This window comes from Megalobrama amblycephala, linkage group LG13 (assembly GCF_018812025.1).
Source record: "Megalobrama amblycephala isolate DHTTF-2021 linkage group LG13, ASM1881202v1, whole genome shotgun sequence".
NCBI classification, from domain to species: Eukaryota; Metazoa; Chordata; class Actinopteri; order Cypriniformes; family Xenocyprididae; genus Megalobrama; species Megalobrama amblycephala.
The window spans coordinates 34,328,657-34,472,835 of NC_063056.1; the positions used below are offsets into that span (position 1 = coordinate 34,328,657).

General features: G+C 37.3%; 11 protein-coding genes across 14 annotated transcripts; 9 read left to right on the forward strand and 2 right to left on the reverse strand.

The window, feature by feature from the left end:
- Positions 1 to 7,835: 7,835 nt before the first annotated feature.
- On the forward strand, positions 7,836 to 20,937 carry efna1b (ephrin-A1b). The gene is made up of 5 exons (XM_048153315.1): positions 7,836 to 8,144; positions 17,257 to 17,552; positions 20,190 to 20,255; positions 20,367 to 20,468; positions 20,632 to 20,937. The coding sequence occupies exons 1-5, from the start codon at positions 8,047 to 8,049 to the stop codon at positions 20,751 to 20,753; spliced, it is 684 nt and encodes a 227-aa protein (XP_048009272.1). The 5' UTR covers positions 7,836 to 8,046; the 3' UTR covers positions 20,754 to 20,937.
- A 2,595-nt stretch (positions 20,938 to 23,532) lies between these two features.
- slc50a1 (solute carrier family 50 member 1) lies at positions 23,533 to 31,178 on the forward strand. The gene is made up of 6 exons (XM_048153417.1): positions 23,533 to 23,757; positions 24,317 to 24,394; positions 24,535 to 24,658; positions 25,824 to 25,985; positions 28,310 to 28,429; positions 28,513 to 31,178. Exons 1-6 carry the CDS (start codon positions 23,690 to 23,692, stop codon positions 28,618 to 28,620), a joined length of 660 nt encoding a protein of 219 aa, XP_048009374.1. The 5' UTR covers positions 23,533 to 23,689; the 3' UTR covers positions 28,621 to 31,178.
- Positions 31,179 to 40,511: 9,333 nt separating this feature from the next.
- On the reverse strand, positions 40,512 to 43,952 carry si:dkey-247k7.2 (uncharacterized protein LOC797677 homolog). Its single transcript, XM_048154099.1, has 4 exons — positions 43,817 to 43,952; positions 41,618 to 41,736; positions 41,277 to 41,407; positions 40,512 to 40,907 (listed from the first exon to the last, which is right to left on the reverse strand). Exons 2-4 carry the CDS (start codon positions 41,685 to 41,687, stop codon positions 40,773 to 40,775), a joined length of 336 nt encoding a protein of 111 aa, XP_048010056.1. The 5' UTR covers positions 41,688 to 41,736; positions 43,817 to 43,952; the 3' UTR covers positions 40,512 to 40,772.
- Positions 43,953 to 46,321: 2,369 nt separating this feature from the next.
- Positions 46,322 to 67,396, reverse strand: trim46a (tripartite motif containing 46a). Of its 3 annotated transcripts, XM_048153712.1 has the most exons (12): positions 66,995 to 67,391; positions 62,239 to 62,494; positions 59,496 to 59,646; positions 57,901 to 58,099; positions 55,837 to 55,983; positions 55,505 to 55,600; positions 52,732 to 52,985; positions 52,389 to 52,510; positions 51,902 to 52,249; positions 50,504 to 50,733; positions 48,075 to 48,142; positions 46,322 to 47,981 (listed from the first exon to the last, which is right to left on the reverse strand). In XM_048153712.1, the coding sequence occupies exons 1-12, from the start codon at positions 67,052 to 67,054 to the stop codon at positions 47,591 to 47,593; spliced, it is 2,322 nt and encodes a 773-aa protein (XP_048009669.1). In that variant the 5' UTR covers positions 67,055 to 67,391; the 3' UTR covers positions 46,322 to 47,590. The 3 variants fall into 3 exon arrangements, with proteins under 3 accessions (XP_048009669.1, XP_048009670.1, XP_048009671.1); XM_048153713.1 differs by lacking the exons at positions 46,322 to 47,981; positions 48,075 to 48,142 and having other exon boundaries at positions 50,657 to 51,682; positions 66,995 to 67,396; XM_048153714.1 differs by lacking the exons at positions 46,322 to 47,981; positions 48,075 to 48,142 and having other exon boundaries at positions 50,657 to 51,000; positions 66,995 to 67,393.
- A 2,603-nt stretch (positions 67,397 to 69,999) lies between these two features.
- krtcap2 (keratinocyte associated protein 2) lies at positions 70,000 to 74,040 on the forward strand. Its single transcript, XM_048153842.1, has 5 exons — positions 70,000 to 70,157; positions 71,050 to 71,204; positions 71,319 to 71,382; positions 72,080 to 72,146; positions 73,699 to 74,040. Exons 1-5 carry the CDS (start codon positions 70,154 to 70,156, stop codon positions 73,814 to 73,816), a joined length of 408 nt encoding a protein of 135 aa, XP_048009799.1. The 5' UTR covers positions 70,000 to 70,153; the 3' UTR covers positions 73,817 to 74,040.
- Positions 74,041 to 78,889: 4,849 nt separating this feature from the next.
- On the forward strand, positions 78,890 to 80,461 carry s100a10b (S100 calcium binding protein A10b). Its single transcript, XM_048153753.1, has 3 exons — positions 78,890 to 79,046; positions 79,602 to 79,747; positions 80,029 to 80,461. The coding sequence occupies exons 2-3, from the start codon at positions 79,607 to 79,609 to the stop codon at positions 80,194 to 80,196; spliced, it is 309 nt and encodes a 102-aa protein (XP_048009710.1). The 5' UTR covers positions 78,890 to 79,046; positions 79,602 to 79,606; the 3' UTR covers positions 80,197 to 80,461.
- Positions 80,462 to 83,865: 3,404 nt separating this feature from the next.
- Positions 83,866 to 86,041, forward strand: LOC125243341 (protein S100-A1-like). Its single transcript, XM_048152925.1, has 3 exons — positions 83,866 to 84,023; positions 84,573 to 84,718; positions 85,034 to 86,041. The coding sequence occupies exons 2-3, from the start codon at positions 84,578 to 84,580 to the stop codon at positions 85,202 to 85,204; spliced, it is 312 nt and encodes a 103-aa protein (XP_048008882.1). The 5' UTR covers positions 83,866 to 84,023; positions 84,573 to 84,577; the 3' UTR covers positions 85,205 to 86,041.
- Positions 86,042 to 87,672: 1,631 nt separating this feature from the next.
- On the forward strand, positions 87,673 to 91,672 carry s100w (S100 calcium binding protein W). 2 transcript variants are annotated; one of them, XM_048152924.1, is made up of 3 exons: positions 87,673 to 87,883; positions 90,398 to 90,540; positions 90,901 to 91,672. In XM_048152924.1, exons 2-3 carry the CDS (start codon positions 90,400 to 90,402, stop codon positions 91,078 to 91,080), a joined length of 321 nt encoding a protein of 106 aa, XP_048008881.1. In that variant the 5' UTR covers positions 87,673 to 87,883; positions 90,398 to 90,399; the 3' UTR covers positions 91,081 to 91,672. The 2 variants fall into 2 exon arrangements, with proteins under 2 accessions (XP_048008881.1, XP_048008880.1); XM_048152923.1 differs by lacking the exon at positions 87,673 to 87,883 and adding an exon at positions 89,656 to 89,833.
- Positions 91,673 to 111,791: 20,119 nt separating this feature from the next.
- LOC125243942 lies at positions 111,792 to 117,572 on the forward strand. The gene is made up of 2 exons (XM_048153805.1): positions 111,792 to 114,024; positions 117,333 to 117,572. The coding sequence occupies exons 1-2, from the start codon at positions 112,906 to 112,908 to the stop codon at positions 117,333 to 117,335; spliced, it is 1,122 nt and encodes a 373-aa protein (XP_048009762.1). The 5' UTR covers positions 111,792 to 112,905; the 3' UTR covers positions 117,336 to 117,572.
- A 6,972-nt stretch (positions 117,573 to 124,544) lies between these two features.
- On the forward strand, positions 124,545 to 125,914 carry LOC125243922 (ictacalcin-like). Its single transcript, XM_048153782.1, has 3 exons — positions 124,545 to 124,699; positions 125,285 to 125,415; positions 125,684 to 125,914. Exons 1-3 carry the CDS (start codon positions 124,693 to 124,695, stop codon positions 125,822 to 125,824), a joined length of 279 nt encoding a protein of 92 aa, XP_048009739.1. The 5' UTR covers positions 124,545 to 124,692; the 3' UTR covers positions 125,825 to 125,914.
- A 10,040-nt stretch (positions 125,915 to 135,954) lies between these two features.
- On the forward strand, positions 135,955 to 137,347 carry LOC125244086 (ictacalcin-like). The gene is made up of 3 exons (XM_048154035.1): positions 135,955 to 136,112; positions 136,678 to 136,808; positions 137,111 to 137,347. The coding sequence occupies exons 1-3, from the start codon at positions 136,106 to 136,108 to the stop codon at positions 137,252 to 137,254; spliced, it is 282 nt and encodes a 93-aa protein (XP_048009992.1). The 5' UTR covers positions 135,955 to 136,105; the 3' UTR covers positions 137,255 to 137,347.
- The last annotated feature ends 6,832 nt before the right edge of the window (positions 137,348 to 144,179 follow it).

Genomic DNA, 144,179 nt, shown 5'->3' on the forward strand with positions numbered 1-144,179 from the left:
GCTGGTCCCGTTTGAAGTTCCAGTCTTGACTGACAACTGAATATGCTGGAGATTGTTTCTGGATGAGAGCAGAGGATTTTTCTTGAAACTCTCCCAAACAACTTGTGGGGATGTAGGTGCTGTTTGATCTTTTTTTTTTTTTTGGCTTTTTTTAGGCTGAGACTCAAGACTCAACTAATCTCTGCAATTCTCCAATTGTGATCCTTGGAGAGTCTTTGGCCACTCAAACTTTCCTCCTCACCACGCATTAAGACGATTTAGACACACGTCCTCTTCCAGGCAGATTTATAACATCTTAAGTTGATTGGAACGTCTTAATTATTGCCCTGATGGTGGAAATGGGGATTTTCAATGCTTTAGCTATTTTCTTACAGCCACTTTCTATTTTGTGAAGCTCAACAATCTTTTGCTGCACATCAGAACTATATTCTTTGGTTTTACTCATTGTGATGAATGATTAAGGGAATTTGGCCTTTGTGTTTCCTCATGTTTGTACTCCTGTGGAACAGGACGTCATGGCTGGACAATTTCATGTTCATGATCACCCTGGTGTGCTAAAAAAATGTAAATATGAATGGGAATATAATTCAGAGATATTTTACTCATAAATATTCTAGGGGTGCCAATAATTGTGGCCAACGTGTTTTGAAGAAAAACATTTATTTCATAATGTGAAATAAATGTTTCAATTCTTTTCCTTCAATGAAAGGTTAGATTTTTGCTTAAAGATCAAAAGGATAAACAATGCAGATTTATTTTTATAGTCATCTTTGATCATATTTACCAAGGGTGCCAATAATTCTGACCACCACTGTATATCCCACTGATCAAAAGTTGGGGTCAAGGTTTTGTTTTGCTTGCTGTTCTACTGAACTTTCTGTTCATAAAAGAATCCTGAAAAATGTGTCATGGTTTTGTCAAAGTTGGGTAAACAAATGAAGAGAAGAGGGATCTATTGCAGTACTTCTTTTTAATAAACAAAAAACAATTAAGATAATCCACACTGGAGAACTCTGGAGATTACATAACAGTGGTGCAATGCAAGACAAAAAAGTGAATTAAACTCAGGGATAAATACTCAGGGATAATGAGGAATTGAACAAGAGACAGGTGGGACTAATCAATAAACTCATTGGTAACCATAGAAACAAATGAATGGAAGAAAAAACATAGAATTAAGGGGCTGTTTACACAGTATCGTTTTCAACTAAAAACGTAAAACTTTTAATGCATTTTGGCTGTACAGCATTTTGGTGGCCTGAAAATGCAAACTTTAGAAGACTTGTTTCAAAGTGCAAGTTTTTGAAAACGGTCTCCGTGTAAACAACGAAAATGCAAATCTGTGGATTCGCATAACATCATGCACATGCGTGTTACATGTTCAGTCTATGGTGTTTCATTTCCATCTAATGGCCTGCCACTGCCAGCAGAATACAGCGTTTTTATTCATTTTCGTGGATGCCTGTGAATGGGGATCGTTTAGACAATGGTGTCGTCTGTATGCAGAAAACTGTTGTCGTTGTCATGCAAACGTACCCTAAAACTAAACAGAACATAATCCTGACAGGTTTCCACAACATTAGGCTCAATTATTTTCAACATTGATAATAAGAAAGGTTTCTTGAGCACCAAATCATCATATTTGAATAATTTCTGAAGGGTCATGTGACACTGAAAACTAAAAAAAAAAAATCAGCTTTGCCATCACAGGAATAAAAATTAAATTAAATTAAAATTTAAAAATATTAAAATAGAAAACAGTTTTATTAAATTGTAATAATATTTCAAAATTTTTCTGTATTTTTAATTAAATAAATGCAGCCTTTGTGAGCCTTATTTCAGAAACACCCCAAACTTTTGAACGTTTGTGTAAATGAGACATGTTATAAATTATAAACTTACACGATTTCTTCACATAGAGCATCTCATATATATGTATACATCTGTTTAGACAGGAATCACAACCCAATGAACAATACTCAGTTCAGCATCTCTGCCACTTGTGTATTCTCATGCGCAGCAGACAAAAACAAGAATGTCATGACAACAGCACAGCCAGTGATTTCTGTTTCTCTACTCACCCAGTTTCACAACTCAGTCAGTCAGAGAATTGTTAATGTGAAAGATTTTTCATTATGTGCTGTTCTATACTGAACAAAGCAGCAGCCAATGACTTTTTTGACAATTTTTTTGTCAATCCTTATTTATATAAGTTTATGGCATAAATTTACAATGAATGTTCCTAAAAATCAGAATTGCATTTTTAATTTTTGTCATATTGGCTCCTAAAACCATGTAAGTTGTGGTTGTTCAGACTTTTTCTGGGAAGAAATGTAGAGACAGGTCATCGAATATTCTTGTTTAAACATTTGGGGTGTTTTTGTACAATTTTACAGCCTGAGATTTATAAGTCGGCATTTTGTTTTGTTTTTTTGAAAATACAATGGTTTAAGAACTATCCCCACAAGTCTGGGTGTGTTTATGTGAGTGTAACTGAAGATAGACAGACAACACAGAAGCAAAATAACTGCTCAGTAAGATCAGAGCGAGGAAAGACAGAGACTTGACAGACAACACCTGATGAAACAAGGAAAAAAACAACAGCGATCAGATATGGATGATAATTACTGGTAGTGGTGGTGGTGTGTGGGTGTGTGTGTGTGTGTTGGAGGAGGTGCTGAAGAAGAAAGAGAGAGAAATAAAGAGAAACTGTGGCAGCCGTCTGGCATATAGACCAATCTTTCATCATGCTTTTAATCCTGACATGGTCCACATTCAAAGCTTTTGCTTGCATAACCAAAACAAGAAAATTCATAATCACAACACTAAGCCTTCTGACCACCTCTAAATTTAGAGAGGCTTTATGCAAACTGAGAGTGAGCAAGAGAAACATGCTTAAATAGACAAGAATGTGCCAGAAAAATAGAGATCTGGCACCATGTGAGCCAGGACCGCAATTGATGCCCCCTTAAAAATCTCAAATTCATGATATAAATGTAAAATGTGATGGCTCCTGATCATTTTTTTTCTTCATATGAGTTGCAAATGACATAAAGGAGGCTGTAATGATCAAATTTTCAGTTTAAAGCAAGCATGATCTCCTGAGTTAGTTTGTGAATGCATGATTTCTACCAGTGTTTTAAAACACTTTTACCTGCAATAATTGTGCAACTTTATACATATAAATAAATAAGTAAATAAAATGAGAAGGGTAAAAATTAATTGGCAATCTTTTGATCTTTCAGATCAAAAACAAATTTGCGAGAGTAAATGATATATGGTAGAAAAGAACATGGAAAATTGGCAATGGCTAAAAGACATTAATGAGTCATGAAAAGAATGAGATAATAAACATTAAGAGTGCTTCAAGAACCAAAGAAAGGACACATGGAGAAGAGACGAAGATGAATTAGGAAGAGGCAGAGAAAATGACTGAACGTCTGTGCAGAGAATAGTTCAGTTAATAATTGGCCTGCGTTTAAGAGTTGAAACAGGAGTGTGCAAGTATGTGTGAACATCAGCTTTTGAACGCATTCGTGGTCCTTCATTTGCCCCCTGTGAAGTAACAGGAGCTCCATTGTAGAGGAGTGTGTCTTCAACCAGAGCCAGGCCCACAATGCAGACCACCTGTATGCTAATGAGGAATCATCCCATTGTATCCGCAAAAAGAGAACAGCTTGTTGGAGTGTGCCGCAATGAGACAGAGTGTGACCAACCAGTTAAATAGAGCGACAGAAGTGTGTATGTGTGCCATGGGGTCAGACTGCGGTGTTTCTAATTGATGACCTCAGATGGAGGTCATACAAAACAGGCTTTGGTTTCAATACAGCTTGCCAGATTGTCCATGTGCTTGAATAAAAAATATCCTTATACTACATACGGTGAAGACCAAAAGTCTGAAAGGTTGAAAATCTGAGTAAAACTTTTTAATTCAGGACTTCGCACCAACTGTCATGTTATTAACCTGATTTGTAATCTAAAAAATAAAGTGTAATTTCACACTTCATGAAGCTTTGAAGATTAACGAATCATTTGTTTCAAATCAGTGGTTCAGAACGCCAAAATCCCATGATTTCAGTAAACGAGGCTTTGGTACGGCATAAACTCTGGCAGTTTGATACACGCTCCGAACCACTGATTCAAAACAAAAGATTTGTAAAGCTTCGAAGCTTCATGAAGCAGTGTTTTGAAATCACCCATCAGTAGATATTGTTGAATAAAGTCGCTATTTTGTTATTTTTGGCACACAAAAGGTATTCTAGTCGCTTTATAATATTAAGGTTGAACCACTGTAGTCACATGAACTGTTTTAAATATGTTTTTAGTACTTTCTGGGCATTGAAAAAGGGAGCGTTATTGCTGGCGATGCAGGCCTCACTGAGCCATCGGATTTTATGAAAAATATCTTAATTTGTTTTCTGAAGATGAACGAAGGTCTAACGGGTGTGGAACGACATGAGGGTGAGTAATTAATGACAGAATTTTCGGGTGAACAAACCCTTTAATGCGGCATCCGTTTTTCCTACATAATTTGACTTTCTATAATTAATCGCGATTAAAAATGTGACAAAAAAATGTGCGATTAATTAGTATATTTTTTCAATCGATTGACAGCACTATTTAAGTTCTAATACTATTTCCCAATAGTAATGTTTTTCAAATGTTTTATCAAATAAACGCAGCCATCGTATATATTATTTTCTAACATCAGATCATTGTGGAAAGTTTCTTTGTGGCAGCAGTCCAGATAGGTAAAACTGATTGATAACCCTATATGGGGAGTGTCAGGCTTTTTCCTCTTCTCTATTTTTGCACTCTGAATATTTAGTTCTCTAACTGTTGATTTTCTCCTACATGAACACCTACTCCGTTCTCCAGGTCATCCATCATTTTTGTTCATTTATATTATGCAATTTTCAAAGTAAATCTATTTTGCTCTCCATTTCTCCCTCTCAGTGTTTTTCTTTCCATCTCTCCCTCTCAGTGTTTCATAATAGCATGTTCTCTATATGCCTCGGGGTGTATCTTAACCCGATGAAAAAGAGATCCACTCCCATTTCCAACCAAACCCTTAACGGCTTTCACACCTTAACCTAGGTCTTCACCTTTATCATATAACCACATAAACCCATCTTTTCCATATTTGATCATAGATTCATTAACCCACCCACTTCAACCATTTCTCGATTTCAGGAACAAGTGTTACACGCTATTAGCAAAAAAGTAATTATATCTCAGTAATTATTCACTCAGGTGAGGCCTAGAAACCAAAACATTGTATAAATGGTTTCTGCAGGTGCCCGAAGGGCAGACACAGCTTGAAGCATGTAAAGGTTGACCAAAGTTTGTCAATATTATTACTGTTGCCAGTTCTTTTGTTGCATAACTATGGAGCTAATTTTGCATGTCAGGCAACTAACAAACAAAGTAAGTGTTCCATAGAGACGCATTCAGCTCTGGATAACAGCTATGGGCTTGTTTCACGATGAGGAATAAATACATATTTCATGAGATATTTCATCATTCCCATCTGAAGTTAGAAGCTAATCAAAGCTGTGAATAATTTTCTTTGTTGCACAGATGAGATCTCCTGAGCCCATGAGGATATGCATTAGCAACTTGACAGCTTAAACGCTAAATTAACTCTAAACAGCACTTCATAATGTGTTGTTATTAAATTAACCTTCTTCTCATTTTTCATCATGAATGCTTCGTTGGGATATCCTGCAAGCAGTTACCTCAAAGTTGCCCTCGCTAAATGACTCTGAGGGCCATTGAAATGGACACTTTGGCTGAATGCTGCAATAACAATGGAGCACTTTTACATATAACATTAACAGGACATTAGAGAATTTGTGTTGTACTGGATGCAGGGTTTCCAGGCTGAATAGTGAAGTCGTTTACACCTTGATCGCTTTGTAAAGCTGCAGTCCGTCATTCAAATGCGGCCTTTGTTCAGCCACCGTTCAGAACGCTGGACAACTGCCCATTCACATTCATACACACTCTCACAAGTGGACAGTATGGCCCAACAAATGCTAAACAGTCCCACACAGATCTATCCACACTTTATAGACAGCATCGGCTACTGTGTAGGAGGAAAGTGAGAGAACAAAAAAGACAGTGTGTACAAGAGCAAAGAAAAGAGAGACTAAGGCTGAGAGGAATTTCAGCTTCTGTCATAGACTGTGATTGAGCTCAGTGCTCCATGCCAAGCCCGGCTGTAAAGGGAAGCCTGCTGTGGGTAGATCTGTTCCTGAACATTTGCTCCGAGCTCTACCTCCTACGCTGATGGAGCTCATAAGCATACTTGATTCTGCAATGCTCAGACTGAATAGTCAAAAACGTCATCCATAATGTCCCTGTTCACCTGGCGAAGGTGACAAAGCAGACGGAAAAGCACCCTCACTCATATATACACACTCAGCCTTGACTAATCGTCTCAAACTGAAGCCTTCAACAACATGGAACATGCATGAGCCTGCCCAGCCCTGCCTAGCCCAGCCCAAAATAGTCCGCAGGTAGACGCACTTTCCACTCGGCTCACCTTTCTACCCTCAAGTCAAAAAGACCTGGACATAAGTGAGGATAATTGCTCTCCGCTGGGACCTTAGGATGAGTAGCCAGGCCTGGATTAGAGGGTCCCCCCTGTGGAGGTGGGATGAGGGGGGAAAGCCCCGATGACTGTAGTGCTGATGTCATAATACCGTTATCAGGTGAAAAAGGGGATTTTAGGGATTACAGTTTTTTGGATTGATACCCAGGTAAAACCTGCTTTGTTTGTCATTCTACACAATGCACAATTTCCAAATATAATATTTCATAACTGAAAAAGACTGCCCACGCCGCGGTAAATTACTCATCTTGCTGTCATACTGATTAATGGGATATATCCGTAAACTGGATTTCAGAAATGTTGCCGTTTCAGGCTTGTATTTAGGAAAACCTAAAAAAAGACATATAAATTAAAAATGATTAATAATAATAAAAATGTGTAAAGTGACCAATCATAAAACAATGAACAAAATAAGAAATTGAAAATAAGAAACAAATATATAATATATAAACACACAAATATTTTGCTATTGTTGCTATAATCAGTGCTATTATAGTATTATTTATATAGGCTACTATAGTTTTTATTGAGATTTAGTTTTTTTTTTTTTTATGTATTTTTAGTTTTTACTTTAATAGAAGTTTCTTTTTTAGTCATTTTGTGCTTTGTCATTTTAATTTTTTTGTATTACTATTTAGTGTTTTTATTGTAGTTTTAGTTTTTTTTTGTTCAGCTTTAGTTTATTTATTACCTTTTTGTAATTCAGAGCTTCCACTGATTTCAGAATACATACATATATATATATGCTGTATATAAAGTTTAGAGTGTCAGACAACTACATTTTAATATTTAAAAATGCAGATTTATTTCAGGGTTATTATTGTTAACTGAAAGTAAAACTATTGGAAACATTTATGTTCACTGAAATAAAATATATATAAACATTAGAAATGTTGCCTTTGCAAGTAACTGAAATTAGTTGAAGCTCTACATTACTAACTGGTAATAAATAAACTAAGCTGAACAAAAAACTAAAACTGGAATAAAACCACTAAATAGTAATACAAAAATACAATTAAAGCAAAACCTTGAAATATAAAAGAAAATCTAAATATCAATGAAAACTATAGTATATAAATAATACTAAAATAGCACTGATTTATTTGTCATCTGTTTACTTCAATTGACAGCCTGTGCGTAGAGGCGTGTCGGTAAAAAAAGCTTCCATGTTTCATTGGCTGCTGGCGCTTGAAAGGCGTGGCTTATAAAGCTGATTGATAAAGGGAACTGAGCGCACATTTCTCCAGGCTTTACCGCGACTGTTTCTGCTAGAGACTCGTACAAACCAGTTATTCAAGCAAACCGAATCATTACGCGTTTCAGCGATTCTTGCACTGCAGTAGTGCACATTTATATTTGCATCTTCAACGTGCAAAACAATCTTTTGCACTCGTATATATTGCTTTGAAGAGCATTATATCCCGGACTCAATGGATTTTCTGTGGCTGGTGTGTCTTGCGGTGAGCGTCAGCGCCTGGTACGCGTCTGCGGAGCGACACAGTGTTTACTGGAACAGCTCGAACGCAAAGTAAGATTTTACTAGGCTACATACTCCTTTGTTTGTATATTTATCGAACTTTTCCACCTTTATATAAATCATTTTGTCCTTTATATGATGTAACTCTTGTTAGTATTCTTCTGTGATGTCTGAAATATCTGCATAGTACACTAACACAAGCTACCCAACTAAAAGCCTGTATGTAAACTAGCCATAAAGTACGCAGTATATTGTTAAATGAATAACGTATTATATGCTCTGCATTAACAGTATAAATAGTTTTATCTTAATATTTTATCTTCTGTATGCAATGTTTTGATGCAGTTTCTCGTTATTTGCTCCACTGTTTTCATACTGTGTGGAAAGTAGCATGTTTAGATGAAGAAAATGCATAACATTTAACTTTTTAACTTCTCAAATTATTACCCTGGCTTGCAAGTTATGTTAGTTCAAGTTGTTTACGCTTTCAGTTTAGTTATCACTTCATTGCTTTGATTATATCTGCCTCCAGTCTAACCTTTAACATGTGTTAGTGAGTGACATGATAATTATTGTATAAGAGACCACAGCCGGGCAGAGAAGTACATGGAAAGAAACCAGACAGATGGACAGACAGATCAGCCTAAATATATACACACACATGTTAGTTTTACTATAGGCCTATTTGTGCGGGCATCTTATTGACAGACATGATATTTACCATACTGTATCCTTCACTCAAACCTGTAGATGTACAGCAAAACATTTTTTTGTAGTAAATATAGCCAAGATTTTAAAGATACATACAGAAATCAATAAATAAACAGACATGAGCACACTGGACTAATATATCTAGTAGTAGCTTGCGCTTTTTATGGGAGGTATCTTGTTACTCTTAGTATGATATCAGGTTGTTACTGTTACGGTTTACAAATCGGGGGTTGTATAAACCCTAAAGCACTTTGATGCGTGTTTCATCAAATGATTGCGATTGCAATCTCACCTTGTAGCGAGGAAGGACAGGTCATCATGCACTTTAGAGGGATCAATACGAATGACAACAATCAGAGCGATTTTATTACGCTTTTAGCAGGAAACTCAAGAACAAGAAAATGGGCTTTTGTGGATATCAGAAGCTTGTTGATTGTAAAACAGAACTTTTGACTACGTGCTTGGCATCTTTTCCCGCCTTCTCATTGTTGTTGACAGGATTTTTCACGTACACACTGATAAACCTGTTGTCATAAAAGTTAACTGGTAATAAATGAACTGAGTCCGTGCTCTCAGTCATGACCCCATTGGAAGTTTTCGTGATGTCACAGGTGATTCACACCGTCTGTTGTGATTCAGTCTGCTTTCAGTGAGTAATTTATCAATGTCGTAGTTGCGCAACATGAGTGTACCAGCCTTAACCAGACACGGTCTCAGAAGAGCCTTGCTCGGTATCAGCCAGCAGAGAGAGAGAAGCAGCAGCTGTGCCTGAAGACAGACTGAAGGAGGGATAGCTTCAAGAAATCATGTAATAGAGACCATACTCTCTTTTTAGGACCTGCTGTGAAAAGAATGAGGCGGAAGAGAAAGTGATGGAGTAATAGGAGCTGCTTGGATTTGGGTATAAAAAAGAAGGACTGGTAATTTTGAGTTAGAGACTTCGATGGAGATGGAGGGGATTATGTGGCAGCAGTCTGGTGCGTGGACCAGTCCCTAATCCCGACATGGTCCACATCCATGGAAAGGGTTGCATAACCACAACAAGAAAATTTGTAATGACAAAACGCTAAGCCCTCAGAAAATCTCTACATTAAAAATCTGTGCGGATCTCTTCTTTTAAAGCTCTCGTTCTCGCACACATACACAGTGACCGTGACGATGTTGCTTTTTTAGCACTGAAAAGGTTAGAAACAAATGCCCACACATCAAAACTAGAACTGTAAATATAATCCCTACTTGAGCTGGTCATAATCTGGAAGGTGTGGTGGGATCTGTGTTTTCACTGCGACTTTTTCCAAGTTAAACCTTTCTCTCATTAATCTTGCATTCTAAGAAAAAAGAAACAATTTGGATTAATCAGATTTTCAGGTTTCTCCTTTTGCTTTTCTTCCCTTTGAACGACCTCCATCAAAGCCAGTGATTGTTCAATCAGCCCGTGAAACTCAATCAGTTAGTATGTAAGTGGATTAGTGAGGCTCGGCTAATCAATGCCAGATAGGTGTTAAATATTAATTGCCGTGATCATCCGATTCAACCTGTGGCGTAAAGGCGTTTGCATGTAAATAAACACAAACACACGCTAGACTGTTTTTGTAGCCGAGTGGGTGCGAGTGAACGGTAATGATTTAATCTCCTGCACGTGGCCTTTGGCGAGCTGATGTTCTGGTTTGATGGGTATGTGCGTGAGTCTGCGTCCCGAGGAGACTGGATTTTCAGGTCTGGGTTGACATATGGACGTTGTTTTTGACGGTCTGTTTTTGTGCTCCTCGCATGCCTACGCTTGCACACTAAGCGCGCTGAAGGGGGAAGTACACAGTCTCGTCATGTTAGCTTCATCAAATCATTACACTTGACCTGAATCGTGTTTATTTTCACATACATGTTGTCATATGCATGTGCGTTCCCTCGTCAAAGTTTTGCTGGCTCGCATGCGGGGGGAATGTGCGATTCGGGTATATTTAGTAGACTGGGATTCCTTCCAGCAAACATGTTGCTATACTTGACCTTTCAGCTGTCCACTCATTGTCCACCCCATTTCCTCTTTGTCCATCCCTTCCTCGCCACATTCACTGCGTGTGATCTTTTTTACATGTATCTGAGCATTTAGTGCTGTATTGTCTTGAGGAAGAGGGGAGCAGACAGATCAGCGTACATATCCAGACAGATTCCACAGACAGGCTGTAAATCTATCTTCTTTACCCCCCCTTGTTCTCTGTCTCTGGCTCATAGACACGCAGACACGGCCGGCTACGTAGGCAGGTCTGTAATCTGTGAAACGGACGGTTCAGCCTCAGATTATATGTAGATGTGTGTAATCTGGCTGGATGACCCATTCACACAGAAATCACTGTATATATTTATAGAATCCAGTGTAATCCGGTGCTGTATAATCCCGCTTTACACAGAAATGGATGTGTATGGAAAATATAATCCATAATTCCACAAAGCATTATAGAATGTTCTACCATCTAGGGGGCTGATTGATTATGAAACCATAGCTCTTTCCGGATCATTTCCGTTGTTTTTCTGCAGATTAGAGCTCCATTTTTAGGGTCTCAACTGGTTAAGTAATGATGATTAATAATCAGTTCCAGTTCAAATTTTTTATGACTTTTATGTTTTTCACTCATTTTAACCCTTAACGCCCTTTATTCTAAGCTCTTCCTCACTTCTCCTTATCTCCAGCCCAGACTTCCTTACTATGTCTCTATATATGTCCTTATACCCTCCCTGCTCCATCTTTCCATGCACTTTTCTTCCCCACACAGCCCCCTTTGTCTATCTTGTTCAGTCCCTGATTACTGTTTTGATTCCCACTGCCCTGTTGAGTTGGAGTTTTCCTGTTTTTCTGTCTGTAGTGTGCTAGATTGTGTAATTGTTATCGTAGTAAAGTGTGCGACCTGTGTGAGCTCACAAATGTAAACAAAAGAACCAGAAACTTGTTTCCTGGTGTTACTTATTTACCTCAAGTCAAGCATCTGTCTTCAGTGTCTTTAGCAGCTCACTGTCGCCACCTACAGAATGCTTACAGTACTTGATGATCATTTTCATTTCTCTCAGTGACTGTTGTTTTCAGTTTATTATTTCACAGGTACTTTTTGTGATAAAGGTGCTGACTTTGAATAAAGCTCACAGTATGCTACCAAACAACAAGCTAGCGTATCAGCAGGCAATTAGCATCCATTTAAAAGTGAAAGAGAAATGGAGGAGGGGGAAATCGGGCATTTGTAAGGAACGGACTGAGAAAGATAGGACAGGGGGATGGGTGATGGGTTAGAGGTCAGAAAGAAAGAAAGAACTGTTTCTCCAAAAAATTAGCCTGAATGAAGAGGCCCAGGTTTATAATGTGATTTTAAACAGAATAGAGACAGAAAGAGGGTGGAGAAGATAGAGGAAAGGGGGTGGAAGATGTATATAAGATATATACAGATCGGGGTGGAGCAAAAGGACAGTGATGGATGGGGTGAAATTTTGGTTGTCTGCTCTAAATTCACACAAAGTCTCACAGAAATGGACTCATATCTGTATAATCGCACATCCCCCCACTTCTGCACGATACTGAAGAAAAATGTGAAATGGTTTACAGTAATTTTAAAAATCAGTAGAAAATGGAAAAGGAACTGGTAATTTTCTGTAAGGATAGTTTACCGACATTTCCTTTAACCCTAAACCACAACACAAAGCAATTCAAAATAGCTTTGTGTTGTGTGTAATTCAAAATACAGCTAAAACATCTAAAATTCCTTCATATTAACAAAAAAAATGGACCAGACTATTCTTAGTGTATGTGAGACAATCATTTATTCTCTGCTATCTGTGTTGACCTAAAACTTTAATTTTTCATAACTCTTAAAATATTAAACCATTGTGATATGCATATTGTGATTTGTACATTTGTGATATTTCAGTAATTACAATATATTGTGCAGCCCTACCCCCGCTCCCTCACAAACATGTATCTGTACCCCCCACCACCACCCACCCCCACTTTAACCCCTGCAAATGGGCCATATTGGATGGGTCTGGTGCTGGTGAATAGCAGCGGTGTGATCCGTGTGCTCAGTGTGATAATCCCTGGTTTGGAAGAGCGGATTAGCTGGCTGGCATTCCGACTCGTTCCGCTACGGCTGGGGTAATTACCGGCATGTAATCGTCGAGAAGGACAATACGAGAACGTACTGCTCGGAAAGAAAGTGAGAGAGCGGTGAGGTTAAAAAGACTTAGTGGTGACTTAGCACCTGTCAGATTTTAAGGGGACGAAGGCGTAAGACCGAGACGTCTCTGTACATTATACTTGTAGTGGAGAAAGAAAGCCAGACAGACACAAATAGTGTGAAAGCTTCATGTATGTGCTTGAACAGACAGGTTTTATTACTTGATAGTGTGAGAACAAGCCACTAAAATAGGATCATAATACTTGTCATGACAAGCAGCAGGTCTTAAAGGTTTTCAGTAACCGAACCCTGAACTCTGTGTGTGTGTGTGTGTGTGTGTGTGTGTGTGTGTGTGTGTGTGTGTGTGTGTGTGTGTGTGTGTGTGTGTGTGTGTGTGTGTGTGTGTGTGTATGTGTGTGTGTGTGTGTGTGTGTGTGTGTGTGTGTGTGTGTGTGTGTGTGTGTGTGTGTGTGTGTGTGTGTCTCAACTGCTGACAGTGAGTATAGTGCAGTTGGCAGTGAGTACATCTGTTCTGAAGCACACAGCGCTGACCGTCTCTCTCTCTGTGTGTGTGTGTGTGTGTGTGTGTGTGTGTGCCCTGCTGACTCGGTAAGGGTGTGTCTGAAAAATCTGACCCTGAACTTTGACATTACTGACCCGCCTGACAGTTTCAAACATTCAGCCAAAAGTGAAAGAGGGGGAGAGCAGACAAACAGGGGGGACAAACATGCGTCTGAGAGCAAAGCTAAACTTTAGTTTTACATATAAAGTAGTTTTTTTTATGTATTTGAAAGTCTATTATGCTCACCAAGGCTGCATTTATTACAGTAAACAGCAATGTTGTGAATTATTACAATTTAAAATAACTGTTTTCTTGTGTAATGTAATTTATTCCTGTAATGGCAGAGCTGAATTTTCAGCAGCCATTATTCTAGTCTTCATTCAGTTTTGATTAATTTAATGCATACTTGGTGAATACATTTTTATTTATTTATTTCAAAAATAAAAAAGACTTTGACACTTGCATAAAATGAAGACTCCAGTCATTTAGTAGCCTAATAATTGCAGTTTTATTCTACACGGAGCGCGTCGGCTCATGTGACCGACCTAATTAGTCTGCGTAAACAAATTACTGAGTGCAACTTTAAACCCAAACTCTTTAAGCCCACACACAAACATTTAAACACAGGCTCCTCTGTGTCTTGTGATAAACAGATGAGTGATGTGGCCCCCAGGGGCCGCAGGTACAAACACTGCCCTAAATTGTGTGCCGTTTACATGGATCCGTGCCTCTCTTAAAACAGCGTCACTCTCACGCACGGCCCAATACAGAGCAAAGTGTCACACGGGAAACGGCGGGCACAGCGGTGTTTGAAGTGACCGCTCACTAGGTGGAAAAGCACAACAGAGCTGCTCTGTGATTGTTTGGGATATCAGCAGCTGGCCTTGGATCAGCTCAGAGAGATTAGATGTGCATGGGAATCATAGTGTGAGGGCCCACCAGACCCTTTCAGTGTGAAATTAATCTAGAGATGCACAGATAAGTCAATTATTATCTGATAAATGGCCAGTTAATATTATATACTATTTTGTCAAAATAAATAAAAAATTATTTTAGATGCTATGAGAGTATTTGGACATTACAACATTTATAATGTACAGAATGAAAAATAAATTTTATTATTATTATATTTAAAGAATATATATTGCATCACAACATAATGTGCTGTATACAGAATTTCTGTGAATTTACTAACTATTACATTACCGTTATTATAATTGTCATAATAATATTTAATGATATAATAGACCTAGGCCTGGTTTCACAGAAAGGGCTAACCAGGATTAGGCTTTAGTTCAATTAGGACATTTAAGTATCTTTTATAAATGTGCCTTAGAAAAAATAACATTACTGGTGTGCATCTTGAGACAAAACAGTGGCACTGACATATTTTAAGATATGTCACTGCAAGTTACTTTCAGTTAAAACGGCTCAAGCATACATTTTAGTCTGGAACTAGGCTTAAGCCTTGTCTGTGAAACCGGGGGATATTGTTTAGTATTAAAATGATTACCCCATACTTAAATATAATGATGTTCCATGACATTCATCGGCAATATTTATGTATATTAGCCAATATGATAATATTAGCCATTAACCGAAATGGTACCAATATATTGTGCATCCCAAGGTAAACACCTTGGTGACCAAAAAAAGACTAGACCGGTGCCTTAGGATGATGTTTGGGGGATGAGTTAATGACACCCAATTTGTGGTGCTTAATCTTTCCACCAGGTTTCAAACAGCAGTTCAAAGGGACTTCAAAGGAAGTGAGACAGGGCAATCAACCAAACAGTCTAGTTCTCAAGAAAAACGGAGCAAAATTGAAACCGCCAAACCGTTCACACTGATTTATGTTTTAGAATCACTTTGCCCAGCTGCATATTTAGCATCTCATCCACCCTTACTCGGTCTCATCAGCTTTGGTTTGTTGATTGGCATATTGAATACACATAAAACACACCGCTTTCCCACACAGAGAAAAGTCAGCTGGCTTAGCAAGGCGTACACCCTGTCTTTTGAACACGCTGCTGATTAGAAGCCGTGCGAGACTGACTCTAATCTCTGCATTAAGCGGCGCTAATGAACGCAGTGATGTGTACGTTTACCCCCGTCTGAATAGACCGCGAGGCTGTTTAGACAGGTCGGCTAACGCTTACCGCAGAGGCACAGTGGGAAAGGGAGAGATGAAGGGGGTTGGAGTGGACAACGGGGGGCCCGTCAGGAGCCCGTGTGTCTGTCCGTCATATAACCACGGCTCCCGACGGCAACAACAACAAATACATGTGCCAACAGGGAGAAAGTAATGGAGCAAAGGGCATGCTGGGGGGGGAAAGAGGCTGCCTTGTGTTTTGTTGGCGGTTCACATGAGGGACGTGTGAGAAAATGTTATGGTAATGTGATTGGGTTTGAAGATTTTGGGTATATGGAAATGTGATGTCGAATAAGTAACAACAGTCACAAAGCTAATCAGCCAATCAGATACTTTATGTGGTTTGAACAGTGGTGTCTTATGGCTACTGTGGGGGTGAGTGTATTAAGAAAATAGTCAGATATGTGTTATTCGGAAATGTTAGACAAATTCACAATAATAAATCAATGACAACATGAAAGCGAAGACACAGAAAGAACAACATACAGAAAGGCCTGTGGATTTGTCATTTGTACATCTGGTAACAGCAGCAGGGAAGCTTAGATCAGACGAAAATGAGAAAAGCAAATGAGACGACAATAAAAGGAGAGACAGACAGAGAGGAGGCTGTAAAAACACGTAGAGCTGATTCAAAGAGCCAGTCTGTCTAAGCGGCTCCATCTCTGTTACCAAGAGAACAAGGAAGAGGTCGTGATGCATCACAAAAAGTCAAAGGTTTTCAAGATTTTCACCAAAAAAAGAAAGCGGGGAAAAAAAAGAAAACAAATACTTTACAAAATGTATTTTAGAGCTGTCAAAGTTACGATGTTAACATAAAATGTTGAAAATATGTAATTAAAAAAAAAATAAATGAAAATAATCAACAATGTTATTGCTTTAATAAATCTGACTTGAATTGAAAATGTTTCTCTTCAAGTTAAAAAAAGATATATTTTCCTGATATTATGCAAGTAATTTGCTTTTAATCATCTTTTTTTGATGTCATTATTTAATTTTTATAGCATTTTGTCTTTATTATAATGTCATTTTTTTTTCATGCAGTCTAAAAGAGGCTTTGTACATAAAAGTAAACAACACCCTTTATTTTGTAAAATATATTGGAAAAGGGGTCCCCGTAAGAGGTTCCTCTCAATCATATTTGGGTGTCAAAACGATAGCTGAAAAAAGGAGATTCAAGTTCATTCTAAAATGTAGAATAAAATAAGTGGACATAAAACTTGATAGAAGATCAAGTTCAAGTCCGAGAAATGGATTAGACCATTTCCCTATACACTCCTTTCACCCAATGTGACACCAAAACACAGAGCAGAAAGAAAAGAAAAAGAAAAGAGGGATTTTACAGGGTGTTTCACCCAAATAAAAGCAGCAGGTGAAGGGTGAACACCAGTCACTCATGCACGTGCATCAGGGTGTAGCTCTCGCTTTTGGTTTGGACTGATTACACTTGCCTGAGGAAGTTTCGTGTCACTGTTTCTGTTATTTGTGAACATTAACTTTCTTTTCTGAGCCTTTTTAGGTGTGTCTGTGTTTAGTATATCAGTTTTATAAGTTTTTTTTTTTTTTTTTTCCTCTCTCTTCTTCCAGTTTCCTATGGGATGATTACACCGTGGATGTCCGCATTAATGACTACCTAGACATCATCTGCCCTCACTACGCACGTGGCGAGATCCCATCCCAGGAGGCCGAGCGGTACGTGCTCTATATGGTGGAGCTGGAGGACTATGAGAACTGCAAGCCGCAGTCCTTCGACCAGCTTCGCTGGGAGTGTTCCAGACCCTTCGCTCCTCACGCTCCAGAGAAGTTCTCTGAGAAGTTCCAGCGCTTCACTCCCTTCACTCTGGGCAAGGAGTTCCGCCAGGGAGAGAGTTACTACTATATTTGTAAGTATCCATGTCTGTATTTGTAAGTGTATGCAAAAAATCAGCACACATATTTGCGCCATTTTAGAACCTCAATTAAGTGATGGTGTAAATCACTTTAAACCAAAAACTTGATCTGTTCATTTATTCAAAATCTGTTTTGCAAAACTGCTTCACAGCTTATTAACATTTGAAAAACCTTTGTCTGCCAAATCAAAGTGCATGTGGTGCAGTGTTGCCAAGTCCGCAGTTTTCCCGCGGAATTGGGCTACTTTAACTGTGTTGCCACGGGTCGTTTTTCATGTCCGTGGGTTGAAGCGACCCCAGTAATGTGATATTTAGCCCCTGGAATGCTAATTTTACAGGAGAACTTTGCTAAAAAATGCGGATTTTACACCACACGTCGCGATTTTTTTTTATTGGGGAACCTCCCTGAAACGCAGATGGGCTAGTTTTGAGTAGCAATTTGGGTGGGTTTTGTTGTGAAAACATAATCAAGTCAAGTCAAGTCAAGTCAAATTTATTTATATAGCGCTTTTACAATTGGTAATTGTTTCAAAGCAGCTTTACATATTAGAAGCACAGAAAAAAGGGAAGTGGTTAAAAATAAGCTGTACAAACAAGCGTGGTAATATGTAACATATACAAGATGGTGCTACATTAAGCCAATGTCGGCTGACTCCCAGGGGTGGAAAAAACCCCCTAGGAGAAAAACCCAGCGTGCTAACACTGGGAAAAAAGTCCTAGGAGGGAAAAAACCCCTTGGAAGATATATATAATATATGTAAATGGATATGGAGATCAAAATCTGAATTATACATTTTTATTATAGAGATTAAAAATAGATTATATATAAATATATGTAAGCGGATACGGGGATTAAAAATCTGAATTATAGATGCAGCCAGAACTGGATCTGTAGGCCCATTGTCTCCTGGGCTACGTTGTAGTCAGGTCCAGACACAGGTTCTCCATCTGATCTGGATACGGCCTGGATCCAGCACCCGGCAAACCTCAGGATAAGCAGAGAGACAGATATTAGCGTAGATGCCATTCTTATTCTGATGTACAGGTATATCTAGTGTTATAGGAAATGTTCTCGGTTCCGGCCGACCTAATTATTGCAGCGTAACAATCCTTTAACGGATTTGAAAAATGTTAATGTATTGATAATGTGTTATGTGTATGCAAGAGCAAAGAGATGTGTTTTTAGTCTAGATTTAAACTGACAGAGTGTGTCTGCTTCCCGAACAATGCTAGGAAGATTGTTCCAGAGTTTAGGTGCTAAATAGGAAAAGGATCTGCCGCCTTCAGTTGATTTTGATATTCTGGGTATTATCAACTGGCCTGAATTCTGAGATCGCAATAAACGTGAAGGACTATAATGCATTAAGAGCTCACTTAGGTACTGGGGAGCTAAACCATTTAGAGCTTTATAAGTAAGTAGCAAGATTTTAAAATCTATACGATGTTTAATAGGGAGCCAATGTAATGTTGACAGAACTGGACTAATATGGTCATACTTTCTGGTTCTAGTAAGAACTCTAGCTGCCGCATTTTGGACCAACTGTAGTCTGTTTAAAAGCCGAGCAGAACAACCACCCAGTAGAGCGTTACAGTAATCTAGTCTTGAGGTCATGAATGCATGAACCAACTGTTCCGCATTTGTCATTGAGAGCATATGTCGTAATTTAGATATATTTTTTAGATGGAAGAAGGCGGTTTTACAGATACTAGAAACATGACTTTCAAATGAAAGATTGGTATCGAAGAGCACACCCAGGTTCCTAACTGAGGACGAAGGTTTAATGGAGCACCCGTCAAGCGTTAGGGAGTATTCAAGGTTTTTTCGTGAGGAAGTTTTTGGTCCAAAGATTAGGATATCAGTTTTTTCTGAATTTAATAATAAGAAATTTCTTGTCATCCAGTTTTTAATGTCAGCTATGCATTCTGTTAGTTTTGTGAATTTGTAGGTTTCGTCAGGGCGCGAGGAAATATAGAGCTGAGTATCATCAGCGTAGCAGTGAAAACTAACACCATGCTTCCTAATTATCTCTCCTAAGGGCAGCATGTACAGAGTGAAAAGCAACGGTCCTAGTACTGAGCCTTGTGGTACTCCATATTGAACTTGTGAGCGATACGACATCTCTTCATTAACTACTACATAATGTGCAGAAACAAACCAAAAGAGAGAGAAAAAAAAAACATAAACCGAAAAACCCCTTTAGACCTTCGTCATGATGTCATGTGGTGTGACTCCCCCAAAAACTAAATATTTTTGCAGTAATAATTCAGGATATTTGTGAGGGGGAAAAAAAAAAAAAAAAAAAAAAAAAAAAAATTACCTTTTAAAAATATATTTAAATTATTACACTTTAATTATTTTAATGTTTGAACAAAAGTATATGTACACTCTCATTTATTTAAAGTAAGAAAAATATTTAAAGAAAAATAAGTTACCATTACTTTTTACACCACATGACATGTTAGTCTTTAAATTTTGAATGAATTTATAATAAATGAATGAATTTCAAAACCTTAGGAAACCAACGTAAATACAAAATGCCCTTATTATCATTTATTAGCACATTAAATGTATTATTATTTAATTATAGTACTTCAGATTCCAATTCTAAATGTTCTTTCTGTTTTCTACAGCCAAACCTCTTCACCATCATGGGCAGGAGTGTTTGAGACTGAAGGTGGATGTAGTTGGACCTCATGGTAAGTCATATCAGTGCTTCACATTACCAACTAGACATTTCTGCAATCTTTACTGAATTATAAGGACAACCGAAGCCTTACTAACAGCCCGACTATATCATTTAATTCTAGGTTCCAAGAACAAGAACAAGAAAAAGACAGTTGAGAAGGAAGATGAGATGGAAGTAAAGGCTGTAGGAGGAGTACATAACCCATCAAACAGGCTTCCAGCAGGTGAGAACTTCTCATCCGTCACTCTTCTCTTTGCTTCTGGCAGTGTGTCCATTTGCTTTAGAAAAGATGTGGAATTTTTAGACTTTCCAAGCCAAGGTGTTAGAGTGACTTTACGCAAGTTACACGGTCACGAAATGTACTCATCTTTCTCTTCTACTTTCAGATGACCCTATTGCCATGATCCCAGTTGTGCAGAGGAGCGTGGGCAGTTCAGGCGTTCGTGTGGCACCCGTCTCAAGTTTCGTCACGTTGATCTCTATACTCATCTTTCTGCTCCTCCACTGAGCCTGATATAAGAAGACTTTATGGACGCTGGTCCGTTAGGACACAACAGACTTTAAAGCCGGTGCTGGTTACCGGCTGTGAAAATAAATTTTTTACGAAGAATTTTTATACAAACTGAAGTTTTGGTGCTGGTGTGCAAGTTGCTGAGTGACGTGTTTGTATTTGTGTTCGTGAGAGTGACGTGACCAGAGAAAGGTGTTTTTGAAGAACCTTCTCTTTTTGAAGAGTATTTACCATTCTATAATTCTGTTCCCCCATCAGCTCTTTTTATTTTACTTTTGTAGACCATATGTGCTCCTGAAAATTCATCACCAGTGTGACTCAGAACAAACCTTAAAGTGTGGAGAGCTGTAACCATCAGCTGTATAACTGGAATTGTGATCACAAGGAAGAACAATAGGCTAGATATTGTGTTTGATAGAGACCTTTGCTCTACTGTACGGATTTGAGCCAGAGATCACAGGATTTATCTTAAAACTGACCCTGATGTTGCACCTTAAAAAGAATTGATGTTTGTGCATATAACAGTGTTTGTAAATCTAGAACAGTTATCGAACAGTTTCCTGTGTTTTGGATCTCGTGTTGCTGTAGTTTCAGTTGGTTTCTGTGATGTAATGTGAACACACCCTACAGAATGTACTGGCATTATGTTATAGATGAGATCAGATTTGTTTTCATTCATAACACAACATTTGGTTTCGAACAGGAATGATCAGTTGTGCTGTTTGTGTGAGAGAGAGAGAGAGAAGCTGGCCTTCTGACAGAGAGTACGACAGGCACAATTCAAATGGTTTAATAAATTCTTTCAAATAAGTTAAAAGAACAATTTCTTTTGTAAAAAGTTTTGTACTGTATTGGTTTATAAACTTGTACATAGTTATGTAAAAAATGTACATATTGAGAGTTATATAAAATAAAGACATTTGTTAATTATGAAAATGTGTGAAATGTGTTTTTTAATAAATATTGTTTATTTGATTCAAAGAAAACAAAAGTGTTTTGGAGCAGCACAGACTTTCTGTGGAATTTGTTGAGGCCTCAGAGTAAAGTTTAACACTGTCAAAACACCATCGTCAAACTTTCTTCCTGTCCTCATTCATACCCTTTTCATCTCTTTTTCCTGGCCAGGACTTCACAGCTTTTAACCAAACATTCAGGTGGGGTTGAGATGAATGAAAGAAGAGAGAGGTTGCAGGGGGGAGAGTAAAGTGGCACTTGGGTGCCAGGACGTAACATGCGCATTTTCCTTGGAGCACTCTGCTTTTTCTTTGACGTTTGAGAACATTCAACACAAGATACATCTTCTGTATTTAACTAAACATGTCAATGAAACATGCATGACTTTTTTTTTTCCATTTTCTAAAAATGTTCACTCACTATGTAGCCTAGGTGTTTCTCAGCATTGGCTATTTTTTTTCAACCCTGTATTTTTAGAAAACTTTCATGTATATATAATTTCGAGAGGAGAATTTTGTCTTTGGAATAAAACAATGGTCTCCTTTTCTTCTTATATATATATATATATGCACTATAAAAATAAATATTTAGGCCTAATTAATTTTATTAATGATATGTCTCATTTCATCTCAAGCATGCTCTTTGCTGACAAAACATTGTCATAAGGGGTCAAATTATGATATAAATTTTTACATTATTGAAAAATTATATTAAATTGGTTTATTTATTGTTTAAATCACATTGTATGGGTTATCATTTTGAATATGCATCAATTTTATAGTTTCTGTAATAATTTCTATAACCAATTGTCATGAATCACAGATTAAAGGGTCAGTTCACCCAAAAATTAAAATTCTATCATTTATTACTTACCCTCACCTTTAAGCGACGAGAATTGGAGCCCCACAAACAAAAACAAAATAACGACTTATTTAGTGATGGCCGATTTCAAAACACTGCTTCATGAAGCATCGAAGCACAATGAATCAGTGTGTCGAATCATGATTCAGATCGCGTGTCAAACTGCCAACGGCTGAAATCACGTGACTTTGGCGCTCCGAACAGAAGATTCGACACACTGATTCATAATGCTCCGATGCTTCCTGAAGCATTGTTTTGAAATCGGCCATCACTAAATAATTCGTTATTTAGTTTTTTTGGCGCTCGAAAAATATTCTCGTCGCTTTGTAATATTAATATTAAACCACTGTACTCACATGAACCGATTTAAATATGTTTTTAGTACCTTTATGGATCCATTGCTCCCTATGGAGGCCTCACGGAGCTATCGGATTTCAACTAAAATATCTTAATTTGTGTTCTGAAGATTAACAAAGGTCTTACGGGAGTGAAACGGCATGAGGGTAAGTAATAAATGACAGAATTTTCATTTTGGGGTGAACTAACCCTTTAAGATCACTTAAATGCAAAAATAGATTATGAAAGAATGTTTTCAAATTAGCCCATAGGACAGAATGAAACCACTGAAATTTATTTTAATAAAGATCAACATGCATGCATTCAGTGTAGTTAAAACACTTTTCGTGATGCAAATTATTTATTTAAAAAAAAAAAAAAAACAGTGTTCAAATTAATTTATTTCGTCTTATCAACATTCCAGAAAGCGGCTATGCTTTGGACAGAGCTTTTCACCTCAAGCGTGTACTTTTAAAAACTACAGCTTTTTAAATCTCACTTTATTAAAAACAAAATACGTGGCAACCATCTCCGTTTAAATCATCTGCTCTTATTTCACTACACAACCGGACTACAAAATGACGCTAGGGAGCGTCATTCGGTGAATAACCAATCAGAGTGAAGGAAGCGATTCACACTGATTACAAACACGGAAACAGCAAGTGGACGTCAGCGTTGCATGAGTGCTGGATTCATAGTTTTTGTAAATATAATTTATTAGCTTGATTGCACAGGTAGGCTATCTGTACAGAAGCACATCTCATTTTTCGCTTTTTCAGTCTATGGATTTTCTGCAGCTGCTATCATGTGCGTGCATCATATTCACCGTCGGGATGTTCACGACGGGATTGTAAGTTACTTATGTTTCTACTTTTTAATATTTATGTCAAATCATATCAGTTGAATATCATATCATTTGTACACGCACACGGTTTTAATAGTGTTCTTATCTGGTGACATTTCGCTCCTTATTTGAATTTTCTGTAAATTAAAAATGCTTTGAATAAACGAAGTTCGCTATTAAACGTTTTATTTATTAACTGTAGTGGCTGCAAATATAAGGTTGTTGCGCATAGAGACTGCCCCCTCAAAAGTTTCTGCCAACATACTATAATTATTGATACTACTACAGCAAACGTATGGTAACTTGTTATTAGCCAATAATATCAGCAAGAGCTCACAATATTAAGATTTTACAGTATTAACAATAACTGTAGTAGCTATAGTATTTTGCCTGAAACTATAGTACATTTTAACATCCTTATTCTGTATATGCAGGTTGAGCATATAAACATTTGGAGGCTGTGCAAATTAATTTCACTATATTTATATGAATTTTGGCATTTGCATAACCTACTGTTACTATGTTCCAAGATAATATTTCTCACTTTACATCTCTGTTTTTGCAGGACAGACTTAAAGAAAATGAAGGCCACACAGTGTGCAGATAATGTTCAGTTTCTGCCCTTCCTTACCACATGCTTAAAGTATGTATTTGCTATTTGACACCTGCCGTATTCATTTGTTATTGTATACGTGTATGCAACTTCGTGTATGATATGGTCATCATGCATTTAAAGTCCATTCAGTCTGAATGATCAGTTTGTATATCTGTGTGTGTTTTTAGTAATCTAGGTTGGCTTTACTATGGATTACTAAAGGGAGATGGTACGGTGATTTCTGTAAACATCATTGGGGCCTCTTTACAGACCTTATACATCATCACCTACTGTCATTATACCAAAGAGAAGGTTTGTCATGTAGTTATTGATTATACAGTGGGGTGAAGAATTTGATTGTTTAGCATGTTTCTAATTTAATAGAATATTTTAATTACAAATCATAATTTAATATTTTTTATTTACAAATGATATCGTCATCTAACAATTTGAGTGCAAAGTTTTATTTAACAGTTAAAGGATTAGTTCACTTTTAAATGAAAATCACCCCAAGCTGTACTCACCCTCAAGCCATCCTAGGTGAATATGACTTTCTTCTTTCCGATGAACACAATCAGAGAAATATTAATAAATATACTGACGCATCTGAGCTTTATAATGGCAGTGAATGAGGATCAATGAGTATGAACTGAAGAAAGTGCTTTCATCCATATCCATCTATCATAAACGTGTGCTCCACACGGCTCCGGAGGGTTAATAAAGGCCCTCTGAAGCGAAACGATGCGTTTGTGTAAAAAAAAATATCCATATTTAACAAGTTATGAAGTAAAATATCTAGCTTCCTCAAGACTGCCTTCCATATTCAAGTTACGAAGAAAGTGTAAACTGGCGTCACGTCAGTTAAACTTTTTCCGTAAGTTGAATAGGGAAGGCGTAGGATGTAGCGTAAGCTTTTTGAACTGTGAGAGGCATTGCGCTTCCTTCCTAAGTTGAATATGGAAGGCGGTATGGCGGATATTTTACTTCATAACTTGGTAAATATGGATGGATGTGGGTGGAGACAATTTATTCAGTTCATACTCGTTGATCCTGTTCACTGTCATAATAAAGCTCGGATGCATCAGGATATTTATTAATATTTCTCTGATTATGTTAATCAGAAAGAAGGAAGTCACACCTAGGATGGCTTGAGGGTGAGTAACGCTTGTGTTAATTTTCATTTGAAAGTGAACTAATCCTTTAATTCATAGTTTTAATTACAACTTATGTTATTAGAATACCAATCTGTGTGAAAAGTTTAAAAATGTTTTTTTTTTTATAAAAATAAAAATTAATTACAATTTACATTATAAGCATAACAATTTGCATAAGCATAACAAAATCTTTATAGTTTATTTTCAGGTTTAAAGTTGAAGTTGGATCCCACATTTTTTTTAATGTGGACGTTTGTAACCCACTGTATATACAACAAATATTATTAATATTTTTAAAAGGTATGGTGACCTGTGTGTTTCAGAGGCGAGTCTACTCACAGACGCTGGTGATGGGGATTGTGTTGTGTGTGGGATGGGTGTATTTTACTATGGTGATTCCTGCTGGAGAAACTCAACTCTCTCAGCTGGGCCTCGCCTGCAGTGTGTTCACCATCAGCATGTACCTCTCTCCGCTCGCTGATCTTGTGAGTACACACACTCACACACACATACCTATACATGTAACCAGCATTAATCATGTTTAAAACACAGTCAGCAAGTAACTGCATGTATTTAAAGGTAGGGAAAGCAATGTTTTTTCATATACACTTTTGGTTAAACCTGTTGAAACTCTCTTCACATCCTGATAGCAAATAGCAATAAATAATAGAAGAAAAAATTGACATATATCTAATGTAAAAGCCTCTCAACATATCTATTGCATACCTCCACGCACCATGAGGCTATGCAGAGCTGTAGACAGACAGTCACCGAGCGCTGCAAACAAACAGCAGCTGCCTTTTACAGTTCCTTCTGAACCAAAACAATGAGCTTATGCTGCATTCACGCCCTTACTACCGTAATTAAAGGTCCCGTTCTTCGTGATCCCATGTTTCAAACTTTAGTTAGTGTGTAATGTTGTTGTTAGAGTATAAATAAAATCTGTAAAATTTTAAAGCTCAAAGTTCAATGCCAAGCGAGATATTTTATTGAACAGAAGTCGCCTACATCGAACGGCCAGTTTGGACTACATCCCTCTACTTCCTTCTTTAATGACGTCACTAAAACAGTTTTTTGACTAACCTCCGCCCACAGGAATACACAAGAGTTGCGTTTGTAGAGTGTGTTTGTCGCCATGTCGTCGAAACGCTGTTATTTTCATCCCGCAGTCCAATCACCGGGTCTGATTCCGGCTTAAATTGATAGGGTAAAATTAAAGACATGTTTACAATAACACTGAGCGCGTGCATCTCCACGTTATGTTAAGAGGCGTGACCTTTCCGGGCAAGGTTCGCTAAGCTGCTGTCGAATCACAACACAGGAACCGCTGGCACAATCAGAACTCGTTACGTATTTCTGAAGGAGGGACTTCTGTTTACGTTCATTATTATTGTAATGTTGACTTGAGGTAATTTAATTTAACGCCGTCCCTTGTCTCATGGCGCTTTGCAAACTGCTGTGTGCGTTCATGTGTTTTGAATATTAAAGGTTAAACATTATTGCATACATTAATGTTAACTGTGACACCCTTACATATTGCATAAAGCATAGATCAGCTCTAAAATAATCGTACATTGTTCTTATCTTGTCGTTTCCTCAGTAAGATGGTGTGAAGTCTTGTAGTGACATTCCAGCATTCCATCTTTTGTTTATCACTCCATCCATTCTTCTTTTCTGTGCCCTCTCACAGTCTCCATCTTCCTGTTTTGGATCTTTCCCTCTTCCATATTTATCAGTCCAGCTCTGTCTATCTGTCCTGTGCCCTGTGGTGTATTTCCTGTCATTCTCGTACCTCCTTTTGTTGCTTCCTGTTTTTCCCTCCATCACTGTCTGCAAGTGTCAATAGCGGCTTGTTATAGGAGAGACTATGCGTGAGTGTAAATAACATGTTCTGGTTGGAGCTGTAACGCAGTGGCGAGCACATGTGCTCTAGATTTACTGATCCTCTTTGGTGTTTGAGTCCTGTCTGCGTCAAGTTTCATTCCCCCTGAAGGGTGTTGTTGGGCACGACGCGAAGCGGATACAGAAGTAGCCTTGAGTACCTTATTGGTTTTTATAAAATGGTTACCACACAATACAAATATTAAAGCCAAAAATATGTATCAATGCAACTTTCATCAAGTAAACTTTCACTAAAAGCCTTCCTTCCGCAGGAAAAAATAGTCCCTGACCATGAACGGCAACAGAAGTTACATTATTATGCCATTAGATGGCGGCAAAGACTGTCTTTATGAGTGTGTCAGTCAGTAGCGAAGACTTTTACATTGAAAAGACTGAAATGTTGTGAACACGGAACAAGATGCAACTGACAAATGCTTTGACTAGCGTTGTCAGTCACGGGAAAACCCTTTAACTGTTAAAAGGACAAGATAATACATCGGACATTTAGACAGATTTTTTTATTATGAACATAAGACTGACCTGAAGAAAAATGCTAAATCTGAATGCAGGTAATAAACTCGCTCACTCGATCTCTTTCTCACAGTACTCTTTTACATAATACAGTAAGCTTCAATGAGCAATATCAAACATACAGAACATACAGTTGATATTGCTAAGAGTGGTTGCTATGGGTGTTGTGTAGTGATACACAGAACCGTTGGGTGAAGCGATCATAGTTATCGTGAATAAAACACAGCTATTGACCAGTCAGAATCAAGGGCAGGAACTAATCGTTTAATAATGTTTCCTGTGTATTTTCTGTCGATTAAAAAAAAAAAAAAAAAAAAAAGCAAAAAAAAAAAGCAAAAGAATCTTTCTCCTCCCAGAAAAAAAAACAAAAAACATTTGTGTGCTTCATTTCCAATAGTTGGATATCGTACGAACGAAGTCTGTGGAGCGCTTGTCTTTTTCCCTGACTGTTGCTACATTCTTCACATCCACATCATGGACGCTGTATGGCCTTCAGCTCCAAGACTATTATATCATGGTAAGACAATGAAGAGACTGTTCTGAGACAGTGTTTTGAGGTAAAGGAGAAAGCATCATGTATTTTTTTTGTTTGTTTTTCAGGTACCCAACACCCCTGGCATCTTTACTAGCCTTATCCGCTTCTTCCTTTTCTGGCAATTCGGAGCTATCCTTTCAGACAAGCCCTCCTATAAACTCATCCAAATCTGAGAGGGGATTTACATTAAGATTTACAATCTAATTAAGTGCCTTTTCCACTTTCCTTTACCCAAGCCAGAAGAGCTTCTTGGTCTTTTTGACATCAGACTGTCATCATACCTTATAAACTCAAACATCTAGTGAAACTGCCACTGTAGGAGGGGGTGAACTATCCCTCAAATATATATATATATATGAGTAAAAAAATATATATAATATAAAACTTTATTTCTGCTCACAAATGTTTTTTCCATGCAATTTCAAAGAATTGGGACTGGAGCTTTTACTGTTTAAAAAAGACACAAAAGCAGCATCTAAAGAACTGTAGTAGTCATCATATTCACATATGTTACAGGTTTTCTGAAGCCATAAGTTAAGATTTATGTGACACATTTTTAAGCCATTATTACCTGAAAATCTTGTTCTTAGCTTTTTTTGGGGGGGGACCTGTTTCATGAACGGACTGTTCTTTTGAATGATCTTTTAATGAATCTAATGATTCGTTTGAATGAGTCATTCTCAAATATGACTAATCTGGTTCAAAGATTATCAGACAATCTTATGCGTTTTAGATCTATTTTAGGATACTTTTATGGCTTGAAAGGTTCCTGTACCCATTCTTTGTAAATGGATGGAAAATAATTACTTTGTGCTTCCTGGAAGAGTCCTCAGAATTTCCTGAAAGAAAAGAGTCATACAGGTTTGTAATGACCTGAGGATGAGTAAATAATGACAGTACAATAATTTCTGGTGAATTCTCTGAGTAACTAATAATTTTCACTTTTTCTCTTGGTTGATCCTTATAGGGATAAGGATGCTCTAAGTTTGTTTGGCAGGTATTTCTTGGTTCATAAGTGTTGTAATCTGTAACGTAAACATGACACACCCTGAACCAAGAGCTCAAACTTGTTTCCTGTTACAGCCCTTTCTTTTGAAATCATGTGTTCATATTTAGCAGGTGTGTTTTGTTTTTTTGTTTTTTTTATCTTGGGTACATACTCTTCAGAGTGTCCTTTAGGAAAGTGCCACATTCTGTTACTTAAAGGGGTAGTTCACCCAAAAATGAAAATTCTGTCATTTATTACTCACACTCATGCCGTTCCACACCCGTAAGACCTTCATTAATCTTCGGAACACAAATTAAGATATTTTAGTTCAAATCCTAGGCTCCGTGTGGCCTTCATAGGGAGAAATGTCACTTCCTCTGTCAAGATCCATAAAGGTAACTTACTAAAAACACATCTAAATCAGTTCATGTGAGTACAGTCGTTCAATATTAATATTATAAACCGACGAGAATATTTTTGGTGCGCCAAAAAAAAACAAAATAACGACTTATTTAGTGATGGCCGATTTCAAAACACTGCTTCAGGAAGCATCAAAGCGTTATGAATCAGTGTATCGAATCATGAATCGGATCGCGGTTCAAACCCGCCAAACGGCTGAAATCACGTGACTTTGCCGCTCCGAACTGCAGATTCGATACACAGATTCACTGTGTTCCGAATTATTCCTGAGCCATCGGATTTGAGCTAAAATATCTTAATGTGTGTTCCGAAGATTTATGAAGGTCTTACGGGTGTGAAACGGCATGAGGGTGAGTAATAAATGACAGAATTTTCATTTCTGGGTGAACTAACCCTTTAAGTAATGAATGTAGTGTTTACAGAATCGTTCATGAATCATAGACTTCTTTTTTTATAATATCGTTCTTAATTGTGTCCAAATGGCAGTTTGGCAGCTATTTAATCAGCATCCAACTTAAGTAACAAACCCCAAACAACAAACTTTGTGTATAAAAACCTTCCTTTGTGTGGAAAAGAACAACAGAAACAGAGAAAATTAGTTTGAGTGAATGACGTTGGATTAAGAATATCTGTCGCAGACAAAAAAGGGAATCTTGCACAGCTCTTTTCATGGTTCTTGTTTTGTATTGGAACAAAAAGGTATTTTTTTCTTGTCATTGTTACTGTCAGAACAACATACTTCACAATAAGCCCATAAAAACAATTAAGTAAACAATTTTACACATTCCTCACCTTCAGAGAATACCAAAGTCTCACAAAATCTGAAGGCTTGATTTATGTGAGTTGAGGTGACCGGCACGACGGGGGAAGAATAATCAACAAATTCACTGAATTACATATTCATAACTAAGATGGTGAGATTAAATCTTAAGCAGTCATTGGCTGTTAATTTTGTTTTGCATATGCTAAACAGGTTTGATTAGTGACCGAAACTCGAATTGGGTCCTACTGTACATCACTACATTATGGTACTTTATTCACTGAAGTCTTTTTAAGTCTCCAGGACTTAAAGACTTTGTGAATAAAAATGGTTTTTATGATGATTTAAAGCATATCAACTTGTTTTATTGTATTGTTTATGGTTTCTGTGTTGTATGATTATGTTCTGTGTTTTACATTAAGCTTAAATGTCTTTACGTTTCTTTGTACTATTTTATATCCTATGCAACAGTGTATATTATATCAGAGGGGATTTAGAGGGATGTTCTTTCTGAAGTGTTCTGGAAAAAAAAAAAGGCTCAAATAAATTTTTATATAACATAACCTTCAATGTCTGGCTGAGACTGAGGGAAGAAGTTATGAGAGCTTAGCAGGGGAATGTGAGAGGATTTTGTTCTGGTCTTAAAGAGGATCAGTGCTGATTGTGAGCAATGAAAACTAAAATACGCTCAAAAGCCGAAGCGTAACACGTACTGACAGACGTTTTAATTTCTGTGGGAAATAACAGCACATTTATCTCCCGCTATAAGGTGTTTGGTTTTGTAGAGCTCTCGTCAAATGTTTGTGAGTGAGTGTGTTTGCTTGTTTGTAGTTTGTCTTGGTTAACATGAGCGAGTGGGAACCATGTGTTTGCTGATTCTCAGTGCCTATGGAGTTTTTACATGTTTTTCCTGTCTGCCTCTCAGAGAAAGACATGAAAGGAAAAGGATTGTGGGGGGTGATTGTTTATCAGGAGAGTGTTTTTGAAAGAATAAGAAAATTAGTGATTGACAACCTCTTTTGTGAGCGAAACAATGATCACTAAGGCACTCTCGTGCATGTAGACAAAAGCACTTTTTAGTCTTCAGTCATTGTATGTAAATGTTAACATGTAGGAAATCAGTGGTTATCAAACCAAAATGTTAACAGATACATCTTTCGATTTTAATCATGTACTAAATGCTTAAATTAACATTAACTAATATTAATAAGTGCTTTAGAAATATTTTCTATCGTTAGTTCATGTTACTAATGCAGATAACTGTAAAACCGAACAGTGAAAATAATTAAATTTAAGTTTATATTAAATAATAATGAAAGTTCATTATACGGGTCACAGGTCCATGAGTTTCTTTGTTCTGTTGAACACAAAAGATATTTTGGAGAATGTGGGTATTTAAAGGGTTAGTTCACCCAAAAATTACATTTCTGTCATTAAGTATTCACCCTCATGTCGTTCCACACCCATAAGACCTTTGTTAATCTTCGGAACACAAATTAAGATATTTTTGATGAAATCCGAAGGTATCTGATCCACACATGGCAGCAACGTCATTGTACCTTTTGAGGTCCATAAAGGTAACATTGTTAAAATAGTCAACAAGACTACAGTGGTTCAACCTTAATGTTATGAAGTGACGAGAATACTTTTTGTGCACAAAAACAAAACAAAAATAACGACTTTATTCAACAATTTGAACCGTTGTCATACGTAGTGAATTCAGTGCAGACTTCCTTGTGTATATCCAAATGCCAACTCAGTGTTGGCCGAAGCTGAACACATGAGCAGCATGCTGACACAGTATCCGGCCAATAAGGAGCTGGCATTTGGATGTAAACAAGTTGTTATCTTTTTGTTTTTGCACTCAAAAAGTATTCTCGTCGCTTCATAAAATTAAGGTTGAACCACTGTAGTCACGTTGACTATTTTAACCATGTTTTTAACTACCTTTCTGGACCTCAAAAGATGCAGTGATGTTGCTGCCATGTGTTAGATACCTTTGGATTTCATCAAAAATGTCTTAATTTGTGTTCTGAAGATGAACAAAGGTCTTACGGCTGTGAGGGTGAATACTTAATGACAAAAATTGCATTTTTGGGTGAACTAACCCTTTAAACAGTTGCTGGTCCCCATTGACTTCCATTGTATGAAAAAAAAAAACACTATGGAAGTCAATGGGGACCAAACTGATTACTGACATTATTCATAATATCTTATTTTAATTTCCATAGAACAAAGAAACTCTTTGAGGTTTAGACCAACTTCAGGGTGAGTAAATGATGACAGAATCTTCATTTTTGGGTGAACTATCCCTTTAAAAAATGTCTTACTGACCTTTTGAATAGTAGATCATAACCAAAATAATAATATTTCTTATTCAAGCTATGACATGTTAAAAATGTTGCATATTATTTGGCCTATACACTTCATTAAACTATTGATTTTAGGTGCAGTTTTGTTTTCATCTCTAAGCTATGACACCACTTAATGTAATATCTGGGTGCTGAAGCAAAACCAGTTGAGAGTTGCTGATTTAGAAGAATGTAGTTCAGTAAATGAACAGAAAATGGAGAGAGATCTGTGAAATTTTGGGTAACTTCTGCAGGATTGGACAGCTTTTCAACTTAATTGCTGTGTGTGAGTGGGTGTGTGTGTGTGTGAGTGGGTGTGGGTGTGTGTGTGTGTGTGTGTGTGTGTGAGTGGGTGTGTGTGTGTGTGTGTGTGTGTGAGTGGGGGTGTGTGTGTGTGAGTGGGTGTGTGTGTGAGTGGGTGGGTGTGTGAGTGTGTGGGTGGTTGGGTTGGGGGTTGTGGAGGTGTGGGCTTCAGGTATATCATGTTAAAGGAGAAGTCCATAATTTACACACACACACATGAGATATATATATATATATATATATATATATATATGATTTGGTCACAGACCGTCGTCATTTCCCTATGAAAAATGGCGCCCACACAATGACAAGCTCATCAAGCTGAAACTGGGAAACAATTTAGTGTAATTACAGTGTAAACCGTCTCTGTTACACAATAGACAGATAAATAAACAGACAGGGGCTGGACAGTCAGAAGTAATGGATGATCATGTGGAGACAGAAAGACTAGACAACACTCACAATGCTCAAGATTGTGTGTGTGTGTGTGTGTTGCTGTGCGGTGTCCAGTGTTTCTTGATGGGATGCTTGTGTGAAGGCATCCGGGCAAATGTGTTTATTATGAATCACATCTGATTGATCTCGGACACTTTGCTCTGTTCTCATCACTAACAGTGCAGTAGCTGTGGTGTGTACGTGTGGGAGCATGTATTAGTGTATGTTTAATCAGTGCAACAATGGGAGTCTACTGCAAAACAGGATACCACTGTTTCCTGCAGCAGAGACTGTCTCTGGGATACACACACAAACATACACACCACCTTACGGCTGTCTAGGTTGCTAAGTATGCATTTTCTCAGTGACATTTTCAGTCATTCAGATGAACACTTGGTCAATTATTACTTTTTGTTTGTATGCATGTCAGAATGCATCATAAATTTTGCTCATGAATGTCATTGTTTTTTTGGTGATTGCTTGACTTCTCATGTTAATTATCTGTAGTTTTGTTGTCAACTTCTGTTCTTCTGAATGTTCCCTTCTGACTGTCTATTGTATTTTGTTTGTCAATTGATTGTATTAATTTTGTGAAGTGACCATGGGTTCTTGAGAGGCGCTATAAGAAATAAACATATTATTATTATTTATTATTATTGGAGACTGTCTGATTCTTGAGTACAGGGACAACACAGACTCTAGAATGAAAAAATATACAAAAAATATATAAAAACCTGAGCAAAAAAAGGGTTTAGAAAAGTAAATATAGTTCCAGTATCATGTGTTTGCATATTTTGTAAAACATACATTTTGAAGTGTGGCTTAAGGTTATGTTTACACGACAACAATATGGTTAAAGTTTTGGTTGAAGTTTTTCCTTTGAGTTTTCCACGTACCACGATCCCCATTCATACGAATCCATGAAAATGACTAAAAACGCTGTATTCTGCTGGCAGGCCATTAGATTGCGATGAAACACTATAGAATGAATACGCATGTGCATGACGTCATCGTTTTCACAGATTTGTGTTTTTGTTGTTTACACGGAGACCGTTTTCAAAAACGTGCATTTTGAAACCCGTTTTCAAAAGTTCACCAAAAGGCCACCAAAATGGCGTTGTCGTGTAAATTATTTTTTAACTAAAAAAAAATCCCGTTTTTAGTTGAAAACTGTGTTGTGTAAATGTCCCTTTAGATACTTGTCGTCTGTGCATCTCAGTGATGATCCAAATAAATGTTATAAATGTGCAAAAGGAGCACTTTCAACTTCTGTTTGCTGAACTCTGAAAAACAGTAGTGTGTGTTTGCTGCATCAGCATGCTGGCATGTGTGTGAGTGTATGTGTGTGTGTGCGATGTCAGCTCATATGTTTCAGCTTTCAGCAAGTAAAACACACCTGTGAGAGCTCCAGCTGTTGTTTTGAAGAGCCCGAACAAGGGAAGCGGAGACAGAGGAAGAGGAATGTGCTGCTCACCCCTTTTTCCTTCAGCCCTTCTCTTCTCCTGTATCGTGTTGGTTCTGTTTACTTTCATCTCATTCACATCTCTTTTTTTCCTAACAGCCTTAATTATCTCTGTCTCCTCGTGCTTGTTTGCATTTGTCTGCTTCTGTCTTTAGGCCAGCACTATAGATGAGTTAACAAAGACGCCAAAAGCACCACAAATTGTACCAACATGTTTTTAATAGGTAGACTCCATTCTTCAAATCTAGAGAGAAAAGCAATAAACATGAGACAGAGAGCAGAAGACACAGGCACAGACAGGCAACACCCCTCCGGCACCTGCTGACCTCCGTCACAGATTTCAGGTTAAACTTCTGCTAGTAAAACAGGTTAAGGTCAAAGGTCACAGACTCTAATGGTGACCTTGTTTTTCTCCTGTCCAACTGTCTCACCATCTTCTCTGTCTCTCCGTTTCATGTGCAGTTGCTTTAGGCATGCGTTTATGATCAACAGTATGCAGACTCAAGACATTCAGGCTGCTATTTCAAGCTTTATTTTTCTATACTAAATAGCACTCTGTTGCCTGAATTTCCCTCTCAAACCCACTCTCTCTCCCTTCAGATGTTTCTCCCTGTAATGCTTTATCTGGTTTCTGTGGAAGCCCGTTTCCGCCACTAAATAAAAAAATAAAAACAGTAGTTGCGACTTTTTATCTCAGAATTCTGACTTTTTATCTCGCAATTGTGTTTATATCTCACAATTCTGACTTTATATCACGCAATTGTGAGTTTATATCTCAGAATTCTGACTTTATAACTCACAATTGTGAGAAAAAAAGTCAGAATTGCGAGAAAAAAGTCAGAATTGTGACTTTATATCACGCAATTGCGAGTTTATATCAGAATTCTTTCTTTATAACTCGCAACTGTGAGAAAAAAAGTCAGAATTGCGATTAAAAAGTCAGAATTGTGACTTTATTTCATGCAATTGCGAGTTTATATTTCAGAATTCTGACTTTTTTTCTCACAATTGCAAGTTATAAAATCTGAATTGTGAGAAAAAAAGGCAGAATTGTGACTTTAATTCACGCAATTGTACGGAAGAGGATTAGGGCCAAGCAATAATAAAAAATTAAAACCATCTCGAGATTAAAGTTGTTAAATTTAGAGAAAAAACTCGTTAAATTTCGAGAAAAAAGTCGAAATAAATTGTTGAGAATAAACTCATTAAATTACGAGAAAAATGGCGTTAAATTTCGAGAAAAAAGTCGAGATAAAATGTTGAGAATAAAGTCGTTAAATTACGAGAACAAATTCGTTAAATTATGAGAAAAAAACTCGTTAAATTTCGAGAAAAAAGTCTAGATAAAATGTTGAGAATAAGGTCATAATAAAGAATAAAGTCGAAATTTAACGACATTTTTCTCATAATTTAACGAATTTGTTCTCGTAATTTAACAACTTTTTTCTCATAATTTAATGACTAACTTTTCTCAACATTTTATCTCGACTTTTTTCTTGAAATTTAACGAGTTTTTTTTCTCGTAATTTAACAAGTTTATTCTCAACATTTTATCTGGACTTTTTTCTCGAAATTTAACAAGTTTTTTTCTCGTAATTTAACGAGTTTATTCTCAACATTTTATTTCGATTTTTTTCTCGAAATTTATAGAGTTTTTTCTCGAAATGTAACAACTTTAATCTCAAGATGGTTTTATTTTTTTATTATTGTTTATTCCTCTTCCATACAATTGTGAGTTTATATCTCAGAATTCTGACTTTATAACTCGCAACTGAGAAAAAAAGTCTGAATTCTGAGATAAAAAGTCGCAATTTCTGTTTTTATTTTTTTATTTAGTGGAGGAAACGGGCTTCCATAGGTTTCTGAGACCAAGAAGGTCTATAATACCTAATAATATATGTTAGCATTCCCATTAATTTCAATGGCAGTTGCTCAGCTTGTCCTTCACTAGCCACTGCCATGAGCTGTGATGTCTAAAGCTGGGCACACATTTAACGACTAGCTGAAACATTCTAGACTGTGCTCAACACACAGTGATTGTTTCCTGCGACTGAAGCAGATTTAAATTCTTACACACAGAATTTTAACGCCGACTGAACGCAACTGGCTCTGACTGGAAGCGTTTGAGCATGATAAGTCGAAAGTATCAATTTACATTCATAATCAGCCTTACAATCGTTAAAGGAACACTCCACTTTTTTTGAAAATAGGCTCATTTTCCAACTCCCCTAGAGTTAAACAGTTGAGTTTTACCGTTTTTGAATCCATTCAGCCGATCTCCGGGTCTGGCGGTATCACTTTTAGCATAGCTTAGCATAGTTCATTGAATCTGATTAGACCGTTAGCATCTCGCTCAAAAATGACCAAAGAGTTTCGATATTATTCCTATTTAAAACTTGACACTTCTGTAGTTACATCGTGTACTAAGACCGACCGAAAATGAAAAGTTGCAATTTTGTAGGCCGACATGGCTAGGAACTATACTCTCATTCGTAATAATCAAGGAACTTTGCTGCCGTACAATCAGTGCAGCAGGCGCAATGATATTACGCAGCACCTCTCACAAATGTCTCCATGGTTGCAAGGCACGCTCCCTGTGCAAGCAGGGGATCACAGACGGAGTGGAGTGTTCCTTTAAGTGTGTATCCGGCTTAAACAGAGTAAAAATAACATTCACACTTTTAAGAGCTCTCCAAAAATATTTGGGCACCAGTAACTTATCTACTATAATATGATTTGATTTAATGTTGCTTGCAGAAAAAAATATTCTGTCTACCCAGATAGGCCTACATTTGAATGGATGCGTTTTGCAGCCAGATGGTGTAGTTACGACATCCAGGGCCTCATTAGATCACGTTAACCAGCCAAACCTCCACAACTTGGCCTTCATTGGAGCCTTTAAGAATGCATGCAGTTGTTTGGTTTTAATTTTAAAAGTTTGGAGGGTACACATTAAAGGTTTTACACCTTTGTATGTTGAAATTTTGCAGGCCAAATGCAGTCATTTCAATAGGAGTCCCTGCAAGCTCATGCAAAGCATTAGGAACATTTCCCTACTAAAAAGACAGTAGGCTCCTCATAATGTTTTGTTTATCTGTTTGTTTGTTTTTTATATAAAAGTGTTTTAACCCTTTTACACATAGATGTCACTACAGTGGACAACTATTCAAAAAGCCATTTTCTTGCGTGTGCATGGGTTTTCATGTCATAGATGTACATCAGCCAACCTACAGTGGACACTAGAGCATCATCCACACTGCCACCAAGTGGCAAGGCGTCATATGTGGAATTTTGCCCGGGATGTTACTAAGTGTAGAGAAATCTCGAGCAGTGATGCCCAAATTGCTTCTTTTTTCTTTGGTCCAGTAAGTTATTTAATTATTATGTAAACTACTCTTACAACTAGCTTCAGTATAATTTACATAAAACTCAGAGATCGTGTTGATCCACGTGTATGAATGGCATGGCAGTGTGTAGGCACTTAAAGTAGGAATATACAAAGAGCAACAATATTCATTAAAAATGAAAATAATGTGATTTATTACTTACCCTCATGTCGTTCTACACCGTAAGACCTTCATTCAAGATCCATAAAGGTACTTAAAACATCTGAATCAGTTCATGTGAGTTCAGTGGTTCTATCTTAATGGGCCAGTTGTTCAAAAGTAATCTGATCGGATTTCGGCCATTGGATTGGATCAAATCTTGAAAATGGGTTGTTCAAAAGGAAAAAGGGATTCTGAAATCAGATTAGATCACGGAATCCAATCCTAGTTTTAATCTGGATCAAACCTTCAGTTTGTGTTGTTCAAAACTTGTCAGTAGGATTTGGATAACTTTGATCCAAAAAAACAGGATTGTCCTGATCCCAACAGGGGGTAGGATTTCAAGGTGGATTCCAGGAGGAAAATGTAGTAAAACTTTAAAACTGGTAAAAAAAAAATACAACATTTATATCATGTAATATACATACACATTTTTTTTATTTTGCTCTTGATTAGTTTAACTGTTAAATAAATTAGAAGTAGACATTAACCTACATATTTAGCCTTTCGGTAACCTACTGTAAAGTAAAAAAGATTTTGGTGCCATAAAACAATCCCCAAACATCTGTAAATATCCAACAAAAATATTATATTTAATTCAAAACCCATATTCTCTCTATCATCATGTCCCTTTAGGGACTCCGTAGAGCACTGGTAATCCAGATTTGGTAATCTGGAAAAGTGTGTATCTGGATCATGGTGATCCAATCCAATTTTTCTTTGAAAAACCAGCACAAAAGTAAGATGGATTACCTGATCCTGGATAGCAAAACATGGGATTTCCAAATCCAGATCATTCTGATACAGATTAAACTTTTTGAACAACTGGCCCAATATTATAAAGCGATAAAAAATACTTTTTGTGCGCCAAAAAACCAAAAAAAAATAACGAATTTTTTTTTGGGCCGATTTAAAAAAAACTGCTTCATGAAGCTTCTGAGATTAAGTAGAAAAGTCATGATTTTGGGGTTTGTTTTTGGTGCACAAAAAGTATTTTTGTCACATTATAATATTAAAGGCGCTCTAAGCGATTCTGAGCGGAGTAACTTCCTGTTGACGTTCGAAGTGTTGTCAAACAAAACAGAGGCTAGCTAGATCCTACCTCCTACTCCTCCTGGTCCTCCCCTCCGTGCTTCCTGAAACAGTCATGAACGCGCATTTAAAATGTAAGTAGCTTGCGTATTGACGCTGCTTGACGGTTATTGGCTGGAGCATGTTTATTATGTTAAGTGGTCCAGGCTGCACCAGTTTGTTTTTATTGCAGTTTTCAGAGCTTGTGGGGACTACAGAGACCGCGTTTTTTTACAGTGTGTTCAAGGGACAGGCAGCTAGCGCATAGTGAGGAGATGTTTGCGGTATGTGACAAAAAAAAAAATTGGGCCTAAAAACACGTCAAATCGCTTAGAGCGCCTTTAAGATAGAACCACTGAACTAACATGAACTGTTTCAAATATGTTTTTAGTGCCTTTATGGATCTTGAGAGGTCCAGTGAGATTGCTGGTAATAGAGGCCTCACTGAGCAATCGGATTTCTTCAACAATATCTTAATTTGTGTTCCAAAGATGAATGAAGGTAGAACGACATGAGGGTGAGTATAAATGACATTATTTTCATTTTTGGGTGAACTAACCCTTTAACACTAGCTATAGAACTACTGAACTTTATCCATACGGTATGTTGTCAGTGATAGTAAGGATAAGATCATTTATTATTTTACTTATTTTTGTTTTCATTGCCAGCAACAGCCAAACCTGTGTATGAAAGTAGCTACAAAATGGTCGGAACGTCATAGATCACAACTGTGTTTTTGACCAAGTTTTATTTCTTCATTTTTCAAAGATACTTTTACAAGATAACTCCTGGTTTTAAAGTAATTCATCAAACAATTCATCGCTTTATTTAAGTGATTTCGAGTGATACATCACAGTGTGTGTCAAAGGTTAGCCTACATGAGATTAAACTACTGACCTACATACTAAATAAGTGTTTGTGATATATTAATTTTTATTACATATACTTCCGTACATGTATAAGCAACTTCATCCAGTCGATATGTCTTCTTTATTGTGGAGGAGGCCTCTGAATGGAATCAGAGACTCTCTGGACGAGTTTGGCACACTCTGCCATGTTGAGACGTTTGTCATGATCATCATCTACTTCGTCCATCCATTGCTGAGTCACCATTGGGGTCAAGGTCTATCGAGAGAGAGAGAATAATAATGGTGTGCATTTTTGATGCCAAAGATGGCAAAATATGACAATCCTCTTGAAAAATCCCCCTTGCTAAAATATAAAGGCAGCTAAATATAAATGTTCATACATAAAAGACTCATTTCTACTGTGAGAGAAAATACTTAAAAGACAAAGTTAATTAACTGGCTTTTAAATTGTCATCGTGCTAAAGCAAATAATTAAAATATTATTTGGAAAATATTTACTTTGTGTTCAGTTGGCAGGGTATGTACCTGAATTTTCCATGAACCCCTTAGCACTAGCTATTTATATAAACATCACATAATGATGTTTGCTGATTTTTCTAATTGATTTGATAAAATGTATACAGACCTGGATTGCCCTTCCAAACTCGATCAGCATCATTTCAAAGACCTTCGGCCCGTCCAGAAGGAGGGTCCCACCCTGAGTGTAGAATGTGCAGATCTGATTTCCGATACCAGGAGGAGGTGGAGGTGTGTTGTCTATTATATCAGAAAGAGAAAGCAAATTAACAAGTTTTAGATCCATAGGGAAAAGAGATATCATGATTGAATGACATTGCAAAGCTCTGAAATGTAAATAATAATAATAATGATATATATATAAAACCTGATGCAGATAACTCTGATTAAGACTAGAAAGTACAAGTTCAGTATGATTTCCAATGAGAGAAAAACTGATTGGACACTCACCCTGAGCATTCACCACAGCAGCCAGCAGACACAGGCTCAACACTGCCACCAGCTGGCCAGATTTTGCCATTGTTGCAGATGTTTTACAAGAACAAGTCTGAGACTCAGATGAAGAGAGGCTGTAAAAGACAAGAAAATTAGGAAACTTACAAATAATTGAGCAATTGTCATTATATGTGTATTTTAAATATCCCAAATTTGCTAGTACATTGGCCCATGAAAAATTTAAGAGAAAACATTTTTTTTTTTTTTTTTTTACAAACATTTATTTTATGGCTGTTAACACTTAGTTAACTTACAATATTAATGAAATAAACACTTGTTTTATCTATTCATTTATTTCTTCTTTCTAAAAAATCATGAGGTTAATTAATTAAATGAGTGTTCACATTTCCTTCTTTACTTATAAGAATAGAGTTTTGGAATGAAATTTATTGTAATAAGCACTATGCAAAAATAAATTTAACTGAAAATGTTTTCAGGTTTATACATCTAACTTTAAAAGTGTGTAGAAAAAAAAAATCTAACTTAAATGTTTACCAGTGAATAATAATTTGCGGTCTTCAATTCAAGTCCATTATCTGTATAGTGGTTTTCACAATTCAAAGCAATTCATGATGTTAATGTTTGTAATAATGCCTAAGTGTCCTCATAATGCTTAGAATTTAGTTCTTCAGCTTTATATTTATTTCACACAGTATAAATGGGTCTTAAAGGGATAGTTCACCCAAAAATGAAAATTCTGTCATCATTTACTAACCATCAAGTTGTTTCTAACCTGTATATATTTCTTTGTTCTGCTGAACACAAAGGAAGATATTTGGAATGATGTTTATAACCAGGCAGATCTCGCCTAGTCAATGAGGGGCGAGATCTGCCTGGTTATAAACATTCTTCCAAATATCTTCCTTTGTGTTCAGCAGAACAAAGAAATATATACAGGTTTGGAACTACTTGAGGGTTTGAGGGTTAGTAAATAATGACAGAATTTTCATTTTTTTTGAGTAAACTATCCCTTTAATAGACATGGAAATATACAGCTGCCTTTTATATTTTAGTAAATAAAACTAAAATTTAAGTTAAGAAAGTTAAAAAGTACCGGATATCGGCAGCATTTAATAGGCCAACATAAAAACATTTCAAGATAAACATCAGGAAAACATGTTTGCGTCCTCATTGGTTACTCAGTGGCTTATTCTTTCAATCAGTGTAATAAAATCATATTGAAAAGAATGTAAACGTGTGATTTTTTTTTTTTTTTTTTTTTAAACACTCACTGACTGATGTGAATTATTTAAGCTGTCGATCCGGTTGTGCAAGCTTTTGGTAAACTAAAAATGCAGACCGCAGTGACAGAGCTCGTGTGTGTTTTAACATCCAATGCTTGTGTTTATATGTAATTAGTGGAACATTTTAAAAGATAGTTCACCACAAAAATGTAGTTATTGTCATCACTTATCATTTCTAACCCATGTGAATTTCTTTCTTCAGTGGAACATAAAAGCAGACGTTTGGCAGAATGATAGTTTCAGTCACCATTCACTTTCTGTAAAGGATTAAATGAAAGTGAATGGTGACTGAAACTACATCCTTTGTGTTCTACAGAAGGAAAAAAAAGTCATACAGGTTTGAAACCACATGAAGGTAAATTGAGTAACATTTTTGGGTTGAATGTATATTTTTTAAAGTTCATCATCTATTAATAGGTAGATATTCATCAATTTACTTGCTAAAAAAACAGGGAACAAAGGCCATTTAACTCCTATTTTTAAAACAACGCTGATGATTAGATTATTAGAAAGTGTCACTTTACCTGATATGTTGTGATTCTTTATATGCAAACTGGTTTATACAGTATTATAATATTGTGCTCAATGTGTAGTGATATGTTATTAATCTCCTAAACCAGCATACAAATGTCAGTGAAATGTTATAAAGTTGATCAAAAAGAAAATAAAAACTAATAAAATATGCAATAACATCATAAATAATGCAAAAAATGACATGCATGAGATAAAAAACATAAATTAATAAAAATAATTTGGTAAATTTCATATTAATTTCTTCAAAAGAATGTTAAAATATATATAGCTTGAAGTCAACACTGGAAGGAAAACAGAAAACAAGAACATTGAATAAGAGAGAAAGCAAACCAACAGGTTGTGTAGAGAAAAGTAGATAAGTGCAGGTGCTTCTTACCTGTATCAAGTCTGAAGAGAACTGCCAGCTGCTCTGAACAAGGAGATGAGAAAAACTAGGTGTGTGATTTGCATATGACCACCTTTTTTCACATTTGATACAGGAAAAAAAGCCAGAGTAGAACGGAAAGAAAAAAAAGAAAGAAAAAAAACAAGTTATGGAGGTGTGACTGGTTTGTTGATAGGTTCTTCCTTGTTCCTGATCATTGGCATGGAACTTCATGATCTATGATATATATTTATTTATATATAAACAAGTGAAATATGCTATGGTTTTATTCACTTTTGATGTCAAAGCAAAGGCAATGTTAAAGGAAAGCAACATTCATATAAAAATCAACATATAATGTTGTTGTATGTTTCATGTTCTCAGACTGCCACGCACACTCTCACAAATTGAGTTTCCCAATCATGACCACAACTTTAATAAATATGCCAGATCAACGAAGACAATAGTGCATTAAAATCGATGATGAAATAGGGTGAATCGAATGTGTAACTTCAGATCACCTGTAAGGATTAAACAAAAACGGGAACAACAAACAGCTTTTTATAAATAGCATTCTTTTACTTTCGCTTTAATAACTGACAACAGCCACAATCTATGTGGGACTGTCTGACAGTCAAAAATTCACATCATATGAAAGGAACCTGCTAATAGATGATAAACTATTACAGTAATGTGGTTGTATCACAATACGTGATTCAATTTATGTTTTACAGTTTGCAACGGCCAGATATGTAGATGCACAGTAGACCTGTTATAACCTGAGTATGACTATCTGAGCATATTTTTAAAATATCCTTGTCAGTTTTGTGTGCAATAGGGTGTTAAGTTCACAGTTTGGGTGAGGAAAAACAATTTGTCCATTTTCACCATGATTTTCGGTTATTTTTCAATCAATCAATCAATCAATCTTGATGTAAAGTTGTACATCAAAATGAAAGAGAAACCAGTGAAACCATGAAACCAGTTGTTTGAAAAGCTGTTCATTTAGTTTATTTTGTAGAGGAAAAAGTGAAAAGCTTTTCCATACTTCCAAGTTAATATAACATCTTAACCTCTAGATTGTTTAATGAGGTTATACTTGCCATCAAAATGAGTATGTGCCTGTTTCATCTAATGATTCTGATGACATGCCTGAGGAATACGGTGCATTTACTAAAGTTTAAATATCCGTCATAATTTTAATCCGATTGCTAATACAACTGGATCTGCCCTGCATGTGTATGGAGCAAATCTCACCTTCAAGACACCTTGTTTGGACGTTCTGCCAGATAGAGAGCAAAAGAGAGATTTCAAAAGATATAAAGACAGAAATGTCCAAAAGCAAAGCTCTGAAATCAGCATAAAGATGCTGTTAATTGTTAAGGTAAATGGGAGCAAGTCTGGAGAGAAACTGCCAAACTGCAATGCAAGAAAAAGAATTGCTTGATCTGTATCACCTTTTTTTTTTTTTTTTTTTTTTTTGCTGTAAACTTCCTTATAGGACAGATTCACACAGAATGCGTTTTTGCATTTAAAAACACAAGACAGCGCAGCGGAATGGCCGGAAAAGCAAGATCTTAAAGGGTTAGTTCACCCAAAAATGAAAATTCTGTCATTAATTACTTACCCTCATGCCGTTCCACATCCGTTAGACCTTCGTTAATCTTCGGAACAAAAATTAAGATATTTTAGTTAAAATCCGATGGCTCCGTGAGGCCTCCATAGGAAACAATGTCATTTCCTCTCTCAAGATCCATAAAGGTACTAAAAACATTAATATTATAAATGGTTCAATATTAATATTATAAAGCGACGAGAATATTTTTGGAGCGCCAAACATAACAAAATAACGACTTATTTAGTGATGGCCGATTTCAAAACACTGCTTCAGGAAGCATCGGAGCACAGTGAATCTGTGTATCGAATCTGCTGTTCGGAGCACCAAAGTCACGTGATTTCAGCCGTTGGCAGTTTGACACGCGATCTGAATCATGATTCGACAAACTGATTCGTTTATGCTCCGATGCTTATGAAGCAGTGTTTTGAAATCGGCCATCACTAAATAAGTTATTTTGTTATTTTTGGCGCTCCAAAAATATTCTCATCTCTTTATAATATTAATATTGAACCACTGTACTCACATGAACCTTGCCAATCTTGAGAGAGGAAATGTCATTGCTCCCTATGGAGGCCTCATGGAGACATCGGATTTCAACCAAAATATCTTAATTTGTGTTCCGAAGATAAACGAAGGTCTTACGGGTGTGGAACGACATGAGGGTGAGTAATAAATGACAGAATTTTCATTTTTGGGTGAACTAACCCATTAAGATGCGTGTTTTACTTGAGGGCTGCATTTTTAGAACTCTGTGTCATACGCAAGCGCAACAGTCAAACACGTCCACCTAGCTCATATTTACATGGAAAAAATAATGGAAACGCAATACATTGGAATGCAGAAACGTGTTCTGTGTGAACAGCCGCTTATTCAGAATAAAAATCACAGGGGAATGAAAATACAAGTAAGACACATTGATGCTTTATTTCACTTCTGCCATTATTTTACAAACATTTTGCCTGTTTTCAAAGGGCCAGTATGTTTAAGAAATGCTACATAATATCCTCAACATCAATATAAATTCACAAAACGTGACCTGAATCTGCAACAATGCACTCAAATAGCGGAAAACATGGCCAAAACCAGAGCTTTCAGCAACTGTCTTTATTGCAATAACATATCACACACTCACACACACGCACCATAAATACATCTGGAGTTCAGCATACAATTCAAAAATGCCCTCTCACATCGACACGCACAGACTCACGACTGACAGTTGCACGGTCATAAGCAGCATCCATTTCTGAAAATCAACTTCACCCGCTAAATCGTTGTCTGCAAAACCCAGTCTGCAAAAAAATAATAATTTAAAAAAAAATGACCATAACAGTAATAATTATGAAAAAAAGCCTAAAAAAGTATGAGGTTTGTCAAAGACTGTTGTGTTTTGAAGATTATTATTTAGGACATTCAAATGGGGGAGTCGGTTGTATAACATTAGAGCAGGCACCTGTAAGGATCTCACAAAAGCAGGTTCTTTTCATTATTCTTTAAGTTCACTTTAACTGTCAACCCTGTTTTGGCCCAAACAAACCAAACAGACAAGGTCTCTATGCACAGAACAGTTACTGATACCAATACAACATGTCCAACCAAGGTTTGACATCTTGGTTGAGCCTCAAAGTTGCAACACAATTCAAGGACTGAGAAACATGAAACTGATCAACAGGACAAATGTATATGAACTGCAACATGATCACATGTCAAGACATTCCTGTAAAGAGCACATATATTGTTAATGAATAAATAAAGGTGTTTACTAACTATCAGCACACCCATTTTGGGTGGTTCGCATGCTAACAATGCTGGAAAACGAGTTTGTAAATAGTGAGGAATCATTTGCTTTTATAAGAATGTTCAAAATGAAGTCAACCTGAATCATACATTGACTATACTTCCATTGTTTTTGATTTTGTAACCATAAAAATGAACGATTCCTCATTATTTAATGCTGACCTACATGTTGTTAGCATGCTACATGTTGTTAGCATCCATAAACATTTTTAATGTGTATACTCTGAAATTAAATTAATCTTATTATAAAATATCATCAATCGATGCATCATTAGCTATGAAATAAGCTTGTAAACAAAGTCAATAGAAAACGATAAAAGAATATTTGCCTAAAGGTGCTGATTTGACTAGTTTTAAAGCGATCAGACGTTTCAGTGACCGGCGTCGGTGGCACGTGTTTGGATGGTCACTCTTCTTGGCGGGTTCTGCTCTGTACTGCGATTGGCTATTAGCTCCTGTAGCTGCAGAGCCCCTCCGCCAATGAAACAGAAGGCGGGGCAAACAGGGGCGGAGCAATCGACAGTCCCCTCCCACAGCACTCGCAGAGAGTGTGCGTCGTAGAAAGTGAGCCGACCCTTCTCGAAGTCCAGACACAGTCCGAGGCGAGGTGGAAGGGGCGCAGTGAGGGGGCCAGTAGAAGTGTTGGATGCTCCACACTTGGGTAGTAAAATCTTGCCCATGCCCATTGTGAGGAAACAGAATGGAGGGGGGCAGTCTTGAGCATCTTCTGCGCCGCTGTCGTGACCGCTGTCTGGATCGTACCTACAGAGAAAAAAAAAAATCAATAATACTGCCTACAAAACAAAGTTATCCTCAGTCAACTCTTATACGTTTAAAAAGTTTGTTTCTCCTCACCGTGGACTTGCCATGTCTTGTGGAAGATGGAACCACTCCTGCAGTTTTGCTTCAACACCCACTCCCACCTACACACATAGAAAACAATTCTTTAAGCTTTTTCTATCATTTGGCCAAAATCTCATGTTATAAAAGGTGAAAGTGCTATGCACAGGCTATTTAGTATTGGCTATGACTCGACGGCAAATGCTAAATTAAGACACTCTTCTCAAACACACAAAGCATTAGCCTTAATATATAGTGTTTTTGAGTACAGAAAACGCTGTATTTATTCAAAGAACCAGTTTATTATGCACGGTAGAGGCGGATGGAGTTGAGGTTTTAACCGACAGTTTGAGGATCCAATGGAGTTGGGAGGTTTGGTCACAAGTTCTTTTTAATACTTTTCATTGGTTAAATAACTATTTGCACAGGCAGGTACAAAGGGTGACAAATAGTAATGAAATTACAAAATATGGAGATTCAAGGTTTTCGCCCGATCCTCATAACAGTATGAGCACTGACAGGTGAAGTGAATAACACTGATTATCTCTTCATCACGGCACCTGTTAGTGGGTGGCATATATTAGGCAGCAAGTGAACATTTTGTCCTCAAAGTTGATGTGTTATAAGCAGGAAAAAGGGCAAGTGTAAGGATTTGAGCGTGTTTGACAAGGGCCAAATTGTGATGGCTAGATGACAAAACTGCAGCTCTTATGGGTTGTTCCCAGTCTGAAGTAGTTATTATCAATCAAAAGTGGTCCAAGGAAGGAACAGTGGTGAATGACGAGGTTTGACGAGCACAACAATGATTTTGAGGTGTTGACTTGGCCTCCGAATTCTCCAGATCTCAATCCAATTGAGCATCTGTGGGATGTACTGAACAAACAAGTCTGATTCATGGAGGCCCCACCTTGCAACTTACAGGACTTAAAGGATCTGCTGATTACATCTTGGTGCAGATACTACAGCACACCTTCAGGGGTCTAGTGGAGTCCATGCCTTGACGTGTCAGGGCTGTTTTGGCAGCAAAAGGGGGACCAACACAATATTTGGAAGGTGGTCATAATGTTATGCCTGATCGGCGTATATAAAATATAATAGAATTCATACATATAATAACTTGAATACAGTTCTATGATGAACATGATTTTTTTTTTTTTTTATTAAAATTAATTTTGATATTTTTGAGGGAATAATGTCAGAAATGTCAAGGTGATATAATGAAGAAAAAATTTAAAATTCATTAATTCAATTCTTGGGGAAAAAATAGTAATTTGGCATAATCTTATCTTATAATTTCACAAAAAAAAAAAAAACATTAAATATATAAAAAAAAACAGTTTGCAAAATTAGATATACAGTACACTACTGCTCAAATGTTTGGAATTAGTAAGATTTTTAAAGGTGCCATCGAACGTTTTTTTACAAGATGTAATATAAGTCTAAGGTGTCCCCTGAATGTGTCTGTGAAGCTTCAGCTCAAAATACCCCATAGATATTTTTAATAAATTTTTTTAACTGCCTATTTTGGGGCATAATTAGAAATGCGCCGATTCAGGCTGCGGCCCCTTTAATTGCTCGCGCTCTCCGCCCCCTCCCAAGCTCTCGACTCTATCATTGCATAAACAAAGTTTACACAGCTAATATAACCCTCAAATGGATCTTTACAAAGTGTTCGTCATGCATGCTGCATGCATACATCGGATTATATGAGTATTGTATTTATTTGGGTGTTTACATTTGATTCTGAATGAGTTTGAGGCTATGCTCCGTGGCTAACAGCTAATGCTACACTGTTGGAGAGATTTATAAAGAATGAAGTTGTGTTTATGAATTATACAGACTGCAAGTGTTTAATAATGAAAATAACGACAGTCTTGTCACCGTGAATACAGTAAGAAACGATGGTAACTTTAACCACATTTAACAGTACATTAGCAACATGCTAACGAAACATTTAGAAAGACAGTTTACAAATATCACTAAAAATATCATGTTATCATGGATGATGTCAGTTATTATTGCTCCATCTGCAATTTTTCGCTGTTGTCCTTGCTTGCTTACCTAGTCTGATGATTCAGCTGTGCATATCCAGACGTTAATACTGGCTGCCCTTGTCTAATGCCTTGAACATGAGCTGGCATACGCAAATATTGGGGGTGTGCATATTAATGATCCCGACTGTTACGTAACAGTCGGTGTTATGTTGAGATTCGCCTGTTCTTCGGAGGTCTTTTAAACAAATGAGATTTATATAAGAAGGAGGAAACAATGATGTTTGAGACTCACTGTATGTCATTTCCATGTACTGAACTCTTGTTATTTGACTATGCCAAGATAAATTCAATTTTTAATTGTAGGGTACCTTTAATGGTTTTTGATAGAAGTCTCTTATGCTCACAAAAGCTGCATTAATTTGCAGCTGCTGAATGGTAGTGTATGTTCACCTTAACCAGGTAGGAACCAGGCTCCACTGAGCATGCCCAGTAGTGTCTTCCCTGTGTGATGGAAACATCAGCCACAAGGAGGTCAGAGGTGAGGTGACATGAGGTGAGGGCCCGATCAGCTGCCTGCAACAGAGTCATCCCAGGAACACTCCGGGCGTACGTCTGCCCTTTCCCCAGCGCCACCCGCTCCGCATGCAGGCCCCAGCGCGAATCCAGGCAGAACGACAACACTGAGATTGAGGTATGCAGGAGGAGAGGAGTGGAGGAGAGGGTTGGAAAGGCCAGGTCATAGGGAGCAGAACACAAAACGAAAAGAGGACGAGGGAGTGAAACAACATGTAAACAGGAGACAGAAAGAAACAGAGGGGAGATATGTAAGGATAAGCATAAAAGGGAAGAAACGGGATTGGAAATTTGGAAAAAAGAGGGGAAACAAAGAGGACAGCAGGAACATTGTACATATTCCAGGACTCTAGGATTCAGAGGAGATCAAGCAGCTGATATTCCAGTTAAATAGGAATACAAGTCAAAGAAACAGCAGAGATAACAGGAACAAAGGAAGGTGGAGAATAACAGGAAGCACAAGGAGAAATAATACAGAGAGAAGAGCAAAAAAAAAAAAGATGTGTCAAAGAGTTGTGGATAAGCACTGAGAAATATACTAATGATAAGCAACAGAATTAATTGTATGACAGAAAACAAAAAAGAATATGATATGCACATAATAGCACAAAACAAGAACAAGTTCAGTTTGATGTAATTGAATTGTGATATGAATGGATCAATGAATAAATCGATAGATAGATAGATAGATAGATAGATAGATAGATAGATAGATAGATAGATAGATAGATAGATAGATAGATAGATAGATAGATAGATAGATAGATAGATAGATGAACAAGTTAGCAAACAAATGCACAAAGACAGATGTATGAATCAGTGAATGAATGGATGGAAGAATTGATATGAATGAATCATTTAATGGATAGATGAATAATTGATACGGATGGATGGACAAGGGAATAAACATGAACAAACAGACATGAATAAATGAATTAGTGAATGAAATGATGGATAGATAAATAAAGGATGGATGAATTGATATAATTGAATCAATCAGTAAATTATCGAATCAATCAAGGGATAGACAAATGAATAAACAAAAAAAATAGATGACTGAATGGAAGAATGGATAAATGCAGGAAGAATAAGAAATAGAAGATTAATTGCAAGTCAATGTAGAATGACTGGAAAAAAATGCTAAAATAAAAACGAAGCATTCAATATGTGAGAAACTAAGGGCTTGAGGGAAATAAGCGTGTCTCGGAAAAACTAATATATTGAAGTGGTTCAAATACAAGTGTGTTTGTATGCTTGTGAGTGGATGTGTCTTACCTGGTGCAGGAGGCGTGTGTAGATACACCTCCTCACTGTACTCTCCAAACCCTGCCTTATTACAGCCTCGAACTCTCAGGACATACACACTGTCCATCTCTAGCTTGTCAATCACTGCACTGGTGCCGCCCACATCATCCAGACGCTGCCAAGAACAGTGGCTGCCATTACTTCCTGAGCTACCTTCAGACCATACTCTGCCCCATAATGCTCCAGCTCCGCCCACTTTCCTCTGATACTCCACTGAGTAGTGCCAGGCAGGGGCGGAGTCCTGTGGGAGGCGCCAGCACAAATAAAGCTCGTTATAGGCCAAGGTCTTTTGAGTGTCAATCACAGGAGCCAATGGGGCTGAAGAAGGAAAATGAGGGGTCAAGTTAGATGTGAATTCAAATCCATGTCTATTGAAATGTTATGCTATAAATAAATTAACCTAGAAAATCAAACTCAAGGTATTTACGAATTTTGAAAATGGAGTTTTTATGAAAACCTTGTATAAAGTCCATGCTGCTGAGTGCTTTGAGCTCTCTGGAAACGTCCATCTGATAGTGTCGAAACGAGGGATCAGCAGATAGAGAGAAATGCTGAAGATGTTCTATTGCTTTTACCAGCCTGAGGAGAAGAAAGATAAAAATCAAGTAAAACTTAAATGAATGTAATAGAATCTCTCTGTAAACCAGTTGACTATGTGTAACATAATATACCAAGGTTTGTGTACCTTATTGAAAGTGGTTCAATGGAAACACAAAATAGGCCATTGTGGGTTTCGTATTTCATAAATGAACAGATTCACATAATCCCAGCAACAAACACCCACAAACATACAGTCTAACCTGCTGTGCGTGACTCTGGCAGCCTGCACAAAGCACGGCTGGTCGGGTTCTTTAAGAAGCTCCTGAGTGTACGTGAGCAGCCCTGCGTTTTCCAAAAGACTCTGTTTTTCTGAGAGCTGTGCGTTCAGAGCCGCTGTCCGCTGGGCACGAGCCCCCTCCATCAACATGGCCAAGGCCCCCTGACGCTCCGCCAGCACACCACGCAATTCACTCACACACTGATTCAACTGCTCCTTAGCCACTGCGCTGTTCACCTGAACACAGAGGTAAAGAGATTGAACAGGACAGAGAAAGGGAAGAGCGAAGCTTGACATTTTTTTAATTTTAAATTTTTTTAATTTATTTTATAATTGATATATTTACATATTTAAAATGTTTACATTAAATAATATAAATATGAAATTAAATAATATTTTAAAATAAATTAATTATAATAAATAATTATCAGTTTAATTTACATATTTTTTAATTTTCACAATGAATCTTGATCATCCTCACCGTCACATTTGTCATCATATTGTTTTTACAAATAATTGTAGACTTTTAAAAGTCTATAATACCATGGAAAAACACAGGATATTCCTGGAGAGACAGTGACCTATTATTCACATTTAGATTTCATTTCCATACATAAAAGGAACATTATGTCTTTTTAAGTGTCATAATTATTCTAATAATTTAATATCTAAATATTTAAATTATTTTATATTTTATAATTCATATATTTTATTTAAAATATTTACATGAAATTAATATTACATAATAATAAATATTAAATTAAATAATGAATAATTATAAAAATAAAGTATTATTAATAATAATAATAATAATAATAATAATAATAATTTGATTTTAGTTTAGTTTAGTTTACCCTGATTTTAGTTTAGGGTCCAATTCTCACTATTAACTAGTTGCTTATTATCTTGCATATAACTAGGATAATGGCTGTTTATTAGTACTTATAAAGCACATATTAATGCCTTATTCTGCATGACCATATTCTACATCCATTAAAGGATTAGTTCACTTCAGAATTAAAATTTCCTGATAATTTACTCACCCCCGTGTCATCTAAGATGTTTATGTCTTCCTTTCTTCAGTCAAAAAGAAATTAAGGTTTTTGAGGAAAACATTCCAAGATTTTTCTCCATACAGTGGACTTCAACTGCTACCAATGAGTTGAAGGTCCAAATTGCAGTTTCAATGCAGCTTCAAAGGGCTCTACACGATCCCAGCTGAAGAATAAGCGTCTTGTCTAGCAAAAAGATTTGTCATTTTCTAAAAAAAATTATTTAAATTTATTTTTTAACCACAAATGTTCATCTTGAACTGATCTGCGCCATGCATTACATAAAAAAGTATATAATTTTTTTTTTTTTTTTTTTAAATGACTGATAGTTTCACTAGATAAGACCCTTATTCCTCATCTGGGATCGTGTAGAGCCCTTTTGAAGCTGCAATAAAACTGCAATTTGGACCTTCAACCCATTGTAACCCCACACAAGTCCACTATATGTAGAAAAATCATGGAATGTTTTTCACAAAACCCTTCATTTCTTTTCGACTGAAGAAAGACATAAACATCTTGTAAGACATGGGGGTGAGTAAATTATCAGGAAATTTTAAAGGTCCCGTTTTTCGTGTTTTTTTGAAGCTTTGATTGTGTTTATAGTGTGCAATATAACATGTGTTCATGTTTCGCGTGTAAAAAAACACAGTATTTTTCACATAATTTACTTATCTGTATACCGCTGTTTCCACTGTCATAAAAACGGGCTGATGACTTCCTTGTTCTATGAAGTCCCTCCTTCAGAAATACGTAACGAGTTCTGATTGTGCCAGCGGTTCCTGTGTTGTGATTCGACAGCAGTTTAGCGCATCTTGCCCGGAAAGGTCACGCCTCTTACCATAACGTGGAGATGCACGCGCTCAGTGTTATTGTAAACATGTCTTTAATTTTACCCTATCAATTTGAGCCGGAATCAGACCCGGTGATTGGACTGCGGGATGAAAATAACAGCGTTTCGACGACATGACGACAAACACACTCTACAAACGCAACTCTTGTGTATTCCTGTGGGCGGAGGTTAGTCAAAAAACTGTTTTAGTGACGTCATTAAAGAAGGAAGTAGAGGGATGTAGTCCAAACTAGCCGTTCGATGTAGGCGACTTCTGTTAAATAAAATATCTTGCTTGGCATTGAACTTTGAGCTTTAAAATTTTACAGATTTTATTTATACTCTAACAACAACATTACACACTAACTAAAGTTTGAAACATGGGATCACGAAGAACGGGACCTTTAATTCTGAAGTAAACTAATCCTTGAATCCTACCCCATGCCTAATCTTACAAACTACTTTACTAACTATTAATAAGCAGTAATTAGGAGTTTATTGAGGCAAAGGTCGTACTTAATAGTTAGTTAATAGTGAGAATTGGACCCTAAACTGACGTGTGACCTATAAAATTTTACATATTTCCTTAATTTCCAGAATGAATCTTAGTCATCCCCACCATCACATTTGGCCAAAATTATATTTTTGAAATACATTTTTCAGTTATTATGATATTCAATAATATTTCGCAATTTCCATCTTTTGTCATTCTGACAGTTAAAAGTCTAAGGAAAAAACATAGGACTTTGACAAAACCACTCCTGCCCTGGATCCAGGTAAAATCTTGCAACTTCATCCCGCTTCGTTTCTACTCTAAGCTGAAGTATGTGTCTCATAAACACTGAAAGTGTAATTAAAACAACAGTGCCGTGTACCTCAGTCTGAGCAATGCCGCTTTCTACTTGGGTGATCTGTGCCTGTATAGAATCCTGATTGCCCAAGATGTAGTTCATCTCCTTGGTGATCTTCTCCTGTGATTTCATAACATGGAGTAAGATAAGTTACAGTAAACACTGACAAGAGCTTCTGCTAGCTGCCTAGTCATTGAGAGGAAATCCTTTCCCCTCTATCCTTGATCATTTAGAGCTGTGCAGGGCTAGAGCTTAGAAAGATTAGCCCAAATAACCATTTTATACAGGAAAGAAGGGCATGTTGGGCATAATTATGATGTTTATAGTCTAAAGACTATAGAGTGTATAACAGATACCTTTAGAGTTTGGTAAGCCAGCGCAATAGGAATGATCTTGTGTCCACTGTGGGATCGACGGAGTTTACAAAGTGGACACAACAGACGCTGACAAGACCTGCAGTAAAACTGCAACCTCTCCTGCTCATGTTCCACACAAACTAATACCTGCAAGTGAGTGAGAGAGAGAGAAGATAAATGGACAGGGGAAAAGACAAAGAGGAGGGAAATTAGATTAAGGGGAACTTTTGAGACAAATAGGTTTATCATAAATCTTTTGTGTATCGACTGCTGTGGAAAAGAACAAAATTTGAATAATTATTTGAATTAGTTTTTATATTTGGATTAATTATTTGCATAGGGCTGGCATAGGCTTTTTTCTACAAAATTTAAGGTCAATATGTTTTTCGGTGTTTTGTGCTATTTAGTAGACATTTATGTTAAAAAAATCTTATGTCTTCATGTTTTTGTGACAGGGTAGGTCTAGCTGAAAAATGCATTGTCATAGGGACAACAATAATTGTTTTAAATAATTAAAAAAAAAAAAGCCAAATATTGTCTTGCATATACAGTACAGTCCAAAAGTTTGGAACCACTAAGATTTTTAATGTTTTTAAAAGAAGTTTTGTCTGCTCACCAAGGCTACATTTATTTAATTAAAAATACAGTAAAAAACAGTAATATTGTGAAATATCATTACAATTTAAAATAACTGTGCACTATTTAAATATATTTGACAAAGTAATTTATTCCTGTGATGCAAAGCTGAATTTTCAGCATCATTACTCCAGTCTTCAGTGTCACATGATCCTTCAGAAATCATTCTAATATGCTGATTTGCTGCTCAATAAACATTTATGATTATTTTCAATGTTGAAAACAGATGAATAGAAAGTTCAAAAGAACAGCATTTATCTGAAATACAAAGCTTCTGTAGCATTATACACTACCGTTCAAAAGTTTGGGGTCAGTAAGAATTTTTATTTTTATTTTTTTGAAAAGAAATTAAAGAAATGAATACTTTTATTCAGCAAGGATGCATTAAATCAATCAAAAGTGGCAGTAAAGACATTTATAATGTTACAAAAGATTAGATTTCAGATAAACACTGTTCTTTTGAACTTTCTATTCATCAAATAATCCTGAAAAAAAATATTGTACACAAATATTTAGTACAATTGTACACATTAAATGTTTCTTGAGCAGCAGATCAGCATATTAGAATGATTTCTGAAGGATCATGTGACACTGAAGACTGGAGTAATGATGCTGAAAATTCAGCTTTGCATCACAGGAATAAATTACTTTGTGAAATATATTCAAATAGAAAACAGTTATTTTAAATTGTAATAATATTTCACAATATTACTGTTTTTTACTGTGTTTTTAATTAAATACTTGTAGCCTTGGTGAGCAGACGAAACTTCTTTTAAAAACATTAAAAATCTTAGTGGTTCCAAACTTTTGGACTGTACTGTATATATATATTATGCATTTAAAAGTTTGGGCCAGCACAATTTTTTTGTTTGTTTTTGAAAGAAGTGTTTTATGCTTACTAAGGCTGCAATAATATGTTCAAAATACAGAAAAAAACAGTAATATAGTGAAATATTATTACAATTTAAAATAACTGTTTTCTATTTTAATATATTTTAAAATGAATTTATTCCTGTGAAGGCAAAACTGAATTTTTAGCATCATTACTCCAGTCTTCAGTGTCACATGATGTGATATGATGATTTCCTGCTCAAGAAATATATCTTAATATTATCAACGTTGAAAACAAATGTTTTGTGATACTTTTTTTCAGGATTCCTTGATGAATAGAATAATCAAAACTTTAAATTTTGATCTATTTAAAGCATCATTGCTAAATAAAATAATTCATTTCTTACACAACAACAATCTTTTGAATGGTATATGTGGCTGGTAAATTTTCTTAAAACACGGGTAGGTGTGAAAAAAACTATTTTGGACCCTGGCTGTTAACACGGTCTGACCTGGAGTTATATGTTTGCCTCAAAGACTTTTCTGTATGTTTGTGGCCCATTAGTGGTGGTCATCTGTCAGAAGAGTCCCATGTACCTTGGGTCTGAAGCTGTGTGTGGGCAGGATGTGTTCGTGTTGGGCTCGTGGTGTGCCCCAGGGGTGGTACAGTTTGAAGCACTCGTTACAGAAGTTGGACCTGCAGTCAGCACAGCCTTTGGTGGCCTCCAGAGCCTGAGGAGGTTTACAGAACTGACACATGACTGCCATGCTGCCAAGACTCACTGTGTGCCTGTACCTACACAAAGGGTGAAAGACAGACATCAGTCATCTATTGTGCACTGAGGCTAATCTGAAAAGTAAACACGTATGGCTCGGGTTACATGTATGCAAGCTTGTTTAATTGCATTATATATGTGTGTAAATAATAGCGTGTGTTTGTTTGTGTGGTGTATTGAGCTGTAGATTCAGCTCAGCTGTCCAAAGACTGCATAAAACAAAACATCAGCACCCTCTCACAACTTCTCTTTTAAAAGGGATAGTTCAACTAACAAATATTCACCCTCAGTGTCTTTTTTACTACACATCTACATTTCTAAGAGGAGGGATTGTTGCATTACCTATCTTTAGAATTTATTTATTTATTTATTTTATTTATTATAGATGTTAAAAGACATACATACAAAAGACAAACATACATATTTTAAATATCTTTTTCTTTTTTTTTTACATTCCACAAAAAAGTCTTGTGCCAGACAGCCAAGAAGAAATAGATTTCATGTTAAAGTATTAAGAATTTGTTTCCACTTTGTATTTATTTTCGCGCTCATTTTAGTTAAATCATGACTACGATGTAACTAAAACAGGGGAATGAATTCTTACTTTGTGGCCAAGGTATCTTGTTTTGTTTTCTCAGCATGTTATGTGTAGGTCTTCGTAGTCATGTGACACACAATCATTAATAAAAATTGTTCACATTACTTTGCCATCGCAACATCAAACCTGACATGTTGCATCTAAAGGCATCGAATTTTAATAGATGCTGATGCATTTTCATTGAATAATGACAAAAGTTTTTCACATAAAGCTATCCTATAGCTTTGGAATGCTTGGCATGAGTCATATCGACTGCTTCTATGTTACTTTTTGGGTGCTTTTTTGTTCAACAGCCTAAATTTACTTTCTTTATATGGAAAAGAATGGTTGTTTTATGTTCCATGGAAGACAGAAAGTCATGTTTTGAATATGTTTTGAATAATATTTTTAATTTTGAGTTTTGAATATGACTTTTGCTTATTTTAAGTTACAATGGAGTCTTGTGGTGTTTTTAGGGCCACATTTGCTTGTTCACATTTTACTATAGTATGGAATGGGAGCCATGCAAGCTCTTTACTGGAAGAAAGAAACTAAACATTTTTTTATCTTTGCCTTTTCTTGACCTCATTTTGCTATGCCAGTAAGGTGATATGATTGGTCCACGTAGCGAGACTGCGTGCGAATATTCAAAGAGCTCTATGGTGATGTGCCTATGAATAGACGCAAGTTCAGAACATCTGATCTATTGTTCAAAACCAGTAGAACAACATTTCTGCATCTCACAGTACAGTTACTGGAATTCAATTTCAATGTAGCTCCACTTAATAAAAGCAGGAATTCTCTGAGGAAGAGTGTGTGTGTGTGTGTGTGTGAGAGACCTCTCCACTATGCGCTCCAGCGTGAGGTTTCTCAGACAATCTGCAAGCCCTCTCTCTCCCAGCTCCACATCTTTTCCGCAGGTGGGACAGGGGAACAGCATGATCACAGGAGGGGTGTCTTTACGCCTCCGTCCTGGATGTGTCCCACACACTGCACAAAAAGAGAGAGATTCAGATAGAAAATGCTGTTTCCACATTAAAGTTTCTTTAAGCCCCTATAAATCTAAGGCAGGAAGAAGAAAGGAAAAGCTAATCAATGCAGAAAGGGAACAGAATCCAGAGGCCCTGTGTGTGCTGACACATTCAGAATCAGCCCATCACGACGGCTGCTACTTTTAAACACACACACACCTGCAAAGTGCTGCACAGATGCAATACATCTGAATGATACAGTAGCATCTATAAACTTTTTGCACAGAGCTGAAACTATGCTAAAGTCGCATCATGATGTCATCATTTTAAAGGGTTAGTTCACACAAAAATAAAAATTCTGTCATTAATTATTCACCCTCATGTCGTTCCACACCCCTAAGACCTTCGTTCATCTTCAGAACACAAATTAAGAGATTTTTGATGAAATCCGAGAGGTATATGACTCGTCCATAGATGGCAATATAATCAACACTTTCAAGGTCCAGAAAGGTAGTAAAAACATCGTTAAAGGTGCCCTCGAATGAAAAATTGAATTTATCTTGGCATTGTTAAATAACAAGAGTTCAGTACATGGAAATGACATACAGTGAGTCTCAAACTCCATTGTTTCCTCCTTTTTATATAAATCTCATTTGTTTAAAAGACCTCCGAAGAACAGGCGAATCTCAACATAACACTGACTGTTACGTAACAGTCGGGGTGTACACCCCCAATATTTGCATATGCCAGCCCACGTTTCCAAGATTATAAAAGGCATTAGACAAGGGCAGCCAGTATTAACGTCTGGATGTGCACAACCAAATCATCAGACTAGGTAAGCAAGCAAGAACAATAGCGAAAAATGGCAGATGGAGCGATAATAACTGACATGATCCATGATAACATGATATTTTTAGTGAAATTTGTAAACTGTCTTTCTAAATGTTTCGTTAGCATGTTGCTAATGTACTGTTAAATGTGGTTAAAGTTACCATCGGTTATTACTGTATTCACGGAGACAAGAGAGCCATTGCTATTTTCATTTTTAAACACTTGCAGTCTGTATAATGCATAAACACAACTTCATTCTTTATAAACCTCTCCAACAGTGTAGCATTAGCCGTTAGCCACAGAGCACTATCAAACTCATTCAAAATCAGAAGTAAACAATATAACAGTATACAATACTCACATAATCCGACGCATGCATGACGAACACTTTGTAAAGATCCATTTTGAGGGTTATATTAGCTGTGTAAACTTTGTTAAGGCACTGTTCAAGGCAAGCACGAGCTCTGTGGGCGTGGACCACGGGATTTAAAGGGGCCGCAGCATAAAATCGGCGCGTTTATAATGATGCCCCAAAATAGGCAGTTAAAAAAATTTATTTAAAAAAATCTATGGGGTATTTTGATCTGAAACTTCACAGACACATTCAGGGGACACCTTAGACTTATATTACATCTTTTAAAAACATAATCTAGGGCACCTTTAAAACAGTCGACATGACTGCAGTGGTTCAACCTTAATTTTATGAAGTGACAAGAATACTTTTTGTGCGCAAAAATAATTCAACAATATCTTGTCTTCTGTGTCATTCTCATATACCTTTCTGGACCTTGAAAGTGTTGGTTATTGCTGTCTATGGACGAGTCATTAACCTCTCGGATTTAAGAAAAAATATCTTAATTTGTTTTCCGAAGATGAACGAAGGTCTTACTTGTTTGGATGGAATGACATGAGGGTGAGTAATTATTAATAGAATTTTCATTTTTGGGTGAACTAACCCTTTAAATGCTATTTAATATAGTGAAATACATAAATATTTTTAAATAAGTAATTTAAATAAATAACTTAAATAAATAAATATTATAATTATTAAATTACATCCAAATAAATAATTGAATTTAAGCATTATTTAATATAATTCAATTATTTTTAAATAAATAAATTATAATTATTAAATGATAATCAAATAAATAATCAAATGGGCATGATTAATTGCTTTGAGCAGAAATTATTTGATTATGGGAGATCACAGAAAGATACATGAGTGTAATAGTTATCAGGTAAAATGGTAATATCATTCATTTGGGTAAGATATTTTTTAAAGAAATAACAGTTTTATTCATCACAGATGCATTATATTCAATTGAATGTTACAAAGATTTCCAATTTAATAAATGCTGTTCTTTCGAACTTTCTATTCATCAAAGAATCCTGAAACAGTGTATCACTGTTTCCACAAATATCTTAAGCAGCACAGTTGTTTTCAACATTGATAATAATAAGAAATGTTTCCTGAGCAGCAAATCAGAATGATTTCTGAAAGATCATGTGACACTGAAGACTGGAATAATGATGCTGAAAATTCAGCTTTGCCATCACTAAATCAACATCAATATTGCAGTTTTTACTGTTCTTTGAATAGGATAAATGCAGCCTTGGAGAGCAATACATTAAAAAATAATACTGACCCCCAATTTTTGAATGGTAGTGTACTGGTCACTACAAAAAAAATACTCGACTGCAGAACTGACCGACTGATTGAGAAATCATCCCAGAGAGCCTTGTAATTTTGATCTTGGCGTCTATTAATGAACACACAAACCTGTTCTGATCACTCGGTCTAGGCGGTCTGTTTTGGGCGGAGGTCGGCGTGTCTGTCGGGGCGAGCGTGTGTTAGGGCTTGAGGTGGGTGTGTTGGGCTCTGGGGGGAGCTCGGGCGGTGGGTATCCTCTCTGAACCAGGACTTCTGCCGCACACAGCACACACACGCTGTGCATACATGGCAACACTATGGGCTGCTTCACCATCTCCTCACACACGGGACAGTGCAGCTCTCTCTCTATACTCTTCATATTGGACTAGACAAAGAAAGGGACAGTTTTAACAAATTTTTAGAAGTGGAAAACATGCAATCAAACATGCAAGCACATGCAACACTCTCCCTATATACATTATATATTCTGTATCAGAGATAAAGGCTTCTATATAATATAATATAATTTATATATTTCTTGTTATGTTTCTTCATAACTGTTTGTGAAATTTACCAGCAATTTCTGAGTGAGAAAAGGTTGTTTCTATACCTATTTTTTCTTTAGTGTATTTGGAGTATAACTTTTTTTTTTTCCATTTTAATGACTGAAACTGATTATGGATTGTGATATGGACTGAGTTTTTGTGAGGTAAACATGGGCATATGCTGGTCAGTATGAACGTGTCATAAAGGTCAGAATATTTGCATAAAATTATTTAAATGACAAAAAAGAACACACAAACAGTCATGTTGTTTATTAAAAGTACTTCCTTCTTTCTAGTTTTACATATTACCCCTGATTACCTTTTCCCAGTAATCATGAAGTCTGCTATGTATTCACACATATGACTGACATTTGTAGTAGCTACATTTTATTGACATTTGAGAGATTTATGAGTTGTTCAAAATGTGTTAGTCATCTTTGGTCTTTCCAACTTTAACATGGCTGAAGGTATAAAAGTGAAAATCTTGATTTTGGCTTCTGTAATACAGATCAAGTTCACAGAAATCTTGTTTATTTTCATTCTAGCCACACAAGTTTCATATTTGCCATTAACTTAGAGTCATATTTAAGGAAGTGAACATTTGAATTATTTTTTGAATGTGATCATACTCATAAAAACAACCATGATAATTCTACATCAGTGGAATCTAAATTTAAAAATTGATAATAGAGAGCAACAGTTGGGTTAAGCCAGGTACACACTGTAAGATTTATAATAGTCCTTTATGTCTGTTGCATGGCTTGTAAGGCATGTCACACTGTAGGATCTCAGTTGTCATTCATGTACGGCAGTTAAAACACTTTAAAAACAGACCCATGCAAAAAGACTCGTCTGGAGTTTTACATCATTAATCTTTGACACGTTTGTTGACTGTGAGCTGCATTACATGCAGGATTGAAAAAACTATCTCTAGCGTTAATGTTGGTCATGGCTTGTCTTGAAAAGAAAAATGGAAAAAAACAAAGACGATGTGTGTGGAGCAAGTGGTAGTTTGTTGTTGTTTCAGTAATTGCATGATCAGGTTCTGCGCTCCTATTGTTTTTGATTTAACGGTTGTTGTAGAAGAAGTCACACAGCAGGACTGTGCGTCAAATCTTCTGACACTGCCAGAATTTCATATGATTTGATCGCAAAGGTCATTAATCAGCTGTTGGCGAACATGTCAAACAAGTCAAAGACTTCAGATTTTGGTCTAGGATCTGAGGAGGCTTTTAGTATTCTCAACATTTGTCTGACAGCCAAATCATGGCCAAAATCATACAGTCTGAACCTGGCTTCCTGAAGTTAAAAATCCATAGGGGAATTAATTTTGAACGATAACATTTACAGATAGACCTACTGTGAGCTAGCTACAGTGGATACGGAAAGTATTCAGACCCCCCTTTGTTATATTGCAGCCATTTGCTAAAATCATTTAAGTTCATTTTTTTTTTCCTCATTAATGTACACACAGCACCCCATATTGACAGAAAAACACAGAATTGTTGACATTTTTGCAGATTTATTAAAAAAGAAAAACTGAAATATCACATGGTCCTAAGTATTCAGACCCTTTGCTCAGTATTTAGTAGAAGCACCCTTTTGATCTAATACAGCCATGAGTCTTTTTGGGAAAGATGCAACAAGTTTTTCACACCTGGATTTGGGGATCCTCTGCCATTCCTCCTTGCAGATCCTCTCCAGTTCTGTCAGGTTGGATGGTAAACGTTGGTGGACAGCCATTTTTAGGTCTCTCCAGTGATGCTCAATTGGGTTTAAGTCAGGGCTCTGGCTGGGCCATTCAAGAACAGTCACAGAGTTGTTGTGAAGCCACTCCTTCATTATTTTAGCTGTGTGCTTAGGGTCATTGTCTTGTTGGAAGGTAAACCTTCGGCCCAGTCTGAGGTCCTGAGCACTCTGGAGAAGGTTTTTGTCCAGGATATCCCTGTACTTGGCCGCATTCATCTTTCCCTCGATTGGAACCAGTCGTCCTGTCCTTGCAGCTGAAAAACACCCCCACAGCATGATGCTGCCACCACCATGCTTCACTGTTGGGACTGTATTGGACAGGTGATGAGCAGTGCCTGGTTTTCTCCACACATACCGCTTAGAATTAAGGCCAAAAAGTTCTATCTTGGTCTCATCAGACCAGAGAATCTTATTTCTCACCATCTTGGCAAACTCCATGCGGGCTTTCATGTGTCTTGCACTGAGGAGAGGCTTCCGTCGGGCCACTCTGCCATAAAGCCCCGACTGGTGGAGGGCTGCAGTGATGGTTGACTTTCTACAACTTTCTCCCATCTCCCGACTGCATCTCTGGAGCTCAGCCACAGTGATCTTTGGGTTCTTCTTTACCTCTCTCACCAAGGCTCTTCTCCCCCGATAGCTCAGTTTGGCCGGACGGCCAGCTCTAGGAAGGGTTCTGGTCGTCCCAAACGTCTTCCATTTAAGGATTATGGAGGCCACTGTGCTCTTAGGAACCTTAAGTGCAGCAGAATTTTTTTTATAACCTTGGCCAGATCTGTGCCTTGCCACAATTCTGTCTCTGAGCTCTTCAGGCAGTTCCTTTGACCTCATGATTCTCATTTGCTCTGACATGCACTGTGAGCTGTAAGGTCTTATATAGACAGGTGTGTGGCTTTCCTAATCAAGTCCAATCAGTATAATCAAACACAGCTGGACTCAAATGAAGGTGTAGAACCATCTCAAGGATGATCAGAAGAAATGGACAGCACCTGAGTTAAATATATGAGTGTCACAGCAAAGGGTCTGAATACTTAGGACCATGTGATATTTCAGTTTTTCTTTTTTAATAAATCTGCAAAAATGTCAACAATTCTGTGTTTTTCTGTCAATATGGGGTGCTGTGTGTACATTAATCAGGAAAAAAAATGAACTTAAATGATTTTAGCAAATGGCTGCAATATAACAAAGAATGAAAAATTTAAGGGGGTCTGAATACTTTCTGTACCCACTGTATAGTTATAGTCAAATAATCATGTTTGGAATTTCTGATGAAAAACTACATTACTCTTGAATCTGCAGAGAACTAAATCAGAGAATTGCAACTAAATCTCGCCAAATGAACACTTTATACAATACAGATATGTCACTATTCACGATACATATTGTTGCATTTTTATGTTGTGACATGATATATTGTTACACCCCTAATAATATGCATATTTTGCAATAAATGTAAAATAAATTGTATAATCAACATGTTTAAACCAATAAACAATGTTTCTTCATTGTTTTTTCCCCCCTTATTAAAGCCATTGAATACACAGTCTTATGTGTTTTTGTCTGATTTTCAAAATGTTTTGCTTCAAATTAAACTTCTGGAACCAAGGCTGCTAAAAAAGGAGGTATTGCTGCACTCTATTTGTCCCTATCATAAAAAAAAAAAGGTTTCCCAAATGAAAAAGAAAATACTGAAGTTTACTGTTCTCCCATCCTACTCAGGCAGGTGCTCAGCTGGTTTGGCTGGTTAGCAAGATGATTTCCAATGCTGACCAGCTGAAAAGTGCCCTAAACACCTCTACAGCAGCCAACAGAGCAGCCTAGGAGACCATCAAATCAATTTAAGCTATTTTAAGCTGTTTTATGTTCAGTACCTAGCAATTATTTCCCCCGGAGCTGACAGCATATACATTTTATTCTGTCAATAAGCCATTCAAATAATTAAATTCACCCAGCTGTCTCGTGTTCCTCTTTTATACACTGACTCTAGTTTTTCCACGTGCCCCTCTTCCAGACGTTTCCCACAGAGGCTCTCCTGCCTCGCGGCCTCAGCCCTCTTGCATCCCGTCTCTATGGCAACATGCAGTGATAAGGCCTTTTTATAGAGATTTTAAAGGCTCTTTTATTTTTCCTTTAAATTCTTCTCTAACATTTAAATAAGTGAATATGTCGCACAAGCGTCTGATATGCATTAATCATGATTCCAATATATTCAATCATGTATTAACGGGAAATTAAATACGCGTATTGCGTTATATATTAGGCCTACACGCTTAAGAGCAAATATAGGCTATCATATCAAAGCAGCCGTGGCCTACACCCGTTTTAGAAGCTGGTATAGCAGAAGTGGAATAAAAAATATACTCGGTTTCTGCTTACAGGTGTTATTCATTATCGAACAAATAAATGCTTTCAGCACAGAATAGGGGGTTTACCATATTTGTTAATGTTAGATATGGATATGAAAACCACTGAAATGTCCCTTTTAGCCTATTAGAAAGCTGACCATTAACATTGCGTGCATTTGTGTATTAAATAACAGCCGCATGCAAATCATACGTGTAAATATGTGGTTTTAATCATGCAAATATACTTACGCTTATGCGCACGAGGGCGTCCATTATGGATGTAAAGGTTTGCAACTCCGCATCTGCCATTGCTGGAACTATGCCGATTGTTAGATTAATAGCAAATGAAATAAACGCTTTTATTGAGCGCCCGTTTCTATATATAGAATAATTAAAAACAACTAACGGTTTATAAGATCAGGACACCGCGAAATAAAACGAAATTCAACCAGCAATTGAAATTGACGATATTTGTGCCTAACAGCCTATAACTGAGAGGTCCAATTTAACGCAATCCATGTTGATTTAGGGGGTTTCCAACAGTGCTTGTTGTGGTCTAATCTGACGGATGTTGAGCCATCCATGTAGGGGCAGGCGATGGATGTTGTGAGGTGTTCAGGGGGAGATCATGCGCGTGGAAAGAGCATGCGCGTGGATGCTGAGCATGCATGAGACCCAAGTAGTGCTCGCTGCAGAGCATAATGACCTCCAGCTCCGCCTCTCTGGAGCTCAAGGGTGGAGATTAACCTGTTTAATGGGTGGAGAGATAGGGTTATGGGTAGGGTTAGGGTGTGGTTGGGGGATGCAGCTCCACCCATCATGCCCACAGTAGGTCAAGAGAGGGGGAGCTGGAGGTTATGGCTCTGCAGTGAGTAGCCTCTCATGAGACAGCCGCTTGGGTGGAACCTATTTTTTTACAGTCAATGGGTGGAATTAATAATATAATATAATATAATATAATATAATATAATATAATATAATATAATATAATATAATATAATATAATATAATATATAGTGTTTATTGTTATAACTTGTGTAGGCCTGTTTATTTGATTTTATAGTTTTTGACATAAATACACTGTTTGTTTTTATGTGTTTCAGATATCTTATCATAGGAGATAAAAAGCCACAGAAAATCAATTCCAGGTTCAAATATTGCCCCCTTGGGAGTATTTATGCATTAAAGGGTTAGTTCACCCAAAATGAAAATAATGTCATTTATTACTCACCCTCATACCGTTCTACAAAGACCTTCGTTCATCTTCGGAACGCAAATTAAGATATTTTGATTAAATCTGATGGCTCAGTGAGGCCTCCATTCACAGCAATGGTACTTCCTCTCTCAAGATCCATAAAGGTACTAAAAACATATCGGTTCATGTGAGTTTAGGGGTTTTATCTTAACCCTTAATCGTCCTTCGGCGATTTTCGACAATTTAGTCCCTTGGGGTCAGATTGACCCCAAACTTTTACAGAGCGATTGCATAAGGAAATATGCTTTTTTTATATGATAAACTATATATCATTTTTTTTATTTACTTCTCATCTATGCATTTCTGCTGTGTTTTAGTGGATATTTTGTTGGTTTTTTTTCACCTATTTACTGTACAAATAACCATGTTATAAATTGGCTTATGAAAAATGGATTTTTAATAAATGATTAACTTAATTCAATTTAAATTGTATTTGAATATATGTGTTAGGGATAAAATACTACCATCTAGAGGTTTGTGGAAAAACTTTAGGAATTATAGTTAAAGAAAAAAAAGTGCAATGACCACATATGTCCAATACAATAGAGACTGTGTGTTTGTGTTTGTTTGTGTGCGTGTATGTGTGTATGAGACAGAACGTTTGTTCCACTTTGTGTTTATGGTCAAAGACCAGACCTTTATTTACATGTAAAATTTTGCAGATTTAGGCCAGTTTTGTTGATTTTATTTGCCAGTTTCTACAGAGATGCCCTCTGTTGCTGTGACACGTGTGTGTGTGTGTGTGTGTGTGTGTGTGTGTGTGTGTGTGTGTGTGTGTGTGTGTGTGTGTGTGTGTGTGTGTGTGTGTTTGTGTTTATGTGTGTGTATGTGTATGTGTGTGTGTGTGTGTGTGTGTATAAGATAGAATGTTCGTTTCACCTTGTGGTTATGGTCATGGACCAGACCTTTATTTACATATAAAGTTTTTCAGATTTAGGCCAGTTTTGTTGATTTTATTTGCCAATTTCTATAAAAATGCCCTCTGTTGCAGTCACACACATGTGTGTGTTTGTGTGTGTGTATGTGTGTGTGTGTGTGTGTATGAGATAGAAAGTTCGTTCCACGTTGTGGTTATGGTCTAGGACCAGACCTTTATGGAAATGTAGAACATTTCAGATTTATTCTGGATTTTTTTTTTTTTTTTTTTTTTTTTTTGGACAAATGAAATGAAAAAAAAAAAAAAGTACATTTTTTACATTTTCCCATTCATTTTCAATGTGGGGTCAATCTGAACTAAAACGGTGATTTTTTTTTTTTACGCACCTTTAGAACAACCAAATCAAGCCCAGATTTTTTTGTGCATGTTTAGATAGATTATTTAGGAGGATTCACCGAGTTTCATGTCCCTGAGATGAAGGGAACACTTTTTAAAAATGAAGGAAACTGTCAGCGGGGTCAGCCTGACCCCAAGTGCCGATTAAGGGTTAATATTATAAAGCGATGAGAGTACTTTTTTGTGCACCAAAAATAAAACAAAATAACAACTTTTCAACAATATCTCGTGATGGCCGATTTCAAAACCCTGCTTCGGAGCTTTACGAATCGAATCAGTGATTGGGATCTCCTATAAAACGGCTAAACTACTGAAATCACGTGACTTTGGCGCTCCGAATTACTAATTCGATTCGTAGAGCTCTGAAGCAGTGTTTTGAAATCGGCCATCACGAGATATTGTTGAAAAGTCGTTATTTTGTTTTTGGTTTTTTTTTTGGTGCACAAAAAATTACTCTCATCACTTTATAATATAAAGGTACAACCACTGAACTCACATGAACTGTTTTAAATATGTTTTTAGTACCTTTATGGATCTTGAGAGAGGAAGTACCATTGCAGGCCTCACTGGGCCATTGGATTTAATCAAAATATCTTAATTTGTGTTCTGAAGATGAACGAAGGTCTTACGAGTGTAGAACGACATGAGGGTGAGTAATAAATGACATTATTTTCATTTTTGGGTGAACTAACCCTTTAAGATTATGTGGCGTTTAATGTGCTGCACGCTTCTGTCCACTAGATGGAGCTGTAGGGTTTGTGCAGGGAGTTTGCACTTGGCACAGTTTTTACACGTTAGCAGCGCGTCATCTTTGCTCTGCTGGCCCCGAGACTGAACAGAGAGGAGTTAAACCTGTCTCTTTACCTTATTACTGTCGAATATGGGTGAGCTTAGCTTTTATATTTACTATTTCAAAGGGTGAAATTTGCACGGTTCTTTACGCTATTTTGCACGCATGTTCAAAAATGACAGACAGTACACGGGTAGGCTTGTTTAAAGTTTTTAGCCCTTAAACGCAAAATATGAGCCTACTGCAGCTCCTCATTTATATCACTTGGTGAACGTTAACAATGAGTTGAATTGTGTTTGTTTCGTCCCTTTGTGTTTTGACAAAAAAAAACTAAAGAAAAAAATTACAGCCTGGATGGTGTTTAGCCCACCGCTAACCCATGCTAAAACATTCAATACGTTTTCAGTTGTCATCGGCATAGTATTCGTAGAAAAGGCGAAAGAATTATGATAATAATAATAACCTAATTCATTGTGCGCTTACTAATAAAAAGAAAAACATTAGATGAAAATTGTAGCTCCGCTGATTGTTTCCACACGGAACGTTTTAAAGAGCGTACACTGACGTGTCCAAGTTCTTGTACATTTACCTGCTTCTTAATATAGCCATAGTAAGTGTTTTCCATTTACATTTGTTTTTTGCCTTCGTCTACGTAATTTAAAATGTATTGTCTGTAAAACAATAGATGACAAAATGTTTATTAATCTTCACTCGTTCCCAATTTAATTCTTCCGTAATGAACACTAGCCCGTCGCGGAACCATATAATCTATCAAGAACTGTACGCTTACTTTTTCTTAATTCTTTCTTAATATTCTTTATTTATATATATAAAACATACTTCAAAGAAGGATTGTTTTTTACTTACTTGTTAACTTATTATAAAATTTTAAATATTATTTATTGGTATTATACACAATAATGACTACTAAATAAAAAGTAATAGTATTATTACTACTCTCTCTCTCTCTTTCTCTGTTGTTATAGCGGTGAACACAAGCACATCCCTGGTGTTGTCCAGTCTGCTGTCTGTGCTGGTGTTTGCAGGAATGCAGATGTTCAGTCGGCAGCTGGGCTCTTCAGAGTGGCTGACTATCCTGGGGGGCTTCCTGGGGTCTGTGCTGTTTGTCTGCTCTCTTACAGTATCCTTCTGCTGCTTTGTCATGCATACAGTCATAGTTTGTATACCTTAATATTACATTTTTGCTTAGTTTGCTTATCTGTTTTCTGTGTTAGTTCTTAACCCACAATTACAGGCTTTCAATAACCTGGAGAACCTTGTCTTCGGTAAAGGCTTCCAAGCCAAAATCTTCCCAGAGAGTAAGTGAATGACTAAACCTTATGTTAATACTGCTATTGTCTGGTGTATCCTCCTCCTGAGTCCTCACCTGCAGAAAGTTTAAATGAATGTAAATACACTACCATTAAAAAGTGTCTGAGATTTTTTTTTTTTTTTTTAGTTACTTTTATTCAGAAAGGATTCGTTAAATAAATTTAAAATGTGACAGTAAAGAATCTCAAATAAATGCTGTTCTCTTAAACTTTCTATTCATCAAAGAATCCTGAAAAACCACACTTACCTCAAAAATATTAAGCAGCATAACTAATAAGAAGAAGAAGAAATGTTTCTTGAGCACCAAATCATCATATTAGAATGATTTCTAAAGGATCATGTGACACTGAAGACTGGAGTAATGATGCTGAAAATTTTCTGTGCAATCACAGGAATAAATTACATTTTAAAATGTATTAAAAGAATAAAAAGGATATTTTAAATTGTAATAATATTTCACAAATTACTGTATTTACAATCAAATATATGCTGCCTTGGTGAGCATAAGAGACTTATAAAAACCATGAAAAAAAATCAAACTTACGACAGTGTATATTAAACCTGAATATTTTAATAATGATATTTTAATGTATAAATACACATTTTGATAGAAAATGAAATCTGATTGATTTGAATTAAGAATTAATATATGTACTTGCCTGAAAAAAATGTCATCTCTCTTAGTTGCCGTGTGCCTGTGCCTCTCTCTGTTTGCGTCTGGTTTGGTGCATCGTGTGTGCGTGACAACATGGTGAGTTACTTATGTTTAAAGTAATCGATTTTCTCCTTTGGTTTTCTTTTATTTTTTTTCTTTTATTGGGATTATTCCTCATGAATATGATAATCATATTATAATGTTTGATGTCATGTTGTTTTGGATGTTGCATTATATTCTTGATGATAACAACAACAACAACAAAAAAACATTATTATTTAGTATTATTATTTTGTATAATTATAAAATAAGAAATTAATTGTATAATTTCTGTTTATATATTAATATATATGTCATTTATAAGTGATATATAATTGTTCATGAAGGCTGGAAATTAAAAACGTCTTATATTCAGGTGTGCAGAATAATTAGGTACGTTTTCTTTTACAGATAAAACGAGCAAAAAAAGAGATTTATCTCAGACTCAAAAGTAAAAAATTAGAAGGAAGTGAGAAGGAAGCAATACTACTGTAATACTAGAAATTGCAAAGTTAAGGCATGACCATTGGACAGTGAAATGCTCATTGGGTCAGCAGGGTCAGACCAAAACAGGTGGAGAACAAAAGATACATGTTAACCGCAAAAGAATTAAGGTGAAGAATTAAGTGTGAAACCATCAGGAAGCCTTTAGTCTACAGCGCCACCATTTTCCAGAACTGCAACCTACCTGGAGTCTCCAGAATTGCAAGGGGTCAGAGACTTCATTTTTAGTCCATCTCTGTGAAACAGACTTCAGGGTAGGAGATGGACTAAAAATGAACTCCCAGAACTTACTGCCAGATTCTGGAAGATAAATTCTTCAAACAGTGGTACAAGAGGATGTGGTGCTGGTCCTTCAAGAGTCACAATCAATCTGTCTGTCTGTAAAGCCTATAGAAAAACGGTACTTATGTATTTCACAACACTTCAGCTTGTGATTCTTATTAAGAGCGGGTCATTTTTTAGGATTCTTTAGCTAACCTAAGTCTCTGAGATCCTGACACCTTGCACTTCTGGAGACTCCAGGTAGGTTGCAGTTCTGGAAAACGGTGGCGCTGGAGACTAAAAGGTTCTTGATGGTTTCACACTTAATTCTTCACCTTAATTCTTAATTCTTTTGCGGTTAACATGTCTTTTCTTTTCCACCTGTTTTTGTCTGACCCTGCTGACCCAATGAGCATTTCACTGTCAAATGGTCACGCCTTAACTGCAATTTCTAGTATTGCATTAGTTTTACATCCTTCTCATGGGCATTTAATACTTTTTGACTTTTCAGTCTGAGTTAATTCTCTTTTTTGGCTAATTTTATCTGTAAAAGTAACCATATCTAATAATTCTGCACACCTGAATAGAAGGCGTTTTTTATTTTCAGTCTTCATGAACAATTATATATCACTTATAAAAGTTTAAATACAAAATTAATAGTAGTTATTAAGTTTAATGTGGTTTAGAATTGGTAAGATGTGCCTGGGAAAAAAAAAATATGATCAGAAAATCAACTCGCTTAATAATTCTGCACTCACTGTATAGGCTACCTGTCGAATTTGCCAAATACACTTCATTCATCAATGTTAATTTGTTCTTTCTTTCTCTGTTCTCTCCCATATAGCCTGATATTCTCTGTCTTTGCACTGTACTACATCAACAAAGTGTCAGCAGCTCTTTACCAGGCAGCACCTGCTCCAGCTCCTGCCAAACCCACCAGCAAGGGCAAAAGGAAGAACTGAAGCACTTAAGACATCAGTCACCCATTCAGCCACCACACCGCTGTATGCTAAAGCTACAAAATCTGATGTGTTTGACAACAGCAGACTTTTTTATCCATTCCATCTACAATGAAAGACAACTTAATTAATTTGTCATACCAGTCATAGATGTGTGATTTTTGGTTCTGTTTACATACAAAAATGCTTTTGTTTAAAGGGTTTGTTATTAAAAGTTGCTAAAAGAACCATGGGCCATTCTGAGAGCTATTCTTGTTTTCCTGTTTAAGTGGGCACAAAATGGAAACTCACTCTTTCTATTTTCTAAATGAATCTTATTGTGAACGTTTCATCCATGCATAGGTACCTTGTGTTGTTTAATCAGAATGCCATTACTCGATCTTCCAGAGAAACGGCAGAATGACGTATGGCAGACTTCTTCAATCCTTTAGTCCTCTTAAACCCCGCCTTTTTCTTAAATTTGATGTCAAGCTCACGTTCAGTTCATTCAATCAACATCTGATGGATCAAATCAAGTCCCTGGTCTAAATTTCACTGTGCATCACAATATAGAAGCAAAGTTTTACCGTGACTTTAATGTGAATTTTCTTTAACATAGAAACATGTACAATCTGAAAATAACTTTGACTGCAGTTGATTTAGGAATAATTATTATTGCAGTGTAAATTGTTAGCCCCCGGTTTCACAGATGAGGCCTAAACTAGTCCTAGACTAAAATGCATGTTTGAGCTGTTTGAACTGAAAGCAACTCGAACTGACATACATTAAAATAAATCAGTGCCTGTTTTGTCTCAAGATGCACACCAGTGATGTTTTTTCTGGTGTACATTTATAAAAGCTACTTAAATATCCTAATTGAACTAAGGTTTAATCCTGACTTAGGCTAAGCCCTGTCTTTGAAACCGGGCCCAGATGACTAACCCGCTGAGTGTTTTCAGTGTTCTCCACTCTTTGTGTATGCTAAACTGTGCTGGTTTCCTGCCTAAGGCCTCACATTGCATCCTGGGACTCGGCTGACTCAGTCCTGCTACTGACTCTGCACAAAAATCTCAGTCATTGTCAGCTTTCTACTTCATTTAACCTACTCGCTCCTTAAAGCTCAAACCGCAGATAAGCTTCAAATTAGCATGGAATTAAAAGTATGTGCCTCTACCACAGCTGAATCTCACCCAAATATTTTCAGTGCATTTCAAAATAAAACCAGGCAGATAGTTGTGAAACTACTGTGCTCTGTCGAAATAGTTCTCCCAGGCTAAATGAACGTAAGCACTGAATTTTCAGAAGGACAAAAAACTGATGGAAGTCCATTTGTACAGTAACTAGTTTAGTTATTTTGCATATGCCTTTTATGGATGGACCAATGCTGCATTTGTTAAAGTTAATGTTTGTTTGTTTTTTTCTTTATAGCATAAATGAATAGATGTATATCTGTTTTAGCCCTTTGTGGACTGAACTACCAGTTCGGCCACTTAAAAACTTCTTGCCCTAGCTTGAAAGGAATGTAACTTGAGAGAATTGCAGTGGCTAAAAAACCTCCAGAGCTGTACTCGGAATGGAATTCAACATGGTTACTATGACAACACAATCATGCTTGCTCAAAACACCATGTGTCATCCACCCATGACCGTTCTCTCTCTTCCCCTTTTCATTCCCATGTCCTACTAATAAAGATTAAATTTAGTTTCCAAAGTGATACAATGTATAACAGTGTTTCACAAAGTGATATGATGTATAACAGTGTCGGAATAACTTTCCCTGAATTATATAAATATTGAATTATTAGGTCTGTGAATTCATGAATTCGGGCTGAACATATTGACGCTCTCCACAGCCTGTTACCAAACACACCCAAAGCTAGTGTTGTTGGTCACTTGAAGGATGATTTTATCTTTTCTTACATTAACTAAATGGTTAGTTAGTTCACCCAAAAATGATACTCAGCCTCAAGTCGTTCCAAACCTGTATAATTTTTTCTTCTGCTGAACACAAAAGATTATATTTTGAAGAATATGGCCAAACAGTTGATGGACCCTATTGACCTACATAGTATGGGGGGGAAAATGCGATGGAAGTCAATGTGGTCCATAAACTGTTTGGTTACTGACATTCCTCACAATATCTTCTTTTTCTCATACAGGTTTGGAAAACTTCAGGGTGAGTAAATGATGACAGAATGTTCATTTTTGGATGAACTATCCCTTTAAAGGCACTTCATGTGCTTGGGAGAGACATCCCTTCAAGTCTACTGTGCAGGATGGAACAGACCATATCCTTGCCAAAAACAGCGGCCCATCCCTTAAAAATAATGCCCTGGCAAGTATCTTTTTCTAACATCAGCTCAAAGTGGAGAGCGAGACATGTTGTGTTATCAGATGAGAAGTATTGTGAAAGCTTTGAGTCACTCACTTAGGAAATAGTGGAAAGGGCTGGTCCTTGTGAAAACATATTGAGAACAGAACGTTCGTTCAACATAAATACGAATGCACTGACAAAGTATAATGTTAAAAATATGTTAGTGTGTACCCTAGTGAAAAAAAAGTATACTTTATTGTATTTTAAATATATTCCCTTTTTCTATAGTACACTGCAAATATACTAACAAAAAATGTACTATCATTAAATATATAAAAAGTATATTAGTATCATATTTTCACAATGCAACTTTTAACGCACTTTAAAATAATTGTACTTTAGTATATTTTCTAAAAAATATATTTTAGAAAAATATACTTGAAGTGTAAGTTCAGTTTATTTTTTTTAAAAGTGTATTTATTTGCACTTTATAAAAATATATTTGAGGTATATTTTAACTGTGTGCTGAAAATGATCATTGTAACAATGCACTGAAAGTATAAGTATATTTAGTATATTTAAAAAATACATTATTTAATATCATTAATATATTTAATAATATCATTATTTAATAAGTTTACTTCTTCATCCTTGGAATTCATTATATTACTTGTGCTATTTATTTCAGTATGAATGCATTACAAGCCCATTTAGTATATGCAGTGTAGCCTATACAATTTCCAAATATGTGTAAATGTTTATTAAGTTTACACTGGCAGAATCATTTTACAATCGTACACACAAATCAATATTAAACAACACACCAGCAGCACAAGTAACGTTACATGCGAAAAAATATGTCGAGTGGTTAAACTTATCGGAATTCAAATGTCTCTTCAACTTGGTCTGTGACCAATCAGATTTTGTTGCTCACTGCCTTCAGCCAATCAGAGCTGCTGACGTCACGGTCGTCGTCTGAATCCCTCGCTCAGTCAGTCAGGTGAAGTATAATGTCGCAATGTATAATTTATTTAATAAAACACTGAAAGCGCAATACATCGCTCAATCTTGGGGATTCTGACCAGTTCAATCAAGTGACATCGCAGCCTGACCGTGATGGCGACGACAACCGGCTAATCTAATGGCCTACGCGATCCTGAAAGAACCGGAGAAAAGTGCTGCTATTGGGAGGTGAGTTGTAGTCTACCAGTTAACAAACTTTATTTTATTTACTTTAACAAACGGAGAGCGATATTTCGGCTTGATATCTCCTTTTTGAGTTTTTGTGTGGTGGTTTATGGCACATGTTTGTATGCAGCACCAAAACATTCATATGATTGGTCAAATCGGCCCGTATTCTGTACGATATTAATTCATAAAGTGTTTTATGCTTGACTATGTACCGAAAATAATATCGACATGCCATTCTGATACAGTTCCCTGCTACTAATCCTCATTTACTGTTCAAAAATAGTATTGGTTCAATGTAGGATTTAGACAGACTATTGTAAACGTGAATAAAGAGTTAAACATGCTGTCTTATATCTTTGTATATTCTGTCAACAGATGCTGTTCTTCACGAGTCTCTCGGTCATCATTGTGCCATCAGACACCATGAGAAGCTCATCAGAAAATGGAATATAATGTGTAATTTGTATTTGTGTATAGAGGGTCACCATGGTCCAATATTTTTTTTTTCTTTAATGAAAAACATGGTAAGTTTTGCTGAATCTATGTTTAAATAAAAACTATTGGATTTGTCAATGAAATATGTCTCTTCATTAGTGATGTTGTTACATTTTATTTATTTTAATGGCCTTGAAAACAAATGCATTCAACTTTGGGAAAATATGTTAAACTGTATTTAAATAGTAGCACTAGATTGTGTGAGATTATGTAATTCAAAGTACAGTAGTCAACATTTGAAGTGGATCAAAAAAGTTAGGACACCTTTGATTAAAGGTTTTGATCCGCTTCAAATGTTGACTATATTATACAAAGTATAAGTAATAACAAAGTGTATTGTTATTGACTGCAAAGTGTGTAATGTTTAATATTTGGAATAAGCCAAAGGTACTGAGCATACAGTATATACTATTACCTGTAAAATAATATATTCAGTGTATATTGCTTGTGTTTTCTGAAGACACTCGTAATTATTTTGTAATGTACTTAAATCACAAATAAAGTGTAGCCTACTTATAACACAAAGTGTACTCATAACAGAAATAAAGTATACTTATAACACAAATAAAAGTATACTTATAACAGAAATAAAGTATACTTATAATACAACGTATATAACAAACAAAAAACCTTTTAACACAAATAAAGTATACTTATAACACAAATTAAGTACACTTTAATATCACTAATCAAGCATGTAATTAGTCCCTACACAGACATATACTTAAAGTGTACTAAGTATACTTGAAGTTGTTCCAATTTAGCACACATAAGTATACTAAATATACTTAAAGTTGTATTTTAATACTACTTAATTTCAACTTAAATATACTTAGTACAAAATTAGTTGTTTCAAAATAGCACACTTTAAATGAACTAATCATTAACACACTTGAAATATACTAATAATTAGTCTTGCTGCAAGTATACTTAGTATACTTTTTTTTCACTAGGGTATATATACATATATATATATATAATGTTTTTCAACACTTAATTGCATGTTATTTGAAATTATGTGAAAATGAGGCTTGCATTCATTCGCGTTTGTACTGTAAACCTCAGTCAACGTATTCAGTAGCCCTAAACAGTTAACATTTAGGCTAAAGTTCCTTGCCACAGACTCACCCGCAGCCTCACAGTCATCACTCGGGCGGAGCCCCGCTATAAATTCCTGCCCTGCTTCTTGACCAGCTCTCGCACTGGACATTTAGTACATTCTTTCATCTTCAGGTGACCCTCTGCCTTTATCATCGTAAGTACGAAAATTTTTACTATTCAGAAACACGTTGATTAAATAAAGGCATAGTACAACTTTGTTTCGCTTAGTTACCAACTGAGAGCACTTTTTAAAAGTTTTAACCTTCGTATTGTAGTGTTTCTCTACTTGGTATAAGTGATAGTAGGAAAGAACTTTGAAATGCGAATTCACTTTTTAAATGGTGTGTATATGCGTGGATGCACAGATTTTATGGCCGTCAGTGTCACTTACATAATTTAATCTAATCGTTTTTATAGGTAGATTAAAAGTTCGAAATGAAGTTTAAACATCTTATTTATTTTGAAATGATTTAAACCGTTGCATTAGGATATAGGCCTACTGAAAATAAATGCCTTGATTTTTCCTGCATCTATTTGGCATGACATCTAGTTGCCATTACTCACACTTTGGCTTATTTCCAAATGGAAAAATACACCTCTGTTTCCCAATCTTCCCAATGGGTGGAGAACAATGGGCTGTTCGCATAATATTCAGTTTGATTAAGGGGTCAAACACAAAAACTAATACATTATCTCTCACTGTTTACAGTCACAATGCCGTCTGATCTGGAGAAAGCAATGGAGACTTTGATCATGGTGTTTCACCGTTATGCTGACAAAGAGGGTAGCGATGTATCCCTGAATCGCAAAGAGCTCAAACAGCTGATGGAGACAGAGCTGTCTAGCTTTCTGAAGGTACAACATTCCTTCTGACACACACCCAAGGCGGGACAACTTTAAACATTGGCTTGGGCCCTGTAATGATCAAGGCCCTCTAATGGTATAGCAAGGGCAGGGCTGTCCGAAGCATGGGGCGGGGCCAAGGGTGAGGTAGTGGAAACGGGCCCCCTCAAGCAAGTTTCCAAAAGTAGGAAGGTCCAGGATGGCCCTGAACATCTATACCGTATCTTTCAGATCTGTGGAAACCTACTTCCAATTCTATTATATTGCAAACATGTATCTTTTGTTTCTCCCAGTCTCAGAAGGACCCTGCTGCTATAGACAGGATTATGAAGGATCTGGACTCTAATGGAGATGGAGAGGTGAATTTTGAAGAGTTTGTGTCTCTTGTGGTGGGCCTGTCCATTGCCTGTGAACAGCTCTACCAGAAGCATAAGCAGTCAATGGGTGTCAAAAAACATTAAATAGCCAAACATGATGGGAAAAAGGAATGTCTGTTTTTCTGTTTCGTCATTTTATTGTTTTACACTTTCTGCCACATGCCTGGATTTGAATTTGTTACTACTGTTACATTGTATGTATGTTTTGCAAAAGAGGATGTTTTGTCATTTTTGTCCAGTGATGTTCAAATTTACTTTTAGTTTTTATAAGTATTTGCATTAGACAAAAGATATCGTTCTCAGAAGTCCTGTAAGTTTCACCATGGAAATAAACACTCAGTGATTTTCAGATTTTTTTTTCTCCATACTGTTCAGGGCTGGATTCCACAATTCTTTGCAAAATTATTAAGAAATCACATTAGACATGATTCCAGTGAGACCCTTGGAGACGTTTTGAAGAGAGAATGCAAAATGTCCTTTATGGTTGACTTGAGGGTGCAGATACACTGGAACTTCAAGACATCTTAGATTGAGTTTGAGAATATCAAATATAATCTTAACATGGAATATTTTCCAGAACTATGCCTCTGAGAACTTTTGCTTGAATTGACATTTATATTATAAGGATCATTCTACAAAATGCATTCCATTTTTGACCTTCATATGCACATTTGGTGAAGATTTTAAACAACTGATTAGATGTATCAGCATTAAATGAAAGCTTTAAAGCCCTAAATTTCTTTACACAAGCACAAGTCTTTGAATATAAAATTACTGATCGGCCATGTTTTACTTTTATGCATGAATATGTCCCAACATACAGCATATTAAAATTTATTAATTTATCTCGAGATTAGAATGCAATTTCTTAGCTATTTGATACATTATAGGCTACCTGACACAATGCTTTACATCTTTAAAGTCTTTTGTATGTTTCTATGTTGTATTTCTTCTGTTTTCCGATGGCTTAACATGGTGACAGAAGTGCTACAAAACAACTTCTGCCTTTCCCAGAAATGACTGAAACTAGATACTCAAATGGCATGACAACAACAACAAATGTCTTAAGAGCAACCAGACAGAAAAAAAAAACATTATTTTCATAAACATGTCCATTACAGAAAAATTCTGCAGTAGGAGTAAAATCTTTGCGTGGCAGGGGGAGCTGCCACTGGACCTGCCACGGTTATATGCGCCTGCCTCGGGACCTGCCACGGTTATGCGCGCCTGCCCCGCGACCTGCCACTGTTATATGCGCCTGCCTCGGGACCTGCCACGGTTATATGCGCCTGCCTCGGGACCTGCCACGGTTATATGCGCCTGCCTCGGGACCTGCCACGGTTATATGCGCCTGCCTCGGGACCTGCCACGGTTATGCGCGCCTACCTCGGGACCTGCCACCGTTATATGCGCCTGCCTCGGGACCTGCCACGGTTATGCGCGCCTACCTCGGGACCTGCCACGGTTATATGCGCCTGCCTCGGGACCTGCCACGGTTATGCGCGCCTACCTCGGGACCTACCACCGTTATATGCGCCTGCCTCGGGACCTGCCACGGTTATGCGCGCCTGCCCCGCGACCTGCCACGGTTATATGCGCCTGCCTCGGGACCTGCCAATGTACCTACAATCCTGCTCTTATGTACCTACTTATCATTTTAACTTATATTTTATTCGCTCTTTTTGCCCATAAAGGAGTGCGTCGCGTTACTCTTACTAAGCGTCGCGCCTGCCTCAAGATCTCTCACTGTTTACAGCTACCAAACACTCCGATTGTCACATGAAAGCAAACAGATACATAAATAAGCACAGGATTGCAATATTTATCATCTTAACTCATATTTCATTCGCTCTTTTTGTCCATAATGGAGCGCGTCTCGTGGCTCCTACTAGCGTCGCGCCTGCCACAAGATCTCTCACTGTTTACAGCTACCAAACACTCCGATTGACACATGAAAGCAAACGGATACATAAATAAGAGCAGGATTGCACTATTTATCATCTTAACTCATATTTTATTTGCTCTTTTTGTCCATAATGGAGCGCGTCTCGTGGCTTCTACTTGCGTCGCGCCTGCCACAAGATCTCTCACTGTTTACAGCTACCACCAGACACTGCGATTGACACATGAAAGCATAAATAAGAGCAGGATTGCACTATTTGCGGTTATATATATATATATATACCCATTATTACTCCAACCATTATTTTAAGTTGTAATAATATTTGACAATAGTAGTTTTTTTCTGAATTTTGATTAAATAAATGCAGGCTTAATGGGCATAAAATACTTATTTCAAAAACATTACAAATAGCAATTCGTCTAAACTTTTGACCAGCACTGTAAATATTTATACATATATAGCAATATATTTATAAAATGTATGTAAATAACACTTATTTCTAATCTTAGAAATGCATGCAAATTGCAATAGGGCACTTTTTGGAAGTTTTATCACAACAAATTGTTGGTGAAATACCGAAACCCTAATAAACATTCTTTTTATATACATGTATTGCATTTTTGTGTAATTTTATTATTATTATTATTATTGTAGGTTACTGTTGTATAACTTGGTTGCAAAGCTACATTCATTGTGTATTTCAGATTAATGAACCTGGCCTCACAAAATAGGTAACAATGTCAAAATTTACATTGAAATGTATTGTCAAATCTTGACTAAACATTGTTAGATTTTAATAACAAAATAGGCCTTTAAAATAAGAACTTGTTTTCCAAGTCATCTTTTGTTACGAAGTAGTTACTTAAAATATATATATAACTGTAACGGGTCACGTGACAGGTGGTGGTAGGCTATACGAGTGAGAGGCGCAAGGCAGATGCATACAGCTGTGACGGTTCGAGTGACAGGGGCGCGTATATCTGTGGCTTGCCATATATATCTGTGGCAGGTCGCGGGGCAGGCGCGCATAACCGTGGCAGGTCCCGAGGCAGGCGCATATAACCGTGGCAGGTCCCGAGGCAGGCGCATATAACCGTGGCAGGTCCCGAGGCAGGCGCATATAGCCGTGGCAGGTCCCGAGGCAGGCGCATATAACCGTGGCAGGTCCCGAGGCAGGCGCATATAGCCGTGGCAGGTCGCGGGGCAGGCGCGCATAACCGCGGCAGGTCCCGAGGCAGGCGCATATAGCCGTGGCAGGTCGCGGGGCAGGCGCACATAACCGTGGCAGGTCCAGTGGCAGGCGCATATAGCCGTGGCAGGTCCCGAGGCAGGCGCACATAACCGTGGCAGGTCCATTGGCAGGCTCATATAGCCGTGGCAGGTCCCGAGGCAGGCGCACATAACCGTGGCAGGTCCATTGGCAGCTCTCCCTGCCACGCAAAGATTTTACTCATTCCCACATAGATGTCCAAAGAGTGGCCAGTTCATAGATGCTTTTATTTCATTAATATTATATTATCTGCAAGTACATTTTAAAATCTAAGATTTGAAGTACACTACAAGTGCACATTCCATACAATTAAGCACACTTCTTTTTCACAAGTGTGATTGCTGGTTTTAGCTGGTTTACGATGGTGTTTCAAAATCCATTGAATCCAGGAAACCAGAGCAAACCACCTTATGCTAATTTAAGGTGTGTTTTGTTCCTGCAGAGTTGGTTAGAGTGGAATTCTTCATTCATAAATCTGTACCAGCAGCACTGTTAAATTCATTTACATACACTGGCTTACATTCATTCGCGTTTGTACTGTAAACCCCAGGCAGCGTATTCTGTAGCGCTGAACACATTTAGGCTAAAGTTCCTAGTCACAGCCTCACTCACCCAGCCTCACAGTCATCACTCGGGCGGAGCCCCGCTATAAATTCCTGCTCTGCTGCTTGAGCAGCTCTTTCGCAGGACATTTAGTACGTTCTTTCATCTTCAGGTGACCGTCTGCCTTTTATCAACGTAAGTACAAAAACTTTTACTATTCAGAAACACGTTGACATTTAAATAAATGCATAGTACAACTTTGTTTTCCCTCTGAGAGCACTTTTTAAAAGTTTTAACCTTCGTATTGTAGTGTTTCTCTGCTTGGTAAGTGATAGTAGGAAAGAACTTTGAAATGCGAATTCACTTTCTAAATGGTGTGTGTAATTGCGTGGATGTACAGATTTTATGGCCGTCAGTGTCACTTATGTAATTTAATCTAAACGTTTTTATAGGTAGATTAAAAGTTCGATGTGAAGTTTAAACATCTTATTTATTTTGAAATGATTTAAACCGTTGCATTAGGATATAGGCCTACTGAAAATAAATGCCTTGATTTTTCCTGCATCTATTTGGCATGACATCTGGTTTGCATTACTCACACTTTGGCTTATTTCCAAATGGAAAAATACATCTCTGTTTCCCAATCTTCCCAATAGGAGGAGAACAATGGGCTGTTTGCATAATATTCAGTTTGATTAAGGGGTCAAACACAAAAACTAACACATTATCTCTCACTGTTTACAGTCACAATGCCGTCTGATCTGGAGAGAGCAATGGAGACTTTGATCATGGTGTTTCACCGTTATGCTGGCAAAGAGGGTAGCGATGTATCCCTGAGTCGCAAAGAGCTCAAACAGCTGATGGAGACAGAGCTGTCTAGCTTTCTGAAGGTACAACATTCCTTCTGACACACACCCAAGGCGGGACAACTTTAAACATTGGCTTGGGCCCTGTAATGATCAAGGCCCTCTAATGGTATAGCAAGGGCAGGGCTGTCCGAAGCATGGGGCGGGGCCCAGGGTGAGGTAGCGGAAGCGCCCCCCGGTCCTTTCGCGATCGTGGGGCCCCCTCAAGCAAGTGCACTACGGTGCAGGACGGCCCTAAGCATCTGTACCTTTCAGATCTTCATATTTCATCTCAATCATCTGTGGAAACCTACTTCCAATTCTATTATATTGCAAACATGTATCTTTTGTTTCTCCCAGTCTCAGAAGGACCCTGCTGCCGTAGACAGGATTATGAAGGATCTGGATGCTACTGGAGATGGAGAGGTGAACTTTGAAGAGTTTGTGTCTCTTGTGGTGGGCCTGTCCATTGCCTGCGAACAGCTCCTCCAGAAGCATAAGCATCAATGGGTGTCAAAAAGCAATAAATAGCCAAACATGAGGGGAAAAGGAATATCTGTTTTTCTGTTTCTTCATTTTGTTAATATATTTTACACTTTCAGCCACATGCCTTGTTACTATAGTTACATTGTATGTATGTTTTGCAAAAGAGGATGTTTTGTCATTTTTGTCCAATGATGTTCAAATTTACTTTTAGTTTTTATAGAGGGGTTTCTGTGCAACGTCATCACAGAGATGTGTGCACAAATAGGGGGCAAAAAAGCAATGTCTCATTATTACTGAGAGTTCATTTCTTAATATAATCGGTTGAGCCCGCACTACCTAGGCTTCCAAAGTAATTGATGTTTGCCATTTCCTCACTGTCACACACCTAGTCTTTCAAATGTGGTGGGTCGTGACGTAGCCTTGTCGTAAACATTTAGGATAGAAAGGCTCAACCAACAAAACCAGGAAAGTTCATACATTCATAGGGTATGTCAGGTCTTTATGATTAGCAAACTTAGTTGGACATTTTCATTCGAGACCTGATGACTAATGTTACAACTAGAATTGCATGCACCTCTAAGTACTTACTAAGTAATTGCATTCATATTCTGGGCTCATCTGCTTTGCTGTACATAGTATGGTATATTAGTATGATGTTTACTGAGTTTGGTCTGTTCTGTTAATATCGCTGTCTTAGTTCATTAAGCCACATTAAACGTTTTTCCGGCATGTTAGCGGTTTTGCCCTCTGAATGTGCGCGCATCCAGTATTGTTTGTATACAAGAAACCCGTCTATAAGTATTCGCATTAGACACAAAATATATCGTTCTCGGAAGTCCTGTAAGTTCCACCATGAAAATAAACACTCAGTAATTTTCCAGATTTATTTTGCTCCTCCTTTGCCTCCATACTGTTCAGGGCTGGATTCCACAATTCTTTGCAAAACCATAAAGAAATCATGTCAGACTCTTGGAGACGTTTTGAAGAGAGAATGCAAAATGTCCTTTATGATTGACTTGAGGGTGCAGACACACTGGAACTTCAAGACATCCTAGATTGAGTTCAAAGAGCATCAAATATTTTCCAGAACTACACCTCTGAGAACTTTTCCTTGAATTGACATTTATATTATAAGGATCATTCTCCAAAATGCGTTCCATTTTTGTCCTTCATATGCACATTTGGCCATGATGTTAAACAGATGATTTGATGTATCAGCATTAAATTAAAGCTTTAAAGCCATAAATCTCTTTACACAAGCACAAGGTTTGGAATGTAAAATTACTGATCGGCCATGTTTTACTTTTATGCATGATTATGTCCCAACATACAGCATATTAAAATGAATTTATTTAAGATAAGATTTATTTGAGATGACAATGCAATTTATAAACAATTTGACACATTATATAGGCTACCCGACAGAATGCTTAAGTCTTTTTTATGTTTTTGTGTTGTATTTCTAATGGCTTAACATGGTGACAGAAGTGCTACAAAACAATTAACTTCGCCTTTCCCAGAAATGACTGAAACTAGATACTCAAATGGCATGACAACAACAACCACATAGAAATGCCTTAATATAAACATAAAAAATATGAACATATTTAAATAAACACTTTTTATTGTCCTGAAATTAATTTCATAACTAAAATATGACCAAGAATATGAAAAATGACAATATGTTGTTTCTGAATGCTTTCTATTTTTGAATAGAAAACTCTCCTCTACAATAATCATCCCGGCTCTCACTTTTTGTTTTAACTAAATCCACTGTTTACACATCAGACAGTCAGTAAACACACCAAACAGAGATTTAACTTTGAACTACAATATTTTATGCAACCCTGTAATGACATTCATGAATCTCATTTTCCTTGAGTCTAACATTACTCTGTGATCTGTGGAACATTATTATACATTATACTTTTTTTTTTGTTTTGTTTTGTTTTTTTTTAACCTCACTGGACATCATGCAGTCTGGGATCAGAGTTCTTGTAAGCTGGTGTTTATTGTAGATACAAGTTAGAATTCATTTTCATAAAATATACTTTTAGGATCTGTTAATTCAAAGAACTTTGTTGGTTTTAAAATGTGCAACCCCCTCCCACTTCAGGAAACACCGACAATAGACTATGTGGGTGTTTGAAATCCGTGTAAACAGTTGCGTTGCCTTGCAACCATGAATGACTCCTAAGGGTGTGTCAGCCACATGAGATCATGGGACCAAGTGCTATAATGTTTTTTTTTTCTTCCCCCTCCTCCGTATGATTTGTCTAGACTTAAAATACATAAATACATACCTTAGATCTTCAGTATATAACTACAATGAGTAGCCTAAGCTATATCGATACAATAATAATTATTATTATGCACGTATTTATAATACGTGATATAATACATATAAAATACATTATGAACAAACTGAATGACACAAGGATACTTTTATGTATTTTTTTATTCTAAAAGTGAATTGAAGTGTCTGTCATGTGATCATATAGATTCACAGCAGCGCCATCTTTGATTTCTAGCAGGAATGAAAGTGAAGCTGTGAGGGATAGACAAACATCTCTTCAGTGGGTTGTTCTGTTATTTAATGTGTTTTTCGATTGTTCTGCTGACGAATCATTCCAAAAATTTCAGTATTTCAATTTCAACTCCTGACAACATGAGCTATGGAAAATTATAAGTGATCTAGGAGCCTTGGATGCCTTTGAAAACACGGTAAGCCTTACAACTTCGCTTTTATACCTTTTATGGCGCTGCTCTGGTCTATAGTTATAGTTCAGGAAGGTGATCACTAGATGTCAGCAGTATTCCACACGTTATTATCAGTTCTTCCATCAACTCGCTCTTCCTCTTCTCCTCATCCCCTCCCTTTATAGCTGTGTCCCAATTCAGGTATGTCTCGTAGACAAATAACCCTACGATACTTTTTTTTTTTTTTTTTCCTACAATAACTCCACAGATGAAATCAAACTTGTCTGTAGGTTAAGTTTAGACCTTAGACAACAAATTTGTTTTCCAACACATCAGTATTATCATGTCAGACAAAGTGACACCACTTTCTTTCTCTTTTTACTTTATTATAGTAATATTATAATTTTTGGTTACACTTTATTTGAAGGTGTGTTACAGCGTATAAATTAACCAACAATGTACTTATTTACTTAGGGTTAGGAACAGAATTTGGTTCAGGATTAGTTGCATGTAATTATGCATAATTTACTGTTAAGTAAATGTAAAATGTTACAAGGTCACTGTTAAACAAGGTCACTAAAATAAAGAGTGCCCTATTTTTTTTCTTTCTTTTTTTCTTCTTCTTCTTGTAGAGAGCATGATCTCTCTTGTCAGATCCTCATGGCACCTATACAACTATAATGGCTCTTATAATACTCCTTTTTTATGTGCATATTTGTCTAGGTGTGTGTACGTGCAGTACAGTAAAAACACTGGCAGTTTATATATGCTTACCTTACAATGTCGAAGAACCTGCACTGAACAAAAGATAATTAAATAGAGCACACTTAAAAAGCACACACCCTTTTTGTTAATACTCCACAGTCTAGATCTTTCTCAGAGGTTAAGACTTCAGTGGGGTTTACATGCACTGATATTTAATTTATTGTTAGTGTTTCCATGTTGGTTATGTTCTGCAAATATATAAAAATATTCTGTGATTATCAATAAAGGAAGATATGTGATAAGTATGTTAGGTTAAGTGAATTAGAAAGGGTGTGTCTGTTTATCTGGGTGTTGACTTCTTCAGTCTAATATCACTATATTATGACACTGGATGATGAGTCAGTGTCTTAGCATTTATGTCTTGAAATAAAAGCTTAAGGGAAATCCTAAAAAAATCCTATTGCTGCACAACCAAGCAGTCATCATCAGTGTTCAGGATGATGAGCAGGCATTGTCTAGAATATGGTTTTGTGCACCATTGTATGCATGTCTGCAGATGGCTTCATTATGTGTACAGCTGCATGTAGTCTCCTTTAAAGTGATCTGAGGCCACTTTTTGCAAATATCAGGCATTCTTTGATGTTTGAAGGCTAGATTTAGAGAGGATAAGCGTGTCTCTGTTTACTGCAAATTATTCGTTTGAAGCTTGTGATTCAAGCCTCCACGAAAACATAGCCAACAACGTCATAGCTACACAATGAGTCTTTCAGCTTTATCCTAAATGTTGAAACTGAAACATTTTTAAAAGAATGTTTAAAGAAAGGGCATGCAGTCACATCAGTAAAAACAAAAAACAAACAAACATGAAAATATGGAATTCAGCGTGCATGGGCAACACCCAAAAGGGCGAAAGAGTTACTCATGTCCTAAAGTGTGACTCAGATTCCCCATGCAGTCTGACTTGGGAAATCCCCAATATATATTTTTAAAAAACAAACTTTTTTTGGTGTGTATTTACTATAATCAAATTGCATAACCTATCTCTGAATCTAAAAAGTGTTAAAAGTTACATATTGCATTATTTTACGAAGCATGAGTCTCGTCAGACTGGTTTGGGTGTGCTACGGATCCTCCATAGCCCAAGAATGAATCATTCCTGCCAATGTGTGTGCGTGTGTGCTGTGGAGAGTAAAATCTGTGCTTTAAAAGCAGCAGACGATTTACTCCAACAAAACATCGTCATAACTTCTTTGGGACCACAGCATTGAGGTAAGTGCAAGAAAATAGGAAGAGACAAAGAGAAAAGGAAAGTGCAAAAAGTAGGAAATTTAGAGCTACAAAAATAGGGCAGAACAGAAGAAGATTTTAGAAACATAGCCTAGAGGAAGTTACAGCACAATATCTTCTTACATAACTTACTCACAATTTATAACTTATAATTAACTAACCATCATATCATTCCAAACCTGTATGACATTCTTTCTTCTGTGGAACACGGAAGAGGTTATTTTAGAAATGTCAATCATTTTTGTTCATTCAATGAAAGTCAATGGGGCCCAAAACAACATTGGACTCCATTGACTTTCATTATATGGACAAAAACATTCTTCAAAATCTCATTTCATTTAGACACTTTGTATTTTCACAGTGCAGCTAAAATTGTTTTGGACCATCATTTTGTGGGTTTGTCTTGCAGCAGATATAAATGTGTTGTTTTGTATTGGCCAGAGAACTTCTTTGTGGTGACTTTAGGATGATAAATGTGCATTAAGAGGTTCTAACTGGCTTTAGTGGCCATTCATGAATTTTTTATTCTTGATCTCTTTCTCATAGACATGTCTAAGCTGGAGAAAGCCATTGTGGCCATAGTGGAGGTGTTTGAGGAGTACGCAGGAACAGATGAGCAAAAGTCCCAGCTCAGTAATGCTGAACTCGGACAGCTTATTAAAGCCCAACTGACCAGTCCTGAATTTAAGGTGAGAATGAGAGAGATACAGAGAAATAAAGATGAAGTTTTGAGAAAGGAAGTCATTGGTTGGGGAGGTGAACACCTCCAACATGTTGCAACAAATCTATTGCATAATGTTGTGCAGTCGTTGGGCAGTCAAGGCTTAGGGCAACCTGGGACGAGAAGGGTTTACACGAATGAGTCGTAACATGCATGAAAGAAAACTCGAAAATATTCCTGCTCTCCATTCCTGCTCTATTTCGTTTGCTAGCATACTTTTTTAATATCTCATAGACACTGCTGCTTGTTCCTCGGTTTTTGCAATACAGCTATGAGTGGTATGTAAGTAATAACAGGATTGACATTCCTCCCTCTATGTTTGTCTCAGGATAAAGTGGATCCAGAGAATATTAAGGAGGTCATGGAAGAACTGGATAAGAACCATGATGGAGAAGTGAACTTCCGTGAATTCAGTCAGTGTATTGCTGGTCTTGCCAGGGCCTACTATATGAAGAAGCACGGCAAGGATAAGTGTAGGGGGAGGGGCAGAGGGTGTCAGGATAAGTGAAGACACACGTCCTTCACACACTCTCCTCACATGCCTCCTATAAGGTCCCAAAGTACAATCAAACCAAAATTTATTCTGACACCTTCAACATTTCATTCATTAATACAGTTTATTCTCTATAGTTTAAAAAAATGGTAATAAAATATGACAAGATCTCAGAGTTAAACTGTGTCAGAAAAAAATAATCTTAATTATGTCAGATAACACTTAAGCAAAACATGGTCAGGTCAAAGTGTCTGAATAATTCATCAGTTTTACTGGTAGTCCACTGTATGAAGAATTTTTGGGTATAATATGTAACAGTTTACTTTATTTTGCTATCCTCATTTGCATAAATGGACTATAGTGTCCTGCACCCACTAGTAAAAATATATCAAAAATGTCTGAATAATTTTTGGTTTGACTGTACCTCACAGTGTCTCACACTGTTCTTTATAATGTTGCCAACAGTTTTATATGCTTTAAGACAGTATAAAAGTACAAAATGGTATTGTGCAAAATGTTTGTCTTTTTTAATGAACAATATTTACTTACATTTTGCAAAAGTGTAATTTATAGTTCTATGGACACTAATAAAACCCTCTTGTGATCACTCATGAGCACCTCTCACTTTTTTCTTTTCATTTAGTTTTTATATGACAATTTATACCAATTATTGCATTTATTATATCATGCAGGCTAATTATTTTAAAATTTGTTCAAAATAAATGTATTTAAATCAATGAGTGCATGTTATGTTTTAATATTATATTATTTTGTGTGTGTGGGGGGGGGATAAAACATAATTCTATTATTTACATTATATCACATTTTGAGGGTAATATACATTTATATAAAATATTTATATCAGTGATTGCATGTTATGCTACTTTATTATCACATAATTATGTGAAAAATAAAAAAAAATATAGGTTAATTGGGACACTTTTTGCCATTTAAGGATTAGTTCACTTTCAAATGAAAATTACCTTAAGCTTTACTCAAGCCATCCTAGCTGTTGAAGTAAAATATCTAGCTTACTCCAGAAAGTTTTGCGTCACTTAAGCTTTTTCCGTAAGTTGAACAGGTAAGGCGAAGGATGTAGCGCAAGCTTTTTGACCTGCAAGAGTTTTACACTTTCTTCACACGGCTCCCCCCAGGAGAAAAATATGGATTTGTTTTTTTACACAAATGCATCGCTTCACATCAGAAGGACTTTATTAACCCCCCGGAGCTGTGTTTATGATGGATGGATGTGGATGGAAGCACTTTCTTCAGCTCATACTCGTTGGTATTGCTCACTGCCATTATAAAGCTCGGATGCGTCAGGATATTTATTAATATTTCTCCGATTGTGTTCAACACAAAGAAGAAAGTCATAAACAGCTAGGATGGCTTGAGGGCGAGTAAAGCTTAAGGTAATTTTCATTTGAAAGTGAACTAATCCTTTAAGATGACTGGGGAAAAGTGTCCCAAGTTAACCTGTATTCGCCCTACACTGAATCACTAACATTGATTCACAAAAACATTGGTTCTGCATGATGGAATCATGTTATCTCTACTCAAATACTTTATAGGATGAACTTGATTGAATCAAGTTTATTTGGATATGTCTAAGTTTAGGTCAAGTCATTAACCTTTATTTAGGCTTGCTAGCACTTTATACAATACAGATTTTTTCAAAGAATCTTTACATAAACAGAAAAATAATGATTCAATGATGCAAACAGAGTTCAATTCTGCTGTAAAACAGCTCTAAAAATGTTGTCAACGTCCAGCTCAGTTCAGTTCTCATCCAATCAATGCACCCAAGTAAATAATATTGCTGAATATTAAGTTGCCCCTACTAAGCAAGCCAAAGGTGACAGTGGCAAGAAACCCAAACTCCCATCAGTGACAGAAATAGGGAAAAAGCCTTGGGAGAAACCAGGCTCAGTCAGGGGGCCAGTTCTTCTCTGGCCTCACAAGTTCTTCTCTCTGCATCACAAGTCAGATTGTGGATTGGTATAATTCAGAATATTTCACTCAGTTCCTTCTGCTTGAAGATTAGGATACATCGCACCGGCATATGGTGGGGAGGAATCGAAGCTGGCCGTAGGGGTCTGTGCAGAGGTCTGCTGCAAGATTAGTTGAGTTTACTCAGTTCATTTCATAAATAAATATTTTTTTGAGTGTTTATAAGAAAGTAACAAATTATTTTCCTTCTAATCAGACATTTTGTACACGTTGAATGAAGCTCTTTTGCAGTTGACCTACTTTCTCTATGCAAACAAGCATGCAAATATGTCCTTTGTCACTTTTGTAATATGTCTTTGTAAGAATCGCTTTGTAACATCATTTGTGCCAAATAATTCTGTGTCACGCCTCCGTTTTAAAAATGCTGTCATCCATATAAATGTACAGGAACCTTAAAAAAATCTCACAAAATGATTTCAGGTAAAGTACCCTTTGAAAAAGTCACTTATGTCATCTAAAAGTCTGTCTGAAAATGAAATGTTTTGTTATATTTTGATAAAATTCAAAGCACAAATGCACACACACACACACACACACACAATTAAATTACCCTACCCTACCCTATAGTGTATGTTTTTCACAAAGGCCTAGATCAAACAGAGGTGTGCTGACAGGAGTGCAGGCAGTTTTGTTTGAAGTATCTCATTGACTTATTCAAATTGACAATTTTGCTGCAATGCAAATAACTCACCCATTTTGATTATAGGCAGTCCAGGTTAATAACCAGCAAAGTTTGTTGTTAGGCGATCAGTCAGTTATATGTCACATTTACAGACTCAAGATAAAATTTAGGACTGTGATAAAACAATCAATATTCAAATTCCTAATACACCAGTCAAAGAGAGCAAGATAACAAACTGTTACAATATCAGCTTTAGTATAGGTGTATTTCAAGAGCAGGTTTGGATCTGTTTCAGCCAACTGCTAACTGATCCTTTTCTCACATTAGTGTATATGAATAGGCTATACCAAAACAGTACATGTACCTGCACAGAGAAAAGAAAAATCCCCTAAAAGTGCCCCTAGTAGTCGACTAAATGTTAGACAACGAGAAGAGGCTTAGTTGACCAACATTTTATTAGACAGTCGCAGAAAAAAACTCCACAGAAAGTGGCAAAGTCACATAGTCTGTGACGGTCAGATTGTTAACTGCAGGTCCTTGTGGTAATTACAGTAGCCTATGTTGGGAAAGAAATCCAAATGTTCATCTATCAGGCAGTGGCAGATCAAGGAATTTTTAAAAGCATGGGCAACAATGCGGACACCCCTTACTGAGAGGGGCCAAGTTTAATGTTCAAGTCATGTGCAATTCTTAAATTAATGAGTTCTGCATACATTTTACCTTTCCTTTGCTGCTGGCTTGTTCATTAACTGTTCTTTAAAGCCCTAAGTTCAAGCACTTTCTGGATTTAGAGTTTTCATAACAGCTTAAATATTTCCATATTTTATTTTGTCTTCATTAAGAATAATGCACATAATAACATATAAAACAACATTTGAAGAAAAAAATGTGCAAATCTGGAGTTCTGTTTTTGTGTTCCAGCAAGAATATTCATGAGCATGATAAATAAAATAGGTATAACCTAATGTTGTTCTGACTAATGTTTGTTTTATTTCAAATCTGAGGATAACTCTAAAACTCTTTAATTTAATGAATTTGCCAAGATATTGTTTAGAGGAGACTAAAATGCTAACTAATAGTTACGTTATTTAAGCATGCAGTTGCTGATTTTTTGTTTTTGTTTGTTTGTTTACATTTTTACAATATGATGAGGCTTCTTATTACAGATTGAGGCAAAAAAATACATTATTTTGCGGTATTCTACGGTAATAAAGGCTATTTCAATTAGCATTGCATTCTCAATATACTTTATTCTTATGAAAATACATGAGATTATGAGTCTACCTTTTATAAGTCTACCTTGTACTTTCTGCGCGAGGGCGCCCTTTGGGTTTGAGTATGAATTAAAACATGGCTACATTACCGCAATAATCGAATTCAGTTTAAATGATAATAATCATATAGTAAAGTATTGTGTTTGTCAAAACATTTGGTAACTAAACAGAATTTCATTAAAGGGTTAGTTCACCCAAAAATGAAATTTCTGTCATTAATTACTCACCCTCATGTCGTTCCACACCAGTAAGACCTTTGTTCATCTTCGGAACACAAATTAAGATATTTTTGATGAAATCCGATGGCTCAGTGAGGCCTGCATTGACAGCAAGATAATTAATACTTTCAAATGCCCAGAAAGCTACTAAAGATATATTTAAAACAGTTCATGTGACTGCAGTGGTTCAACCTTAATGTTATGAAGCGACGAGAATACTTTTTGTGTGCCAAAAAAACTAAATAACGACTTTATTCAACAATATCTAGTGATAGCCAATTTCAAAACACTGCTTCATGAAGCTTCGAAGCTTTACAAATCTTTTGTTTCGAATCAGTGGTTTGGAGCGTGTATCAAACTGCCAAAGTCACGTGAACCATTGAAATTTAAAAACACTTATGACGTAACGAAGCCTTGTTTACTGAAATCACGTGACTTTGGTGCTAAGTTTAGTGACAACGTTACAATGTTTACATGGTACAATGACTGGTAGGCTAGCTACTGTTTTTATTAGTGCTAGACACAAATTTCAAGATTTCAATTCATAAGCTTGCTATTTGATTACAATCTTGATGCAATATCGATTCATTTGAATAAATATCAGGTACAGTAACGTTAATTTTTCTCAAGGAAAATATCTCTGAGCTAGGGCTGGGGGATATATCGCATGTGATTGTCACGCGCATTTTGTCAGTAAAGCCGGTTCCCTGATTACCGCTAAATCGCCATCACCTGCTTTCAAATGGAGCGGCATTTAATAGACAGAGCCGTAGTTCACTGACAAGCCACGCAATATCGCGTTCATCATCGCAGATGAATCGCCTTCGATAATGAACGCGATATTGCGTGGCTTGTCAGTGATCTACGGTTCTGTCTATTAAATGCCGCTCCATTTGAACGCAGGTGATGGCGATTTAGCGGTAATCAGGGAACCGGCTTTACTGACAAAATGCGCGTGACAATCACATGCGATATATCCCCCAGCCCTACTCTGAGCTAATGCTGTAAACATACAGGTAGCCCTGTCAGCTAATTAAAGGGTAAATTTAACAACTGAAATTAATATGAGGTTTTTACAATAATTACATTATAATATTTTTAATGATATGAGTAAAAATATAATAAATATGTCAGTGCATATATTTAGCAAAATACTCCTCTATAGTTTTTTTTTTCTTAACTAACTAACATGCTGTGGTCATTATGGCTTTCCTGTTACAAGACATATTGTTCACAAGTTGTATTATTGACCTCTTTCCGCGGTTAGAACACTGGTTGAGCGATTACATGAGACACGATTTCGGTAAGTTGTACTGTATCCTTCAACATACCTTCTAATGTCATTCATGTTTATTTACTATTAACTAGTAGCCTAAAAAAGAGGAAGAGATGATTGGTTCATGTATGTGTATGTGTAGCATGAGAGCAATGTCAATTGAGTGAATATTACGCTGAATGCTTGATAGCTGCCAGCCCTGCATGAACACACTCACGTTATGCTCTTGCGCTTTCCATGCTGTGAATGAGAGTTTTTATGCAGGTTGAACTGACGTAGATCAGCGATGAGTGACAGGGCAGGTGCACTTCAGGGTGCAAACAGATTTTTAGCAGTGTCCCTCTGGCACCACCCCTGGATCCGCCAGTGCTATCCTTGGACCACTTTTGATAGAAACTGACAACTACAGACCACTGATACAGAATCAATGTTTCGACTGTGGAAAGACATCATTGAAACAGCTTCTAAACAGTGTCATATAATGTTACATTTACATAGCATTTTGCAAAAAAAAAACTGCACTGTTACATTACATATTTAGGTGGTGCTACAGCGATCAAAAAATGCAAACTGCTCATAACTCCTAGACGGTTTGTCGTACACTCCTTATATCATTGGAATCCTTGGATCAAGACCAAGCGGCAACCTTTCGTTCTCTCTCTTGAAACCAACACGGAAGTGACTTAAACTGCAATTCATCGACTGGCCACTAGAGACAGGCTCCAAAAGGGAATCAATCCCATAGACCCCCCCATTAATATTTTAGATAGTATCTAAGATAGATAGATCCTTAGCCTGAGCAAACTTGATCACGTTGAGCTAGGCGGGCTTGACTTCAGCAACCAGGCACCTCAGCTCCACCCACGTCCCGCCTCTTTGCCCATTTTCGGTTATCCGGGAGTGATGTGCTGCCAAGATGATGACGGCCGGTTCCGCCCACCTTGGGCTTCAAAAATGCTCTTCAGAAACCTATGGGTGACATCACGGACACTACGTCCATGTTTTATACAGTCTATGATCAAGACAGACAATCTCTGATTTCATTTCCGCCTGGAAAAAACTTTCGCCATTTAGAATTTTGTCCAAAACCTAATTTTGCGAACTAGTCATAGGTTTCCGATCAGAACCAAACCAGTGCAGAAATGTTCTCTGGAGACTGTATATAAAAAGTTATCAAAAAAAAGTTTAAATTTTGACTCACCGTCGCTAAGGGCCACCAAAATGTTTGAATTGGGCGGGGCCACTTTTACTATAATGACTATAACTCTTGAACGCAATGAGATATTTTCACAGTTAACGTGTATGGTCGCAATCTTGATTGTCTATAAGGACATTGTATCTTGAAAAACATGGCAGCCATCGGCCAATGAAGTTTGAGCCCCTATTAGACAAGGTTATGAGCATGTTCAACTCATGGTCCTTGAAGTCTGTAAAAATTTTGAAAGAAATCGGCCACTAGCTGGCGCTAAGGAGTTTTTTACGCCTCTGTAATCACGTGGTGTTTCACACATCAACACAATATTCATATAAGTTGTTAGATCTCCTCATGCTGAACAACTTTGCCTCAAGAACCACTGCTATCAAACAAATTGTTCATTAAATATTTGCAATTACGTAAAAAACTACTTTTGCAAACTAGTCCTAGGTTTTTCGTTCGATCGGACCCAAACCAGTGCAGTATAATTCTCTGAACTCTCTAGATCAACAATTTCCAAAAAAAAGTTGAACTTTACCCTTTGGGTAGCTATAACAGGGTCATTTAGAAAATGGGCATTGCAAAATATACTCAAAAGCCTATAAATCCTAAACGAAAACTCGGAACTTCACGAAAATAGGTGAGCACATGCAGCATATGACTCTAAAGAGGCATGCAAACTTATATGGAGATCAGACAATAGGTGGTGTTATAATTGTTACAAATCTTTAAAAAACACATATATTTCCAAAGGTAAATTGCCTATATTGGCTGTAAATGGTCTTTTCCTTCTATGATTTAAGTGGTTACATGCCTGCTAAATAAAATATAATATCTCTTTGTTTAAGTGCTTAAAGGCTCGCAGCTATATTTAAAAATATTATTATAACCTTATTGTAAAACGGGCTTATATGCAGTTGTACACAAATCAGTTAATCTTAACCTTTAATAATAACGTACCAGCGGACAGGGTTCCCTGTATAGTTTACAACAACTTTATTTAAAAACATGCTCTCTGATTATGATCTGTGCTGTGTATGAATACTTATCCACTTTTTCATGAGAAATGCTGTCCAAATGTCCCGTTTGTCATGATGACGTCTGTGACCTATAGTCACAGTAAAAGTTTAAAAAATCACAAGTGGGTTATAACAGGTGTGTTTTATATCATAGATCAAAACATGAATATATTTAGAGGCTTTCTTAACCACAGACCTTATTTCAGGCGATTTAGCAAAAACCCATTCAAAAAACCCATTGACTTTACGGCGTTGGAACCGGAAGTCCTAAAATGCTAACTTGCTTCCAGGTTTTGCCTACAAAAATGCGTCATCCCTGAGGTACTCTATTAGGCGTATCTCCAAGTGTTAGTGTGGAGTGTGGAAGCTTAAGTATAGTGTACTTACTGCATGACATGGAGGCGTCTGCGCGATCACTTACATTTTTCTGATAACAGCGGAAACAACTCAAACTCAACTTTTGGTAAAATACTCCAACATTTGGCTACTTTTATTTGTGTAAACTCACAGTAACAACAAAATATTGTGCTTTCGTAAAATAAAGAAAAGTTTAGTATCCCCCCCCAGTATTTAAATTAAGGGCAGTTGTGGCCTAATGGTTAGAGAGTCAGACTGGAAACCCGAAGGTTGAGGGTTTGATTGTCAATACTGACAGGAAATGACTGAGGTGCCCTTAAGCAAGGCACCTAACCTCCACGGGCACCACAGCATTGCTCCACGGTTGCCACAGCAAAATGGCTGCCCACTGCTCTGGGTGTGTATGTTCACTACTTACTACTCCTAATGTGTGTGCAGTATCTTGGATAGGTTAAATGCAGAGGACAAATTCCAAGTATGGGTTACCATATACTTGGCCTTCATATTTTTTTTCACTTTTTTCACAGAATTATAATAAATTATAATAAATAATTATAATAAATAAACATGATTAGTCGAGTAATGGCTTAAATGAATGACAATCTTTAATCAGGGACAGCCCTATAAAAAATATGATGTAAATGCTTATTTTTGCATTAAAAAAACATAAATAGAAAGTACATTTAAAATAATATATATATTATGAGTATAACAACTTGATTGAAAAAAATGTAAAAAAAATTTAGTGTGTCCTATTATTTAATTTGTCTTCCTTTTACTTTAAAGGAAGCAGTACTCGCACGAGTTTGTGCAAAAACCTGATGATCATGTTCTTCTGCATGATTTGAAATGATTCAAAGAGCATCAAGAACACGTGACCATCAGTGGTGTGCGGTGGTGTTTTAAAATGAGGAGGCAACGTCCTCATTTATGTCCGTTACACAATTTTCCTGGTTAACATTACATAAAAAGAGAGACCAAATACAATTCAATTTTGTATTTTTACACTATGCAATGTTCTAAAACCAAGTATACATTTCATCAAGTTAGTGTTTTTATGTATTTTTACATTTATTCCAAAATAATAACTAAAGGCATTAACAATTTAAACAATATGTATTATTTATAAACTAATATTCAGCTGAAGGGAGGCACAAGAGACGCGGAATCTGCGCTGTAACTTCACCTGCGGGTGTCGATGTTTGACAGTGTTTCTTTAGAAAAACGGGTGACTTTTACACTTTTTAATGTCAAATTTTGTAACATTTGTGTTGTTTTATTTTTGTAATATCGATTATTTACTCATCCAGTTTTTGTGAGGAGGCACTGCCTCCCTTGCCTCCTTGGAGGAAATGCCCCTGGTGACCATCTGTACAAAAGAATTAACATAATCAGTGTCACTAATTTATTGTATTTATTCAAAAAAAAATGCAATTTTACGTTATAATGTTTATTTCTTTCACTTTCTGTTTATTTACAAATATTAGGCTGCACATGTATTATTAATAAATTCATGAGACATGCTGCATGGAAGTTTCCTTCAGGTACACCTGTCTCTCTGCAGCATATATTGTTTTTCCCAGAGTGCAGTCCCTGTCCTCTGCACCTGCACATCAGTCTAATGTAAGAGCGAACACACCCACATGTTCCTAAACACACACAAGCCACACAAACAGCATCTCCATTAGGCTTGTTTACACGGAACAGATGGCATTTGCTCGGAAGAAATACTCTGCACCCCACATGATGTAACCTTGAAAAAAGTCATAATGTGAGGTAAATTGCACCTAATTAGCGCCATAACAGTACAGTTGTATTACACTTACAGATTTGAAAGTATATTCTTAGCAAATGCATGAGTGCATTTACTGCGTTGTCGGTGACAAGAATGAGTAGGTGTGTCTAATGCTTCGACTTGTAGTCTACAGTACATTGCATAATCAATTATTAATGTTAAGTCAATAATTTCTTACTGGAAGGTCATTTGCTGTAACTCAATGTCAGAACACACTGGGTTTGCAAGTGATTGATCGTTTAAAATTTGAAACAGTCTAGATGATTGCATGACATGACTTTAAACCGCATTCAAATATGGGCTGGCGGTGACTCATTTTTTGCCTGTTCAGATGCCTGATAAATAATTTCCCTTTGGTGCATTTCCATAAATCAATCATTTAAATTAGGAAGGGAGCAAAATTCAGAGCTTAAATGCAGTCACTGACGACTTGATCTTTACAATACTGTCCCACCCTGTCATTCCTGTGGCATGATTTAGGTGTGGTTTACATGGTGACAGTTTCAACTGTTCAACTTCAAGAATGAAAGAAAAACCAGCTAAGTGCAAACAAAGACACAGACAAATATACTAAATGCATAAAATCACAAATATTCAGAGGTGATAAATATATGCAAGAGTTTAAAATGCACATATACATATGTTCATGTAGCAAAAAAACACAAACCTGCAACAACAAAAGCGATTTACCCTAGAAAGACTGTCACTGTAATATGAGAAATGCTGTAATATAAAGTTTCAGAGCTGCAATGAGAAAAGTATGACAGTACTGACTGCAGGCTTCTGAACGGAACATGGATTTGGAGAAGTGAATGGAGGTAATTGGTGCACATCCAGTGACTGTTCAAGCAGGGCCGCATTAAGACTAACAGACACCCTAGGGCTTTAAGTCTCAGAGGGGTCCGACACACCTCTGCAAAGACCTACACTGTTCCTGCAGAGCTGCTTTATAGCTGAATTGAACCCATTTCATAATTAATTAACTTTATTGAACTGAACCGGATCAACACTAAACTGACCACAGCTGAACAATAACACAATTGTCTTCTTAGAGCTGTGTTACAGAAGAATTGAAATCTGTTTGCATCATTGATCATTACTTTCCTGTTTATTAAAGCTGCTTTCAAACAATCTGTATTGAAAGAGCTATATAAATGAAGGTTACTTGACTTGACAATGCCAGCATTCTTTAAAAACATATTGAATTTCACTGTGTAAAAGGGGCTTACATGGTATAGCAAGCAAAAAAAAAAAAAAAACTATACATCCTGTGGAAATTTGAAAATAGGTTGAGGACATTGTGGTTTTAGTGTTTAGTGAGAGATGACTGGATAGTTAACTTAGACAGGGACCATGGTGGGGGTGAAAGAGAACAGATAAACCTCAATACCACTCTACACATCACACACACAAACAGCACACACTCACACTTTTGGCTATTCTCTTAATAGTGTGCCTGGTAGTCAACTGCTAGTGTGTCTTAAATGCGATATTAATTTCATTTGTTTAGGGCAGATTGGACAGTGGGTTACAGTTAAATGTTTCTGAACAAAGGAACTTAAACAGTCCTCCTTCCACTTGATTAGCATGTTATTCAATATTCTTTATCACCATATGGAGAACAGTTTCCGTTTGTGTCTAGTTGACATGGTTACAGTTTGTATTTCCAGTGTGGTGCTACAAAATCAGGATTAGTCTGTACGTAACCTTGGTGATGCAAGAGTTTGGAGGATGAGCACGCTATGATGGATAATCACATTATATATATATATATATAGGTTAGAGTTCAAAGACTAGCTACAAAAGACTTGCATGATGTCATATGAGTCATGTGTTAATGAGTTTTACCCCCGGTTTCACAGACAAGGCTTAAGTCCCAGACTAAAATGCATGTTTGAGCTGTTTTAACTTAAAGTAACTTGTACTCACATATCTTAAAATATGGCAGTGCCATTGTCTTGTCTCAAGATTTTCTAATGAACATTTATAAAAGCTACTTAAATGCCCCAATTGAACTAAGGCCTTAGGCTAAGCCCTGTTTGTGAAACCGGGCCTTAATGAGTTAATGGATAAGTTCACTTTCAAATTAAATTTTCCTGATAATTTACTCACCCCCATGTCATCCAAGATGTGCATGTCTTTCTTTCTTCAGTCGAAAAGAAATTAAGGTTTTTGATGAAAACATTCCAGGATTTTTCTCCATATAGTGGACTTCAATGGCCTCCAAATGGCTGAAGGTCAAAATTACAGTTTCATTGCAGCTTCAAAGTGTTCTACGCTATCCCAGATGAGGAATAAGGGTCTTATCTAAAGAAACCATCACTCATTTTCAATTTTTTTTCAATTTTTATACATTTTAACCATAAATGCTCATCTCTTCTTCTTCTTCTTCTCTATTAGAATTCCAGCAGTGTAGACACTGCTAAGTGTATTACTGCCCTCCTCAGGTCAAAGTTTGAACTAAATTGTCATATACAATATGCTAGTGCAAGTATATAACAATTAGTTAAAGGTTCTCTAAGCGATCCTGAGCGGAGTAACTTCCTGTTGACGTTCGAAGTGTTGTCAAACAAAACAGAGGCTAGCTAGACCCTCCCTCTGCCTCCTCCTCCCCCTCCCATCCATGCTTCCTGAAACAGTCATGAACACGCATTTATAATCATTCTTGTCGGTTATTGGCTGGAGCATGTTTATTATGATTCGTGGTCCAGGGGTGTATTCCAGAAAGCAGGGTTAACTTACTGTCACATATACCCTGAACTCTCGGTTGATTAACCCAAACCTTGCTTACTTGTGGTATGCTGGTTCCAAAAATGCGTCCAGGAGTAAGTTCAGCCAACCCAGAGTATGTTCCCGGTTAACACACAAGACATTCTCAACAGAGCGACGAATTGATGATTCACCATGGAAACGCTACAAAAAAGCGCGCCATTCTACTTCATTCTTCTTCTTTTGTTTAATGGCGATTTACATAACCTACTTGGTGCACATCACCACCTATTGGGTGGTTATGCAATCATTTTTTATTCTTAATATTGTTTGATGCTAATTATTTAATAAAATATCACATATATATGTATTTTATTATAGAAATTATAGCATAGAAAATGTCCTGTTATAAAGGATAAAAAGCAGATCCATGTGTGAGATGACAATAAAATAAATTCATATATTAGAATTAGGGCTGCACGATATATCGCATGAGATTGTCACGCGCATTTCGTCAGCCGGTTCCCTGATTACTGCTAAATCGCCATCACCTGCTTTCAAATGGAGCGGTATTTAATAGACAGAGCCGTAGATCACTGACAAGCCACGCAATATCGTGTTCATATCGCAGAAGAATCGCCTTCGATAATGAACACGATATTGCGTAGCTTGTCAGTGAACTACGGCTCTGTCTATTAAATGCCGCTCCATTTGAAAGCAGGTGTTGGCGATTTAGCGGTAATCAGGGAACCGGTTTTACTGACGAAATGCGCGTGACAATCACATGCGATATATCGTGCAGCCCTAATTAGAATTGAATAAACATTTATATATTGTATAATATAACATTGTGTATATAACTGTAACTATATAACAAATTTAGATACATTAATATAACCATATTGATAATATAACATGCATCTGAATTCCTCTTAAACTAACTAACCCTTGAACATAACCTGCTCCGGAGCAGGTTATGTTCAGAGAGCAAGTTGCTATGGTTACTTACATACCCTAAAAGTTACCTCCGTTTTTGGAACCGAAAGTTGAGGTTATCCGCTTACTTACTCTTAAACATACCCAGGTATGTCACATAACCTGCTTTCTGGAATACCCCCCAGGCTGCACCAGTTTGTTTTTGTTGCCGTTTTTGGAGCTTGTGGCGACTACAGAGACCGCGTTTTTTTACAGTGTGTTCAGTGGACAGGCAGCTAGCGGATAGCGAGGAGATGTTTGCTGTAGGCTATGTGACAAAAAATGTTTTGGCCTAAAAACACGTGACATCGCTTAGAGGACCTTTAATATAACGAATAGATGTTTATATTCTCTAGCGATCGTTCAAAATTCGTAGTCTGTATAGTCTGTATGTCTCCTGCTAACCGATTACTCACGTTTTCTACTTGGGTAAAGTTGGTTTTATATTCACACATTCAGACTTCTGTTAAATTCAGACTGTGCAATAAATTAATGTTTGCGAATTTTAAGCAGCGACATGATATTGACAACCAACGATTGTCAACTTACAACATTTTTCACAGTCGATCAAAATAGGCAAGTATTGTTTTAATGGCATATTTACTTGTGAATGTCCACTGAATGTCCAATATAGTGTGATTAAGGCTATTGAATACGGATGTCCGAATGTGCGAATATAAAACCAACTTTACCTAAGTCACGTTTCTGTAGTTCTGCTATTCAGATGTGGGTCCAATATAGTCTAAAAATGTATCGATTAATGCAGCTTGTCTGTCTTATTACTTGGAGTAATGGTCAAGGATGGAGCACGACTTTTGTTTACAAAGTTTAATGCATTATCAGCTATTCACGTTTGTGCTCGGCTAACGTGGGAGTTTACATAACTGTAAAACAAATGGGTTTTTTTCCTCTGCGTTTTTATTATTCCAATAGTATGGAGCTCTATCTGTATTGTAATAAGATGTTAAGATGCTAGTCCGTGCTAACTATTCTCTCTGTAAACAGTAAACACCCATTGTAATTTCAAACAATGATATAGCCATTTTTACTTTGTTAATAGTTATGGTGAAAAACTCTGTGTACACATCTGGCTTAAAATGTTTTTTCTTATGTTTAGAGGTTTTCAGCTTCGCTTGGAATTCTGTGCACCTACATAAAGTATAACAGTGATACTGCTATCACGTCTCATAAATAACGCAAACTAAGGTGACACTTGCCATAGAGAAACGTTCTGCTCCAGTCAGTTTCTGGTTGATCGACTACTTCAGATGTTACGTTTCTGGCACTCGGTGCGCACGGTAGACCAATCACAACCAACTGACCAATCAGAGCAGTGTAGGTTCACGGAAAGGAGGAGTTTAGAGAGACTGATTCTTCAAACTGCTTCTAACGAATCGTGTACGAATCATTGAGAACTGAGGTGAATTTAAATGTATATTATGAAAGTGTTTTTTGACATTGCAGGCATGTAAACCTGTTGTAGTAGACCCCAAAACAATAGGAACCTTAAAAAAGGTGTAATAGGGGCCCTTTAATATGATGAATTAGTGTTAAGAGAAATTATAAATTCATTGATTCTCCTGTTTAAAATCTGATACATAGGCTTATCAGATTGTATACTATATAGCCTACTTGATTAATTTTATATAGATAGATATGTGTCTTATGTGTCAATACAGTATGTAACTGTTCTATTTGTCTCAATCTGATTGTAATTCAGCTTTTCAGTTCCAGGCAGTGTACCATGTATAAGCTGTGCAAATTACAACTAAACAAAACTTTATTTGACTTTACTTCACTTGAGATAAACATCATTTTAGTGTACTCAAGAGCAGAGAAAACATAATGGAAGCACACAAGAGAATAGAAAACAGCAAGCAACTGAAAAATGGAGGATTTCCTCTGTAAAGTTTACTATGCCAGCGTGCTACAGTGAAGAAGCTGGCAGCAGAAAAACATTGTCTTTTATCAGCCCACAGAGAGAGAGAGTCAGAGAGAAAGGGTGGGAGAGGAGGAAACACAGAGAGACAAAGAGAGACATGAGAGGTGGAGGCCAGCGTGATGATTGTGTGTGATTTTCCACTCTGAGGTACAAAAGAATAGAAATGCAATAACAAAACACAAAGCAATCCCTACAGGAACCACAAACAATTAACACAAACAATACCCATCTAACAAAAATACGTTCTAAGAACGTTTTACTAACATTCCCATAAAGTTATTTCTCTCATGACAATATGGGTATGACAATATATGCTTGGAGCAAGTATGGGACTTGCTACTGCCAATGCATACACGACACGCTGCTGTGAGCAAGTAAGACATCCTGCCAGGGGCGTGTCCGCCCTTTGCTACCCTTGTGGCCATGCCCCTGCATCCTGTACAATGAAGCATACATGAATTACCCATAGCAGATCTATACAGGTGGAGCTGGGGAAAGTGGAGAGTTTCTAAAAGTGCACTTAAACCTCTAAAGTGAACGAATGCTGAACGAGTATTTGAAGGTTGAGCAGCAAGCTCAGCTCACTGGCTACTGATACAGCAGGAACCAATCAGCTGTGCCCTATAGAGAATGATGCGATTACAAGCAGATAAGGACCTATCAGCCTGCATCTTTCATGACAGAACTTTGTATGAAAACATTATTTCTGAATATTTTCAGAGTACAAACTGTCCAGTTTTTGTTTTTAAGTTTTAAAAAAGTATTGTTTTTCTTGGTTATATGAACATTAGAGAAAACATTAAGGGAATGTTTTCTTTTATCATTTTGTGAGTAGTGTGGGAATGTTACTTTTGAATGTTCTCTGAACCATCTGAAAAAAAGTAGTAACATTTAAAAAAACAACAACCACAAAAAAACAAAAACATGAATGATATATAAATAAAATTTGTGTGCTAATGTTTTGATAAAGACCAGATAACTTTGAACGAACGCTCTATTAACGTTACTGGAAGAACGTTTGTCCAAAAATTTGAAAGAACCTTGCCAAGAATGTTCTGAGAATGTATCAAGGCCTCATCACACACAACCTCAGCTGCGTGACAGGGTTGGATGCTTCCCTTCATAGGACTATATTAGAAATGTTTTAGATTTCTGTCTGAGTCAGACAAACAGGCCCTCTGTAATTAACTTGTGGTGAAACAAGTCACTTAGTGCTTCCCTTTGTAGCTGATCAGATGGTAGTGTATTTTTTCCTTTGGCAATCATAGTTTGGATTTTTAGGCTAATCTAAATTCATGCCATGTTTTCCTTGTAGTTGGCACTCTGAGAAATGGCTCTTATTAAAGAGAACTGTAGGTTAAGAAAGGGAAGTGCAGACTAGTTGTTACACTGAATATTTGTCAAGGTAGGTTTATGTTTAGGCAAAAACCTTATTTCATGCTGGGTTGCAAACACGTAAAATATAAGGCATATTAAAGCTGCAAGCAGCGATGAAAGGGCCCTCACACCTGGGGCCACCACCACCCGGTGGCCTTAAGAGAACAGTGAATAGTGGGTGACATGCATGTAAGCGAATAAATACAGGAGAAATATGGCAAAGTCATTTCCACATGCCACACTTCCTGCTTCCAACAGGTGGCGCTTTGACTATTACTGTATATTGCCAAGTAGATGTCTTCAGGCCAGGACTATTATAAAACATGTGAAGTTTGGAGCAGATCGGACATATATGTCTGAGTTACAACAACTTCCTGTTTCGTGGTGTTAATCGCATACTTTAGCACTTAGCCAAGTGTTTCATGATTTAATGTGTTTCTAGTATGTTTGGTACTTCATGGCATGTACAAATGTATTTCTGGGAGTGAATTACAGTGCAAAGCATGCCATTTCCTGTTGCCAGCAGGTGGCACTATGACTAACTGAATATTGGCCATATAGATGTCTTTAGGCCAGGACTCTTATCACACCGGTGAAGTTTGGGGCAGATCGGACACTGTCTGCCTGACTTACAACAGCTTCCTGTTTCATGGCGAAACATCAGATTTGTCAGGCCGCCACGGACACGCCCTTCAGCAAAAACCCAAGATCTTCACAATTTAACATCACTAAGGCCTTAAGATTAGGCTGACCAAATATGATGTTGATCTGGTGAAATATCTATGAGGAGTTAATCACAGTGTAAAACATGTCATTTCCTGTCACTCACAGGTGGCGCTATGACTGGACTTTTTTGTAGGTATTGGACTGTAACATCTGTCTACCGAATTTCATACATGTATGTGAAACGTAGAAGGGCGCTTAATTAAAATTTTGTAGGTGGCGCTATCGAGCCATTTTGCCACACCTAATTCTGAAACCCATATCAGATGTAAATTTTCACCACTTCTGACGCGTGTGTAAAGTTTCATGAGTTTTCGAGCATGTTTAGGCCCTTAAAAAATGTGATTCATTTCGGAGAAGAATTGACTGAGCAATTACAATATGGTCCTCACACCATCCGTACTCGGGCCCTAAATATAAGGATTTTAGTGCAGCAGTATATTCTTTCATTCAAAAAAGCTCAACTACACTTCATACCCATGAAATAAAACACTGGTAACATAACACCAAATAATGACAAAAACAGACAAAGGGCAACTGAAACACAGGACAATAATCAAAGGAACTCAGATCAGGTGTGACTCAAATCAGTAACCAGGGCAACAAACACGGCAAGCGGGAAAATTGGAACAAAGGAAATATGCACAAAACACAGAAAAACAGAACGTAACCCTTACACCTTAGTCTTCACAACAGAAAATCTATTGAATACTGCCCAGGAAAAAGCACCGTTCATTAAACACACGTTGACCAATAGCGGGGCATGTTGTCAATCTGTAAGTTGCCATTAAAGTTGGGGTAAGCTATATTTCATTTTTCATTTTATTTCATCAGATTTGATGAAAGACTGCAGAAAGAGAGATTGATTGATTGATTGATTGATTACTTTATTTCGAGCCATAGAAATAAAAATATTGTACACAGAGAGATGAATATATTGTACAGTATTATACATTATACCCACATTGGGTAAAGAAAAAAAACAAACAAAAAAAAAAACAAAAAAAAAAAAACAACAACAAAAGAAAATAATTGAAATAATAGTATCTATAATATATTTCAGAGATGTTCACAGTTTATATATAATATAGCTCGAAAAGGAGTGGGAAGAAGACGAACTTATTTAACCCCACCCCCTATTCATCCTAATGAATAGTTACAATATCTGACCTATGTCGTACATTATACACTAAAAATTACATCTTAATATTATACATTACACACATATGCAATGTAGATACTTCTTTCTATACTTTTACTTGTCACTATAAATATTACTCATATTACCATCGTATATCATCATATATCAATATATTCATTAAGAATTGTGAAAATACTTCCAATTATATATAATATACTATAACTTACTATTTCACGACAATGTATTAAATATTTAAATATTTATGATGGCTTAATGGTGTTGATGTTAATAATAATTAAATTAGATTGTGTATGTTGTTCATTAACGGAGGCCAGGTGTTCATGTGAAACTGCTGTCAGAGAGAAGCAAACCCCTAACAACAGGACCACCCTTTACCTGTTTGTCTATGCTGTGCATTAAAAGAGACAAGATTTTGGCGAGTCAGCTGCGAGAAGGGGGCGCTCTCCAAGCAACAGAGCCACCACTTGCCAGCCCTGATCTAAGAATTATGTTGTATGCAAAGATATTTATAATTGTTTTTCCATGTAATTATCTCTATATTTATTACCATCAACACTGTCACCATTTTCTTAAAAAATTGATTTAATTCATGCCCCTGATCACAAATTGTTATATATTGATATAATAATAATAACGATGATAATCATAACAGCAGCAATTATCAAACCTAGACATTATTTAGATAATATATTGATCATATACCATATACCACACTACATACTTAAGCCTACACTGGAGGATATAACATTATCTTATTATCAAATCCAACTACTATAATAACCTGATAACCGTTATAATATAATCATGATAAACAGTGAGCTAAAATCACAATATGCTTTCAGAGACCAATATTATATTATAGTCATATTCATTCATCGTATAATGTATACACACATACCTATACATATATATACACACCTACATACATGCATACATACACATTATATATACATATATATACATATACACACATACATACATACACTACATCCATATATATATATATATAAATTAATCATATTATATATATATATATATATATATATATATATATACATATATATATATATATATACATATATACATATCCATACATATATATATATATATATATACACATACATACATACACATACACATCAATATCTTATCTAATTTATTATTCATAATGCATTATATATTTAAATCAAATGCAATTATATATGACCTTTCTATAATTATAATTATATTAATACATAACCATTGTATTAATGAATGACTGATTCCATTATGTTTTATAACAGTCAAACACCACCTTCCTCATTCATGTAATGTGACAAAACCATTTCCTTATATCTAATTTTAAACAGATGAATATTTGGGCATTTCTTCAGCTGTAACCCCAATCGATTCCAAAGTTTAACTCCACATATAGACACACACATACTTTTCCTCGTGGTTCTCACTGCCTTAACTTTAAAGTTACCAAACCCCCTCAGATTATAACTCCCTTCTCTCTGTGAAAAGAGCTTTTGAATATTCACAGGAAGTGTACTTTTACTGGCTTTGTATAACAATTGCACAGTATAAAACTCAACTAAATCAAAGAATTTTAACATTTTAGATTGCAGAAATAAACTATTCGTGTGATCACAAAATCCTACCTTATGGATAACTCTTACTGCACGTTTTTGGAGTCTAAAGAGGGGATGTAGTAAACTTTTGTAGTTATTGCCCCACACTTCTATACAGTAAGTTAAATAAGGCAACACTAATGTGCAATACAACATATATAATGCATTGTATTGTAAAAAATATTTAGTTTTATTAATAATTGAGACACTTTTTGAAACTTTGCTTTGTATGTGTCTGATATGTGGTTTCCAACTTAGTTTACTATCAATAGTTGCTCCTAAGAATTTAATTTCGGAGACTGCATCTATGGCAATACCATCTATATTTATTCCTAGGTTTAAATTTCCATTATAATTTCCGAAAAACATTACTTTAGTTTTATCTAAATTCAGGGATAATTTATTAATGTCCATCCATGATTTTAGTTTCATTAATTCATTATTTATATGATATATTAAATTATCATAATTATCACTAGAATAAAATATATTAGTATCATCTGCAAATAGAATTAGTTTCAATAATTTAGATACATTAAATATGTCATTTATATATAAATTGAACAACTTTGGTCCCAAAATAGAACCTTGTGGAACCCCACAAACAATGTCCAATAATCCGGATTTGAACTCACCCATCTGCACATACTGATGTCTCTCAGTTAAATAGCTTTGGATCCAGTTCAAAGCCACTCCCCTAATACCATATCTTTCCAGTTTTTTTAATAATATGGAATGATTAATAGTATCAAAGGCTTTTTTTAAGTCAATGAATATTCCAGCTGCATACTTTTTTTTATCTAAGCTATTTGTAATTTCCTCCACTGCATCGATTATGGCCATTGATGTTGACCTTGCTGACCTAAACCCATACTGACTTTCATTAATTATACTATATTTATCTATAAACTTCTCTAATCTACTATTAAAAAGATTCTCCAGAATTTTAGAAAACTGAGGAAGCAGAGAGACAGGTCTATAGTTTGTAAAGATGTGTTTGTCTCCATTTTTATGTAGAGGGATTACTTTCGCAATTTTCATATTATTGGGAAATGATCCTGTTTGAAATGATAAATTACATATGTAAGTTAAAGGTTTGGATATACTATATATGATTTTTTTAATTAATGTCTGTGGCGAGGGGGGCGTGGTTCAGCGAGGTCTGCAACTGGAGAGAGTGTCGGGAGACGCGTGGTAAGTGAGGGGGTTAAATGTAAATTACAAACACCTGTTTCTCATTCCAGTAATTGGCGCGGAGGCAGGATAAAACACCAGGAGAAGCAGGAGTGTGCGAGAGAGAGAGGGACTGCTGACTGAGACACTGAGCACGACAACAGCACTAGAGAGAAGCCCTATTGTGGATTGTTTATACCGTTCTGGAGTGAAGCCCTGTTGTGGATTGTTTATTTTCGTTGTTGTGCGGTGCACAGACTTTTGTTGGACATTTTTCATTTTACGAAATAAAGCTCAGTCAGCAGTCAAAAGCCGACCCTTTGTCTTCTTCCTTCCCCACGAACTTGAACATTACTACACTGGTGCCGAAAACCCGGGAAGGAAGAAGGGAGCCGCCGCCATGCAAACGCCCTCCGCCGTGCCGTTTGCGGACATCATCACATCCCTCGCGGTCTTACACCAAGACCAACATCAAGCCCTGCTGGACCTCCGCTCGGATCAGGAGCGGCGTTTCCAAGCCATCCTTCAGGTCCAGCAGGAAGACCGCGAGAGGTTCCGGAGCTGGATCGACCGGGAGGTTCGTACGGAGACCACCGGACAGCTGGCTGCGCCCACCCATCTTCCCCTCAACAAAATGGGCCCGCTGGATGACCCGGAGGCCTTCCTGGACCTTTTCGAGAAGTCCGCGGAGGTGTCAGGTTGGCCCCGGGATCAGTGGCCCATGCGACTCATCCCACTGCTCTCGGGTGAGTCGCAGGTGGCAGCGCAGCAGCTGCCTGTACAGAACCTCCTGGTCTTCGACGACCTGAAGAGGGCCATACTTCAGCGGGTCGGCCGGACCCCAGAACAGCATCGCCAACGGTTCCGCTCACTGGAGTTAGGCGAGTCCGGTCGGCCCTTCGTGATGGCCCAACAGCTCCGGGACTCCTGCCGCAAATGGCTCCTGGCCGAGGGAGGCGACGTGGAGCAAGTCATCGATCTGGTGGTGCTGGAGCAGTTCATAACTCGGCTGCCCAAAAGAACAGCCGAGTGGGTCCAGTGCCACCGTCCCACGTCGCTGGACTCGGCCATCCACCTCGCGGAGGACCACATGGTGGCGTGCCCAGGGGTCGGCGAACCCCTTCCATCTGCCTCTCTCTCTCCTTCTCTTCCATCCTCCTCTCTCTCTAAGCCTGTCCCTCTCCCCAGGTCTCGTCCGCCCGGCCCTCCTCGTGTCCCGCCCCGGGGGCGGGGCGGGACTGAACAGGGATTCTTTTCCGGACCTCGGGTCCCGCCCAGGGGGGCGGGACCATCTGCTGCCGGGCTGGACCCCACTCCTGCTTCTCCCCTCTCTCCGCGCCAACCATTTAACCCTCTCCCTGCCACGAGAGCGGCGGGCAGGTCTGGGCCGGCCTGTTGGCGTTGCGGGGACCCGGAGCATTTCGTGGACAGGTGTCCGATTATGGAGGTTGGGACGTTGATCCGGGTCCCGGACGTTCCGCAGGCCGCCCCTGGTCAAGCTGGCGGGTACCAAATTCCTGTGAGTATCAAGGGGGGTACCTATCAGGCTTTGGTGGACTCAGGATGTAACCAAACCTCGGTGCATCAAAGCCTGATTTCATCCGGGGCATTGGATACAAGCCGCATGGTTAGGGTTCGGTGTGTGCACGGGGATGTGGTGAAATATCCTATAGTGCCAGTCATTATCCAATTTAGGGGACAAAAGCATAATGTTGAGGTGGCAGTTAACCCGCACCTCCGGCATCCGATAATTTTGGGGACGAATTGGCCTGCGTTTAATAAATTATTGGGTTGTTTGTGCTCGGATGCCTCTTGGAATAAAAATTCGCCGGGTAAGGATGTGCGCGTGCAGGTGGGGGAGACTGACCAGGGACCAATGAGTACTGCCTCAGGGGGACAGAGCGAAATCGGGAGACTAATTCTTTCGGATCGCGATGACTTCCCCCTGGAGCAGTCTCAGGATGAGACGTTAAAACACGCTTTTGAAAAGGTCAGCACTATCGATGGTCAGCCTCTCCAGCCTGGACGCCCACTGAATTATCCGTATTTTGCGATCATAAAGGATAGGTTGTATCGAGTGACCCAAGACACTCAGACAAAGGAGGATACAACTCAGTTATTAGTTCCAAAGAGCCGCAGGGAAATGCTTTTCCACGCGGCTCATTCTAATCCAATGGCTGGTCACTTAGGACAAACGGCAACATTAAATCGCCTCATGACCCGATTCTTTTGGCCGGGCATTCACGAGAACGTGCGCAGGTGGTGTGCGTCTTGTCGTGAATGTCAGTTGGTGAATCCACCGGCCGCTCCAAAAGCGCCTTTGCGCCCCCTCCCATTAATGCAGGTCCCCTTCGAAAGAATTGGTATGGACCTCATCGGGCCATTAGAGCGATCAGCAAGGGGGCATCGCTTTGCATTAGTCATTGTGGATTATGCAACGCGATACCCTGAAGCAGTGGCTCTCCGCAACATTTCCGCTAAGAGTGTTGCGGACGCACTGTTTAGTTTAATCTCCCGAGTGGGGATTCCGAAAGAAATCCTCACTGACCAGGGCACGGCGTTTATGTCACGCACGTTACGCGAACTCTACGAATTGTTGGGCGTTAAATCGATTCGTACCAGCGTCTTTCACCCACAAACGGACGGGCTGGTCGAACGTTTTAACCGCACGCTTAAATCCATGGTTCGTAAGTTCGTTAGGGAAGACGCCAAAAATTGGGATAAGTGGCTAGAACCCCTGTTATTTGCAGTACGAGAAGTCCCGCAAGCCTCCACGGGGTTTTCCCCCTTCGAGCTTCTCTTTGGACGCCAGCCCCGCGGGGTGCTGGATGTCCTAAGAGAGACTTGGGAGGACGGACCGTCTCAGGCTAAAAACGAAATTCAGTTTGTGATGGACTTGAGAGCAAAACTCCACACTCTGGGGCGGCTATCCATGGAGAATTTGTTACAAGCCCAACACAAACAGAGCCAACTGTATGACAGGGGAACTAACTTACGCAAATTTTCACCGGGAGATAAAGTGCTTGTATTGCTCCCTACTTCAAGCTCAAAATTATTGGCAAAGTGGCAAGGACCGTTTGAGGTTACACGGCAAATTGGGGATCTCGATTATGAGGTAATACGGTCGGATAGGAGAGGAGCACGTCAAATTTACCACCTCAACCTCCTTAAAAAATGGAATGAGGCGGAATCAGTGATGCTGGCGACGGTGATTAGCGGGGAGGATGATCTCGGGCCAGAGGCGAATGTCAAAAAACAATCCCTCGCTCTGGCTCCAGGGGGAGATCACCTCTCGCCCTCCCAGCTCACTGATTTATCTAAGTTACAAGCAGAGTTTGCTGACGTGTTTTCTCCCCTACCGGGCCGTACTGACCTCATTCAGCACCACATCGAGACAGAGCCGGGCGTGGTGGTTCGCAGCCGGCCTTATAGGTTGCCTGAACACAAAAAAAAGGTAGTTCAGGCAGAATTAGGGGCAATGCTTGAAATGGGAGTAATAGAAGAGTCCAGCAGTAACTGGGCGAGCCCGATAGTTTTGGTTCCCAAGACGGACGGCTCAGTTCGGTTCTGTGTGGACTATCGCAAGGTGAATGCAGTGTCGAAATTCGACGCGTATCCAATGCCACGGGTGGACGAACTGCTTGACCGGCTCGGTACGGCTCGATTTTATTCGACACTGGACTTAACAAAGGGATATTGGCAGATCCCCTTGTCGCCATTATCCAAAGAAAAGACAGCTTTCACGACGCCGTTTGGATTGCACCAATTTGTTACACTTCCGTTCGGGCTGTTCGGGGCACCGGCTACCTTTCAGCGGCTCATGGATAAAATTTTGCGGCCCCATGGTGCATATGCTGCTGCCTATCTGGATGATATTATTATCTTCAGTAATGACTGGCAGCGGCATATGCAGCATTTGAGGGCCGTCCTGAGATCGCTGAGGGGGGCTGGGCTCACGGCCAACCCGAAGAAGTGTGCAATTGGGCGCGTGGAAGTAAGGTATCTGGGCTTCCACTTGGGGCATGGACAGGTGCGTCCCCAAATTGATAAGACCGCAGCAATTGCGACTTGTCCGCGCCCCAAGACCAAAAAGGAGGTTAGACAGTTCCTCGGGCTGGCGGGATATTATAGAAGGTTTGTACCTAATTATTCGGACCTCACCAGCTCGTTGACTGATCTAACTAAAAAGGATGCACCAGATACGGTCCAGTGGACGGAGCTGTGCCAGCAGGCCTTTACCCAAGTGAAGGCTGCTCTATGTGGCGGGCCACTGCTTCATTCTCCTGACTTTTCTCTCCCCTTTTTGTTGCAGACTGACGCGTCGGACAGGGGGCTGGGTGCTGTCCTGTCCCAGGAGATAGAGGGGGAGGAACGGCCGGTGCTGTACATTAGCCGTAAGCTCTCCAAGAGAGAAGCTAAGTACAGCACCGTAGAAAAAGAATGTCTTGCCATTAGGTGGGCCGTCCTCACCCTCCGTTATTATCTCCTGGGACGGGAATTCACCCTCTGTTCGGACCACGCTCCTCTGCAGTGGCTCCACCGCATGAAGGATACCAATGCGCGGATCACCCGTTGGTATCTAGCTTTACAGCCCTTTAAGTTCAAGGTGGTCCACAGGCCGGGTGTTCAGATGGCTGTGGCCGATTTCCTCTCCAGAAATGGGGGGGGGGCTGCAGGCCGGATGGCTCCCCGGCCTGAGTCGGGCGGTGGGGGTATGTGGCGAGGGGGGCGTGGTTCAGCGAGGTCTGCAACTGGAGAGAGTGTCGGGAGACGCGTGGTAAGTGAGGGGGTTAAATGTAAATTACAAACACCTGTTTCTCATTCCAGTAATTGGCGCGGAGGCAGGATAAAACACCAGGAGAAGCAGGAGTGTGCGAGAGAGAGAGGGACTGCTGACTGAGACACTGAGCACGACAACAGCACTAGAGAGAAGCCCTATTGTGGATTGTTTATACCGTTCTGGAGTGAAGCCCTGTTGTGGATTGTTTATTTTCGTTGTTGTGCGGTGCACAGACTTTTGTTGGACATTTTTCATTTTACGAAATAAAGCTCAGTCAGCAGTCAAAAGCCGACCCTTTGTCTTCTTCCTTCCCCACGAACTTGAACATTACTACAATGTCATATCTATATCAAAACAATCTGTAGATGACTTATTTTTACATTTATTAACTATATCCACTAATTCAGCTTCAGTTACACCAGACAAAAATATTGTCTTTGAATTTATCTCAATCTGAATGTGATCCAATTCATTATCTTTAATAGGGATCTTTTCTGCCAAATCCGGCCCAACATTCACAAAAAACTTATTCATACTATCAACAATTTCATTCATATTATAATTATCACTGTTTTTATCAATAAAATAGTCTGGATATGACTGCTTTATTGAGTCCCTTTTAATTATATTATTTAATATACCCCATACCCTTTTAGTGTCGTTCTTATTTTTATTCAATAGGTTGGTGTAATATAATTTCTTACTGGTTCTTATTATATCAGTCAGTTTATTTTTATACATTTTATACCTATGTTCAGATTCTTCAGTCCTTAATCTAATGAATTGTCTATATAAAGTATTTTTCTTTTTACAAGCATTTTGTAAACTCTTTGTTAACCATGGGGATTTTGTAGTTAAGTTCTTTATACTAATGTGATGAATTGGACAGTTTTTATTATATGCTGAACTGAAAATTCCTAAGAAATTATCAAAAGCACAATCTACATTTTCTTCTATATATACATTATTCCAGTCTTGCTCTGTTAAGTCATGATAAAGTGAGTTAATTGCTTCCTCAGTTCTAAGTCGTTTATACATTGTTTTTTGGAATGATTTCTTATAGTCAAATTTCTCATCATACAGTGTGAAGACGGGAAGATGGTCAGTTATGTCACAAATCATTAAGCCACTAACATTTATAGACTCCATATTGTTTGTGAAGATATTGTCAATAAGGGTAGCGCTATGCGATGTAATTCTACTCGGTCTTGTAATAGTTGGGTATAAACTCATACTGTACATTCTATTAATAAATTCATCAGTTGATGTATGTTTATTCGGATTAATCAAATCAATATTGTAGTCCCCACAAATGAACATTTTCTTATTACTTATTACAGAGAATGTTTTCTCCATCCAGTTTACAAATATTTCCAAACTTGAGCCTGGTGTTCTATATATACAACTTACTATAAAATTTTTCTTTTTCTCATTGATAATTTCTATTGATACACATTCAAGTATATCATTTATTACTAATGTCATATTTTCAATTACTTTAAATTTAAATTTTTTATGAACATATAACGCAACTCCTCCTCCTGATTTGTTTGTTCTGTTTACATAATTTAGATTATAATCCTTTAACTCAAAATCAACACCATTGTCATCATTAAACCATGTCTCAGAAAGCGCAATAATACTACTGTGGCGAGATCAGACACAATACAAAAGAGCTCAAAAAATATCATTGGAATAACTACTTTACATATCACTGGAATGACTGGGCAAGTGTTTTAAGACCCGCATTAGAAAAGTTTTCCAGTGCTGGAGAGAGCTAAGCAGGAAGGCCTGTAAACAGACACGGAGGCTGCTTTGATTCCGCTTCACATGTGAGTAAAACTGGGTTTGAGTGTCATTGATTGCCTGCACGTTTATTTTTTGTGCTTCCTTGTCGTTCATTCATCTTCTGCGCTTTATTTTTCATGAAGCAGTATTTTATTGTGCGTCAGCTGTGATAAAAAGACATCCACTCTCGCATTGCATGTGTAACAGAGGCCAGCTAGTAAGAGATGTGCAAGTAAACATATCTCAAGAGGTGCATTGACGACCGCTAGAGAATGTGGTGTTTTAGCGTCATTGTTAGTGCACTCGCCTCACCTAGAGAATGATTGGCGCGCAAGTGCATATAATGTAAAGGACACGAACGTTTTTGTTCCCTTTTTATTTATAACGATGTCGAAGCTAGCAGACAATCTCTACACAAAAGCTGCTGCGCTCGTGACTCTTTAGCTCCACCCACACCACTGACGGCAGGCACGCCTCCAGGAGCTCGGCTTTTTTCGGAAAGACTCGGTTTAGCATATCTATTTTTTATAAATATGATAAAACTAAAGACTTCGGAGATATGAAGGATGCATTGTTACTCTATATGTACTCAAGATTAACATGAGATTGGCAGAAACTGTGTGTGATACCCCCCCTTTAAACATTCTATTTGAAGCTTTTCAGCAATATTTAAAAACTAAACAATTATAAAATACAAAAAAATAAATAAATAAATAAATCACCAAACAGCAAATACATTCAAGACCACATACTAAAGAACCAAATTTTTGGCCAAAAATAGTATAATTAATAAATTGCATACATTTTTTACAATTTTCCTCAACCTGACCTTTATGAAAAAGGCCTTTTGTCAACTTCCCTGTTTGACAATTTGTCCTGGACTACATCTGAAATCATATATGTAGCAAGGTTAGTAGATCAGGGACTAGTCCAGGCCTGGTCCTCCCTTGTCCTTCACTGTCATTGCTCCTCCTTTTATGCTCCGATCTCCTCCGTGAGATACGAGACCGGTGCGGCATGCAGGTGGCACTCATTATTGTGCTGTTCTAACGGCCCTCAGCCTCGTCCTGCTTGCCACAGCATACTTCCCTACTATATAGTAGGCGAAAAATAGTATGTGACAAAAGAAGTATGTCTGCATTCACAGTGTTCAAGAGTAGGCAAAAAGTACCAGGATGACCTACTACTTCCGGCGAGATTCTGAAGTGTGCATATGATGACATTGGACACTTTACTATCCCATTAAGCCAAGAGAGAGGATTTGTGAATGGCGTTGACATGAAGCAACTGACACGGGTTTAAAATGGCGAATGTAGCATGTCCAGATTACATTCATACTACACACATTCATAGTATATAGAACATACTTTTTTAGCCATCAGGAAGTAATTGCTTCTTCAAAATAAGTACTTAAAAGGGAGCCTCAGTCTCCCTTATTACTACAGGCAGCTTTAGATATTGTGCAATTTAGTGTGAGCTTTAACAAATGAATGTTTCCACATGTTCTGTTGTATGACATTATCACGTTTTGGCCCAGATGATGATGAGCAGAGGTTAAGATCAAATATAAGTCATTTTATTAAACAAAGTAAATCTAAAGTAATTGAAGCAAGAAACAGAAATGAAACGACACAAAAATTACCAGACAAAGAACTGAATGAAATGAGGATCTTAGCCTACATAGAGTGAATGAACACAGTGGCGAACAGGTGACAACTAATTAATCAAAAACCATGAAGAGTGGGAAATTGGAAGAAAACATGTAACTGAGAGAAACAAACTTAGGGGCCATTTACATGGCACCGTTTTCAAACTAAAAACGAAAAACTTCTCATTTTCATGACAACAGCTATTTGGTGGCATGAAAACACAAACTTTTAAAAACAGCTTTCAAAGTGCAAGTTTTTGAAAACGGTCTTCATGTAAACAACAAAAACTCGAATTTGTGAAAACGATGACATTATGCACATGCGCATTACATGTTCTGTCTATAGTGTCATCGCCATCTAATGGCCTGCCAGCAGAATGCAGAGTTTTTTGTCATTTTCACGGATTCGAATGAATCTTGATTTTGAAAATGGTGTCCTCTGTACGCAGAAAACTCGTTTAAGTATATCGTTGTTGTGTAAACATACCCTAAATGTCCTTGAAAACGAAAACAAACAGGCAGTCTGTGGCATATAGCAACAAGATTTAAATGAATGCTTGTTCATTATGGCAGAAAAGAAGAAAAATGTGTCTTCTGTTAAACTAACATCTTTTTCCAATTTTGCTTGAAGTTCTCGTTAGTGATGCAGATGTCTGTATTTAACATTTGGAATGGAATGTTGTTTCTCATGATGTTTTGTGTGCTAGCTTTGCCATCAGCAGTGTTTGAAATGGGCTGGTACACAGTACTGGCACTTCTCTATTTTTACCTTTAGTGTACAACCAGTTTTCCTTGTGTACCGGCACTTCCGACATGTTTCACATACGGAAACCCACTGCGTCCATGTCCTTCCTTCTTCAGGAGCACGTTTTGAACCGAGCATCAGGAGTAATGACACTTTTATTTTTCTACTGGTCAACAGTACAATAAGTGGTTCATGTCAACTGTAGCTAATCAGAGCAAAGATAATCCCTGCATCTCAATCAGCTAGCTAATTCGTGAATCAGTATCGTGTAAAAGAATGTGGCCGACTCCCTGATCAGTGCCCTGACTACTGAACTATAGGGAGCTGATTGAGACGCATGCAGTGTCTTTGGACAGGAATGTCTTGTTTTCATAAACAATAACTTTCTTCTTTATATTGAAATGAAAAGTGAACGAGTTTGTGCCATGCTTTTGTGCACATATATTCATAACAACAAGCATGTCTGCAAAGAAAGGCCAACCTCCTGCCACAACTAGTATTTCTGCCATGTCCTGTCCTCTCATGTTCTCATCCACCACGTCACACTGTGATACACTGAGGATCTGAAGCCGATCCTAACTAACACTCGTGGTCAAAATGGCGCCAGGGAGGTCCCACTAACTCAGAGATTGTTCTGGATGATGACTCATGAGGAAACTGGCCACAGATTGCATGAGATTTAATCATGAGCTCTTGTTTGTCTTCTCACTGCTGCTGCATCAAACTTGCCATTGTATGAACACATAGCTGTGCATGTGTGTATGTTTCTCGCTCATTTTAAAGGGACAGATCACCTTTGAAATTCTTTATTAACTCATTCTTGTGTTGTCTCAAACTTGTATGACTTTTTGTTTTAAAAGAATGGTGAGATGATGATGAAATTACCTGTTTTAGTGGACTATCCCTTTAAGGGAAATAAACAGCACACAAAAAAGTAGAAAAGTGAAAAAGTTAAATGCATTAATGTGCACAAAGAACAACTGTGGTAAAAAAAAAAAAAAGAAGAAGAAGCTGAAATTCTACTCGAATGAGTCACCAGCACTGTATTACATAAAGAGAGAGGTTAAATGAGGCCAGTCATTTCTTCCGCCCCCTTTTTTTCTCCATTTCTCCCTCCCGGACTTCTCTCATTTCTAGCTCTGCCTTTAAATCGGTCACTGGTCCTGAAATACAAGTACTTTCGAATGCTTTTCACATGTTCTTTCACTGTGTTGCTTTGACATGTGAAGTCCCTCCCTTTTTCCCTTTATTCTCTCTGTTCCCATCTATTTCTTTACTTGACTTTTCAGCAGTGCGTTGCTATTAATAAAAGCTGCAACTTGTGTACAACTAGTGTAAGCGCACCCTTCTGCATCACGGCCATAAACAGAACACATCTTATACTGTGATGCCTGGCATTCAAATCAGAATGAATGCTATTTTTACTTCTTTTTTTTTATACAGTATTCCTGATTTCTCCTTTTATGGAATATTTTCTGTGACTAGTTTTGTTTGGTTGTGCACTGTCAAAAAAAGTAAAATATTGTCTCTTTAGGGATACAGCATCTTGTTATAGGGCAGTACCCACAAAGAAACACATTTGTACCTTATCTACTCCTAAAGCATTGATACTTTGCATATTGTAAAGATTTTTTTTTGTTCATTCCATGAAAGTCCAAAGTCCAAAACAATATTCGACCTACTAACTTTCAATGTATGTAGAAAAAAAGAAGAAAAAAAAAATAGTAAAATATATTTTCTTATGTGTTCTGCAGAAGAAAGAAAGTCATATGATTTTGGAACAACATGAGGTTGAGTAAATTATGACAACATTTTCATTTTTGGATGTACTGTCCCTTTAAGAATCTAATGTGCACACTTTAGGAGCAGATTAGGTACAAAAGTGTACATTTCAGGATATTGCCCCCAGTGACAATTAAAAAAAGAAAAAAAATCCACTTTAAGATGCAGATTGAATCTCTACTAATCTAAAATGCTCTTGCAAAATGGACTTCACAAAATAACATTTAAAAAAATAAAAAAACACTGCTTTGTGGCATAGCATGTGGCATAGCAATCACTGCAATGTCAGAAATGCATGACAGGTTCGCAAGAATGCAAAAAGGATTTTTTTTTTAGGTCTTCCACAACATTTAGTGCAGATGTAAGCAGCTTTTCAGTTTTTCTAACAAACAATGAATGACTGCAATAAACAGACATATAGTTTCTTTGTGTTACTGCCTCTGAGCATTACTTAGAATAATAGACAATAATCCTGTGCTTTTAAACCATGCAGCACTGGTTAGGACTGCTGGAGCAGCTCCATTATGATTGCAACACAACTCAGATCAGTATATTCAGAGCATCTTTTTCTGATTAATGACAAATACAGTGTGCGGTTTCATTACCTAATAATGGTTTCAATTTATGCCCTTTAGCTACATTTGAAAAATTACACTAGGCCAGTTAAACACAGCCGTTATGTTAAGACTGTGTCTTAAGAACTAGTCTGACTAACTAGCAGTTAGGAAAGGGCTAATAAGCCTTACTTTTCGATTCAAATTATGTTTTTATGTAAAAATTATTGCCAGTCTTAAAGAATTAAAAAAATATGGGCATTGCCATTTTGATGACATCTGTATTCATTTAGCAAAAGACTACTTTACATTTTCATTCAACTTGAGCAATTTTGTATACCAGCAAACGTGCATAAGCACGCATAAGCGAGTATGCCTTAAAAGTGATTTTCAACATAACCACTATCAGATATACTTAGAATAAGATTATGTCAGTGATTGCAGTTTCACTAAAGTGGTTCTCAGCTACACCCATCTTATACTGACAGTCAGGGGCAGGTATTGACAATGGATTTGCCCAAAGGCTCAAGTATAATACTTTGGCTGTTTGTGTGCAGTTAGGAGCTGGTTTAACCAGCTGAGTTAGAGACTTCACAAGGACGAGAGATGCCAAGCCCACCTGCTTCATTTTTTGGCAAACACGATAATTAAGTAAACAGTAGTTTCAATGGTTTAAGGGGATGAACAATAAGAGAGAGACAGAGGGCATAGTAAACAAGAGAGGGATGTGAATGTAGGTGCGTTTGTGTGTGAAGGGTTGGGATGGTGGGAGGGAGTGAATTCGGGGGGTGTGGCATTTCACTGCATATAACACTCAGTCTGTCCCTTCAGTCCTCACTCCTTCGCTCATTTTCTTTCACTTCTTGCTCGCCGTAAACTTCCAGAACACCATGTCACGTAAGAGACTTTATATTTTTTAACTTACTGTTTTACTATCTGCTTAAAGTGAACTAATGTTCTGCACTACTGCTGTATTTGATGGGTTAAGCATTCTTGCAGCCTTCACTTTCTGATATTGATTTGAAGGCTAGTTCAGTTTAAATATCTGTTATAATGTTTTTCAACCATTAATTATTTGGTAAATATATCTTTTGTCAATTTTAACACAACAGTTTAAGAGTTTGTGTGTTGGGAAGAGTTTTTGTCACTTCTTCAACTTTAATTAAACGGTATGTTCAGGGTGTTGGCTGTAATTAAAACTGTCGTTTTTAAATCCCTCCTTTTCTGAAAACTCCCACTCTTCAGACAAGTACAGGTCCATCCCTTCTCTCCTCCTTCTTCCATGCCTTATGTTTGACTCCAGGGGGGTGTAACTTGTTCCGTGTGTTATGCTGTTGCTGGGCGTGACATTTCATGTGTATTTCTGACATCTCCACTACTAATAATTTTGGATGTTGTGGACACATAGCCTTTGTTTGGTTATTATTATTATTATTAATTATTATTATTATTATTAACACCTATTTTATTCTAATTTCACAGAGATTCAGCAAGGAATGGCTCTGCTGATTGCAGCCTTTCACAAATACTCAGGAAAGGAGGGAGACAAAAGCACCCTGACTAAAGGCGAGCTCAAGGACCTGCTCAACGCAGAGCTAAAAGACATATTGGGGGTGAGAGTCATTGCTGATTTGTTTCATACATAGACCATTTCAAATATAATTTCTCTTTTCATTATGACATTTTTGTTAAAAATTAGGTATTAAAATTGCTTGTTTATAATTAATTTATTTTTAAAATAAAAATAAATAATACAGTTAATTATTTTGTATTCATTCTCATAATGAATATATTTTGATCTAATTAATATGGGCCATGTGATTCATCACTGTACTGATCATGTCTCTGATTACGCATTTATGTGTATTGTGATTATTAAAGAAATCTGATGACAAGGCAGCTCTGGACAAGATATTTAAGGATCTGGATGCAAACGCTGATGGCACTGTGGACTTTCAGGAGTACGTCACCCTGGTCGCCTGCATCACTATGCTTTGCAATGAGTTTTTTACAAAAAAATAACCTTGTCCTTACAGAAATGTTTTATCTGTAAAGTTGTGGTACATCTGGAAAGAAAATTAAAATAAAGCTTTTTAATGTTTTGAATTAAAACTGTATTCTTACAGTATGTGGGTGTGAGTTTTCTCTGTAAATGTGTGTTTATGGTGTTTGTGGCTGTAGTTTTTAAAATGCTTCATTTTCATATGGAAACGTTCACCTTCACTTATGCTAACATAACATACAATGAATTGTCAAATTACACTCTAAAATTACAGTAACACATATATGGACTGATCATTTCCTAGGAAATGTGAAAACAATACCATCTTGAGATAAAACATGGCATTGACATGTTTTAAGCAAGTATGTCAGTGCAAGTTGCTTTCAGTTAAAACAGCTCAAACATGTATTTTAGTCTGGGACTAGGCTTAAGCCTTGTCTGTGGAACTGGCCACCAGTCTTTGAGCATCATTCCTGAATCCCAGCCCACTGCCTCTGAACTGACTGATATGTGGTCTGCTTCTGTTGAGAGCAGTGCCAGGGAATGCTGAAGCCAAACTCATGTCTTTCTCCCACTCCCCTATAGCGGCCTCAGTAGAAAAATGTGATTGTGACCCTCTGTAATTGTATTCCTTGTGGTCACTACCTTTCACAGTTGTAAACAATGCTAAGGCCATTTGGATCAATAATGGAAGATTAGTGAGCTTATCACATTATATTATATGGGTGAGGTAGGCTTTTCCCTTCTGTTTATCTCTTTTTTAAATGACATGTTAATTGCTTTAGAACTCCACAAATATTATGCAAGTGTTCAATGACTCTTTTATTTGCCCCAGTTCTATTAACATTTCAGTATTAGAATGTTTTAAATTTTAATCAGTAATAATCTTTTACCGGAAACCGGTGACATCTTTCTATGCTTTATTACATTTTACTGCACAAGTCTTTATATAACCTTAACAAGAAGTGTCTAAGGTTTGAGAGTCAATAATACAATTATAATAGAGATTTTTATAATAAAACTTTTTTTTTTCAGGATGTATTAAAAATCAAAAACTCTTGTGCATGTGAAAAATGCTGAGAAAAAGAAATTAAGTTCTTTTTTATAAACCACATCCCTCAGGGCTTTAGTCCACAATTGTGAAGAGACTAGTTAGCAGTCTCACAAAATCATATTTCATGAAACTCTTTTAAAAATATTCAGATCATTCTCTTTTGTTGTTGTTATTATGATGTTGAAATTATATTGTGTGTGTGTTTCTGGGGATTTTATAGACTTTGTTTGGTATAAAAAAGCACAAGTTTCCCAATTCACTGATCACACAAGTTGTAATTTCTAAATATGCTAAACATTAATCTCCACTGCCGCTCATGAAATATAAATTATCAAGTAAATGCCTCCATCTTGTGGACGGTGGCCCTCATAAGGGATATTTGAACTAATAGGATAGCCTGGCACTCGGAGCCATAAAGAATTAACTTTATCTCAAGTTCAGAGCTTTAAAAAAAATCTGAAGAACGAACAATAATATTGTTGTTATATTGTATTCATTTCGATTTCATTATTTGTGTGTTATTAACCAAGTAGAGACACCCCATTGTTTTAAAGCTGATTTACAAAGAATAGTGCACAATGCCTAAAATTGGTATATTTTAGACACATGTTTTCACTCGATTTTTTTTTTCTTTTAAAGAAGTGTGCCTTACAAACATCTCAATAAACAAACCAAAGGTGACACATTACGCTCCGTTCTGGAAATGAAATGAATTCAAAGCGAAGCGTACAACTACGACGCTAGATGGTGCTAAATTTGAGTTCTTCTGTAGGGCACGTCCGTGCTGTCCGAGTAACTTTTGAAAGTAGGATTCAGAATGTAATAATTTGTGAAATATATTAATTTTGGCCACTGTTTTGTGAAAGAAAGAAACAGAAGTTATATTATGACATAAATTTATTAATTTGTGACATGGCAACGGTTAAAAAATGTGGGTGTCACGGTGGCTATTTTTTGGTATAGTGCCTAAAAATCTCACAGAACCGCAAATTTAGAAAACAAAGAAAATATCTCAAATCAATTAAGCAAGTACATAAGCAACCGGTCTTCAAACCCATCTCCTTACCTTGTAAAATGACAGGTATCTGATGAAATAAAGCCACTCCCCTGTATCTCTCGCTCCAAATTGAATCAGTTTATAGTGAAAATTTTTAGAGACAAAATTGCTCATCTTATGCTGTTAATTATTTAATATTTATATTAAATAAATTAAAATTATGTATAATTCATATGACATATTCATATAATTATTATATTGACAATATTAAACTTTGCTTTTAATTTAAAATAAATATAATACATGCATTAATAAGCTTTAAAATAGGTTAAGCTTACATGTATTCTTTTGAGCTCTTTGTGAAGCTTTAGACTATAAATTATTTGGCCTATTTGTTTGATTCACATGCAGTGATATAGTCAAATATTTTCATGCAGTTGCCTTCTCAAACTTTCACTGCAGCAGCAATGTTTATTCCTGCTTTGTAAATGCGTTTTAATTTCATGATATTTTCATAACGGGATGGTTCATTGCAATTTCACTTTTTTTTTTTAAACTTTAGTTAGTGTGTTGCTGCTTGAGCATAAACCTACGGTGGCCCAGTAGTGCACAACACAACGAAATTAAAAAAGCAAACATAAGTTCACAACACAACGAAATTGAACCACAACACATCGGAAATGCTCCCAACCACTAGGGGGCTCTCATAGCTAGGTAAAGTTAGTTTTCCTTGCCAATGTTCTATAGAGTCGTCAGTGATATCAATACCACGATTAGTTTCAACAGTATGTAACCACTGTATATTGACATGAAATATTAAAGTCCCAGTTTGCAAAGTTACAAAGAAGTAATTTTTCAGATTTTGGCTGTGTCCGAAAACCTAGGTAGCTGTCTTGCTGCCTCGCTGTCTTATAAGAGAATGACTTGTACGGCAGTGTTTGTGCATGAAGGTACCTCACAAAATTGATTTCGGACAGACTTCTGAGGCAGCGTAACAGTTTAATGATCTACAGCAATATAGCGCGAGCTTTGGTGAGAACTAAACAAATATTTAATTATTACAGTAGTAGTAATTTCTCGATAAAAATGATATCAAAATTGAATGTTGGTCAAAATCGTACATTTATACACAAACTGAACAGCAAATGCAACTTTTGGATGCCATCTTTATTTTTCTAGCTCAACTGTCACAGAATGGAAAGCACAGGATTGTGGGATATCAAAGGCAGCTAAGGATACATCTATGCTTCCTTCAAAAATCGATCTGAGGAAGGTATCTCATGAGACAGGAAGTGAAGCTAACATTGGATTCGGACGTGCCTTGATGCCTTACTACCTTGAAATGTGTCCTCAGAAGGCAGCATTTCCCAGTTTTCGGACGCAGCCTTTGATTAAAGTCCAAGTGAACCGAAAGTTGCAAACGACTTTTCTCCAGTGCTGTGACGTATATCCAAGTGAAACGGAATATTGAATAGAAGGGATTGTGCAAGCTGCGCCTTTTGTTTAACGTTAGTTTATTTATTTATTTTTTTTTTATCACACCATATTGTGTCTATGTATTTGAAACATTTGAATGGACTGACAAAAGGAAGCTGTAAAGTATTTTTGTTGAAGTACAATATAATTTTGACCAAAATAATGTACCAAATCTAACTCGTATAAATATTACAGTAGTATAGAAAAATACTAGTCTGGCTATCACCAGACCAAGCTCAATTTAAAATTGAACATTGGTCTGGGGAGTTTGCTATGTATTTCCTACTGCACAAGAGTGATCAACGAGCATTAGTCACGCAATTGGATAGTCCTTCAACCAATCAGATCAACGATCCGGGTGACGTACTTTGCAGAGCGATGCGAAAACTCCAGACAGGTTTACCGTGTGTCTCAATCAGCTCCCTAGTTCAGTAGTCAGGGCACTGATCAGGGAATCAGCCACATTCACTTTCATGATATACTGATTCACGACCTAGGGAACTAGGGAGCTGATTGAGATGCAGGTTTAGTTTGGATTGGTTTGTTGCATTGATCCGCGGTTTGCAGAAGCAGCAATGGCATCGAGCGATTTTTGCAGGTTGTGCAAAAAAACATGAAAGTGATCGGTATTTACACCCACTCGAGCAATTTGTTTGCTAACTAAAGAAGTCATTCAGCATCGTCGAGAGTTTAAAAGGCGACTCTGATACTGTTCTGGTTCAGTGTAAATGAACGCGGAATATAGCCGCCCTAAACTACTAAACGCCCTAAATCAACGCTCTGCTACATTTCTCTCAGATAAGGTAAAAGCTTAACACAATCGGCGTCATTGTGATTGTGCATTGTTATTTTGAAGAGACGGGTAGATCAGATAGAGTTTGAAAGCTGCTTGCCGTCGCTTCTCTATCGACATCGTGTTATACCCGCCAATAGCGAGCAAGGTGGATAAGCCAGTCTGTGATTGGTTCCCGCAAAAGTGTAACAGCGCAGCAGAAATGAATGCACGGGTTTCCAGACTGAGTTGCCGAGCGAAATCAAATCGCCGGCAGATCTGGGGTGCGTTTCCCGAAAGCATCGTTGGTGAACCGTGGTCGTAAGTCCCATTGAACTCTATTGGTAACGACGGAACTTACGACCATAGTTCGCTTTGGGAAACGCACCCCAGGCTGGGTTTACCCAGACTAGAAAAATACTATATATAGGTAAAATCGAACTCCGAGCCTCCTGTACCCATTCTGTGATTCAAACAACTTACCTGTGCAAAGGATCATGGGGGGCCCAAGTGTCCATCAGTTGTACCCTTTAAAATCCTTCATTCCGAAGGGCGCTTTGAAGTGGCCAGTTTTGAGCACTTCGGTTTGGAACGACCCTTCAATATGGCGGCCATGATTGTTTTCACTCCGAAGTGCCCTTCGGAGGGCGACATATCCCGTTTGGAACGCACCGACAATCTTTCCAACATGACTTGAACGCATCATACAGGTGCTGGTCATATAATTAGAATATCGTGAAAAAGTTCATTTTTTTATTGTAAATTATTTTTAAAAATGAAACTTTCATATATTCTAGATTCCCTACATGTAAAGTAAAACATTTCAAAAGTTTTTTTTTTTAAATTTTGATGATTAGAGCGTACAGCTCATGAAAGTCCAAAATCCAGTATCTCAAAATATTAGAATATTTACTAAAATCAATCAAAAAATGGATTTTCAAAACAGAAAAGTTCAAGTTCTTTAAAGTATGTTCATTTGTGCACTCAATACTTGGTCGGCAGCACATATTACAGCAAATGACTTGCTCCTAGCACAAATTACAGCATCAGTGAAGTGTGGCATGGAAGTGATCAGCTTGTGGCACTGCTGAGGCACTATTGAGCCTTCAGATCATCTGTACATTGTTGGATCGACTGTTTCTCATCTTTCTCTTGAAAATATCCCATAGATTCAGGGGTCAGGCATGTTGCCTGGCCAATAAAACACAGTAATATCATGGTCAGCAAACCACTTGGAAGTGTTTTTTGCACTGTGGGCAGGTGCTAAAGTCCTGCTGGAAAAGGAAATCAGCATCTCCATAAAGCTTGTCAGCAGATGGAAGCATAAAGTGCTCCAAAATCTGCTTGGTAGTCCTTTTCCTGAAGATGTCTGAGTGTGGTGACTCTTGATGCGCTGACTCTGGCTTCATTTGACTCATTGTGAAGCTCTCCCAAGTGTCTGAATCGGCTTTACTTGACAGTATTCTCAAGCTTGTGGTCATCCCTGTTGCTTGTGCACCTTTGCCTACCCAATTTCTTCCTTCTAGTCAACTTTGCATTTAATATGCTTTGATATTTCACTCTGTAAACAGCCACCACATTCAGTAATGACCATCTGTGACTTGCTCTCTTTGTGGAGGGTGTCAATGATTGTCTCCTGGACCACTGCCAAGTCAGCAGTCTTCCCCATTAGTGTGGTTTCAAAGAACAAGAGATACCCAGAATTTATATTGTAGGGATGGTCATTTAATGAAACTCAAATGTAAATATTCTAATATTTTGAGATACTGAATTTTGGACTTTCATTAGCTGTACGCTCTAATCAACAAATTAAAAAAAAAAAAAACTTTTGAAATGTTTTACTTTACATGTAGGGAATCTAGTATAAATGAAAGTTTCATTTTTAAAAATAATTTACAATAAAAAAAATAAACTTTTTCACGATATTCTAATTATATGACCACACTGAAAAAAAAGCTGTTCTTACTTAGAATTTTTGGCTTGTTTCCAGTCCAAATATCTAAAAATTCTTAGATCAAGAAGCATTTTCTTGATAAGTAAAAATTATTTTCTTGTTTTTAGGAAAAATAAATCAAAATTAAGTGAGTTTTTCCTTAAAACAAGCAAAATAATCTGCCAATGGGGTAAGCAAAATAATCTTAATCCAAACTGAAAACAAGTTTATATATCTTATTTTTGGTTTGAAATAAGATTATTTTGCTTACCCCATTGGCAGATTATTTTGCTTGTTTTAAAGAAAAACACTTAATTTTGACTTATTTTTCCTGAAAACAAGAAAATAATTTTTACTTGTCAAGAAAATGCTTCTTGATTTAAGAACTTTAAGATATTTTGAATAGAAACAAGACAAAAACTCTAAGAACAGCATTTTTTGCAGTGCAGCACCTGTATGTGCTAACAGGAGCTCCTGAAACTCCGTCCCCTTTTGAGAGCAGCAGCTCATTTGCATTTAAAGGAAAACACAAAAACTGAGCATTTTTGCTCACCTTCAAAAAGTGACGAATTTAACATGCTATAAAAAATGATCTGTATGGTATTTTGAGGTAAAACTTCAAATACACATTCTGGGGACATGAGGGAGACTTATTTTATATGTTGTAAAATTGCTATTATACCACCCCTTTAATCTTCTGGAGAGACGTGAATTGTGCGGTTCTCTCGCGAGAAGTGAATCAGACGGACGTTCTCCATGTTCCATGTGATTGGCTGTTTGCTGCACGTGTCACACTTTCAAGTGCACATGCTTCAAAGTTAATCGCAAAACTTGGTAAAGACTAGGGCTGCATCTGAAAACCTAGGTAGCTGACTTGCTGCCTCGCTGCCTTATCAAGCAATGAGCAGCGTTTGTGCATGAAGGCACCTCATGAAACGGATTTCGGACAGACTTCTGAGGCAGCATAAGAGTTTAATGATCTACAGCAATATAGCGCGAGCTTTGGTGAGAACTAAACAAATGTTTAATTACTACAGTAGTAATTTCTCGCTAGAAATGACATCAAAAGTGGAAAATGGTGGTCAAAAATGTACATTTATTCACAAACTGGCCAGCAAATGCAACTTTCGGATGCCTTCTTTATATTTCTAGCTCAACTGTCACAGAATGGAAAGCACAGGATTGTGGGATATCAAAGGCAGCTAAGGATACATCTATGCTGCCTTGAAAAATCGATCAGATGAAGGTATCTCAGGAGATAGGAAGTGAAGCTAACATTGGATTCGGATGTGCCTTGATGCCTTCCTACCTTGAAATGTGTCCTCCGAAGGCAGTATTTTTTCAGTTTTCGGACACAGCCTAGGGCTGAATCCCAAATGGCACACTTCTATGCACTTTCCGTCTTGTGGACTTACAGTGGCTACCATGTGCACATGTCCGTTAAGTCCACGAGACCATAGGGTGTCCCATTCATCATTAGGTTAGGATTCTTTACCTAACCTAAGTCTCTGAGATCCTGACACCTTGCACTTCTGGAGACTCCAGGTAGGTTGCAGTTCTGGAAAATAGTGTTGCTGGAGACTAAATGTTTCCTGATGGTTTCACACTTAATTCTTCACCTTAATTCTTAATTCTTTTGCAGTGTCTTTTTTTCTCCACCTATTTTTGTCTGACCCTGCCGACCCACTGAGCATTTCACTGTCCAGTGGTCATGCCTTAACTTCAATTTCTAGTATTGCATTAGTATTGCATCCTTCTCATGGGCATTTCATACTTTTTGACTTTTCAGTCTGAGTTAATTCTCTTTTTTGGCTCATTTTATCTGGAAAAGTAAACATATCTAATAATTCTGCACACCTGAATAGAAGGCGTTTTTCATTTCCAGCCTTCATGAACAATTATATATCTTATAACTGAATAAATATAACATTAATAGTAGTTATTAAGATTGATGTGGTTTGGAATTGGTGCTTGCATGGAAAAAAAAAAAAATATATGATCAGAAAATCAACTTTCCTAATAATTCTGCACATGGTGTATTATATAAAGACAGTTTAAATGAGGCCAGTCATTTCTTCCGCCCCGTTTTTTTCTCCATTTCTCCCTCCCTGACTTCTCTCATTTCTAGCTCTGCCTTTAAATCGGTCACTGGTCCTGAAATACAAGTACTTTTGAATGCTTTTCACATGTTCTTTCACTCTGTTGCTTTGACATGTGATGTCCCTCCCTTTTTCCGTTTATTCTCTCTGTTCCCATCTATTTCTTTACTTGATTTTTCAGCAGTGCGTTGCTATTAATAAAAGCTGCAACTTGTGTACAACTAGTGTAAGCGCACCCTTCTGCATCACGGCCATAAACAGAACACATCTTATACTGTGATGCCTGGCATTCAAATCAGAATGGATACTATTACTTTTTTTTTTTTTTTTTTTTTTTTTAAATACAGTATTCCTCATTTCTCCTCTTATGGAGTATTTCTGTGACTAGTTTTGTTTGGTTGTGCACTGTCAAAAAAAGTAAAATATAGTCTCTTTAGGGATACAACTTCTTGTTATAGGGCAGTACCCACAAAGAAACACATTTGTACCTTATCTACTCCTAAAGTCTTGATACCTTGCATATTGAAAAGATATTTTGAAAAATGTTTGAACTATTTTTGTTTATTCCATGAAAGTCCAAATCAACATTGGTTCCACTGATTTTCATTGTATGTAGCAAAAAAAAAAAAAAAAAATTAAAATATGTATTTTCTTTTGTGTTCTGCAGAAGAAAGAAAGTCATACAATTTTGGAACAACATGAGGGTGAGGGTAAATGAGGGTAAATTATTTTTGGATGTACTGTCCCTTTAAGAATCTAATGCGCACACTTTAGGAGCAGATTAGGTACAAAAGTGTACATTTGAGGATACTGCCCCCAGTGACAATTGTTTTAGCACTTTTTTAAAATAAATATTCCACTTTAAGATGCAGATTGAATCTCTATAAGAATCTAAAATGTTCTTGCAAAATTGACTTCACAAAATGCTTTGCATGAATCACTGCAATATCAGAAATGCATGACAGGCTTGCAAACTTGCAAATAGGATTTTTTTTCAACATTTATATAAGCAGCTTTTCATAGTTTTTCTAACGAACAATGAATGACTGCAATAAGCAGACATATAGTCTCTTTGTGTTATTGCTTCTGAGCATTTCTTAATAGACTATAATCCTGTGCTTTTAAACCATGCAGGACTGGTTAAGACTGCTGGAGCAGCTCCATTATGATTGCAACACAACTCAGAGCAACTTTTTCTGATTAATGACAAATACAGTGTGCAGTTTCATTACCTAATAATGGTTTATATTAAAGCCCTTTAGCTACATGTGCACTTATGTTAAGACTGTGTCTTAAGAGTCTGACCAATAGCAGTTAGGCAAGGGGTAATCAGTCTTACGTTTCGGATATAAATTAGACCCATCGTTTTTATGTAAAAGTTATGACCAGTCTTAAAGAATTAAAACAATATGGGTATTGCCATTGCATCTGTATTCATTTAGCAAAAGATTACTTTATATTTTCATTCAACTTGAGCACTTTTCTATACCAGCAAACGTGCATAAGCACGCATAAGCGAGTGCCTTAAAAACGATTTTCACAACTAAAGTTTCAACATAACCAATCAGATACTTAGAATAAGATTATGTCAGTGATTCCAGTTTTAATAAAGTGGTTCTCAGCTACACCCATCTTATACTGACAGTCAGGGGCAGGTATTGACAATGGATTTGCCCAAAGGCTCAAGTATAAGGTTTTGGCTGTTTGTGTGCAGTTAGGAGCTGGTTTAACCAGCTGAGTAGTTTCAATGGTTTAAGGGGCTGAACAATAAGAGAGAGACAGAGGGCATAGTAAACAAGAGAGGGATGTGAATGTAGGTGCGTTTGTGTGTGAAGGGTTGGGATGGTGGGAGGGAGTGAATTCGGGGGGTGTGGCATTTCACTGCATATAACACTCAGTCTGTCCCTTCAGTCCTCACTCCCTCGCTCATTTTCTTTCACTTCTTGCTCGCCGTAAACTTCTAGAACACCATGTCACGTAAGAGACTTTATATTTTTTAACTTACTGTTTTACTATCTGCTTAAAGTGAACTAATGTTCTGCACTACTGCTGTATTTGATGGGTTAAGCATTCTTGCAGCCTTCACTTTCTGATATTGATTTGAAGGCTAGTTCAGTTTAAATATCTGTTATAATGTTTTTCAACCATTAATTATTTGGTAAATATGTCTTTTGTCAATTTTAACACAACAGTTTAAGAGTTTGTGTGTTGGGAAGAGTTCTTTCTTTTTGTCACTTCTTCAACTTTAATTAAACGGTATGTTCAGGGTGTTGGCTGTAATTAAAACTGTCGTTTTTAAATCCCTCCTTTTCTGAAAACTCCCACTCTTCAGACAAGTACAGGTCCATCCCTTCTCTCCTCCTTCTTCCATGCCTTATGTTCGACTCCGGGGGGTGTAACTTGTTCCGTGTGTTATGCTGTTGCTGGGCGTGACATTTCATGTGTATTTCTGACATCTCTAATAATTTTGGATGTTGTGGACACATAGCCTTTGTTTGATTATTATTGTTAATGACACACCTATTTTATTCTAATTTCACAGAGATTCAGCAAGGAATGGCTCTGCTGATTGCAGCCTTTCACAAATACTCAGGAAAGGAGGGAGACAAAAGCACCCTGACTAAAGGCGAGCTCAAGGACCTGCTCAACGCAGAGCTAGGAGTCATATTTGGGGTGAGAGTCATTGCTGATTTGTTTAATAAATTGACCATTTCAATATAATTTCTCTTTTCATTTTGACATTTTTGTTAAAAATTTTGTTTAAAAATTAGGCATTAAAATTGCTCCTTTTTATAATTAATTATTTTTTAAAATGAAATATATAATATTATTTTAAAAATAAATAATATGGTTAATTATTTTGTATTCATTCTCATAATGAATATATTTTGATCTAATTAATATGGGCCATGTGATTCATCACTGTACTGATCGTGTCTCTGATTATGCTTTTGTGTGTGTTGTGCTTATTAAAGAAATGTGAAGACAAGGCAGCTCTGGACAAGATCTTTAAGGATCTGGATTCAAACGCTGATGGCGCTGTGGACTTCCAGGAGTACGTCACCCTGGTCGCCTGCATCACTATGCTTTGCAATGATTCTTTTAAAAAGAGTAAATAACCTTGTCCTTACAGAAATGTTTTATCTGTAAAGTTGTGGTACATCTAAAAAAAAAAAAAAGTTTTGTATTGAATTAAAACTATTCTTACAATATGTGGGTGTGAGTTTTCTTATGGTGTTTTTGGCTGCAGTTTAATTAAACTGTTAAATCCTATGGATATATTTTTAAATATTCCCATCATTCTCTTTTACTGTTGTTATTATGTTGAAATTATATTGTGTGTGTGTGTGTGCGCGTCTCTGTAAAAAATCTTTTGTTGACTTAACTCAATATATTTTAAGTTTTACTTACTTATTTGGATAAGTTTCTGACAAATTAGTAAAGTGATCTGAACTGATTAAACTTAGTACTGAAAACTTCACTTTAGTTATATGAACTGAAATTTGATAGTCATTATAACTTTATGCTTTAATGATGCTTTAATCAGTATTGATTGCATTCTAGGGATACAACAATATCAAAATCTCACGGTACGATAATACCTTGATACAAAGTCCACGGTACAATATTTATTGCGATATTAAAAAAAAAAAAAAGACAATTGAAGACTTGGAAAAAAAGTGCCATAAGTGTTAAAGACCCCCTGTGGTGAAAATCAAGTTTTCTATCCTGTTTACAGTTTTTTTGGTGTTTTTAATATGCTTTAAGACAAACCATGTGCAAATTCATAAGTCAGCACCATTGCTGAGTATTTTATGTTTGAAACTGCAGTAAACCAAAAACCCGCGGTTTGAAATCGTGGGTGTTTGTGACGTCACAGACTACCTTGTAACCAATCACAACATCGTGCCAGGAGGCTTTAGCATATCATTAACAATAGGCTTGTTTGAGATGAGCAAATTCTGCGCAGAACCGATCACCGTGATCACCGCGAGATGCATGCCGGTAAGAAATGTGTCCGAGGGTGGGCCGCCTTGCTCTGATGTCATGCCGACATGTGTCAAAAACCTCTCGCGAGGGCGAGGCGGCCTCATCGGATTCTGCAGTCGAGCGCAGTTGCTCTCCACCGACTGCGCTGACCAAAAGCACGATGGGAAACGACTTGCTGACGACACAGCTTACAGCTTATTGGTTTAAACCGCCGTGATGTATCTCTTTTTAAAATGTTTGATTTTAAAACTCTAATACCATGATTTTATGTGTATAAATTATGTGTGAATATCCCTAAAGTCTCCGACAGTGCGATCTCTCTGTGGGTTATGTGATTGTTGTCATTTATAAAAAAAAATATAAAAACATGTATGTAAAGCTCGCAACTCTATAATACATTGCATAAACAAAGTTCACACAGCTAATATAACCCTCAAAATGGATCTTTACCAAGTGTTCCTGATTCAGCATATCAGATCTTGTAAGTTTAGTATTTATTTGGATGTTTATATTTGATTCTGAATGAGTTTCATAGTAGCCTATGTGTGGCTAACGGGGCTAATGCTAACATTACACACTGTTGGAGAGATTTATAAAGAATGAAGTTGTATTTATGAATTATACAGATTGCAAGAGTTTAATAATGAAAATAACGACATGGCTCTGGCTCCATGAATACAGTAAGAAACAATGGTAACTTTAACCACATTTAACAGTATATTAGCAACATGTTAACAAAACATTTAGAAAGACAATTTACAAATATCACTAAAAATATCATGATATCATGGATCATGTCAGTTGTTATCGCTCCATCTGCCATTTTTCGCTATTGTCCTGCTTGCTTACCTGCACAACGTCTGTTGATTTGGCTCTGTGCTGCTTCAGACGTTAATACTGGCTTGTCTAATGCCTTGAACATGGGCTGGCATATGCAAATATTGGGGGCGTACATATTAATGATCCCGACTGTTGCGTCACAGTCAATGTTATGTTGAGATTCGCCTGTTCTTCAGAGGTCTTTTGCACAAATCAAATTTACATAAGAAGGAGGAAACAATGGTGTTTGAGACTCACTGTGATTTCCATGTACAGAACTATAATTATTTAACTATGCCGAGGTAAATTCAATTTTCAATTCTAGGGCACCTTTAAATATTCCGGTATGATCGTAATTTCAAAGGTTTAATAGACATAACCGAATCATTGTTATTTAGGAATAAGATTGCCTTCTTTTGATTAATTGTGCATACATAAGAGCTTAAAGGTGCCATCGAATGTTTTTTTACAAGATGTAATATAAGTCTAAGGTGTCCCCTGAATGTGTCTGTGAAGTTTCAGCTCAAAATACCCCATAGATTTTTTTTTATTCATTTTTTTAACTGCCTATTTTGGGGCATAATTAGAAATGCGCCGATTCAGGTTGCGGCCCATTTAAATTGCGTGCTCTCCGCCCCCGGAGCTCGCGCTTGCCTTAAACAGTGCATAAACAAAGTTTACACAGCTAATATAACCCTCAAAATGGATCTTTACAAAGTGTTCGTCATGCATACTGCATGCATGCGTCAGATTATGTGAGTATTGTATACTGTTATATTGTTTACATTTGATTCTGAATGAATTTAAGGCTGTGATCCGTGGCTAACGGCTAATGCTACACTGTTGGAGAGATTTATAAAGAATGAAGTTGTGTTTATGAATTATACAGACTGCAAGTGTTTAATAATGAAAATAACGACGGCTCTTGTCTCCGTGAATACAGTAAGAAACAATGGTAACTTTAACCACATTTAACAGTACATTAGCAACATGCTAATGTAACACTCCTGGAAAGAAGTAAAATGAAAGAAGATAGAGTCTGCTGTGATGGCTTCTCGTCTCTTCATTTGCAACGAATCAATCAATAATGCATATAACAAAAGTTTGTCACATTACAGTGGTCAGCACATATATGACTTGTACATTTGTACAACAATGACTGGGTATAAACATGAACAACAACATTCCTCATCATCAGAATCCACCAAGTGACACTCAAATGTCTCATTCTTTTACAAGATTAAGATTCCTGAAATACACAGACAAGCATCAAACGCATTTATATATTATATATATAATAAACATATATTAAATATCTCTCTCTATATGTATATATTTGACATCACTAGTATTTAACCTTTATCTAAATAATAACATGAAATTTATGTCAAAATAAATACATTTAGAAGATGAACAATATTCCCAGTTCATTCTGATGCATTATATTGAATATGAAATTCACTCGTCACATATATTGTCAAATGTAACGCAAATAACCATGAATTAAACAACCATGTATGCAAAATGAAGATATCTCATAACGTTAGAACAATAATATATATATATATTTCTATTATAAACATTATAATATAGGCGGGCTTTCGCGCTAATCGCGGAGCACATGCTAATCATGTGCTCAACCACACTGAACTCACGACAAGTTTTTGTAAATTACAAAATAACAGCTTAGAACACATACAACTTGCTCGTTTTACTTTAGACAGTGTTTATGCTAAAACTGAAAGTGTGTTTTGTGCAGTTTACTTCGCAGTTACCTGGAAAGAAGTAAAATGAAAGAAGATAGAGTCTGCTGTGATGGCTTCTCGTCTCTTCATTTGCAACGAATGAAGCACATCACAGGCGTGCACCAACTTATTGTGCGATGACGTCATGGCGCAGGTATGCCAAATGAAAATAATTAATTTAGGAAATGCACAAAACAGACTTTACTTCTCAAAAAACACATATAATGAATTATATACAATTTTATAATATTAGAAAAATACTATTAACTATATATTATCTTTGAGAACTTAATCACCATATCACACTCTCCCCCTCAAAATAAAGATGTCGTCCCGACATCGAATTGCTTAGTCTGTTACAGTAATACTCAAATTACAGTATTTTAACTCTTTTCACTTTACCCAACAGTTGTCTACAACATCAGATATTACAGCACTGTTATCATTTTCCTTGTACATTCTCCCTTTTTTTTTTTTTTACAAGCATACATTCACAGTTGTGCTATAGCTCATTTCACCTCACAAGAGTCCTTATTTGTCGATAGACATGAGGCACTTGTTTGTAAATAGTCCCATGAGGTAATTCTAAAAAAAAAAGAGTCATTTGCAAACCATCAACAAGTCTCTGTTAGGAAGGAAAAACAGTCCATTCATTTGCTCTATCGAGAAAAAATGGCAAAGAGTCCTTCATGGAAGAAAAAAGATTTAAAAAAAAAGTGTCAAAAAAAAAAGAAAGTCTCAAAGTGATTCAAAGTGTCCACAGTTTCAAAACCGCACAACAGTCCATTATTTTTCAAAATCTGATAACAGTCCACTGTTCATTTTGCAATAGTTTCTCACTATGGGCAATAAACAGTCTCTGGGTAATGCTCTGTATCATGACATTTCATGCTTTCAACACAGTCCATACAGTGACTAGTTATGGGGTAGAATTCATGTGGTAGTGCAATTCAAAGTTAATAGCACACATATGGGGGCTGGGGGAAACAAAGGGGTGTTGATAACCAGGGCATCACAGTTGTCATCCCACTAGATGCACAGTGTGGGTAGTGGTGGTCGCCCACTATCTGCACATTGTAGCATGATGGGGACCCAAGACTGTCGTAGGTAAACTTTTTAGGTGGCCGTCGTTTTCTCCTGGTGAACTGGTACTCATTTTCTTCCTCTGAGGTCCTGTCTCTGGACCCAGGCGCTGCAGCTGCTTCCCTAACAGGTAAGTCTTGTTGCATTAGGTCAACAGTTGGTTCCTTTTCATTAAGTTGTTCTCTTATTTCAGGTGCAGACTCTGGACGACCTATCTCTGACTCCGCTGGAAGTGACTGTGGCCTTGGTTCCACCATTGGAGAGTTAGATCGAGGCTCAGAAGGTATTGACTGTTGTGATAACACATTTCTTTTTTCTAGGCAATCACTGCTTTCTTGTGGTCTTATCTGAAAGGGCTCCACTTGAAAGTAGTACTCATCCTCTTCACTTTCATTATCATACTCTGACTCACATTCTCTTCCCCGGGCGGGCTGCGTTCTGCTGTTTCTCAGTTGATGTCCTTGTTTTGGTTTAGTACTTTGAGCTGGTGTGATTGCAAGAGGAAGATGGTCACATGGAAGAAGAAGATTGCGATGTAAAACTCGTGATCTACCTTTACTCTGTTCAGGTTTTACTTCGTAGACTGGTGCATCATCTGCCACCTGGCGCGTAACAACATGAACTTCATCCTCCCAGTAATTTCGCAGTTTCCCGGTCCCACCTCTCGGGGTCAGGTTTTTTACGAGGACCCTGCTTCCTGGGAACAGGTCAGTACACTTCACTCGTTGGTCATAATTCCTTTTATTTCTTTCTGCACACTTGTTTGCCTGTTCTCTTGCTATCTCACAAGCTTCCTGCATTCCCTTTGTCCATCGTTCCATGTATTCACTGTAACTTTGGGAGTTATTGTCGGAGTTGAGTCCGAAGAGAGCATCGATGGGCAATTTTGGTGAGCGTCCGAACAGCAGTTGGAAAGGTGAGAAGCCAGTCACGTCACATCTAGTGCAGTTATAGGCAAAGATTAATTTGTTCAGCGCATCTTTCCAATTAGCTTTTTGTCTTTCAGTCAGGGTTTTCAGCATCTGCAATAATGTCCGGTTAAATCGTTCCACCTGCCCATTCCCCTGGGGGTGGTAGGGGGTGGTCCTTGAGCCGGCAATGCCGCTGTACTTTTTGAGTTGGGTGAGTAGCTGGTTTTCAAATTCTCCCCCTTGATCATGGTGAATTCTGGACGGAAACCCAAACTTCAGGGCAAAATCATTGAATAACCGGTCAGCTACTGTTTTTGCTGATTTCGAGGTGGTGGCATATGCCTGGGCAAATCGAGTGAAGTGGTCGACGATTACCAAAATGTACTCATAGCCCCCTTTGCATTTGTCCAGATGCAGAAAGTCAATGGACACCAATTCAAATGGGTGAGTCGTTTTGATACATTTAAGGGGCGCTCTTGTCTCACGGCAGGGTTTTTTCTGTTTAATACAGCAGCAAGTTCTCAGGACATAGTTTTCAATGTCTTTCTGCATGTAAGGCCAGAAAAACCGATCCCTTATGAGGCTTGTGGTGCGATCGAGTCCCTGATGACCCATCTCATCGTGCATCTCTCTCAGAACAGTTCTTTTGAATTGCGCTGGTAGCACCAGCTGTTTTCTTTGAGACGTTTGGCGGAACAGGATGCCATGCTCATCTAACTTCAGCTTCTCCCACTCTCGCAGCAGAACTTTGGCTGCCGAGTTGACTGAACGCCACTGCTGAGGAGGCCTAGATCCTGCTTGTAAGTGTTCAATTATTACTCTAATGTCCTTGTCCTCCCTTTGTACTAATCTGATTTCCTCTTTTGACAGGGGTTTGAGGACTCCCTCATTTTCCTCCATACTTGCCAGTACACTCTGACAGGCTACTGCAAGTGTCACATCTGGATTCCCTTGGAGCTCCACTGCTTGGATCACAGCTCCCACGCAGTCAGGTGAAAACTGCTCAGAACATTCTCTCATTGTTGTTTCCAGGTCTGCTGGCATCCTGGAGAGCGAGTCAGCATCTATGTTTTCTTTACCTGGACGGTAACGGATGGTGAAGTGAAAATCTGCGAGCTCTGACACCCATCTACACCCAGTGGCGTTCAACTTTGCAGAGGTCAGGACATAGGTCAATGGGTTATTGTCACTGAAAACTGTAAAGGTTGGGGCATAGTACAGGTAGTCTCTGAATTTTTCAGTGATGGCCCATTTCAGAGCTAAGAATTCCAGCTTACCGCTGTGCAGATGGTAATTTTTCTCAGCTGCCGTCAAAGTACGAGAACCATAAGCAATTACTCTCAGCTTGCCATTCTGCTGCTGGTATAAGACAGCTCCCAACCCTTGGTTGGACGCATCTGTATGAAGGATGAATGGTTGAGAGAAGTCTGGAAATCCCAGGATTGGAGGCTCAATCAAGCAGTTAATCAACTTTTCTAGTATCTCCTGGTGTTTTG

Coding starts and splice junctions, on each gene's coding strand:
- efna1b (XM_048153315.1), top strand. CDS start 8,047: ATGGATTTTCTGTGGCTGGTGTGTCTTGCGGTGAGCGTCAGCGCCTGG. Junction 20,256..20,366: donor GGATGTAGTTGGACCTCATG/GTAAGTCATATC, acceptor ATTTAATTCTAG/GTTCCAAGAACAAGAACAAG. Junction 20,469..20,631: donor ATCAAACAGGCTTCCAGCAG/GTGAGAACTTCT, acceptor TTCTACTTTCAG/ATGACCCTATTGCCATGATC.
- slc50a1 (XM_048153417.1), top strand. CDS start 23,690: ATGGATTTTCTGCAGCTGCTATCATGTGCGTGCATCATATTCACCGTC. Junction 24,395..24,534: donor TTCCTTACCACATGCTTAAA/GTATGTATTTGC, acceptor GTGTGTTTTTAG/TAATCTAGGTTGGCTTTACT. Junction 25,986..28,309: donor TCTCTCCGCTCGCTGATCTT/GTGAGTACACAC, acceptor CATTTCCAATAG/TTGGATATCGTACGAACGAA.
- si:dkey-247k7.2 (XM_048154099.1), bottom strand. CDS start 41,687: ATGGCAAAATCTGGCCAGCTGGTGGCAGTGTTGAGCCTGTGTCTGCTG. Junction 41,408..41,617: donor TGCTGTGGTGAATGCTCAGG/GTGAGTGTCCAA, acceptor CTGATATAATAG/ACAACACACCTCCACCTCCT. Junction 40,908..41,276: donor AGTTTGGAAGGGCAATCCAG/GTCTGTATACAT, acceptor CTCTCTCGATAG/ACCTTGACCCCAATGGTGAC.
- trim46a (XM_048153712.1), bottom strand. CDS start 67,054: ATGGCAGATGCGGAGTTGCAAACCTTTACATCCATAATGGACGCCCTC. Junction 59,647..62,238: donor AGACCGAGTGATCAGAACAG/GTTTGTGTGTTC, acceptor CTTTTTGTGCAG/TGTGTGGGACACATCCAGGA. Junction 55,601..55,836: donor TGGCTTACCAAACTCTAAAG/GTATCTGTTATA, acceptor ATGAAATCACAG/GAGAAGATCACCAAGGAGAT.
- krtcap2 (XM_048153842.1), top strand. Junction 71,383..72,079: donor AGCCAAAATCTTCCCAGAGA/GTAAGTGAATGA, acceptor CATCTCTCTTAG/TTGCCGTGTGCCTGTGCCTC. Junction 72,147..73,698: donor CGTGTGTGCGTGACAACATG/GTGAGTTACTTA, acceptor TCTCCCATATAG/CCTGATATTCTCTGTCTTTG.
- s100a10b (XM_048153753.1), top strand. CDS start 79,607: ATGCCGTCTGATCTGGAGAAAGCAATGGAGACTTTGATCATGGTGTTT. Junction 79,748..80,028: donor AGCTGTCTAGCTTTCTGAAG/GTACAACATTCC, acceptor TGTTTCTCCCAG/TCTCAGAAGGACCCTGCTGC.
- LOC125243341 (XM_048152925.1), top strand. CDS start 84,578: ATGCCGTCTGATCTGGAGAGAGCAATGGAGACTTTGATCATGGTGTTT. Junction 84,719..85,033: donor AGCTGTCTAGCTTTCTGAAG/GTACAACATTCC, acceptor TGTTTCTCCCAG/TCTCAGAAGGACCCTGCTGC.
- s100w (XM_048152924.1), top strand. CDS start 90,400: ATGTCTAAGCTGGAGAAAGCCATTGTGGCCATAGTGGAGGTGTTTGAG. Junction 90,541..90,900: donor TGACCAGTCCTGAATTTAAG/GTGAGAATGAGA, acceptor TGTTTGTCTCAG/GATAAAGTGGATCCAGAGAA.
- LOC125243942 (XM_048153805.1), top strand. CDS start 112,906: ATGCAAACGCCCTCCGCCGTGCCGTTTGCGGACATCATCACATCCCTC.
- LOC125243922 (XM_048153782.1), top strand. Junction 125,416..125,683: donor AGCTAAAAGACATATTGGGG/GTGAGAGTCATT, acceptor TGATTATTAAAG/AAATCTGATGACAAGGCAGC.
- LOC125244086 (XM_048154035.1), top strand. Junction 136,809..137,110: donor AGCTAGGAGTCATATTTGGG/GTGAGAGTCATT, acceptor TGCTTATTAAAG/AAATGTGAAGACAAGGCAGC.